Here is a 106,491-nt window from a genome sequence, read left to right on the forward strand (position 1 = left end):
TAACCCAAAGAAAAATTGTTTTCCATTCACATTGCAAGCAAAGAGAAAGAAAATACATGTCCAGCAGGGGGCTCTTTCAACTCACAAATGAAGTCTGCACACAACTGATTCAGGACCCATCTGAAATCAGAGCCACTCACACTGATAAAATTTAGCAGAGATAAAACCAAGCCTGCATGCTGGGGAGAAAATATATATATATATATATATACATATATATATATATTTGCAGCTTCAAAGTAAGATGTGACTGATAATTCACGTGTGTAAGAGAAGCATGACGATGTGAGACATGAAGTAAAAGGGGGAAAAAGTGTCAAACGGATCTTCGAGGATGAAATACAGATAGAAGCGAGTTCTTAATGTCACAAAATTTCAGATACACCCACAGAACTTTTCAAACATTAATCACAGCAGGACACTTAAAAGAAGAATCGAAGCCTTTGAGTCTAACTCGTCTTAAACAGCGCTCAAAAGGAAAGCTTGAGGAAAGCAACGTACACAACAGGCTAATTATCTTTTTCTGATACATAAACCTTCATTGTTTAGTAGGATTATAAAGCTTAAAGGTTACTTTTGGGATGAGCAAATTGTGCATTTCCTTAAAAATCTTCAAACGGGACATTCAATCAAATCCAAAGTTTGAATGCTGGAAACTTTTGCCTGAAGATTTTCATTCGTCCAGATGTGAGTTTATGAATAAGATAAATCATAAAGCCTGTTTAGGCAAAGTTTGACTCAAAACCTTCTGAAATTAGTTGAGAACATTAAAACCACTGAAACCTGTTAGAGCAAATAAATAAATAGAAACTCCAGTCTTAAGAGACCCCAAAACCTGACGATACATAGTGACGCACGGCGGTGGTCAGCGAGTGAAACACTGAGACGGAGACCGTGACGCCATTAAAACGAACAACAAGAAAGTTCAAGTACATTTATGAGTATATGTTGCACCAAAATAAAAAGTCTGACTTTGTAGTGTAGAAGTCCGATTTCCTTTGCGTGGCTGAAAATCAAAAATATACAAATAAAACCAGCGGAATCATCATCCACAACACTATGTAAACAATAAATGTGACCAATCACCATCTCAGACACACACAGATCTTCAATATTTGCAGCAACGTACGATTGATTAAAAAAAAAAAAAGTGAGAACCTTAACGCATCATTGCAATGACATCTTGCTCATGTTATCATATTGTCAGGTCCCATCACAACAAACCCCATCAGACAGGAAAAAAAACCCACAATCGCTGTTCAGCTTATTTACAGATTCAACAAACAGTAAAGGTAAAGTACATTCTTTTTTCCCATGGAAAAAAATAAATCTGCCCTTGATATACGTGTCTTCTGCAAACTATATGAGCTGTACATTCTTAGTATTAGAAAAGATACGGCAGACCTCACTGATGAGCGCTCACTACGACGCGTAACCTACAGAAGATGGGAAGACACATTTATCAGTGATTACACTGCAGATTCTTTGAAAAAAAGTGATTATCATGCACAATGCAAGTGTGTCATGAGTGCTAATTTCATGAAAGAAAACTCTCAGTGATCCAGAAGTGTATTAATCCACCCTCTGGTAATAATATTACTAAATATCCAAGCCATGTTTACTATAATTATAAGAACCATCTTTTAAATACATTCTTGAAGAACACGTTTAAAAATAAATAATTCCCATATCAGACACATCTGCTGCTCTTTGGTTGCATAAGGAGTTTCAAAAATCATTTTTTTTATACCTACACATAAAACAAGTGTATTCATTCAGTTAATCTCCCTCTCTCTCTCTCTCTCTCTCACACACACACAAACATGAGATGTACCTTCTGCCAGCACACTGGCTTATCTGAATAAGAACAGAAGAGTGAACCGGCATGCCCATTAAGGAGGCAAACAAATAATTAAGATCATGTTATCGGACAGGACTGAACTTGATGAAACAAAGTCATTTCATGGTCTTGAAAGACATAATGAGAGTTGATGAGGAATGCATTACATCACAGTAGGGGATGTGAAAACAGAAGAAAAGAACTTAAAGGTACAGCATTGCAAAATAAACCTGACACCACCGACGACAAAGCCCCCGACTGCATTCAGATGTTATTGTAAAGCGAACAAAAAGAGGTCAGTTGTGAGTCTGTCCGACAAACCAGAGCCGAGGAAGCTGTCAGATAGAGCGAGGACGTCCCCCCTCCTGCCACGCTGAGCTCTGAGCCGGACGTCTGTCCTCGAACCCCTCTGCCGGGCTCATAAGGATGGAAGGAGACAGTCACTGGGGTCACACGTCCCAGGAGGGCCACGGGGCCCCGGAGAGCCCGGACGGCCCTGAGAAGTGATCCCAGGAGGGCCTTGACGGAGAATTAGACATTATTAATTCCTGCGCCGGGCTGCACTTTATCATCGTTCAGGAGAGCTTTCCATTAGTGATAAACCTCAAAGCTGGTTCCCTCACACAAACACACACAGGCAGACGCTGTCTATGCAGACTGGCTATTCAGAGTCAGGAATGGAGGTCGTGGAAAGCTGCATGCAGCACTGGCTCTCTTGGGTAGATGTTAGCAATGCATGACTGGTTTTAATTCAAAAGGCTACAGTATACTTTAAGCCCACTAGAGATATTTCAACTAGAGAATGACTATAAATCAGGTTCATATTTAGGGAGATATTATCTCAATGCTTAATGCTCCATAGTGTATATATGTGTATGCATATGAGTGACTGGAAGCAACAGTGGCAACATTACATAGTTTGTCCAGCAGAGAACACTGACAAGTTGATTTTTACAGTGTAAAACGTTCCGCTCAGTGTCTAATGGATGCTAATCAAGATTGTTTATATTATGTTTTCAGGTTTAATAAAATACTATCGGCCAATATTGGATTTTTTTAAACGATCCCTCTATCAGGCGATAATTCCTACTTAAACTCATTAATATAATAATTCAATGTCATTCTTCACCAGCTTTCAGGGTGAATCGTATTGTGATGATATGATTGCATAGTTTGGAGCTGATCTGTTCAGTTCATTAATCGATTAGATGATCAGCAACAATTTTGAAAGTTGATTTATCATTAAAGTAATTCAGTCAAGGAGAAATGCTAATTATCTGCTGCTTCCAGCTTCTTAAATGTGAAGATGTGCTTATATCATTTTAAACTGAATAGACGTTTGGACTGCCGACCCTCATCTTGGACTCTCAGACCACATACATCTATTCCAGGCCTAAATTCTCTATACTTTTGTCATTTTCCCTCAAAATGGCTTAATGTCAACAGCAACCCATTATGTATTTCACTTTCACACCACCAAGCGATACATTGCTTTTTTCTCAAAAGCTGCGTATCTCATTTACAATTAATGCCTTTAATTTCACTGTAATGAGCATGAAGGACAGTTAAAATACATTTCCCAGTCCTCTACGGTGAGGTCAACATGGCAGATGAGACATTAGCATCTCATGTTACTTAGCAACAGCTTGCTGAAGTGGCAAAGCAGTCCACACTGCCTTCTTGTCTCTCATATACTGTCCATACAACACACAACCAAGAGCCAGCGATGACATTTTCTATAAGCCCATAAAAAAACCTCTCCACTGCAGTCCAACCGCAGGAGTCCATAACATCAGTCAGAGCAGCCACAGCTCAAGGGAGCCCTGCCTCCTCTACAGTTCATACAAAAGGAATCGCGGATGCTGCCTTGTCCTTTTCCTCCCTCTGAAAACACAGCTTGCCCTTTTCATCACTGCCACATCCATCTCCTACTTAACTGCTCACACACAAAGCTTCCACAGCGCCGTCAATACCAGAGCAAAGGTGCACAAAGTAACAATCAGTACCGAAAGATCTTTTCCCCCCTCTTTTTGTTAAATCTGTGTGCTCCGGCAGTTTGGCGGCCACTTACAGCTCAACCCTGCTAATTAGCTACAGCGCCGAACCAATGCCCTACAGGTGGGCACGACTCGGGCGGCGGCGCCATCAGGCGTGATTACCATCAACTTGAGAACAAAGAGGGGAGGGCAAAGACAGCACATGGACACTGTGCTCACTCCCAGATAAATTCCTTGAAATTATCAGTAGCTTCCATTTACTAAGACGTTCCCAGCCTTTTCTCTGGTGTTGTAACGCCCTCATGACAAGCGACAAAACTGAAGCTGCAGCCTGCCAGGAGGGCGTCTTACTACAACCCCGATTCCAAACGCTGTGTAAAACATAAATGACACAGAATGTGATCATTTGCTAATGCTTTGTGACATGTACAGGACTCAACTGAAACAGTTACAACAATATATTATAATTATAATACTTCATTGATTTTTGTAAATATTGTTTATGTTTACAGAGAATTTGATGCAGCAACACGTTTCAAACAAGTTGGGACAGGAGCAACAAAAGACTGGGAAAGTTGTGGAACGCTCCAAAAACACCTGTTTGGATCACTCCACAGATAAACAGGTTGATTGGCAACAGGTTCATTAACAAGTGACTGCATTCTGTTTATTCTGTTTTATTTATGTTTTACATAGCGTCCCAACTTTGCGGTTTCATTTCCTGACAGTAAAACAGAAGTACAATGACAGTGAAACTGAGTTGTATGTATGTGTGTTGTATGTGACTCATATGTCCCAGTGTTCATGAACTTGTAGCTGGTCCAGGGGGAACCTGCTCTATGTGGGACTGAGGTGGTACGAGCGCTCCCTCATTATGATGGACACGAGGAGGTGGTTTTGGAGCTTGTAAATCTGCAGGAAGTGCACTGGGAAAACCTACACAGTGGCCCAGCACATTCATAACTCTTTCCAAAATACAGCTGAAGTCTAACCCCACCAGTTGTGCGAAGGTGCTTCTTATCACCGTGGACCCCTAGAGATGATGTCTTTCAACAGCCGTGATTTGTCCTCGCCAAAGGAGCTGTAGCCAAGGTCCTTTTGCCCTGCACATGCATTATGCACATACATTGATAGTATGAGGGACTTTCGGTTCAGTGATAAACTCCTACTGTCACAGGCTGGAAGTCAGTGAGGTAATCCCAATTCTCATCACTCCATCAGGGTTTGGGGAGTCATTTTTTAGTTCACAGGAGCAGAGGACAAGCTGACATCTTGGATTGTGCGCAGTGAAACTTTTGTTCAGGACAACACCAAGCTTGGATTTTAACTTTTCAGGATGGATTTCATTGTTCTGCCACTGCAGTATTTTGTCCTCTACTGGGGTCCAATTTATGTCACAGCAGTGCCTTGAGTTTGAGAAAACATAATGCCATCTGGGAGCTGTGTCTATCTCCAACATGTGGGGATACCAAATGAAGGCTGAAATAGAATTTAAGTTTTTTTAAGGTTTGAGAATCCCAGTTCTCTGATATCAGAGCGAGATACGCTACACTTCCCTCCTCTGAGTGGACAGTTGAGAAAACCTGATAAACAGTTGTAGATGTGGAGGAGGCACAGCAGGTCCCGGTCATTCTGTGAAAAATGTAGTATAACTGAAGCACGAATGGCTCGACTGCCAGAAATGCTCGTGTATAAAGACACTAATACTTTCTGTTTTTATTGATGAACACACTAAAGTTTTTATGCTCGCTTGAGGGTTTTTTTTTTTGACAATTTTTTTCCCCACACAGATCTGATATAACCTTCCTCATACAAATCTCATATTTCCATCGTGCTTTTTTTTTTTTAACCATCTGACGTTCAACTGGTGCTCTTTTAATTACTTCATCTTCTTATACATTGGTATAATGGTTTTTCAACAGGAGAACTGGCGCCACCTTCTACTTATCTCGATGAACCAACTCCTGATAATAGCATAGTGGCTGGTAACAAGCATTCACTCGCATTTTCTTTTGGATTTGGATCTTCCATTTGGAAACCAAGCTAATGACAAAGCATCACAGATCCAGAGCAACAGCTCCATTCTGGTCTTCACCAGCCCCTGAGGGAAATGTCTTTTAGGCAGCATAATGCTCCACTATGTTCACCAACTAGTCACTGACTTTGTCTGCTGGAAATAATGTTGATTAAAAAGTGGTGACAGTGGACCAGAACAGTGACGATCCAGGCCCTAAAACCACAAACAATGATCTTAAAGTCAGTAAAACCCCTCACAGTGCTGAGGGGAGCTGCAGAGTCAGGTGATAATTCTTCATTTTCTCTTTACACAGTCATTTGATCCATTGATGATATAAAAATATTGATCAGTGCAGCATTTGTTGTTGTTTTATAAACAAGCCTCTTGGTATAATGTGCTGTTCTTACCTGGTGGCCCCATTTCTCCTGGATCTCCAGGTAACCCCAGACCAAGCTGGCCTCGCTCTCCTTTCTGACCCCTGTACCCTGAGGACAGACACAACCTCTGGCTGAGTACGATTACTGCAGTGATAAAGTAAAACTGTGCAGTGTCATGTTCATGGAGCATGAAGTACAGTTAGTAGGATTAGTATATATGCCATGACACGAGGATACACTCCTGTAACCTTCATATTATCCAGGACCCATACAGATTAGCTTCTTGACGATACAAACATCAATACAGCAGCAGTGTCAGGCATCAGGTCTGCACTTATTTTGAGAAAAGCAGTTTTGGTAGTCCATGTAGAGACAGGCTACTCTGGATTCCCAGTTTCAATCCCAACCTTTTAATAATAAAACCTGTGACATCCTGTCAAAATAGAAATCATCAAACAAGCCATCTGTGAGTTAGTATTGGAAGAAGGAGGCGTTGTGGGCTTGTACAGCTTTCTGTCAACAACAGGGCCACAAGCGCATGTCTTTGAAGGTTTCACAACCGAGCAAAGAGGCTTTTTTCAATCAGAGGTCAGATATGTGGGTCTCCAAAGGCATTCAGAGAGTGAAAAGATAAGCCTAATCAAAGGTGGACTCATTCAATAGAAAACGAACAGATGCAACAGATGCAGAAAACAATCATGTCTATTCATGACAGCTTGACTCTGATGTAATTCACTGGGAGAACATAAACATGATTAGAAAACGAAACAAAAGCTGGAGCACGAAACTGCTTTCTGCTTTTGGCCACAGAAAGAAAAAGCTAGATAATCTTATGTTAATACATCGTCCAGCGTTTTCAGTGATGCTGATTGGTTGCTGCATGACCACCTCTAAGATGCAAATAAATAAATAAATGAATAAAATAAAGCAGTGATCAACACAAAGACATGCTCAGTCTGTCAAAAAAGGCTGATGAGTAAAACAAAGTCAAAGCATTTGCACCAATCTTCAAGTCAGGCCAGCGAGTGCAGTGCTTCTAACAACATGCACACAAAGGCTTTCTCACTCCATGCAGGGCCAGCAAGCCTTTACATTTTAAAACAGCAGCGTACCAAGTAAGAATTTGAGGCTCTGCGAAAATATTTCCCCATGAGGCACTTAAAGTAATGGAGTCTCAGGACCAGCGGCTGCATAGAGTGCATCAGAAACATTGACAGGAGTATCAAGCATTGCACCGCCTGGCCCAAAGGGGAAACGCTTCAGCGCTTACATGTCAGAGAAAATCTCAGAAAAAAAGGCTCATGAATGCTCCAAAACCGAGTCTCAAAGAGAGAGGGGCTATCCACACATTGCCGCAATAATGAGACTTCTTTCAACACTCACAGAACCTGGGGCATTCATTCAGGGAGGAGACGTTCCATGGAGAAAAGAGCACTGTACCTTAAGCAAAAAAAAATACACTGAATAGCACACAGGGCAATAAGCTTGGGTGGCACGCTGGATTGGAGCACTCTGATAAATCGAAAATGCGCGTCTGTACTTGGTTGAAAACAAATTGTTTCTAGGGGCACTAATGGACAAAATACGATAATAAAAAATAACATTGCCACAGAGTGGTTTTTCATGCTTGATTGATAGGACTGTAGCCCTGCACCTGTTGCAAACAGTATTAACAGCAACCTGTATTCATTCATGCTATGCCTTACAAAGGAAAAGAAAAAAAAAAAACACCTTTCTTTGAGCAGGTGCTCCATCAAAGACCAATTACTGTGAGATATTTACTGATTTCCACATTGTACAGCACAAAGCAGAGCAGCTTGTTTACAGCCTGATATAATAAAAGACACTTTGTTTCAGTCAGTGTTAATAAATATACAGAATGCACAAGAATACAAAATTAGAAATGAATGTTAAAACAACTAAATGTAGAATTTATGAAATATGCACTTAAACATCTTGACGTACATCAGTGAGTATTTCCATTATGATTTCTAAAGTAAAGGGTGAATAGAATAATAAATGAGCACTCAAATACAACAAAGGAGGAAAACAACAAAAAAAGGAAAAGAAAGAGGAAATGATGCTCTTCAGCATGCGTCCTTTTGGGTATTCTCTAACAGCTTGAGACCTTCACCCACGTGAAATCAAACCATGAGGAAAAAAAGACTGCGAACTCAACAGAGGGGTTATTTTTCTCCATAAACAATTCATTTTGGCATATTGTAGAAGAAGTCAAATTGGATATTCCAGAGGAGCACAGTCTCCAGCAGAGGATGACGAGAAATAATGAGGAAATATTACCCCAAACTCTCTCCCCAGCTGAGTGGAGGCACGAGTCAACAAAGAAAAAATTAAGAAGTTGTTGAATTTTTGATTTATCAAGGGAAATAACTTTCCTCTTTGTTTTCAATAAATATCTATTGCAAAGCTGCATTAAGAATCACCTATAAAACACTCTTCAGAAGCATAAAAAAAATAAAACAAGCTACACAAAGTCCAAGACGTGTAATGCAAGTGGCATTAACACACACACAAATACTTATAGGTGAGTAGTTGCCTACATTAACTACATTATTCATGAATGAAAGCAGCATTGTATATTATAGCAGTGGGTTAAATTGTAAATGGTCTTGAATAATGTGAGGTAGATACAAAGCTCAAAGAGAAAGGCCAATGCAGTGGTGCTTTGATCTGCACCAACAAGAAACACACTCCTCCTCTTCAAAAGTTAAGACACCGTAGTTCAGCTGCGGACACGACACAAATCTAAGCAAGTTTGAGGTATAAAGCCTGACCAACAAACCATTAGTGTTGTATGAGCAGTCAGGAAGTTGTATCAGTTTGATAAAGAATGTCCACCCTCTTTCCTGACTATGCTCCTTTTGTACTTTAGAGGCTTTTTTTTCCTGGAGTGAGGTATCAATACTGGGGCTCTTTCCTGTCCACATTGATAAAACTTTCTCTTATTCACAGCCAATTCTTCCGTTTGTCTTCATATTTCCCAGAGAGCCGCTGTGCACCACACTCCTGGCCTTTCCTCAGCTTCCCGCCCCTCAGTCTGCATTGATATATGGGTCTAAGCAAGAGAAAAATACCCGTGAATCCCTACAAAATACAACCTGCATTGGTGCCCCCGCCCCAGTGCAGCCAGTCTCAAATTGTTCCATCCCATCTCTTCACACACAGAAAAACATCTTTAACTGAAAGCTGTTGTACCTCACTCTGTCTCGTTCATGCCAGCCTAACAGCTGCCTCCTTTAAATGCACGAGTGGTACAGCATATCATTGGCATATTTAAACACAGACACATGGCATGGCTGCATAGATAGACTACAATTACATTAGGCAACAAGGGGTTAATCATGTTTCACCAATAGTTTTAAGCAACCAAAGGTTAAGTCATTAACCAACAGAGGTGGTTATTTTCCTCCGGTGCTGTTAATGTCCAGCAGCTCAGTCTGGCAGCCTGTGCTCCTACCTTGAGGGCCAGGAGGTCCGGGCTCTCCTGGCGGGCCTGGTAATCCATCCTTGCCAGGAGTTCCTGGAGGCCCTTGGAATTGTGAAGCTAAGATGCCCGCAGGTGTCTTCTGCAGCATGGCAGCGCTCGACAGCCTCTCTGCGGGGAAAGAGAAATAAAAATTCACATTCAGAAAGTGGAAGAACGAAAAGAGAACGACGATCGCGGGAAAGCGTGTAAAGTAAATGGGAAACGATGTGCACCTTGAAAGACCCTCAGAACTTCATTTCGGATGAACATTTTGAGCTCCTCCATGAAGCCGGAATCACCCTGCGAGAGCGGCAGAGAAGAACAGAAACTTCACTGAAACAGTCTGAACGCAAAGAGACAACGGTGAGCCATCTTTCATTCATAGTGAACTGGCAGCAGAGGAGACTCAGTAGTTTTCACGGCATGAAAATCAAACGGATGGCTGACATGTATCTCAACACCGTTTATGGAAAGCATCTGTGCTGAAAACAAGGGCAGGGAGGAGAGATTACTGCTAAAACTCACATTTTTTACCTCTTTTCTAACTGAGAGAAATCCCACGTTGCATTATAACATAACATCTGCACCTTAAACCCAGTTAGAAATAAAATGGAACCAGTCGGGGAATATTAAATTTGATATTATAACTCTATAAAGAGATTTCTTCTTGTTACATTATGTCCAGATCTGTAGTAATGCAGTCTATGCGTACGAGGAAAAGTGTACCAGCTAAGCCTCTAAATGTATGCATTATCAAGGCAAATACATAACAATATATGCTCTGCCACTGGAAGGAGTCAGAAACCAAAAATAACACTGTGAAAAGAAAACAGTACACTTTATGTCAGCCGTGTCAATCTTTCTCACAAGCATTGTTGGAGCTTTCCAGGGCTGCTCCAGTAACAACAGCGAACAAGTGTAGCCTTGGACCTTGAATCATTGCATTGCAAACAGTATTCATCCCTGCTGTGAATGTTATATAACTGTTGTGACTGCGTACAGTGTGTGTAAAACGTCTGTGACACACGGAGGTGTTTTTCACTGCTCTGCAGAGCTCCAGGCACGCCCACATATCTCTGTCTTTCTCTCTGTCTCCATCTCGCTCCCTCTCTGACCTTCCGTGGCGCCTCGATGAGGAGTGGGAAGCGTTCAGCAGAAAGAGAACAGCAGCCTCCCTTGCACAGCCTCGTTTGATGTTTCATGCAGAAATCTGTAGCTGCAACATTTTCCATATGGGGGAACGAGAACTGAACTAGTTACACAAGCTCAGGAAGGAAGTCGGATGTTTAAGGTATAATCAACTGGGAGGACGGCCTTTGTTTGCTCGGAGGTATCTGCGAATTTACAGCTCACCAAGAGGTCTGTGCTCCCCAGCTGTCCCGGAGGGCCAGGATCGCCCTTTTGTCCGACCGGTCCGATCGGTCCAGTAGGGCCAGGATCTCCTATGCGACCCCTCTCGCCTTGAACACCTCTCTCTCCAGGAATCCCCGGATCACCCTGCAGTAAAGAAGCCCAGACATGTCTCAGCTCTATATGATGCAGTACTGACCAAACTGTTCAGATCTGGTTGAGTTCTACAGTATTATGTTCAACCCTACATTTCCTGGCTAGCATAAGGTGCACCACAGTCACTATTTTCACTGACTCATACCCAGATATACCACTTAACATGCTGTGCACTGACCTGTCTCTCCTAATGTGTCCACTCTGTCACCTGTCCTGAGGTTCTCTTGCCAAGCACAAAGCTGAAAGCCTCATTTTGTATCCTCTATTTGCAATAGATTACAGCGGAAGTGTGACAGAGCTCTTTCATTTTGCCTCGCAAACACAATAGGAAACTGCACTGAGCGCTAAATGCCTTTATCTAGTGCTTATGTGCTTGTGGGGATTAGTCATATTTGTGCTGAAGTGAAGACTTTCATTACTGTTCATCAGAACACTTTTTGTGTGTTACAGTCTGAGTCATGAAAACAGCTTCTCTTTAGGAAAACAGGAATGATGCTACTTACACGCTCTCCTTTGGATCCTCTGTCCCCTGGTCTACCTGTAGCTCCCTTAGAAAAAAAAGCAGGAATTACATTTTAAGGCTCTGTTGTCATAGAGTGACATCTGAATAATTAGCAAAAGAAATGAGGCTGACCCTGAAGCTTTTCACGCATTACACACAAAGTCTTGATGTTCAGTAACATGCAGGGAAATACACAATACTCCCATATTCTATCATATTATTTAAGCCCATCACATTGGCATATTGCTCATATTTACTCTGGCATTTGCAGAAGTCTGTTGCCTGAAAAAAACAAAAAAAAACAAAAAACAGCAGGCTTTTCCTGAATTACTTGACTTTGAGAAACGCACACTTTTCAGATGACTGTGCATCGATTGCTTCGTACTCAGCTCAGGTGTATTGCTTGTATAATATCTCCCTCATAGTGTTTCACCTTCTGCAATGTCACGGCTTCTCTGCATCACTCCTGTTTTCATTTGAGATGCTTTCCCACCAGCTGTCTCTACTGTATGAGGAGCTGGAAGAAAAAATACCTGTCTAAGACTTCATGTCACAACATCTTGTGTCTTCCAATCCCTCCCTGTCACTCCTCATTGCTTCCCGTTACTGTGCCCACAGCAATACCTCTGGGAGCATCTTTGTATCAATTTCCTGCTGGATTACAGGAGCCATGCAAAAGACAATCTGGCATGATGTGGTTTTAAAACGGGCATCTCTTTGTGATGCTGTTCTCCCCTGCCTGCTTTAATCTGCAGTACTCCGTATTCCCCAATGCCTGATGGGAGGTTTAAATCTATCATCTTGCCCACTGAAATGTGCTTCCCTGAGCATTACATTGAAGCTCAAAGCAGTGTGCAAGGAGTCTGGTTGGAGGAGCAAAGCCACCTGCTAGATGGCACTGTTGCCCCACCAGAAAGTCAGGCACCTTTGGCAACATGATGATAAAACTGTAGAAGGCTCTATGCAATGGTGAGACTATGGTGGAAGCATATTAACTAATAATAATAAGAAAACAATGAACTGCTGGGGCTGTCATTAAGGTGTTAGGTGACAAAAATCTTGTAAATCAGAGAGCAAAACAGCAATACTCATAGTCAAACCACTTTAGTATGAGACTGCATAATTTGTGAGGAATGGGTATGAATGTGCTCTGCACGCTGTGAGCCCATTTTGTGTGATTATGTAGTAAATAGTGTATAATATATTTGATCAGTCATCTAAAAGCAGACTTTGCCGCAGTATTTGTTTCAATTTTTGCCAGGTTCATCAGGCAGGAAAATGAATATTTAATCTAAGTGTCTACTGCTCTCCATTACAAACATTTTATCATTGCCTGAAAGCATTAACTGTATAATTAGGGTAAAAAGACTAAAAGTCAACAAAGCCTTAAATCTGCAGGATTTCATTTAGTTTTTATCGTTAAAATCTCAAATATGCAAATAGGTTTAATGCACTCAGGATGCTGTAGCTTGGGGATAAAAATCTGCTGTGCCATCTTTCTGTAGCTCGGCTGATGTAAAGTACTTCCTATACGGGGATTTGCAATGTGTTCGCACGACTCACCATGTATCCAGGAGTTCCATCTTTTCCTGGTCTCCCCTGCTCGAGCAATGCAACACAAACAAAGACATTTTGTATCAGCTCCCACCTTCGATTGGATCAGCACTGTTGCACTCCTAGTAATCTCCACGGTTAATGAGATATCTCAACCAAGGGATAATGATCCTGATTGCTCTGCGAACACTGTTCCATTGTGCGCTTACAGCAAAAATTATAGGCACCATCTCTGATGGTAATTACATAGAGGAATGTAATCATCTCCAGGACAAGTGATCGCTAACATACATATTTTGTCCATATTGACCTTGAATCACTGCTCGTGAAACAAGCATGGATGAACCTGCTAATGTAAAGGAGCAGTTTGTTAACCAAAACATTCCAGACTGCAAATTATTGAAAGGGGCATTATATAGTGAGAGCAACAGAATTCATGTAGCATCCTTACAGGAACACCTTGGGGTCCCTCGGGCCCCGGGAATCCTGTCTCACCGATGGGCCCCCTCTCACCCTGTCAGAGAACAGAGACAGCCGATGTGTCAGTCGGCAGTGACAAAGGAATGACACGTGGATTGACAGCTCAAAGAGAGTTAGAGGCTGCGGCTCACCGGCTCTCCTGGGATCCCTGGCTCTCCACGAGCGCCGGGCTTCCCCTGTCAATCACAAACACAGGAAGAGAACAGAGCGTGTTTGACAGGTCTTCAGTAGTGTCGTATCTACAGCACCTCTGCAGCCTCCCATTCATAACATAATGACCGGGCCACTATAGCGGCACAGAAAATTAACCGAGAAGACCACAGCTTTATATCAGAGTTCTCAATCGAGGTAGCGTCGTGCTGTGGGGCTTCTGTTTCGATAGCTGCTACTCTGAGTATTTTATGAAACATCATTGACTTGTTGCCAGCAGCGGACTAAAGCAACACAGGTGATTGATCAATGATGAGCATGAGTTGGTGTCAATTAATGGAGAAAAAAAAATCTCACTTACTGGAGGACCTGGTATTCCAGGAGGACCAGTCAAACCAATATCACCCTGAAGGAAACATCGCAGACGTGTCAGACAGATGACATACATATTACATAAAGAAGACACATAAATCACTGTCATGTCAAGTAGACGCACAGATACAGATATCAGGAACTGCTAAACCTGGGTATAATGAATGTTCCTGGGCTCCTCACTGGTTGCGGATATGCAATGCGGGGGGGAAAAAAACACTTAAAAACATAATCATTTTCTACTAGGGAGTTATGATAAATAACCTCCTTATGAACTTAAGTCTTCGTCATATTTCAACAGCAAACACCTTTGCATATGACACATCTTTGACAGTATTTCCCTAAAGGATAAATTACTCCGCATGTCACAGAAACTGAAATATTACACCCTTCAACAGACAGACAAACCCAAGCTCTCACACTGCTGAGCAGTGGCAACTTGTCCATACAGATATAGATACAGGAAGTGGCTTGCAGGGTTACTTTTGTTCCATTAAGGTAAATGTGTTCAACAGCAGCAGTTCACTGCGCAGATGATTAACGGTCACATGAAGACTTGCTGCGGCGTTACCGTGTGACCACTTTAGATGTTTCAACCGTAAATTCCTACAACTACAACTTAATTATTTTAGTATAGAAACAGGAATTTAATCTACACTCACCTTTAACATTTCAACCTGGTCCAAAGGCCTAACCATCAGATAAACATTTACAAAAAATCTTATATTCCCTCTACGATCATCATCCTGAACAGATTAAAATGGCTGCTGTACTCTGACCTGTTTAGCACTGTTCTTGTTCTAGTTTGAACAGTTTTTAGGCCCATTCTATATGTGTGTGTGTGTGTGTGTGCTCTTAAATGTGTTTTAAATTAACATTGTTTATGTTTTGTTGACGCCGCTGAAGGAAAAGTTCTGTTACTTTGTGACAGGCAAAGTTTTTCTACTCCATTTTATTCCCTCACGTTGACTCATAACCTCAACAGGAACAAACGTGTTTCACTTTCACACTGGCAAGCATTTTTAAAATAGTATTTCAGTCGGATATCTTATAATAATAATAAACTCTTTAAATGTTCTGTAATGAGAATGAAGTACAGAGAAAGCACTCCCTCTCACTTTGTAATCAGGTTAGGTCATGGCAGATTAGTTGCTTCTCTAGGCCGATACTGTTGCTTACCTTGGCACCAGGTAGACCCTCAAGCCCGGGTAATCCCATGGCTCCTGGTTCCCCCTGTGAGAGAAAAACACACCACCTGCTGTGTCAAGACAAAAAAGCCACTGCTGATGTAGACTAAGGATTGTTAGTTCACCCTTTTTGCAACAAAGAATGATGCTATTTTTGTCTTGCAGTCCTCAATAGGAGGGTGAGTTTGGTGAGCTACCAGACGGTAAAAGGTACCATTATAAGGATGACAGTGCACATTATGCATAAACAAGCAAATATAGATCAAAGCTACCTGGAGGCAAGTAAATTAAATTCTGCAGGAGCCAAAATTTCACACATTTCCACCTCTCCTCTTGACATTCTGAGGCAGGTATTAGTACAACCCTTCATGTGTCAATACGAAGATAATCCTAAAAGGACAATACTTCAGCCTGAGCGCATTATATTATATGATCTATGACACCTGCTGTCACACCTTGTAGGCTACAGATGGGACAGAAAAAAGCCCCATTTGACAATCACAATCAGACTTGCTTTCTGCGCTAAAAATAGAGACCCATTCCCAGTGCTCGAGCAAGTGATGGCCTCTATCTACCTCATCTTGCTCAAGCTGCCATGGAGAAACGCCATTATACAGAATCGAGGGGCAACCGGTGCTGACATAGACGGATTGTGCAGGTAATTGTCACACATGTAGATTGTCATGAATAAGCGAGTGCGGCTAAGGGGAGAGTGGGCCAGCCAGAGGATCAGCTGTGAGACGGATTGGGGCAATTCCACCATAGCACTGGAGCCGCTCACACAATTTATTAAAATGTCAAATTAACATCCTGGTGAAAAATCACTGTGCAACAAAACAATAAAAAATGCAATTGGCCCCGTGAGAATAAAGAATTCAAGTTGATGGCAGAAGCGTGGAATTGTTTCCACGTCTGTGTGGATTGTCTTCAGGCGTCAGTATGGGGGGAAGGGCATTTGAAGTGCAGAGAGAGTTCACAGGTTCCCACTGGCAAGACAATATGGTACAACGGTTTGCAGGAGACGTGATCATTTTTTTGCGGTGTGTTGGAGTTCTACTGAGAGTGGTTAAGTGCTCAGGCTTGGGGGTGTATTGACTTATGTTGTAGAGAACCACAGAGACAATGATGGAAAGCAGCTGGCAACTCTGACTTCTCCATTTTTTGGGCGGCACAGAAAATCGACAAATATTTCAGTAAAATACATCCCAGAATGAAAAGGTTCAACTCACTGAGGGTCCATCATCTCCTTTGGGACCCTTAAAAGAGAGGGGAAAAAAGGACAGATTACTCCCATGAATGTGACAAACGCGACCATACAAATAATAAATACAGCCTGAAATGACATGTGGCTACTGTATGCTGTTGTCATTAAAATGAATAGTATTCCTTACTGCTTCTCTTTGCTGTACTTTCTGTCAGTAAATCATGCTAACATTGGGTTACATGTTACTGTGGTCTTTCAAAGGATCGGGATCATACAATCCACGCGTGTTTAAATATTCAAGATTGCATTGCAACATCCACATTTGTTTCACACTAAATAAACCAGGAATAATTGATAAATTGGGCCCCTCTCCCACTTAACAGCGATGAAGATGGTGTCTCATTGATTGCTCCAGGGGAGCTGTTGGGCTCTGATGGATGCAGTACAGAGAGGAGCATCCTCAAGGTTTAGCCGTGGTTCATGTGCACTGTGCACCAGGGATATTGGAGTGCCTATTTTGTGCCACCATGTTCGGTGTTCGTCGTGGTGGATGGATCCTTGTGGCCTGTGAGCGAACGTCTCCCAGGACTGGACCAGATTACAAACTGTCTGATAAGGGGGAGCAGGGGAGGCTGATAAGCGAATCGGGTCACTTCAGCTTGGCACCGTGCAGAGCAGCTGAATCTCTAAGTCCATTTTGCATATCAATGATGTTGTGTGTCCTGGGGCAGGTCAGAGACACCTGTTTGAGAGTCAGGAAGCCTGTTGGCCTTCACCAACCAGCAGCTCTCAATGAACATGATTGACTGTGATGGGGCCTCAGAAGCAGAGATAACACTGGAGAGCTATTCAGGTTATTTGTTATTCGCCTCTCCCAGGTTCTGCAGCTCATACAGTATCAACATGCTGGTGTGCTAGTGTTTCTCCACAGTACACTGTAAAAGATTTGCTTCAGGCACAACAATGATTATGCTTACCGGAGCACCAGGAGCTCCAGGGGGTCCTAAAATAGCTCCACCGCTCTGAAAAGACATTTTTCTCTGTTATGACTATATATTTGACAATATGGGTCAAACACATTTTAACCACAAGTGCAGATTCTTTCCTGTCAATATGATTTAAGGCACTGTATGGTACATTCAATGGATCGCAGTGACATTATCACTGAGTTTAAGTCATTTTAAAAGCCTTTACCTGTAGCTTGTATAGACTGCTCATCCCGTTGCCCTCCACATAGGGTACACCCTGAAACATAATCATCAGTAAATCTCTGTTCTGCGAGTGTTAGGCCTCAAGAGTCTTTACAGAAAACTGTACAGTAGGTCTGGAGCAGTTATACACTGTTAAGATCTTAAAAGTACACGAGAGAGATCAATAGCTCATTTGGTGATTACACAAAGAGAAGGGAAGAGAGCGCGAGAGAGTGAGAAGTGAAAAGAACAGGAAAAACAGAGAAAAGTAGGCTTAATAATCCTTGAGCCGGCAGTAATTCAAAAAAACGGGAGTATCTCAGTAATACAAAAGAGCACGCTAATTAAAAGAGATTTGGGTATGAGAACTAGGTAATCTAGAATTCTTGGGTAGTATTAGAACATAAAAGAATGTTTTTCCCATGATAGATTGGTAGAGGGCAGCTATTGTAAATGTAGAAGGAGTCAAGGTTCTCATTTAGAAGCAAGCGGGCGCCTGTGCCCTTTTCAGGCCACCGAGCCATCCCCTGTCCTCCCAGACTGCAGTTTATGAGACCAGGGTGTGGAGGGGCACGGCAGGTTCAAGGGGACGGCTGATGAATTATAGATTTGCCTTTGGAAGTGCTTACTCACTGGCCTTTTAAAGGGAGGGAACATGATTCAATGCCAGCGAGCAGGTCACCACAATTTCATCACATTTGTACTTGTTTGTCAGTTATGTTTTTGTTGTTACACTAAATGCTGTTAGACTGAGCAAAAAATAACTGCACTGACGGCCATGTATGTAGGAAGAGCTGCAAAGGCAAGGCTGTGACTCTAACCTCGACATTATTGTGGGAGAAGAAGATCTTTGGATAGCGCTCATAAAAGCAAGAAAAAAAGACACGCCTAAATTTTCGAGGTGCTTAAAAAGATGACTGAAATCTGTGACCTTGACATTTTTTTAACAGTATTTAAGCATACATACAGAACCTGAAACCTTAATGGAGGTTTTGAGGCTTTTCATCACCATATGGCTCAGGAAGAACTCACCGGAGGTCCTGGAAGCCCTGGTCTGCCCGGCGGTCCTTCATTTCCCTGCCAAACACAAACCAAAGGAATTCTTAAACATGTCTGTGAAAATGGAAATGTTTATCAAGCACAGTCCCATGCTAATGTAATCCAATGAGACGGAACCTCATTTGCCAACCCTGAAAAAAAAAATTATCAAAGATTCCTTTAAGAGATCCTGTTCCTACACTTTGATGCACTTCATCTTTACTATTTTATGATAGGAACTGAAGTCATTTTGCTGTTGTTTTTTTTTTTTTACCCATTTGTCTTGAAAATGGAAGATAAAACCACATGTGAAGGATAAAAACTGTGAAAGTTATTTATACTCCCAGTCAAACCCATTTATTTATTACAGGCTTTGAGCCGTGGTGTTCCACCCAACATATCTGAATACACTGCATGATTTAAGCCATATAGTGCACACATTCACCCACTGTACACTGCATATAAAATAATGCAGGCATGTGCACAACCTCCATAATATAGTTAAGTGGTAAAACCTACTTTTTCTCCTTTTCCTCCTTGTTGGCCCATTGGTCCGGGTCTACCCATAAGCCCCTGCAAACAGAACAGCGTCCTTGCAATTAAATCTGTTTTAAGCATTAACCTCATAATAAAGTCATGTCGTGATGACACTGACCTGTAACCATAAAAAGGCACTTTGTGTTATTAAATAACGAAAGCCATTCTGTACTATCAGAACAGGCTTCTTACCGAGGCCCCTGTACGACCAGTCACACCGGGAAGTCCTGGTACTCCTGCAGGCCCCTGGGGGACATGAAGTGGATCATCAATTTTTAAGAATGACATTTAAAAGCATTAATTACAGTCAGTCCATGTGTAATAGTTCCATCTGTGGCAGAGATGGAAACAGGTGATGTGGGCACCTATGGCGTAAGGTGGAGGTTATTGATCCAAGTCTCATTGAACTTGTTTTCTTCCGAGAAAAAAATAATAAAACACAGCTTGCAACTATGATGTAGAGGATGAATTGAGGATGAAAAACTTTTCCATTCACTACTGTGACTACTGGGAGCATGTTCATATTTTCTTGTCTTAATAGCACCTTCGAACGTGCAGAAACATTTCTACATGCAGCATCCTTATCAACTTGTTTATTTCTGTTTTGTTTGTTGTATTTTAGAGATGGTCATTGCGTGTGATTCTCTCTATTATTTCTTTTGTCGCTGAAAAGAAACAAAAAAACTTCAACAAGGCTGTAAAACATGTTTTTTATTGAGCCTATTAAATCTAGAAACAAGTATGCCTGTTAGTGAAAATCTCCTGTCGTTGAGGTTCAATGCTGAAAGTTGACCTATGAAATGCTTCTCAGCTCCTCTTAAGAGTGCGCTGTTTTTTAATTAGCACAGAAAAACATGCAGGGTAGGCTACGTTCTTTAAACAGTTGCTCCTCCGAGTGCAAAAAGACAGGGCATAGTGCACGCGCAGCGCTGAGGATGGCTTTTGATACTTTCTTTTGAAGGCGTGCTTTCAGAGTGGAAGAGCTGCAAGACGAGGCAGACATTACAATATATTTACATCCTTTTGAAAAGCCTCCCTCTCAATGTCACAGAGAGTTGGTTAGATAACTACTGGCTTCATTTGTTTAGATTAAACTTTTTTCACTCACCTCATCACCTTTATCTCCCGTGGGGCCTGGGAACCCTCTCTCTCCTTTTACTCCCTGCAGGAGGGCAGGACCAGTGACAAGAGGAGAAAGTGAATGTTTTTCACCAAACATAAAAAGGCCTAAAACCAAAGGCTGACGGGTGCAAACTTCTAAATGTCTCCTCCCCTCTTACAGCACAACATCCTGAAATCGCATAAGCTGTTTCGCTGTGGTACAACACTGTATCCATAGCAACAACATCCGCTGCGAGCACACGCAGTCATAGTGTACAGAATAATATGAGTTGTACGACAGCTGGTTAGGCTTCCAGAGATCATCTAAAAGGCAATTTATGAAAAGCATTTGTCAATGTAAATCTCTATATGCTAGATTAAACACACATCATTAATAAACAATATCATAGATGAGGCTAATATATTTTCAGATTCTTTTGTCATGCTGAGAAGCTGAATAATTCATTTAGATCCACACAATTACATGATTATTTACTGAGCATGTTGTTGCCTGATATTTCCACGCCTACCTTTGGGCCTTCTTTCCCAGGGTTACCCATAGGACCTCTTACACCAGGATCTCCCTGTTCAGGACAGAAGTACACAATGAATGTGGGTGTAAGCACACCTGCTCTCAAAGTATTTAATAAGCAACCCGGAGGGGAAATTTGTGTCATGCACTGTACTGGTCATGGTCAGAGAAACATGTTTACAGTGTCTGTTCCAAATTGCGTGTCAAGGCCGCAGGCTGATGAGTTACTTACCTTTTCTCCCACCAGGCCCTCTACTCCTTGCACTCCGGGGGACCCCTTCTCTCCTTTCTGCCCAGGAAGCCCTGGGACTCTGGTCTGGCACAAACTGCAGGCGTTCTGCCAGCGCAGGCAAGGAAGGAAGCAAAAGTGGTGGCACAGATAGGATTTCATCAAGCTTAGCTGGAGCACTGCATTTTCACCCTTTATTATGTCACATCCCCTGGGTGGAGGACAAGACCCCAACTGACACAAAGTGTTCTCTAAATGTCTGCAGAGCAGAAATAATGTGCACCCACCACCAGCATCTCTGTGAGTGTCTCTCATCTAGGTGAGTGGTGAACTTTGTCAAACTCATTGACTGTGACATTTAGGTGAGAATCTTAAATATCATAGTCCCTGATCCAGTCTAGATATAGGCACTGCACCCTCCAGGAAATAAGTCGGACGGAGGCATTAGATGGATGTATAGTGCACCATTAAAAAGCAGCATTATATCAGAAAGTGTGTCTGAAATATAAATAAGGAAATAATCAGTAAATCCTTGTCATCTAATTATCTTCCGAGAGTCCAAGGAAATGTTACCAAAGAAGCAAAATAAGAAAAGCATGTAACTCCTGAGGGTATAAATGAAAAAAACAAAACAAAACTGTTGAATGTACTTAGTCTTTTTTATAGGTGCCATCAAGGTGTTGAAAATGAACTAATTAGGGTGCCACTCTGATCAAGGCTGTAAACAGCAGCTGAATCTAACAGAGCACTTAATGGATAAAATAAGTTTACACTGAAAGAAGGGGTCACAGAAAATTATAAGACTGGTGGCATCTGGTTTAATCTACCTATGATTAGTCATGTGAAGGCATTATATTTATTTTATTTCAGAGTTGACGTACATTAAGCAATAAAAATTAAAACACTTTATTTGGCAAAGTGCTGTCCTGCAGGTATTATCATTAAGGAAGGTGACTAATTTCCTAGTCAAATGAAAAAAAGAACACATCAGTAATTTGCACAGGTTTTGATAGAAAATGCCCATTTTGAAAGGTAGCAGCCACAAAAAAAGTACTTGATCTCAGGTAATAAAGGCTGTTGGCTGGAAAGTGTTTCACATTGTATGTGTGGCCTGGCAGTCTAGTGCAAATTCTGCATTTGGTCTGAAAAGGGAGTTTGAATGCTGTTTGTACCAATTGATGGAATCATTTGGGGCAATAACTATTATGTACATTCCCAATTGCAGCAAATAACCTGTCAATAACACAGAGCAAATACACAAATACAACCTAAATTCTAAAGAAAGTTGGGACATTGTGTAAAACATAATTTGCAAACAAACTATTTACCAACAATGTTTTACAAGTGATATCCTGTTTACAATCACCTGATTCTCATCCTTGCTTGTTAACGACTGAGCCTTTCCAGGATGCTCCTTTCATACCCAATCATGATTCTATCACCTGTTACCAATCAACCTGTTTACCTGTGAAATGATCCAAACAGGTGTTTTTGGAGCATTCCACAATTTTCCCAGTCTGTTGTTGCTCCTGTCTCAACTTGTTTGAATAGTCAAAAATCAATCAAGTTGTAAAACATTAACTATATTGTTTTTGTACTGAGTATGTCAAAAAGGATGAGCAAATGATGACATTCTGCTTTCTTTATGTTTTACACAGTATCCTAACTTCTTTGGAAGCAGAAAAACAGTAGTAGCTTGGATGGAAGAAAATGTTTTTAACATTGCTTTTTGTGTCGTCTTGTGGAGCCAGACCTGATTTTATCTCCACGCTTCATGCTGCAGCACAAGCTCAGCTGGTTTTGTTGTCACAGGAAAGCCCCCTCTGCTGCGTGCGTTATATAATGGAGAGGGTTGGTGGTTTGATCCCTGGCCCCTGCAGTCTACATGTCAAAGTATCCTGGGGGCAGGATACTGAACCCCAAATGACTCCCTATAGCTGTGCCATCAGTGTTTGAGTGTGAATGGTTATCGCTTCTGATGAGCAAGTGGCACCTTGAATGAATGTGTATATATACACACAAAAAAATTAATTCCGATTTATGATCAGGACACAGATTATTTAGTATTTTTATCTTTACACAGCAAGAGGCTCAGCTGGAAGTGAACCTATGCTGCTGCGGTAAACACAGAGCCTTAATACATGGGGCACGTGATCTACCAGGTGAACTATCAGGACACCCCTATCTACACTTGTTCATGTTCTATCTGTATTTCGGACAAAAGATTAAAGATTGCAAAGCTGGTTTAATTACAACAAGACTAACAGAATGTGTAATATAACAGTTTCCAAAGCGCTGCCTCGTTCAGATTGATTTGTACAGTATGCAGGTGCTTGTGTCTGGTGTGCAGCATCCTCCAGCAAAGAGGAGCAAATTGGTATTGAGAGGATTTTACATCTAGCAAACCGTCAAAGCTCCTTTACTCTGGGGATTATTGCTGTGAAATAAACTAATGTGAAATAATGTGAGGAGTTTAATGTTTACTTACTTACTTATTGATACAGAAATCTCTGTATTAAAGTGTTGCACTGAATATTTACATTGCACTGCTGTGATATTTCTAATTCCATTAAAGGCTCACTGAAAGGCTTTGTTAAACATGTCGACACACAGTATGGTTTGACTGTACACCTCTAGTGAACACCGGATATTTTTGCCAGTCAACCTGATGGAGGCACTCAAGGGCTTTTACTATCTCTCTGAGCAGAAACATCCATGTATTATTTGAACAGTACCGTTTCAAATGAACAAATAATGATCATTTATAAACGCTAACAAATGCGCCCCTTTGGATGGTCTTGTTTGTGAAAAGTTGTAATTCTCATCAACTATGAAGATAAAATACCTTAAGTAAAGCACCCATGTCTCCAACAATTGGCAGGGCAGTCTGTCAAAAAAAAAGAAAGAAAGAAAATCAATGAGACACAGCCACAGACAAATCTTTCATGTTTTGGAAATACTGTATTCTGCTGCTGTTTGTTCGGTGCTACTGCAGCTTGTAAATTGCTCAAGACATCAATTTAGAAGACCATCTTATATGCCTTTAAGGAATGTGGTTTCATAACAAACATTTTTTAACAAATTTCTGTGTCAGTGTTTCATTTTCTGTCTTTATCTGCAACGCTCGAGGAAATGGTTTAATAACTTTGTTGCTGGAAGACAGAATCCTCACATCTTCAAAATGCTGTTGTTCTCTAGAGTTGAGAAAAAAACCTTGTGAATTGCAGCCTATGTATTTTTTAAAAACATAAAACGGGCAATAAATGGGTTTCCTGGATCTTTACAACACATGAATATAAATAGGTTAAAAATGCAAAGGCTTTGATGCAGCAGCAGCAGCAGCAGGATTTGTACGGTGCTTTCTCACACTACAGCTATCAGAACTACAGTGAATGTTTCTTACAGTTAAAGACACGGTAAGATGAAGAAAACATGTTCTAACAACAGGGTGCTGCCAATCTGTCACAAACTGCAACTTTTTGCTGAAATTGATGTTGGTAATTGATGTCGGCTAATTATCTCAAAACTGGAGCTGACTTGAGCAACTTTGAATTACGGTGAGCTCAGTAGTTCTCACTGCAGATCAGCGGTGCTGAACTGCAGAAATCAGAAATGAGATTTTCTTACTTACTGGTTCACCTGGGGGTCCAGCAGGTCCCGGGGGGCCTGGTCTACCAGGGGAGCCCTTTAATTGAGACAAAGAAAGGAGTTAAAAATCCTCCTGGCAACGACATCAAGCGGACACGAAGGGCTATAACTCTCCTTTCACACCCATCTCAGTTGGTGGGGATTTCTGTCCAGGAGCTGTGATACATTGTACTTGTTCACCCACGGTGGGTAGCTGACATTCTTTTATGCTTCCAGCCGTCTTTTATCTGCAGATGTGTGAGAGAGCGAAAAAGAGTGTAAGGACAGACTGATCTTGCTCACCTCTCTTCCTGCAGCTCCAGGAGGACCAGATAAACCTGGGGGTCCGCGAGGGCCCTGAAAAACACCCAGACACTCTGATTTTAATAATCTTGCCTTATATGGGCAGCTAACAACTGATAAACAAGAGTGCTATTTGTATAGGAAAATAATTCCAAGTGCGCTGGCCACAGCATCAGTGAGCTGAAAGTCAGTTAAAATAAACTTGAACATGCTGTTTGTGTGTTGTGGATTCAGATACTTTTCCACAGACCTCAATTCCTGGCCTTCCTGGCGGTCCCACGGGGCCCTAAGAACACATCACACATCTTGTTAACACCATCTGCCCTCTAGCACCCAGGATCCAATAAAGGAATTGTGTTAGACACCTTTTGCTCTATTGATTCTCTGTCTCCAACAGTCCTGTATTTCAAAAATGAAAGACTCACTCACAATCAAATCTGTGAGGTTCAAACTATCAGAGCAGAGCATATATGATCGAGGTAGAGTGCAATATGCCAAAACCTCACAGTAACGACCAGTGTTTTCATCTGAGGGTGTAAGATCTTCATATTCAAAGAGGATTTCTTTCTTTCAGTATCTAGAAAGACAAGAATCTAAAGGTATCATAGTTTAAACCACATAATGACTGTGGGAGACTAATCAATCATACTCACAGGCGAGCCTATGACGCTGTCTCCAGGTTCGCCTTTTTCACCATGGTCTCCTGGCAATCCTGGGATACCTCTCTCTCCCTGGCAAAAACACAGGGGAGCAGTCAGCGGGGTTTCAGGGAGAGTGAATCCAGACGTCATGGAGAGCTGCTGCACTACATGATCATAAAGTATTCAGACTCTGCCGGAACTCATTTTCCCTTCATGTTCTGCCTTGCGTGGCTTCAAGGGTAAGAAGCACAACTATGTTCAAGGCCAATGGTATGCACATGTTCATTATCTATTTCATTTGAAGTCATGCATGTGTATTCAAATGTATCATTATGTTTCCCATGACAACACCTTTGATTATTGGGGCATCTTTAATGCATCGCTTTCCAAAACTGCTACCAAACTGGTGCATGATATCATCAGAAAACCTTGAAATCTCTACTGCAGTTTAAAATGAAGTAGCGTACATACGGTAAATGAGCATATTTGCTCACTGTTGCAAAATCAGTTTCAGCTATACTAACAAAAAAAAAGGCAATTGTTTTTTTTCAAAAAGGCCAGTTTAAATAGTCATTGGGTCCTATTGTTTAACCCTGCATGCTACTGGATGGTGAATGTGTTTATAGGTCCGGCCATCAGGCCATGAACTCACCCAACCTGCAACCTTTGGGGGCATTTGGGCCTTACAGGGTTAAAACAGTTCAGCAGCCAAAGTTTTAAGGCATTAAGCATCTACAAACAGCAACATTGTATGAAAAGCGAATGAAAGAGAGGGCCACCTTGTAAAAAGACAGTGGATCCCCCAGAATCATTTGAAAACAAACAAATTAGATTTTATTAAACTAGAGAGCAAGCCTAGAAATAGAAGACACAGAAAGTTTTGTTTGGATGTTTCTGACTGATTATGTCAGAGGCGTTATCACACATATTTGGTGATAAGACTATAAAGGCAATTCATCTTCTGACACCTTGGAAGCTAAATGAAGCTATTAACCAATGGTGCTGTCTCTGTTTGAGCAGCATGAGAGCGTGTTGGCGACCTTGTGTAACTTAAAAAAAATGTAAAATCCTGTTTTATGACTAGATTTTCATTATTGAGGCAAAATAACATTCATGATTTTGCACCAAAAAACCTCTTATTGGGAATCGTGAGAAAGTTTCAGAGCGACAGAGACATAGCGCCTCGCCATAACCATGGTAACTGCCTATGAGAGTAGAGGGAGAGATGCTGCAGCCAAAAAAGACGCTGACTGAGATTACAGCGTGCATGGGAATTAGTTAAAATATAGTAGATTTGTATATATTAAGTAAGTTGCTGCTGTATGGTGCTGCTGCTGCACTGTCCTGCCCTGTCTTGTCTGTCCGCGTGCTGTCTGTTTTTTGCTGTGTGGAAAAGAGGCTAGTGACGTGAGAGAGTGTGAAAAGTCACGTGTGGCCTAATACACAAGTGTCAATTGCGCGAGCCTCACGGTCAACGTGTGAGGGTTGGCAGCCCTGTGCCTACGCCCCTGTTCTTCATTCTTACTGCATGTTAAATGACTGCTATGCTGCTATTTCATTTTGTCTATTATTTTGAAAAAGCTCTTTTCAAAACTGACTTTGCAAAGGCTCTAAGTGACCCAACCCTGAACACCCAGCTGCAAGTAGGAACACCATCACTATCATCTGACATCAGACGCCTCACCAAAGAGAAGCAGTTCCAGCCATCGTGGAGCTTATTGTGATATATGTGTTCAATAATTCAGTATGGCCCTCAAAGGATGTTATAAAAGCTGAAATGGCCCTTGATAGGAACAAGCTTCCCCACCCCTGGTATAAGTGGCTGAGACAGATAGCTAAAAGCAATGGATAAATGGATAAAACATCCAGCTTCAAGCACTCCATGCTATAGTACAAATGCAGTATGATATACTTTATAAACAATGTGACTTCATTAACTGTACTACTACCATTTGTCTTGTCCATTTGTGGAGGAGCTTTTTTACATAGAAGATACAAAAAGATTCCTGAGGGATCGCCTCGCCAAGCATTAATATGCCATTAGAATTAGGAATCGTGCTCACCCAATGGCTGGAAACTTCAGTGAATTTCACCACCTCTCTTCATCTCTTGTGGTATTACATATATATATGGCAGCCATGTCCAAACTATTCCATAAAGGGCCGTGTGGCTGCAGGTTTTCGTTCCAACCAAGGAGGAGCGCACCAGACTGGACTCATTTAATCAGCTGATCTCACTTTTCAGCTGATAACTAAGAGATCCCTTGATGTTGATTGGTTGGCCTGGTGTGCTCCTCCTTGGTTGGAACGAAAACCTGCAGCCACACGGCCCTTTATGGAATAGTTTGGACATGCCTGATATATGGGTTTCTATTTTCTATTTATTTTCTGCATGTTGTGTGCATGTAAACTTCTATGTATCATCTCTTCTCCTGTTTTATTGTTTTATTATTCTCTATTTGTTTTACCTGTTGCGTTATTATCTGCCGCAATATATAGGTGAGGCCACACATGTGTTGTTTGGAGCCCCGAGGAAGACCTAGTAGTCAACATGTTGGTATTTTAACGATTTGCCTTTTTTTTTTTTTTTAATGATATAGCCACTATAACAAGGCTTTTTAATATTTCCCTCCTTGTTTCCTGTATCTGGAGTGCCTGGATTGCCTTCTGGTTTTTGTACTACAAATGCAAACTTGACCAAACCACCTTTACGCTGACAGTGATAGATATACAACATCCAGTTTAAAATCAGTTGAAATGGAACATGGCGGTGTTGATGAAGGAGTCCAACAAATAAGACTGGGAACCACTAACCTACACTTCACCTGAACATGAAATCATTTCTTGACACTACTTGAATGGGCTGTATAGATGGTTGTGTAGGTGATGCTCCACCACCACAGAGCTCCCTACCTTGGGCCCGCGAGACCCTCTAGTTAGAGACAACCCATCGCCCTAGAAAAACAACAGGAAGAAGACGTCAGATTAGGAATTCACTCCACATTCATCAGCTTTTCACTTTGAGATCAGGGGTGCGGCCCAAGAAAGCCATTCAAGTGCTGGAATTTAAACATTGAATCTATATGAGCTGCACAATGCAACACTCTGAACACGGTGTTGCATTATGGGCTCAGCTTCAATACTGTTTACAACATTTGTTCATAGTTTCTGTGTACAGAGGCAGACTGATAATGCCATACTACAGAGAAAAACCTTGAGTGGAATCGAGGCTACTGTAAGCATTATTTACAGCACAGTTCAGATGAGACATTGATTTCTATGGTCAGCATCTATCAGTGTTACAAGTCCAACACTGCACAATGCAAATTAGCTGCGCAGAAGTTGGATATGAACTAACACAGCACTTCCACAGTTTTTAAGGAGGAATACCATTTTGTTCAAACATAAAACAGAGAAAAGTTTGGAAAGAACATCATCATGTGACAGCATTTTCTTAGATTAGACGTTATGCATCAGCTAGCTACTGAAACAAAAGCTTTAAATTAGTACTTCAGAGTAGACGGAGATTGCTAATCTATGCAAATAATAGCAGTCAGAACACACAAAGAGTAAACTGGTCATTCTTCATTTGAAGGCAAAATCAATAAAGTGACATTAACTACTTGAGCGGGCTGACTCATTAAAGACGCTCAGACCATCTGCACTGAGTTTTGTTTATTGCTTTTTCCCTTTTTCTTTGTCTTACATAACAAAGACCATAAAATGTTGAGAATCCATTTTCCTACAATGCCTCCAGACAGAAATGACGTTTGGAAAAAACACTATCAGGGATATATGCGAAAGGAAGCCCGCTATAATAGACATCTTATTCTTTCGTTTAGCATTTCAGCTGTGTAACAACTTGTCATTGGCCTGCTGTAAACACCTTCCCTCACTTACACACACATTCACACACACATACAGCCCTCGTCTCCAATCCCACTCCAATTTTCACAGAGCTGGAGTACATTAAAGAGCTTTAAATACTTCTGCCTGAACGCAATCTGTCCCTTATTACTCTGCTCAGCTGAACGCAGTACCCCTTGCTTGATGAGTAGGCCTGCTGTTGGGCTTAATGTTCAGCTCGGCATTCCCGCACACAAACAAACATGATTGTTTTAAAGCCATAGAGCACTTGCTGGTGATTGAGGAGCACAAGTGCCCTTAACCAGGGCCGAGGACTTGGCTGCACATGCGTTGCCTTTTTGGTGATGCTGTAATGAACATTTCTATATGCAAAGCTATGCCCATAAAAGAGAGTGCTTCAACAGCTATAAGCTGGAAAATGGGAGGATAGGTGATTACATAGTGCTGGGGTTATACAATGGTGAATTAGTTAATGGCATTGCATCTACATAATGTCATGGCAGCTACAAAGCTGGAGGAGCTGTTTCCTGTAACGGACCTGCTGCCGGACCAGCTGTTTGCAGATGATCTGCTTTGTGAACTTGAGTTTTCCTCTGTGGTTTCCTGTTCTGCATGACCAAACGGCTTGTAGTCGAACAGTTTCTACTTTTTGTGACTAGAGGGCTGAAGCCGACATGGTCAGATGAAAGTGACCCACCGTATATCCACCCCCAGGCTCTCCAGGCTCGCCCTTCGGACCTGGAGCTCCCTGTGGCCCCATCAGTCCACCAGAGTCCCCCTGCAGATAGAAAGATAGACAGTATCTAGATGCTGATTGAAAGATGGGAGAGGTGACATGGGCTGTGTCATCGCAGCAATTCAAAGGATGCGCTGCGTTATGCGCAGGGAAGTGGACAAGGAAGAGTCTGGAGGGTAAAGCAGGAGCAGACACAATTTACCAGGATCATTCTGTGCATCAATAGATATAAACATGAAAAGCGTTTGTTAGAGGGGACAGCTTTAGGTACGACTGCACCCTTACCCTTACAAAATCATCAGAGTTTGTAGGTTGCTGTCCGCCAGGCAGAAATAACAGTGTCTGCTCTCTGTTTCCTGCTTCAAATACATTTGGTGACTTGTGGACACAGCTTCGCTCAGATGTTTTTAATATTTTACCAAAAGAGAAAAGTGCTTCATTTTAATTGCCCCCTTTTGATTGCATGGATCAAACAAACATGATATAATGTGTTAGTTACTGAGCTTTAGAGGTGCTGTTAGGCAGATTTATTCCACATATCAGCAGAGCTAGTCCGCAGTTAGGCTCGCTGCTCCCAGTCTTTATGCTAGGCTAAGCTAATTGTCTCCTGGCTCTGGCTTCATGTTTAGCATACAGACATCGCTTGTTTTTTCATATGTATTTATTCATAAGTACAACCAGAACTGCCTCTTGCATCAGAGCAGCAAAGATGACAAAGGAGGATTAAAATGTGAATGGGTGTAGGAGGCTTAAGCACTTTAGGTTTATTTCTCTGCCCCGGAGTGTAACAGAGTGACTCCAGTGGGTGGGGAGTCTTGAGTGCAGCTTCGTTTATTTTGACAAGTGACAAACCCCATCAAATATGCATGTCAACTGAGCACTTTTCCACGTTCAGCACAGCGTTTGGCATGAGCCCTGCCACAAGAAAAAAATCTTATGTACAAAAAACAGCATAGTCAGAGGCATCAAAGGCGAGAACACAAAGTTACAACATGATTGAGGATGGCACGCAGGGCGAGCGACCTGAAATGTGTCTTCTCGAGTTGTCTAGCATGTTCAACCTGTGATAAAACGTCATAGCTTCATATTTTTCTTTGAGGTGAGAACTTGATTTGAAGTTTATCTACCTTTTCTCCTTTCAGGCCATCTCTCCCAGGCACCCCTCCCTCCCCCGGTGAACCCTGTAAATAGTGGGGGAAAAGAGACACATCTATCACCAGACCTTCATCTCCACACACACATTTATCTCCTCCTCCTCACTGCTTCAGCGGGCTGCCGTGTTCCAACATAATTTCCCTTAGCCAGGATTTATGAAATGCCTCTTTTCCCTCCCTGCTTTTGAGTAAAGACAGATGCTCATTACCGAAGCAGGTGTGGAGAACAGATTGGGCCTCTGCCTCCGTTCCTGGCATAAAGCGCTTAGATTTGCCTCTTTCCACTAATTAATTCTTAAATTTGATTACTGATCGTCTGTGTAAAAATTCTGGACTTTTCTTCCTGCTACCTCTCTGTCCCCGCCTGTTGACGTTTATCTGTTTATCTCTCTCTTTCATGTGGACAGACTGAGTTAGAGAGGAGAGGATGGCAAGGTAACAGCAGAAGCAGCGAGAGAAAGGAAGGCTTGACACGAAGTGCTAGTGTCTAGTGCCAATATACTTACTGGCTCGCCTGGGAGTCCCGGGAGTCCAGGCAGGCCTTGCTTCCCCTGGCAAAACACAAAAGAAAACCAATACTTTGGGCTATTTTCTGTCTTTGTTTGGTGACAGAATTGGACTTTTAAATGTTGTAGTCCAGGCAGCTACACTGTACACCCTGACTTTCAAGATGATTTGAAATAGCAGTGTTGTTTCAGTGGTGCCCCTGCCGCCTTTTTAATAAACCATGGTAAGATTAGTGACAACTACAGCAGGTTTGGTCAGCAGGGATCCTTGTTATGCTGTTATTCACGATCAGCTGTTCACATGCATTCCCCCTTTGGATGCTTTCTTTGTATACATGCATGAACTGAAAGATCCACATTACCATGGAAACTGAGCTTATGTGGAATGATAACTGAGAAAGGAGTTCAGGAGCATCAGTAAACTGGCTGCTTTCTTTTTACGCTCCTTTCCATGACCAGGATAGAAAAGGCATCTGCATGACTGGATGCTTTATAATGTTTTCACAAACCTACGGTAGCTCAAAAGGATCCTTAAGTTTCTAGAAATAAGAGCTTTCAGTTTAATTCATTTCGCTGGGTGTTTATAGTGACCGCATTTACTGAGCTGTAGCTTGTTAAACATGTACACAAGTATTAATGTCAGTGCATTCATCTCCATATTCCGCGAACAAATATGTAATTCTGCTAATATTACAATTATTACCATGGAAACACAACTTTCACAAAAACCAGCTGAAGAAACAGCAAATATAAAGAGATGTTAATCTTTCAGTATGCTTCTTAAAATTGGCCTGAACCAGCTGCTGAATGTAGCCATCGTTCCAAGCTGTCAGCAGTTCGGTGCTCAAGGGCAGCTCGGCAGGAAGTGAACTAGCACCTCTTCTGCTACAGTCCGCCCTCTGTAACGTGGTCTGCGCTGGATTTGGGCCAGCAACCCTTCCCCAAGCCAAGTCCCCACGGACTGAGCTCCCCGAGAGAGAAGTGTGACGAGTAAGAGCGTAAAATTATCTACGATGTTGTTCATGAGATCCATCTCTTAAAAGATGATCGTTTCAGAGAATTCAGCAGGTTTTCAGTCTGCTTATGCCCTCCTGTGAGTGGCACAGCGGACATGACATAAATAGAGTAAAAACTCACCTCTGGCCCTTGATCTCCTTTAAGTCCTGGCGGTCCCATGTATCCCTGTTACACCACCAAAAAGGGCGAGAAAGGTGGAGGCAGGGAAGTGGAAGAGAAAAACATCAGACTCTCTAGAACATACACTACGAAGAGAAAAGAGCCTGTAGTACATTTTTGATTTCTTTCTCAAATTCGAGATACAGTAGAACTGTTGCAAGCCAGAAGTTTGCAGGAGAGGCATAAAAGTCAAAGACAAACAGGCAGTGAAGATTTATTTTAGTCTCAACTCAAAGAGAATTACTTTGGTGTGTTGCTAAAAACTTCATGCCCTCTGTGTAACAGTTTAAAAATGGATATCTCCAGTATAATCTCCAGCATGTTGCAGGGCCACTGCCTAGCTCAGGACTTACTATCTGTCAAAGTAAAACCTTTTCTGCAAGAGAAATGTCTTTGGCCATCAATCTGCGTACACCATATGGACATACACATACACAGTGCAGGAGGGTGCTCAGTGGACATAGAGGACATATTTAAGCAGCCAGTGGATCTCGATACTTTTCTCCAACAAGTTACCTTGGAGCCTTGCGGCCCTTGAGCTCCATTCTCCCCCTGTAGAAGGTAAAGGAGACAGACAACCATCATTTTTCAAAGATGTGCATGAAAGAAAACAGTCAAGCAAGCCATTCCTCTTTCTGACTGGGGTACAGTGTTAAAAAAAAAAACTTTCCTCAAGGACCTTCATGAAGTTAGCTTTCATACTGTGTGAAGGTTAAGAACACGGAGTATTTCTTTTGCCAAGTTTGCTCCTTTGTTGTGAGAATGTGACTATAATCAAAGCAGCAACTTTTTCAAAAAAAAATTTTTACCTCTGAGATACCGTGCATAACATTTTTTGCCTCCGTACCACTTACACTTATCTTGGTCGTAAGCTGAGTATTTGGTTTTGAACGCCATAATTCAGTAAATTTGCTTTCATTAGCAGATTCCTGTATCTCAATACATGTGATTTCTCTTTCTTTTTAATTTAGCTTGCAGTCTTTTGACGTTTGGCCGGCAGCTGTGTCGGTGGCCTTTGTAATCTGCTTGCCTCAAGTGAATGCATCTGTTGTTTTGAGGTCCAAATAATAATTGTGCTGCAATGTATTCTGTGCCCCACCTTTGCGGAGCACAAAGACAACACCGGGCTCTGAACATCAGGTGTTCAATTGTTCTTTGCCCATTCAAATGTCAGTGCCGCTTTTGTTGATGTTACATAAGCGATGGAAACATTTTTCACGCTGTGGCGTCAAATATTTAATGTTAATACGGGTTTCTTTTGGTTAAATTATCTTAACTGAGCGATAACAGCAAGAGAAACAGTTACCTGATCTCCCTTTTCTCCCTTTTGGGTCCTCTCCTTCATTTCATCCTCAAACACAAGAGAAAAAAAGAGCACTTCAAAATCTGACTGAAGCATACTTTGTGTACAATCTGAAGAGCAACCACGAGAAATGAGACACTATACGTAAGCATTTCAAGTCGTATGATATAAACATCTGCTTACAGTTCCAGAGAGCTGTCTTAATCCATGAGCTGTCATCACCTTGAAGAAATGTAAAAGACAGTGTTGTGTAAACAGTCTCCCCTGATCTCACTAATACTGCAAGTAAAAATCAGAAAAGCTGTTCAGAGCTGTTGATTGATTTTAAAGCCATAAAGAAGTAACACCTTCTTCATTCACAAATATGTCTGACTCTTTCCCTACCAACCTCTCTATGTTAGATTAGGTTTGATTACCTTGATCCTCATATAATTCTTTGCACAGGTTGGACATTGAATCAAAGACTTCACATTGTCAACACACAGATGTATGAACAGAAACTTGCTCCTAAAATGCAGTTTTAAGAATGGTTGCAATTATCTTTCAGAGCACACACACACACCAGTGGGAGGTGGAACGGTCACTGATGATACGAGCCATTGTTTCAGCCGGACTGCTCGTGATCACGTTTCAGTGCTGGAGACCTGTATTAATAGCAGGCAGCACAGGCACGTCTAGATACAATCTGGACGTGAGATTCACAATGAAATGTTGGTGTAAACTGCACAAAAGGGGTTTAAAGCAAGGGCAGTGTTTAAGGCCCAGTGTATTAACAACTGAGCAAAGCAATCCAGAGAGAAAATCTAATTATCTATCCATAATCGTCAGAGCTCATTACGTCTGAGTGTCCCCAGGCCCTTGGTGTTGTGTTAACCGCATGTTTCACTCTTGTATGCAGTTATAGCCAGTTCAGTCTTGGGTGGTTTTAGCATAATAAGAAAAGAAGCAAGAGACAACAGATGCAATCTTGGAACTGAAAGCCGCATCAGATAGGTGCCCCCATGGCCTTTCGCCATCACTTTCTTCCCTTGTTTTTTTCCCATTTAGGATTTTTTTTATCCTTGTTTCCTGACAAACGTGTGCCTGTGAGTCCTTTGAGAGCGTTACTGTGATTAAAGGCTGTACAGTACAAATAAACCTGACATGAATTGCCTCCTTTAGCAACATGGTCAAAGTAACCTTCAGTAAGGTACTGAATCCCCCTGCTGTCCCAGCGGAGTGTCTGCATAATCAGTCAACCTTCAACCTGCAGTCACTCACCGAGCAGCTGCTGTCAGTCTTCTCGCCTCAATGCTGAAAACGTCTCAGTAACATCGCCATGTGACGAGATCAGATCAGATTTTTTTCTCAAAGGCGGTGAAATACTGCAAAGAACCTTTTATGCGGCTCAACTTGGAATAGCAGATTCAGTTTAGTACTTTATAAAACTCTACTGTAAAGCAACACTGGCGGCAATAAAAACAGGAAATTCTCCGAGCTGAAAAGACTGTTTTGCCACGTTAAAGGCGGCGGGGGAAGTGATGGCCGTGCATGCCTGTAAGCCCACTGCTCCTCCCTGTCACTAATAAACAGAGGCACAAGAAGGTTTATGAAGGGAGGGTAATGATCTGAACCCTTGCTTCTGCTGTGTAAGGGAAATCAATGCTTAACTGCCAAAATTATCTGCCACGGGGAAGCAGAGAGCACAGACAGAGACTGGTACTAAATATTCAAACAGCCTCATTTATCAAATGACTAATGTTTTCCCCTCTGCTGTGTGCTATAGTATACATCTCCTATATCCTGCGTGGCCCATACTTCACTACAGGACAATGAACACAACTTAGCATTTCAGCTGTGACAGAACACTTCTTTATCTTCCTCTCCCAGTTGAAATGAAATTTAGGGAAAGGAGACAACTATTCAAAAATAATTGCAAAGTGAGACCTCTGTGTTTTGAATGGCCATTAAAACCACCTACACTGATATCTATTCTTATTACGGAGTAGACTTTTTGTTTGTTAGACAGAAACCAGTGAAACCAGTGCAGAGTGAGTGATATTTGTTCACTGTATAATTAAGTTGTCTTATTTCCATATGAATCACTTGCTAACAAGCAAGGAGAAGGAGAATATGAACGAAAGCCATCAAACTTTGTTTCCAAGCTCATGTCTGAAGCCTTCAAAGTCTCAATAGGCAGCAGATATTTAGAACAAAACCCATTAGGACAGAGTCATCTAAACGCCAAACCCCTCACTTTATGACACGTGGGCCTTTATACTTTAATTAATTTATTTTTTCCAAAAAAACATTTCTTCTCATTGTTACAGCATGCCTTTTGAGTTATCACCGGGCCCTCACAGATCTTTAACCGATTTGCCACAGTGCCTTTTTGACTTTAAAAGCAATGGGTTCTATCGTCCCAGCGCCACCCACTCTGTGTCACCTTCAGCGCACATCAGACAGCCACCATGACGTCAGGACTTGTGCTCTGCTGCTCCACTAAAAGCAGCACTAGTGTCTTCCAATGGCATTCTCCTACAATTTACAATTATGAATATTATGAACGGGCCATGTGCTGAATGGCCTCCATTAATTCACACGATATATTTTTTTTTTGTTCCAAATGAAAGATTACAACATCAGCAGATGATGGCCAGTGCAAACATTTTAATTTGATACTCGATGCACAGGAAACCACAGTTCAGAGCTTTCAATGCCTGTGCAAGCTATTGTGTGCATATTTCTCTGTTGTGGATAATGCTAAAAAATATCACCCACTGAGTTCATTATCTTTTCGTCCTCTGAGAAATTCAACACAACTATTCACAAATGCCTTGAAAAGGCTGTTTCCTGTCCCTCATCAACACTAATCCACTGTCTGGACAGAAAAAAAGTTTTCTTCCGTTTTTTGTTTTTTTTTGTTTTTGAAAACTACGTGTCTGAAGATTGAACAAATCTGCAGGCTTGTCAACGAATGGAAATTGGTTACAAGATGACATGCCACCAAGTTGGAGGTGTGACAGCGAAGGCAGTGCTGCTGCTTTTTCCTGAAAACACCGCAACACACACCACATTTTTCACAGTAGGATGTGAACAGCTTACTGATGCACAAAAGCTGGATAATTTCTTAAGCTGCAGAGGACAAAACACTGATGCTATAATCATTCATCTTGTTGTTACTCATCCAACATGGTGTGGTGTCCCTTTTATGACACAGCATTGATAAAATCTCATACTAATTGACAGTGAAGTGTGAGATGGAATTTCACCACTTTATTGTACTTACCGGACCAGGAGGACCAGGGGGCCCAACATCACCCTGAAAACACAGCAGAAACAAAACATCAATCACTGGAGACTGATAGACAGGCAGACAAACAGATAGTGATGAAAAAAGAGACTATAGAAACAAACAAAAGAAAAGAAATACACAGCATGAAAACGGACTTGAGAAACTACTTCTGAAAGCAAGTTGCCATAGGTGACCTCGAACAGCTGCGTCAATAGGTTTTGGAGCAACAATAAAGGAGGCAATAACATGTCCAGACTTCAGAGAAAATATCATCGGACTCAAGAGATATGAGAGGAGCCATGAAATGAATAGAAAGAAAAGATTAAAGAATTCCTGTTAAAAAGCATATTGTGATGATGTGCATCTGGATCTGGATCAAAAGACACATGAATACCTAAATTAAAAGGGCTTATTGTAATTAAACAAGTCACAGAACTCGCTTCATTCTCTTGTTTTTTACAGTTTTGGCTGTAATCAGGTAAATCATCATCAGGTAAAGGTTTTTAGCCATGCTGGTGACATAGCTCTCGGGATTGTAATGTTGGGCCATCACTTTGGTCCAGACGCAAATATCACTGTTTGATAAATTGCTGTGACATTTTGTACAGACATTCATGGTTCCCAGAGGATGAGTCCTGTGGTGAGCCCCTGACTTTTCATCTAGGGTCACCTGAAGGTCAGAATTGTCACTTAACCTGTGAAATATTTCAAGATCTTCTAGACACATGAGCACACAATTGTACACATGTTTTGTGTGTCATGTTTTAGTCATGTTAAACATGCATCATAGCTGTCATTGTGAGCATTCAGCACCACTGTGCCCATACAGAGCCTCATAGAGCTGCTGGTCACCAGAGTTAATATGCGCATGCACGTTTGTCTACGCTTCATATGAATTTGGTTAAAACTGCAGAGTGCATTCAAGAATGTTGGCAATTATTGCCATGTAGGCAATACACACAGGAATTTGGAAACCATGTGTCTATTTGTTGTGTCTCGATTTTGATGAAGATTGGATGAAAGTTGCAGGACGAGTGTGTGTGTGTGTGTGTGTGTGTGTGTGCGTGTGTGTGTGTGTGAAAAGTGAATGGGTGAAAATGGTTAGCTAGGCATCTCATAGTTCAGAAACCAGGAATTATTGCATTGAAATGTAAAGTGCGTTGCAAATGGTCACATCGTGGCGCCATCTGCATAAACAGTAATACATTCTTTTTTGACACTTGGCTGAACTTTCCTGAACATTTTGCTGAAATATGTTTTTCTGCTAAGTGACAAATAAACAGACAAACTGAGGTAATTAAATAAAGGACATAAGGGCGAAACTGAAAACCCTCGCCTTGCTTCTGTGCCTCCTGCAGGGGATTTCAGAAGAAATGGGAAGATAACTAACTCAAAAGGTTTCGCCTCTGAATTCTGGTGTATCATACCAATTATATCGCCTGAACTATCTTACCTCCACCACCTCTTTCTCTGCTTTCCTACTTCTTCCCCCCACACAAAGGCTGAGTCTCGGGGAGCACAAACAGATGGAATCACCATACATGACACTTGACATTGATGTGACTTACTTTTTGTCCTTTCATCCCACTGGCCCCCTCAGCACCTGGCTGACCCTGTGGGAGGAGGCCTTGGTTAATGACTCGGTAACACGGCGCCATTGTAAATGTCACTGCAAGAAAATACCTACAGGGTCTCCTTTCTCTCCTTTCTCCCTTTTTTCCACTGAGACTCCAGACTCTCCACTCTCCCCCTGTATGTGAACACAGCAGATCAGTGACGGTGACTGACAGCAAAGGCATGGCAAAAAGACAGAAAGCACAGCGAATGAAACTTAGGCAAGGGCAGACGTTATGAATAAGTAATCAGGAAAAAAATGTTTGCAATAATGGTGGGAAAAAAACTACCATAATTACAAAACTACTCTGAGACTCTCGGTTTTACGAGACCACGGGGCTGTTAGTCCAGCAGGATAATGAAAAACTCAAGCCCCTGTTGCATTGCAGCACTTTTCCATGTTAAAATCATTCCCCTGTCTGCCAATAGATGGCACTTTATGACTGCTCTTGAGCTGTCCTTAGAGCATCTTTAACAGGATTTCTCCCTGTCTGTTATGTGGAGAATACTCTAAGTAAACACAACTGTAAAACAAACGTACCTGCACCTCAGTCAAAACACACAGTGAATGACTAATTAGCAACATCTCTCATCTCTAACATTTTATTAACATATAAGCAGGAGGCTCATCATACTCTCATCATACTCTGTGCATGTCCCACCTTCCTTTTACCAGCTAGAATTCAGCTACACAGCAGAACTACAGCAAATCATCAACACATTTATGATATTCACATCTCCTGACATGTTTAATAAAGCACACTCGTGATATTCTGTCTTTTTCCAAAAAGTAACACAGAACAACGTTTGAAAAAAAAGAAAGAAAAAATAGGTTGTTCATCAAAGATTATTGTTGTTTTGTGTGACATGTGTGAAGATTTAGAGGGAACGCTTCAGATGCTCAGTGCTGGGACATTATGGAGCATCTGTTTAGCAATCTGAGAAGACAGAGAGATATCTGAGAAAGGACGGCATATTTGCGCACTCCTTAGCGGCACCTGGACTCTAACCGACAATAACTGCCATTCAGTTTCAGCCCCTCCCCCGTTCCTTCGACTGGCTAACGACCGCCGCCGCGATACCGTTCATTTGAAAAGGTAAATCACTGTTTCCTCGTCCAAATTATGAGCCGTTAATAAGTCGGCAGACTGCTGCCATGTACGAACAGATGGATTGTCCTATTAATATTTTAGGCGGGGACGACGGACTAGTGACAAAATTGACTTTGAGCACTAATTGAATTCTGCACAGCTTTATCAACCACATGGGATCTCATGAGTTTACCACCATAATCTTTCCAATTAAAACACTGTTGTCATGAGGCCTTTTTCCTAACAAAGACCGCTTACAACACAATATCTGTACAGTATCTGTCTTACAGCAACTGTAAACCACATACTACATTGGTTCCCCATTTTTGATGCAGTTTGCTGAGTTATGTCTGACATTCAGTGTAAATTGTATTCTGGCATAGACTCGTTATTGTTAGATCTCCATGAAAGATCATTCAAAGTCAATGTATTTGGCAGAGTGGTATGTAACAAGTTAATAAACCTTTCAAATGAGATTAACTGCTGCACGGCTAGTATTTATCCAGATTATCACTGTATTTACACAATGAGAAAGCGCAGCATGTATAGGACGGGGAACTGGTCCACCTGTGGATGCCTGTGGGCGATGTTGACTTTGAGGCACCTCGAGTCATCAAACTGCAATTAAGCCTGTCTGCATCCCTCTCGGTCTCTCCATCAATATCAGCAGCGTTCTGTCAGAGCCCGTTTGAGACTGTCAGTGGGAGATACAGTTATGGAGATGTGATTCATGAGAACACCGTCTTCCCTGCACATCATTCACTGCACAGACCCCTTTTTTTTTTTTCACACTCTGCTGAGTGAGCGAGAGGGGGCTCAGCTCACACAGATGTTACACAAGCTGCAGTTTAGTCTAACTCGCGTCTGTTTTGTCCAAGCTAAAAAATGCACAAGGTCGGCCACTGAGAAGTGGGGAGAATCCCTGACGCCGCTCAATTATTGCTGCTCATGGAAACTGTTACTTTCCATTTCCCTCTGAGGGGTGCTGGTTTAGCTGCACTCACTTATCATGTTGGATTGTGTAAATTCCTTTCAATGCGTGGCCGTACTTGTTTCACTTTAGCAGCTTCGAATGTGAAGCGATTCTCTGGGGCAAGTGGGCTTCCTCGTCATCCACAGTAAGCATGAATTCATAATGACAAAGCGGACAAGCATCCGTAATGTAAGGGCTTGACTGATTCATGGCAGGGGCAAGGCTGGCATGCACATTTAATGCAAGCAATAGAGCATTAAAACAATGTCTCTCAGCACCACGTCTCTAACTGATGGTCAATGGTTTTAAAACGAATGTTTCACTTATATGCTATAATCATAATGCAAATTTTAATCTAATCTCAGAGAGCAAGCTTTGGTTTCCTGCAGCTGTTACTCTATCTTTCATCATTCTGAATCCAGTTTAATGTTGTAAGTTACAGTGAGCCAGCGGTCTTGCTTTTTGAAAAACTTGTAAACTTAAACTGTTATACTGTTATACATTAATTATATTGTTATATGGAATTAGCTTTACATCTTTTTGTCACTGTGTTTGAACGCTTCAATCGTTTATTTAACCAGACCTGTGAAAGCGAAGTAAGTCATTTCAAAAATGATGCTAAACGCACAGTCTCGGAGCTGTTTTCCTTTCTGCAAGTGAAGGTTTGTGGTTTACGGCTTCATTTTATGATATGACACTGATTGAAGTAGGGTAATTAGCTGGAACTCAGCAGGCAATTACAGAAAATGTGTGAAAACTTAATCAAGGTAACCTCTGTCATTTTACTCTTAAGGCACCTTACTATCCGTTGTGCCTTAACTACTGCAATCCCATTGGTTTTGAGGTAAAATAAGTGTGTTCTCATACAGACAACTTTCCTTTTCAAGGTTGGCCAGCTGACACTTCTCCTTCCTCTGGGCAGAGGGAGCAGGAGGGATTCTGCGGCCTGAAATGACACTCCAGCAAACAACGCACCTATACATCAAATGAACAGCTGCGGTCAAGAGGTCGTCCACGACACAATAGCTTTCACTCTCAGCGTGATCACAAGCGGGCCGCTGGAGGCTTGGTGGGTGGCGGGTGGGGGCTGAGAAGGTGGGGTTGGTTTGTGAAGGAAGCAGGTAGCAACAGAGACAGTGGGAAGCCTGGTAGAGGTCCATGTCTGAGAGTTTTTTTTCCGCTGCATGTCTCATGTGCCTCTGGTGAGCTACAGCACCCCTGGGCTTCATGAAAATGATTGCAGACTCTTTTTGCAAAAGCACTGTACGTAATGGCCATCTGTCTGTTTGGAGTGTGAGCACTGAGTCATGCTGTGCTGCGCTGCAGGAGGCGCGGGGAGGGAACAGCTATTTAACTTGCACAGCGGATACGCTACAGTTGAGTGAAAGGTGCCATTTCCAACATGAGAAATCAGCACCTGACTGCAAACACAAAGATGTCAGTCAAGGACAGGAGGTCTGGTCACGCATGTGTCTGGGCTGGCTTCTTTGGGACAGCTAGTTCCACATGGTACATCTTTATACAGACAACACGGTTCAGATGATTAAACTCCTCGCCTATTTGGAGGACTGCTATAGTGAACGCTGCTCAGTCATCTTGACAATTCACCCTAGCTGGAAGTGCAGGTAAGGGCTGGTTTATCAAACGGAAAGACAGCTCAGATCTACTTTAAATGCCACATGCCGGCGCTTTGTTTTGTGATGAATAATGCTTTGAATGATACCTTGACACTTGCTCCTTCAGAGGTTCCTGAGGGACCCTGCAATTACAAGCAATGACACAGAGAGAGGATAAAAGGTGTCACAAAAAAATGATTATATGCAGCACATATGTTATTTATTTTTCTATCATCACTCTTTAGGGATCCTAAGCCTTTCCTAACCCCATTTAAAATGGTAAATTAACTTGAAAAATATTCCTGTTGTATTATATTTTCTAACCTTTGCACTAATGCCAGCTCTCATAAAGACGTGGCTGGCCCCCAGCAGTCTATAGATTATCCCTGAGCGTGTCTTTGTTGTGTGCCTTTCACACACTTTCCTCTTGTCGCACGATGCTAATTTGACTTTGAAAAATAACCGCTGCCCCCTCGACAGCGAGCACTGTCATCCTGCCGGTGGACAGGAAAGAGTGATGCCCCGGTGTGTGTTTTGAATGATTTTGCCCCTGAGATCTACCTCAGCAAAACAGGTGACTCATAAATGCCAATACGAGGGGATGGTGGCAAAGCTGGCACATGCTAAGGGTATCATCAGGACACTGCCATTTAGAAATGTCACACCTTCTCCAGCCTGTCTTTCTTTTGTCCTACGACTTCGTGTCCTACAACTTTATGAGTTATTAAGGAGCAGAGGAGAGGTTTAACAGTGAGTAGCCCGATTATACTAAAGATAATTGAGCCTATTGAGCATAACGGTGATAGAAGCAGAACAGAATCTTTCTGGATTTCTGGATGAAACAAAATAAGACAAAAACTCTATGTGCTGATCAAGAGCGTAATCAGGGCAATAGGGCATGAAAATAATTGGACACCCAAAGCATCAGAGCTGCATGATGCCTAAACAGTCCTGTTTGTCCTGACATCAGAGCAGTTAAGAGTCTGACAAGCTGTCTCCTGTAACGCATCGTGGTGTTTGTGCCCTTTAGTGTGTGGGTCACTACACAAACACACAAACGGTATCTGGGATCAGTTTGGATGCCTGAGGAAAAGACCATAATTCAAGGAGTCAACGAGCCTTACAGGCAGACTTGTCCTGCTCATCAATACAAGCATTCTCAAGTGCTACCTTAATATACCCCTTGTGGTTTTGTGCTAATAATGCAGCCAACTTGCAGCAGTGAGGGGGAATGGGAGAAGATTTTAAAGAGATCAATACAGCCTGTGTCATTGCTCTTTTTAAGATGTGTTGCATCTTTGACTGTTTGCTTTAATATGCTTTTATAATTACAATAGCTTTGTAACATTTGTAATTGTGTCCAATGTTTGCCAGGTGTCAGCTGAGAGAGACGTGAGCAATCTCAGGGACATTCTTGGTGAAATAAAGTTAAATTGAAATTGATTCTGAATGGCAGAAAAGCTAGAAAATGAGGTGCTGTTGTATTATACTGTCTGAGCAGTGTTTTCAGTGTTTGTAACTCTGTTTAATTTCCAATCACTGCAGGCGTGTACACGGCAGAATTCTGAATTATGGTCAGATCAATGCATAAAACTAAAAGATACAGTATGTCCAGCTGTTTTTATGCAACAGTACTGCAGATTTTAAAGAAGTTATTCCATAGGTAAATGTGTGCACAAATATGTGTGCTGTGTTCGTCTGTGTTGCTGTATATCACTTACAGGCAGGCCTCTGGGTCCAGGCTCCCCAGCCTTTCCTCTCCGTCCCTAAGGAAGACACACACACACACACACGCGCACAGATGAGTGAGTGAAGATGCAACAACAGGTGTATCTGGGCATGCATGTTGCCAACAATTAAGGCTAGACAGCAACTCTTGTCGCAGTCTCTAATTTGCTTTTAATTAACAACAAGAAAACAGCTTAATTGCTGCACCCCGTGTGGCCCACTAGTCTTTGTTCCCTCCTCTGGTTTACTGCCTCCTTTCCAGCTGTGTGAGTCCCTCGGTGCATTAATCAACCCAAGGAGCAGATACAGCAGCAAACAGGCCAAGCCGTCCGGCGCTGTCCAGCATTGCAAAATGAGGTCAGAAGGAAGCGATTATTTTGATTTTTTTTTACATTTTCTGAATTGCAAAAGGCCTTAGTGCTTCAAAATCTGCAAGTCTTGAAATGCTGACATGTTAATGAGATGTAACGCTATCTAAATCAAACTAAAGTTGGTGTAATTTACATCAAGAGGGTTTAGGTCCTCGTGAGAAAAGAGGATAAAGCTCTGTGGATATCCTTACAGCTATCCTATAAACTGGCAGAGCATCACTGGCTGTGTGCTGTAAGGAGTGCCTGAAATTAGCTGGCTTTCACACACACAAGACGGATGTAAAATCAACTCAATTAGGAGTCGGTAATACTCTGGCCAATATCAATTCACTGTACAACAGCGTAATCAAGGGCAGGAGCATGAGACAATGCAGATATCTGTATTACGGCCAAATATGATTACTTCTTTCTGGTAGGAGTTTCATCATCTGACACAATTGCTATACTGAAACATTGGATTTCTCTCCTACTGTATGTGTCAGTGTGGGTGACACACGGAAACACGACTTCCCACCACTGAGTTAGTGGTGGTGTAGATCTGTGGAGAGGGGAGGATCAGTGGCTGCCGAAAGAAAAGTGAAGAAGAATCACAAAGCAACGCCCCCGATTCTTCCCGGTGACACTCAGACTTTGATTAACTGGGTCGAATTTGACATGTTCCTTTGCCTGCAACAAAGACAAAGGAAGCAACTTCACTGAGAGCTATTGCTTTTAATCATCTGTTTGCACGTGCGCTCACGCTTATGCCCTGTGTGTGTGTTTCTCTGTTTGTAGTCCACAGATTACAGGATTATGAAAACAGGAGAAGCCAAGCTGTAGTACAGTAAATATTAAACCTAATAATGACACAGTGGAAGCGGTGTGTGCCTACTCATGGGGACTGTGTGCCGCTGTTTGATGTACCAACACAGCCCTGGCCAGTGTCTTTTCATTATCTGTGTTAATGTTGCTCCAAGGCTGCTTTAATGCGAGCATGAATGAGTGCTGCGTGGAGAGGCACTGGAAGATGTCAGAATGCATTGATGCGACAGGAACAGCACCTTAAAACCTGAAAATCCTTTGCTTCAAATGACTGCCATTATGCTGAATGTGGGAATAACCTCTTTGAAATGAAATTGAGGTTGGTTACCTTTGTGGCACCAGAAGAGCAGTCGGAGCGGCAACGGAAGCATTCAGTGAGTGCCTGCGTGTTGAATGGGTGCTATATACAGATTCCAAACATGCCACTTTTGTGTACAGTAAATGGTCTCTTTCTCACAGACAAAGACAGCGTTTCACAGAGGGTGGATGCTGTTATTTCTCCTCTTTCACCGATAATGAGCAAAGTAAAAAGACCAAACTGTTTGTGCTAGCCTTAGCCCCTGCCGCTGCCCTTTCTCTCCTGAACTTCACAACAAAAGCAGATTACATAGATAAGTAATTTAGCTAATGAATATTTCATATGCTATTATTCCAAGCAGATCATGAATTATGCAGTTTTTCAAAATGATTTCTCCACATTCGCCCTTAAATCTCTTTTAACACCAAAGTGCATGCGGACTTTATGTCCTCGTATTTGCATATGATCATAAAAATATAGGTGGTATTATAATGGTACTCTAGATAGCAGATTTCAACAAATGAGGTGAGAACAACTAAACGGCGAACTGGGGTTAACTCCATATTATTAAACACTGAAGCTTACTTGCACAGTTACCCACATGGTTCTTGATAAGGTGGTTCGGTTTTGCTTTTCTTCTCCTATAAAAAACATAATTCTACAAAAACAAATGCGAGATTTGAATCTTGGATTACTGCCTTTATCACTGGATTTCTAATGCACTATAATAAAATGGCCCTGCTATAAATCCTACCTTTACGATGATGATAACATTGGGTTTTTGTTGAAACCGATGTAGAGTGGCGTTGAATCAACTTTATGGTCGTTTGGAGGCTGCAGCTTGTGTGGCTGAGTCGTATTGCATTATACTGAGAGGTGTTTCTGATATTTAGCCTAGACATAAACAGGGTGGAGCCATTAGCATATTAGCTATGTGTAGTTGAGTGTAGATGAACTTGGTTGGGCGTGAGTTTTTCCTCTTTGATAACTTATTCATTCAATATTTATGAACACCAACAGCTCAATCATTTTCACAATAAAGCAGTCCATTAAAAAGACTACACCAGGTGACCTTGGGGTTAGACTGACACTTAGCACACCAGCCCCAACAAATCTGTGCACAGTGACAAGAAATAATTAGTCTGGAGCACAGCTGTCATCACCGTTTGCACTCAGTTTGCTCTCCAAACTGAAACACCTGCCAGTGACACAGCGAGATAACGGCCTCTGAAGGGACATGCTGGCTCTGGACTGCCGAGATAATGAAGTCGCAACAACCACCGTAGTGCCCACGAGCACCTGAATATTGCAGCAACAGTTAGCACAAGTGTGTTAAGTTTTTCAGAGTGTTAACTCAAGATTTTAGGTTGAATTCTGTCTGAATGCCACTTCAACGGTTTGATCGACTCTAAATGTCATGTTTTGACGTCCTAGACTTCTGTAAAAGTGTAAAAGGGATACTCTGAGGCCATTTTATTATCATGTTCAGTCATGTTTGAGATTTTTCCTTCAGTTACTTTAAAATCAGTTTTTGTGTTATCTAAACTAAAAAGATGCCACAGAATATTTACAGTTTAACCTCAGATCCTGAAAATCAGTATGTTGTTATCATTGCCAGCAGTACAAGCATTCAAATGATGATGATGATTGTTTTGCAGTGATGGTCTTTTCTCATTTCCCAGATTCCAAGAACATTCCATGAATTCTAGACTTCAGCCAAAGCTTTACTGTGGTTTTGTTTTATTGTTTTACGTTTTTTTCTGGGGAAGAAGGCAGACACAACACTAGAGGAAAGTCAGAGGTGCCATGCAGTCCAAAGCAGTCTCTAGGCAACAAGGATGAACAGGAAACTGGAACCGAGGATTTCAACATCCAAGAAAGAAAGAAAGAAAGAAAGAAAGAAATGTGAGACAATGTGAAAAACATGAGAACTGTGTGAAAACAAAACTAGAAATGTTTTCCTTGATGTTCGAGGGCTTTAGTGAGAGCGAAAGAGCAGCCTGCAGTTGGACCGCTGGGTAAACAGATATTTCACTCTGCTACATTCAAGTCACTGTTAAACTTAACACCACCTGTGTTTGCCAGAATGCCACAGTCAAATATGTCAAGACGATGATGATTAGAACTTGAACGGCAACCCGACAAGACCAGCCAGCAGTGTCTTTGGATCTTTTCTTTCAGCTAAGTCAACCTTAACTTTCTCATTTCCTTTTCCATTTCTCCATCTCTCATTCATCTCTCCCTTTGTGTATACTATCATGGCCCTATTACTCTCAGCTCATCCCTCTCTGCTGTCTCCTGTTTTTCTTGTCATCTCTCCTTCCTTCTCCTGTCTCCTGTCACTCGCCCCGTTTCTCCCTCACCCAACTTCCAGCTCCTGTCGGATCACCCCGCCAATCTCTGTTGCTATGCAACGCTCGGTGTCCTATAAATTTGACAACATCCTAGTGCTTGATTATTATTTGAGCGCTGCAGTGTGAAGCCCTCCTTCAGGTCATTGCAGTAGATTTGGGGGGGGTGAGAGATAGAGAGAGGAAGGCAAGGAAGGAAATCAGAGATGGGAGGGAGGGAAGGAGGTAGAGAAAGATGAAGGGATTATGGAGGAGAGGAAAGGAGAGAGGGGAAAAGCTGAACTAGCTTCTCAGGTAAATGAAAGATGAGCCAACAAGACCAAACACATATCCACTAGCACAATTTATCTGTACCACTCTAGAAACCTGCAAACCATATAACTGAAGCATAAAAAGCACTCCACATTAACTACTAATTCAATAATGGTGCTAATAAAGCTAAAGTGAGTACACACTCTAGCCAGAGGAGGAGGCCTGAGCACACTGACAGCGTCTTCACATGGTCTTAATCCAAATGGATCCCGGACTCAACTGATGTCAACTCCGCTCCGGGATGCAAAGTGTAAAAGCAAAGCCCAGACGTGGGGCCAGGCTCAGTCCTGCAACACAAGCCCCGGTCTGAGAGCAAAGTCAACAGCGACGGCGACACACAGCAGAGGCGCCTGTTTATGACGACTCCATAATCCTTATCCCAAATGTCAACATGTTCACTGAGATGTTCCGTGTCCAACAACACAGTGGTATAAAGCAGAGAGGCCAGAACCTGACGTATTTTTAGCAATAAAGCAGATACACGATCAGAAAAGCAACATAATCCACCTGACAAATGCCCCTGTCAAGAGGGGTCAGTAGATAAGCTGGAGGAGCCTTCTGAAATGAAGACCACAGGACCCAACTCAAACCCGACACGCACCACAGAGGCACAAATGCGGAGATCGCTATCAGTGGGTCAATCAATTTTAGTAATTTTAAATTTTATCTAATTTCAAACATCTCATCTTTGATTTTTGTTCATTTGCCCCTTTAAGTAAAAAAAGATAAAGCCACCGGAGCTCCCAGAAGTCCCTGCTTCATTTTCTCATGCTCAATTATAAATTCACTCTGCTTTTACTTTGACATCCAAATTTAACTGGTATTTATGTGAAGGAGCCACATTGGGGCCATTTCAGTGAGGAGAAACCTGCTTTTCCCGCTGAGTCGCACATTGTCCATCACCACTAATTCACCTTCCCTTTTAACCAAATGTAGCCTGGCGGCTTATCACAACACATCTTCTCTTCCTCATCCCGTCTCACGTGTGACACTGAAGTTTAATGTCCTGAAGGGGAAACTATGTGACATTACCAAGCCAAGTTGGTCTGCGACAATGTTATGTAGCTCATGGGAGAGATGACCTTTTCTTTAGTGAAAAACTCACATGCCACTCCCACTCTTTCTGCCTGAGCTGAGTCCTGTCTCCCTCTGGGGACATGTACTCAGGCCACCTGAGCCTTTTGTCTAACTGCTGTACTTCCGTTAACTGGGACTGACTATGTAGCATGTGAGCAGCAGCTGTATTTGCTTGGCAAACAAATGCGAACAAAGCAGTGAAGATGATAAACCCTCGTAATTTCCTCATGTCCTTTGACGATTCACAGAACAAACAGTAGGTGGTATGGAGTTTTCTGTGTTCAAGGTGTATTTTAGCGGTGCAGCGAGGAGCCAAAGTGAAAAAAAAATAAAAAAATCATCCCTCCACACCAGTGTTGAAGGGATGATTCGTTCAAACTGTCCAAAAATACATATGGACATCCAAACAGAGAGACAAATGTGCACAAGCTGCGTGCACACACAGACACACAAGAGTATGTCACAACACAGCCTGTCACAACATTTACTCCCCAGTGAAAATGCTTGTCTGCTCCTGGCCTGTGAAAGATGGCAAAAAGAACATTACAACGAGACACGTTTGATCCCCCCTGTCCTTCGGTCAAACCCACTGGAACATTTATGGTATTCAGAATCAGACACACACTTACTCACACTGCCACCAAAAGCTAATTTATTCTGTAATTAATTCTGAAATGTCATCATTTCCCCTTGCAAATATTTTCTGGTTTCTCATCTAAAATTTTGCACCATGAACCACGAGAATCAGCAAGACTAGGAAAAACAACATGAAGATTACTGCAGCAACCTCTTAAGCCTTTCATCATGTTTAGCTCAACTTCAAGATGTGTCTGATTATTAAGTGATATGTTGGGAATTAATATAAACACTCTCCAAAACTTTCTTTTTTCAAAGAGATAGCAGAAAAGTGATGGAAAATCTACAGTAAAGGTGTTCATTGTGTTTTATAAGAAAAGAACTATCCCATAGCAACGCTCTAGCTTCACCTACATTAATAATATTTTCTCTCATGTACACGACATCAGCCCAGCTGCTTATGGGCGTTAGCTTCAACATATCAGCTGAGTATCAGCTGGAGAAGGGGACAAATATTCAGTGAATTCACACCAACTATGCAGCTCGATATGCTGCAGTTGACAGAATTCTCACTAAACCTGTTTTCAAATCTGCGATCAGCGCGTCTGAGCTAAATATCGATTGTACTGCTCGCAGGAAATGTCACAAAACACACTGCAGAGAACGCAGCCTCACCTGCTTCTGATTAAGCATCCAATTAGAGACGGACAGTGCAAATTCCCTACTTCTGACTGCCCTCGTTGGGTGCCATCTTAGGACACTCCACAAGCTCAGAAAATGCCTGGGCACTGGAGCTTGCAGAGATCCCTTGCACTTGGTAAAAGCCTCAATAAAATAGGATTTGTTCCAGTTGTTTACTGAGGGTTAAGAGGAGCGGCCGGGGCAGGAAGAGAACGGCAAAGCCGACAGCTGCCTGGCAGGGGCTCAAATGCAGCTTAGCATTTTTCACCATTCTGACTGGCACACAATGCTCTCTTTAACTCGCAGCCATCTAAATATTCAGGGACGTATAAAGAGATGGCTGACACTGCAGCCGACTTAAGGCGCAGCTCAGCTGGCCAAGATTGCACCTATAGTCTCTTGGTTAAAGCTTTCCATGAAGGCTTTCCTCACAGAGACTCAATCATTGATCCCGAGAGAAAAAATGGCGATTTGCACATGTGCCACTAGATGGCAAACTAGCTTCATCACAGATTTTGCACATGGCGGGGGACAGAGCCAATGAGGCGACTGTAAGCTCTCTATGAGAGTGGATAGATGTCCTCAATGCATGAATGTATGATGTGTGTTGGGTAACATCCCTAATTAGGTAGTCTGGCAATTAGGCACTGAATACCGTAAAGGAGATTTTTCTGTAGAGGGCTTACAACAATGAGAGAAGGTAATAGACGAGTGCAAGAAGCTGTATGAGAGTGAGAGAGAGTGACAATAATTTTCATACCGCATTATGCCTCTTTTCAACTGCCACACAATACAAACGGGACACAGGTGGCATTACAAGGGTATCCAGTCATAGAACCCAGCATATGATTTCATAAAATAACCATTATAGAGCTATTTCCACAAACATCAAAATCTCACTACCACACAGTATGCAAACACTGGAGCCAAAGGCAAACAGGGGAAATGCAGACAGTAGATGTCTACGGAAACTAAGCCAAGGCAGTCCCATGGGAGCTTCAGAACAGGTCTTTACAACATCCACGTCTCTACCACGTCTTCAGCGATGAGTTTTAAGAGCTCATTGACTTTAACAACTCCTAAGGAGAGGGAAGAGGGCTGATGATATTATCGGAATTTGCATTTTTATGTGGTGAAGACGATAAATCTATATTAAACCACGAGCTCAATTCCCACCCATCAGCTGAATGTCTGTGCAGAGTTTCCACACAAGCTGGGTGCATATTGCACTGGCTCCTCACTAGGCCGGCATTGCCTCTTGAATGTTCTCATCTCCTAATGGATGCTGTTATTAGTCTTGGCTCTTAGAAATTTCACAGTCTCATCTGGACTTTTGGCCGTATTATTCATCCGGAGCAGATTGCTCCCGTCCCATATTTACAGATACAGAGTGTTTCATTAATGCATTATCCAACAAGTGAATAGGAGAGGCTGAAAATCTACTTTCAATAAACCCTGGTTCATTTTACAAACCAAATATTTGAGGTCAGAGAGAATACACTGTGCAAAGATCCACAGGGCGCTCACTCCGGGTACTGTAGCCCTCGGCGAGTCTTATGCTTCATATCACTCACCACGCATAACAGATTACACTAAGGTCCCGCACACTACCATCTGTATAATATCAGGCCACTGCCGCTCCCTGGCATGCCATTAAAGTGGACACAGATGAATGTATCTAAATTGGTCGCGGGCAGGATGAGAGTGTGAAGAATCAGAATATGGATGGCAGGCTGTAACAGGGTGCTGTAAGTGATGCAGCCTCCCACTACGGCGCTTCTGTGTTCTGCAGCGTTCAGGGCTACACTGCCTCCCCATCCAGCCTCTTTGCCCCTGCACTCTGAGCCCCCTGCGTCCTCCTCCCTCCCCTTGGCCGAGGAATCGGCAGACACAGATAGCGCTTACATGAGGGGGAATCTTCAATCCAAGCAAAGGTATTTACATTCTCAGCATTTCTCAAACTCTGTCTCCTCCTTAAACTGACCTAAAATGCCAGCAGAGTGTCTTTGTATATTACTAGACTGTCTGGATCCAGAGAAAATCCCATTGTTTGGATGATCGAAGCCAATGGTGTGGACCACGATACCTAGAACAGTCACCGGGGCCGGTCACCCCCTGTCCGCTGACATAACTCAACAAGTCGAGTGAATTCAGTTCTGCTGACCCTATCTGACACATGACACTCCATTAGTGTTGCTCTGACCTGGCAGACATTGAAACAACATTTGAAAATGTTGGAGAGGTATTAGACACAGGCCAGGGGGACGCCAGGCCCTGATGAATTCTGACACTAGAGCAGCGGGGACGCGTACAATGCTTGCAGTGTCCCCGCTGCACGATATGGCCCTGTCTCCTGAGAAAGTCGTGAGGTTGTAGACGTGTGAATGAGGGCCACGCTCTGGCCAACTATATCAAGCCTATCTAATGCTTAGAGGATGTGTTGACCTACATTACCCCTTGTTGAACATCAGCTTTTTGCACATACACACACACACACACACACACTTCAACTTAGGCTTAGACACACACACACACAAACAAACACACACACACACACACTCACAAAGTGACTATAAAAGCGAGTGAACATCATGCAATCAAAGTGGCCCTCTCAAAGTCTCGCCCCCTGTATTCGTCCCTGTAATTAATTGGCCAATTAATGTGTGTTTATTCTGGACACCCATAGATGCAGTCATACTGGGGGCTCTCTGGGAAAGACGAGAGTCAGACAGATAAATCAAAGCTCTGTGCATCTGTCCTTGCATGTGCCAAACGCTTCCCCCTGTAACCTTCCTCTTTCCCAGCTGGGCCCAAATGTGAGACCTTTTCATAGCCAATCAGGTCAAATCTTTGTTTCATCCTCCCTCCCAATGCACTTGACATTGACAAGATTAATTGCCTTGTGCACTGGGCAAACGTGTTACCTCCTGGTGTAATACAGGTGTCAAAAGTGTGGCTCTCTGGATTTCCTCAACATGAATTTGTACAGAGAGAGAAACGAATAACCTATTCCATTTTCTACAACAAAGGGTTAAGGACTCCTCCCACTGCTTGTAAAATCGCACAGGGTGTAAATCTTGCCATAAAATCTCAGCTGTGAGCCCTGCTGACCTGTAAATTCTCCTCTCCGTGTTACTCTGCCATTGAGCTCCAACGGGTCGGGCCAAGACTGTAACTACATATCTACATCACGCTACTGTATTTAAACACTGTTTTAAAGACACAGACCGTCTCTATGACCACCAGCTGTGTCTCAATGGTTAAACACAGGAGGTGTGTCTATGTTTATAGTAATATATGTTAAATTGAGTTACACTTCATTTCATTTTCACTCCAGTTTGAAATTATTCTTAAACAGCTTTCTAAAACGTACCACAAAATAACTAAAGATGTGCCAAATGTGTCAAGGTGACACATCCCCGCTAGACAAAGCAGCCTCAATTCAATTTACACAACGTTTACATGCAGCCATGATTTATAGTTTATCTCCAATGTAAAATACATTAAGTATAGCAAACAGATCAGTGGTATATACGATAACACTTAATAATAAATGTGAATCCAATACAGAAATGCACCTAGTACGCAGGCTCCTGTTGTACAAGCCATGTGGGAGAAATGAATTTATCATCATAGCTGTGTGTTGAACTGGACAACAAAAAGCTCCAATCAAAAAGCTGCTGTAACTTTATGCATTTACTGTATCACCCAAATCAGCAGCAGCCTCCCATGGAGAACTTCTGGCAGCAAGGCTGGTATTCTCGCCAGGGACTCGTTACTTAATAATCTCGCCCTGCAGGTGCTCTGGTAGAGGTCAACAGTCTGTTACACTTGCATCGCTGTTCGTGTCTGCCTCCACCTATGGAGCAGGAAACCGCTGCCAAATGTTCCAGTCCCCACAAACCGAACCATAACTCCTTCCCCTATCACTGTCACTGCCTGCTTTGGTCTCTGCACACACACAGACCGATCCAGATGAACCTGAGCCAAGTCCATCGGACATAATATGAATATCATATACACTGTGGTGGCTCAATTATCTCAAAACAACATTTGCTCGGTCCTGTGGTGGAGAGGCATCTAAATTCCAGTTACAGCATGCATTTGGCTTTCAGAGAATGGCGCGCTTTTTCAGACCAAATTAGGTTAAATGACAAAAGCTATTAACTCTGGGATGTGGATACATAGATTTAGATTTAAAGTAGATGAATGTCGTTGTATCTAGAATGACACTAATGTTTTGACCTGTGCACCTGCGTCATGCCATCCAATACAGAGCACCAGTAGAATATTGGTGCCCCGCTAAAAAGATTCCCTGCTGCATACTGTCCAGACATGTGTCCATTTTTTAACATGGTCAAGTCAAGCAATCGCACATGCGCTTTTTGCTTTTTTGCTTGAGAAAATGACGGAAGTGCAAGATTATATAGCTGTTCCCATGTTTGGGAGAACACATTTGACCACTACAGTAGAATCAAGTGGGCAGACGACCTTTGAGATGTGTTAGCACAAGGCTGAAGGAGGAAAATATGGAGAAAAATATGCCAGCACTGTTGGTCAGGACTTATAGACAGCTGTCTCAGTCATTCAGCACAGGGCTTGAATGGAAAATATACACACCATGATCACTTCCAAAAGACAGCAATTACCTCCCTCTTTTTTGGAAATGTGGACCCGTCCAGTTGCCGAGAAGATACATGACAGATGATCTTTTCAACTGTTTTGACAGATTACGTCCACGCCACTTTAAAGTGCCAGGGCAGCTGTTGTAGACGGTGGTTACATTGTTTCAAATTTTTGACACAAGTGAAGATCTGAAAGTGCGTCTGAGCTACAATTACTGACATGCATTGATCTGGGACGGTGCTATCACATGATCTGAAGTGGTGACAGCTGACGAATTGGATGTGACAGCGGTTGAAGTTCTGATTCATATTATTTTACAAATAGCCGGCTCTCCCATAGAACTGGAGGAGAGTCTCTTTACAGAGTAACTGACATCCTACCCAACAGCCAATGACTGAATATCATGTTTATACCAAAGTCTTTCTCTGGTTTCATTCAACTTCCGGCATGAGGCTCTCATGACTTCACTGATATGCACTTGTGGATAAATAAAAAGTACACTGATATGAGGCTCTGTGCTGCTGCATATCTACTGTCACAGAATACAAATGCGTTAAACACAGACACTTTTAGAGGAACCTACATCTATTAGCATCTCTGTGAAAAAAACACTAACATAGAGAATATTTTTATGGTCTAATAACCTAAGTTTAAAAGTGAACAACAGATGTAAGAGCATGACTCGGAAATAAATAATTAATGATTTGTCAGGCATTGTAATTAGTGAACACAGTGGGTCTCCTGCATAAATGCTAAGAGGGGGAGCTGATTCAGCATAGGAAGAAGAGCCTGTTAGTAAAATCAAAGTCACGCCACATCCTAGAGCTCCACTCTGTAATGTTTCTTCAATAGTTATTAAAAGTCTTGTGTGTAGGATTTAGGCAGATCTGTTGGAGGGAACCAAATATAATATTCATAATTGTATTTCTATTACTGTATGATCACTTCAAAATTGGAGTTGTGTTTTTGTTACCTTTAGAATGAGCTCTTTATCTGTATCGAAGGAGCAGGTCCTCTTCCAGTGAGTGCACCATGTTACACTGCCATGTTTCTATAGTTGCCCAGAAGGGACAAACCATGCACTGGCTCCACGGAGGGCATTTTTAGTGGCCACTGTTACTTGGAAAGGGAGGGATGAGGCAAAGGGTATTCAGTTAGTTGCAATCTGTAACCTCACCGCCAGATGCCACTAAGTCCTACACACTGGTCCTTTAACAGTCTGGTTGGCTGCTTCTATCTGTAGCATTGATGTGGCACATTGCATTATTTAGTGAGAAAACGATTCCTCACAGATTAAAAGTCTCTCTTTTAATGGCTTTTGCCTCCACGAGGTCATCTCTAGCTCTCAAGGCCTTTTCACCTTTGTTGGGACTTTTTGTGCCCCCTTATCTCCTTGACATATGAGGTAGGCATCTCATGTGGCATAATGTCAGCCACCCACATGCCCAGCTGAGGCATGCAGATGAGTATTTCTGTGAGGAACAGAAGTCATTTTACTGGAGAGAGATACTAGAGACAATATGAAGGCAGTCAATTGAGAATGTTACCTTTTAACTAATGGCAAATTCTTTGTAGCATCAAAGATTTCAGAAATCTCCTCACCTCATACACAGTAAAAGACACCTGCTTATGCTCATTACTGAGGTGAAACTCACCAGCTACCGATCCATGTAATTTGCCAACTGTGCCAACTGATTCACCCTTGAAGCAAAATAGCTAAATAAATAACCAACTAACCAGATTCAAATAAATAAATGAATAAATCAGTAAGAGGATCTACGCTGCATAATTCATTTGAAGAGAACACATCCGTAGACAGAACAGTTGCACTGTTCTGCTTCCTCGAGGGCTTGCTGGAGTTTCATCATTTCTGCACTAGCACATCTATGTCTAATAAGAACAAACACTGTGCAGCACATCTGTCAGACATGTGCATTTTCCAAAGCAGGAAACAAAGAATCCTTGATAAGGTAGAAACCCTCAGCTGATTAAGGGAGGTTTCAAATGCTTTGCATTTACATAATGCATGAAAAAATAAGTGCATTGTTAATCAAACGGAAAAAAATCTATGTATAGAAGAATCTATTTATAATGCTTATGAGATCACCAAACCTTTGATTAGAACAAGTGCAAGTCCGTTATCACATAACCTCTGTAGGAAACCAAGGGAATCAACATCGCATTTGTCAGCGACTTATATTTAGCAGGGACTTATTTTTCTATACAGGTACGTTTATACAGCTAATAAGGCTTAATATGGTGGATTAAAACTCCAAGACCCACCTTGTAATGGGGGATTTCTTAAGGTGATTATTTATTAATCCACAGGAACCTACTACTATAGAACGATGAACCCATGTCTGCACTGAACCCACTCACAGCCTTGTGCCAACTACCAAAGCAGCGTATGCTGGGAAGTGTTGGCACGACATGAATAAAACAAGCTTGCTGTGGCGTTCCTGTATATTTTGGCTTTCAGGAAGCAGTGTGCATTGACCAAGCGTAGGTTTCCAGCACTATATTGAGCATGCAAAATTATGTCATTTAGTACTTTTGCTTTCTGCCACCAAATTCATCATCACTTTTGTATGCACACAAGACTTTTATTGTACAGTCCCTCCCGTATGTAGGTGAGTTATTAGCCAGGAACCTCTCTGCACTGCATGCTGTATGAGCGTACCTAATACTTGGCTTACAGATGACTACACTGAAAGCTCTAAAACTCCAAGGTTGTTCCCTTCAGCATGCATGTCTTTTGCCGCCTCGACCTGTGTAGGACAGGGGCCAGTCTACAATGACAACACAGAGCTTAGCACATCATTACAGCGCCTGATGAAAATTTTAGCACACCACAGTTAGCGAGGGGGACATATCCTTTTTACTGGTGCTCCCCATCTTCTTTTTTGATCGGCTGTAATGTGCCACTGAATCCCAAAGTCCTACTCTTTGCCTGCCATTCTGTGTCAATGCCATCCATAATAGATAAAACCAAGCCATTCACATTACTATTAATGGCAATGTGTAATGTGGGGGCAATACATTCCCATAAATTCCTAGAGATGGTCGGACTGGCCCTTACCTCCGCCGTGAGTGAACTAGTCATCCATCAAGGTAATAAGATAAAATCAAGATTCTGTGAATGTTAGACATGGGGTCAAAGAGGGGGGTTGGGTAGCTGCCCTTGATATTCTCTCTTGCATATGTTGCTTTAAGCTTCAGAGTAGGATCAGTGCAAATGGCATCATTCCCTTTCTCCGCACTACAATGTCCTCCACATCTCCTTGAAGTAAATCTAAATAGCTTAGAGTGGTTGTATTTTCCTCCACAATAAATTGAAGTAGACAGTGTGAAAGATGGTCTGGCTTGAATCTAAGGCCTTGTGAAAGCTTTCCACTCCCGGCTATTATATGAAGGTTGCGGAGTGGTCAGTCTACGTCAAGATATTCTGCATCATTTGCACAGCAGCCATGGCTCTTTGCGAAACCAATGAGTTGCAAGCATGGGTTGCTAATTGGGTGAGAGCCTCTTGCTGTATCAGCTGGCCACTAGCTAGCCCCTGATAATGATACATGTCCACCTCCCTAAAATAGGCTGTCAAACTGCAGAAACACAGGTTGGTCAACAACTTCGAGGCCACATGTGACTCCCGGAGCTAAGAATAAGCAGAAACCTTAGCACATTAACAGCCACCATGAAGTCAGCCAGTCATCAAAGACAGGGTATTAATAGATCAGAACTGTGTCTTCAGCAACAACAACAGCAGTTAGTCTGAAGTGACCAGTTTACAGCCCTAAGGCAGTTTTACCTACAAAATCTTCAAAGAAGCAACTAGTGCAAGAAATATCAGCGGGTACATAGGAAACCAAGAAGCCACAACATCAAACGCAGAGCGACTTTCTATTTCCTCAAAACCAATTATGATTGAAAGATTCATCATAAAACTGCATTCCAGAAGAAAAGTGCACAGCATAATTGATGCCTCTGACACTCAGTCCCTTTGACGCTCCATCCTGCTTAAGTCAGGATATAACACCTAACTAATGAGGTAGAGAGACAACAGCATCGAAAAAACATCTGCACCAGCCTCTAAGCCCACATTTGTTGACCGTGAATATGTTCCCTGAAAACAGAATCTGTTACTTCATTGCATTGTGGGAAATGATCCATTGAGAAATACAACCGATGATAAGTCGTAAATTGTTAATGTTATTGGAACAAGTTTTGAGTCTGAATGTGTTCAAACACACACACACACACACACACACACACACACACACACACACACACACACACACACACACATACACACACACACACACACAGTGTGGAATTCTTGAGATACTTGTGTCCAGATGTCTCGAGTATTGTGCATCATCTCGGCTCTTGCTGAATTTGAAAAGAACATTTGCCTGACCTACTTATGGGTGCTCTACAGCTCAACCTGCTATATATTTCATAGTTTGCTGTAGCGGGGCCAAGTCCTTTCTTGCTGTTTTATGACCATTCTCTGCTTAGACAAACAAGAGAACGCTGAAGAGCCTATTTTGATCCCAGTGTCACAGGCGTATGTATTCACGCCAAGTCAATTAAGCGGGACACAAAAGGACACTCTCTCCACCTGTCCTTGAACGCCGCCTTTCAGCTGTGATGTCAAGGAGCAATAACATTCTTGCTGTTAGCCAATCTCAGCTCACCATAATGTTCGAATGTTTACCCGTTACTAACGCCAGAACACCACACAGGAATCCGAAGTATTTAAATATAGTCAACTGAATTTTTTTTAGTTTTAATTTACAAAGCTTTGAAAAGAAGAAGACAATTTTGATTTACAGTGCAAATCCTAATAATAAGGTACACATATTCACCATGAACTAGTTGCTTATTACATGCATTTTAGTCATTATGAAATACTTAATAATGCTTTATTGAGTTTTCCCTAATAACTGCTTATCGATAGTAAGTAAAGAAGCTGTTGTACATGAATTACATTCTTAATAACCCGAACCCATTAACCCCCAGAGTAAGGCACTAATAAGTGCTTTATAATGACTTATAATGAGCACTGTATGTTACTAATTTGCATGCTAATAAGCAACTAGTACCTTAATAAAAGGTATTAAGGTACCACAATGACACATGTATTCCTACCCACAGTTATTACAGTCAGAGGTGAGGAATAAATAAATGTGGTGTAATGTTTCAGCCTATTCAGTCATGGACATTGTCTCTATCCCAAATCAAGCTGGGACCTCAAAGGAAACTGAATACTGTCCACCACAGTCACCCAGCGGGACTTAACCATGTGTGCTGCCAGTCATACTGTGAGCGTGCGTGACCCCTTGACCACTAGGCCCATTCATTAATTGTCATACAACAAGCCCACGCCTCCCCTTCTCTCTCTGCAGGCCCACAGATCATCTTCGCCTTCCCGATACAACAACAGCCAATCAGCTGCTGTTTGGCCTTTCCCGAGGCCAAGTCCTCGCAGTCAATGCAAGCACTAACCAGGCCACACAACTGGTGGACTGTTTACTCACCCTTTTGCCCTCTTTGCCTGGTTCCCCTGGCTGACCTGGCACCCCAGCCGATCCCTGCGGAAAGGACATGTATCATAGTGAATTGGGTGCTACATTCATGGGCATTTGGCATTTCAGGAAGAGATTACGGCTTGCTTCTTGCAGAAAAAAACTGATGCAGACAGATGTTTGTGCCACATGTTCTCAGCAGACCAGTGGATAACTAGTGGGCTTATTTGCAATGATAGGAAACACTATTAGCTTAGTTAAAATTGCATGAATAGATAGCAGGGAGAAAGCACAGCTGTACTTTCCCATTCTTACTCATGAACAGTTTCTAGGCGACTTCTCTACGATCCCCTTAATAGGCAATTTGCAGCCTCGGTTGATCAGAGCTTCATTCCATTATTCTACACAGTATCTTAAGTTAATTACGTTATGCTAAGGTATGCTGACTCGTGATTTTGTTTTGAAGTTCCTGTGCAAGGATATGCTTATGGTGCTTCAATAATTGCTTGTTGAACATAACAGTTGTGTGCGGTTGCTGGAGAACATGTCATGTGCACTTTGTCATACGAGAAAAACAGATGAACATGAGGTACTATACTTAGATGTGGTGATTCATTCGTTACCTTCTCTCCTTTGTCACCTTGAGGGCCCTGTGTGTGGCAAATAAAGATGTAAGCAAAGCGAAAGCACAACGGATGTTTTAAGGAATGTTTAGATATTTTCAGTGAAAACAACATAAACAGGATTAAAGTACCTGGTCTCCTTTGAGGCACTCTTTGTCAGCCTGGGAATCAAATAATCAAAACATGTAATTGAGTAAGAAAACATGACTCACACAATTCATATCTGGTATAGCAAAGCATGTTTGCCAGTTATAGGCAAGCAACACAATTGGTCATGAGGTAATTATCCTTGGCTGCCATGACCTGCAGAGAAGTTAGGGCATGACTGTTACAAGTCCCCAGACACCCTGCTGGCCACTGTCAGGAAAGGGCAGACAGTCGTCTATCCACCGGGCCACAGAACGGACACAAGGCCACATAAAACATCTCAGCTTTCAAATACGAGCCAAATAATTGGTGTCCTGTTTCAATTGGCATCCAAAAGTCAAACACTGTTGACTTTTCTTGGAAACAGCTGCAGAAATGGACATTCACAACATATGTCTTCTTTGTCAGTCAGAGGCCTCAGGCAAAGAACAAACAGCAACAGCAACAAAAAAAAGAAACATTTAACAAGGAGGCTGACAACCCTAAGATATTTGCAGCTGTATGTATAAAAGGGTGAAATAGTGAAATAAAACACTGCAGTGTTTTTGCTAATAAATCAACTATTTATGTCGAATGGTACATCTTTTGTTGGCTTGTGAGCACCAAGTTTTGACCTTGGGTAATGAGCAATACAATGCAAATCCTCTAGCAGCATGTCCATGGTCCTTTAATAACTCCCTCCCAACATTTTCTGTTCACACTCACCGACCAATTTACCGGCACGATGTGCGAAAGTTTGCTAAAAACATGCTCGTAGTCAGGGAAAGACTACGTTTGTTTGTCCTTATAAATGCAAAATAAGCATTAGAGAACAGTTAATGGATGGCGACAGCGTTCTGTGGGTATCGCAGGCACTTTGGTGGCATCAAAGGGGCGACCAGAAGCGGTGGGACACAGTTTTTGTATCACTCCAGCGCTGATTAAAAATGGCAGGCTGATCCCCTCATGATGTGTACATAATTAGCTAACCCGCAGTATACCTTTAATCTCCAGCAGCCGTCAACTCCATGGCCACAATGCTGGAGAGTATGCGCGTTTGCATCCGTGCCCACACATTCACGATACGTGTTGATAGGTGACTATGCAAGCATCTGCAGCTGCATATATCTGCTGTGCGCTGGCACATGTCCCTTCAATTTGCGTGTACGCTGGAATGAGTACATTTGTGGGTTGTGTTTCTCTGTCCTCTGGAATTTACAGGACCACAGAGACAACACTAGTGCAGCCAGTCCAATTATGAGATCAAAATATATAAAGCGTGGTGTAGTTCTTCACGGGTGTCTGTAAATGCGAGAGGCCTTCAGGGACAGACACCAACCCAATAAGTGAATGTCTCACCCGTGTAGGGTACAGCCGGTTGCTACCTGTCAACCTCCAAACACACAGCGGGGCTTGGAGGCCCATTCTTCTCTGCCTGGCTGCTCATGCCTGTCCTTTTTGGCCCGAGTGAGGATGCCCACTGAGCCCTGTCTATCTGCTCCTTGTTTGACCCATTCCCAGGAGATGGTAATGGGACACAGAGAACGCTCACCTGAGTGCCTCACTTTCCATCTCTGTGGGCCAGATGTTTTAACACTGTGTGTAATGCCTGGTCAGCCAAAAGGCTGTGATATTTACAAAGCTGTCCAGCCATTTCAGGTCACACCCGCATGAGTACATTTCAATATTTCTAGCTCTTTTGAATGTCTTTACGTGTAGAGATAGCATAATGAGATGTAAATGAAACAGCGTGAACTTACAGGCAGCCCCGGCGCTCCAGGCAGACCCACATCCCCCTGTGAAGGAAGATATTAATTAGTGAAAACTCCTAAACTTCAGTCAATAACATGTTGCCTAAGGCTAAATCAATACAATATATTTTTGACTTTTAAACATCCAGCCCTGGAGGTCAAGTAAAATCAGATGCATGTGTGCTACAGAAGACCATTAACTGGTATTCACAGTGTGTCTTGAAATGAAGCCTGTCTGATGGCTTTCACACGTCCAGACAACTGGCAGGTGGGCTGGTGCTATTAAATGTGACAGGCCTTAAAATAAACACAGCCATACTATATCATGTAAAAGCTTTGCAGTGTTAACAATGGACAGGTATGATAACATTGTTTGGTGCCTGTGACATACAGGCAGTCGCGAAAAGTCATATAAGGAAAGAAGTGGATGTCTTTTGACACCGGCGTAACCCAGTGTAAGCAATGATCTCACATGCTTTTTACTGCCTCTCTTGTTTTTTTGTCTTTTCAGATAAAACTCATGTATCACTGTCCAGCATTTTTGCAGTTCTCTCCCCTTTCACCACAAACCCAATAGTACCTCATAAAGCAGTGATTTGAGAATCAGTGGACTTTACAACTTGCAATACCGTTTTATCAGATGTGGATGAAACGGAAAAAAAGAGGGGGGGCTTGTAGTTTATATCCATTTTGTTGTCTAAATGAATGTCACAGCTTAAATATGCCTGCTATGGGATATTCAGGGGACTCATTACTTTATGCTTCCAAATCTGCCTCCCTCTGTCAGTTTCAATACAAACAAACGTTCTCTCCACCCCCACCCCCACCCTCCCATCCGGAAAATAGGATAAAATACCCTGTGATTCTCTGTTGTCTTCACAGAAACACACAGACCTCATTATAACTTCAAGGCTGGCAGACAGAGCGTTGCACCTACAATTATGTGGTGAGTTCTTCCAAAAGACAACAACAACAACAACAGAAAAAAAAAAAAAAAAAAAAAAAGGCCCCAATATGGGAGGAAAAATAAAAGAGCGAGAGAGATGGCAACTAATTACAGGAAAAACATTTCATCTCATACATGGAAAATAATCCCACTGTGGGATGAAAAGAAAAGAAAAACTTTAAAAAGACCAGTATTTTCTGCATTGCAACAAGAGTTAATCTAATTCATGTCAGTGATGTCAGTGAATAGACTATAAAGGGGCTGCAGATAAGAACAAGGTTTTGCATCAAACTCCTCTGGTTCACTTCCAGTTTGTCTTATATTATGAAGCCAGTCATAGTCTGCTGTACAGGACATAACTGCTGGGTTCATAATATATGAGACCAAATATCCAATCAGGAGATTCTGTGAAGAGTCCCCAAACAAGAAGGCAACAGTATGCAATCCACATTTTTGCTGAAAGCTTTAGTCCCACAATAAAACTGTTTAGAGAGGGCAAGATAAAGGGATTTTGCTGGGTATGTTCATTACACACAGCCATCCCTATGAATATACAAATACTCTGCAAATATACTGAGTGGAACATTTTCTCTAAGCTGGGATAAAAACTGCTCTGTATGACCATCAGTAAGGTCTTGCTAAGTCATGATAGCAATAACCATATTCTCTCGCTGGCCATGTTTGGAATAGCAATCATTGCAGCACTTCAAACAGATGGGCAAACACGTTATTGAGACTGGGATTACAGCTCATGAAAGTCAAGTAGATTCCCCAAAGTATCTATTTTCATTAAAAAAAAAAAAAAAATGAAAACAATTACAGTGCAGTTTTGTCCAGGCCAGTTTGTATGGCAGACTCACTCACTTTGTTTCCTTTAGGACCAACTGGACCAACTGGCCCTGGGTCACCTTTCAGACCCTGGGAACAAAAATATACAACATATTGAAGTATATTTCATTTAAGTGCGAATGATGGATTTAAATATTGTTTAGAAAAACTAGATAAGCCAACATGTGTTACTGCATGTCAGTGTGTTGACACTCAGTAGACAAGTATCTCATGCAGGTGTGAGATTCTCATGCCTGTCACAGCCAGTCAGTGGGAAAAGAGCAGATAATGTCAATCATTAGGCACCGCCTGTAACAGAAGTCTGCTGAGAGATTTGCAATCAGCTGGTCACACAGTGTCTACCCCCAGCCCTGCCTCTGTTTTCCCTTGCTGCACTCAGGTTTAGCAAGGACTGTGACTGTCATTGCATTTACACCTCGCAGCAGAGGACCTGGGGGTGGAACTGAACTGCGCGAGCTCGGGGCAAAGTCAAGCCTCTCGGTGGTGAAATGTGAAAGAAGGACAGCTGAGATAAAGGATGATAGCTGATGAATGAGGCTTGACACATATTGACAGGCTAAATTTGCAGCAAGCCTTGTTAGGTGTGACACATTTGGGCCAGTAGCAGCAACTCTTTGAAATAGGTTAAGGGGGGGAACAGGAAAGATGGGGAGAGTGAGCGGCCTGTAAAATGACTCAGAAATACAATAATTTGTCATGGTTAAATTTAGAGTTAGAAAGGCTATTAATAGTGAATTATATATCTGCAGAAGATGATTACCTGCCTTTATCACATTAAGTCTGGCTCCACCAGAAACGTGACTAATTCATTGCCTATTCCCTGCAAGCCTCATATTAAACACTGCCATTCAGAAAACAGAAGCCACGGTAATACTGGGGTGAAATAATTGCCCCGATGGTAACACCGGCTAATACAACCGTCCTATACATTGCACTCACGGTGACATGATTTTATCAGATTGTATCACTTCATGCCGTTAGCCCACGCACACCGTGAATAACAGGGCAGCTGTCTCATAGCTGTACATGAGAGCCCAATTCTTTATTTAAATTGACAGCCAAACCACTTTACTGGGGCAATCTGACACAAGGGGATCCAGAAGCAGTTATTACCAGAGCTGTGGCAGAAACGAAGGAGCATCAGAGTACGAGGCTCGTCGGATAACAAGGACGTAAACAACTTCAGCTTCTATCGATTGCGGACGAGTATTTGATTAATCTTGTGACAAATTTTCCACAGTTTTCATAATGTGGACATTTTGTCTCATTGCTACAGTGAAAAGGATCCTGTAATACAAACATGTTTTCTTGATGTGATCCTTTACAGTCATTATGTGGTTTTTCAGACCACACGGCTGACGTTCGCTCTCATTCACAGCTTTGTGGCTGTAAAACCACACTGCTACACATTGTTCACCTCAGACATGTAGAATGACACGTGTTAGCATAATCTGTTCCATGAAAAAGAATCAATAATGTCACACACACACATAACATCTGTCTTCTTGAGCCCATATTCATGCTGCAGCCCTCCAGCACGGTGGTTTTCAAACTTTTTGTACCTAAGGCACACCAAAGGGCAACATGACATGTTGTCATCACCTATCACTCTGCAAACAGTTGTTTTTATTTACTAATGAAAAATAAAATTTGACAAACAACTATATTACTCATGAAATATCGATCAACAAAATAATTCACAAATTCCTTTGACACTTTGTAAAATTACATCAGCAGCAACACACATTTAAACCAGGTCCTAAAATAAACTAGAGTTACAGACTTGCGGTTGCAGTTTACATCCATGTCTGTCCAGAATCATATGAAGTGAAGATGATGATCCTAGTGAATAACTTCCAGGTAGAAACATTCTGTCCTCACTTAAAGACTATTTTTACAGAGGAGCACAGAGGACTGATAGAGAGCTTCATCACATGGTGCAACAACAATCACCTGAAACTCAATATTCGCAAAACAATAGTTCAACTACAAAACCAAAAACAACTCAAAAGTCAGTTCTGAAGAACAGCAACCCACACATCCACTGGACTAGTCCTCCACCTGACAGACTCCAGAGACGCGGCTTATGTTTTACCACCAGTTGCAATCGCAATATAAGCTTGTCACAAAATCCCACAGCACACCTGGACTTGCCTCACTGCACACTGCTTGGGAACCACTGTTCGAGCACAAAGTCAAAGGGATCTTCTATGACAACCAGTATCCATTTTTGCCAGTAACAGTAATTCTATACATTTAAACTGAAAAGCTATATTGCTGTGTTTTATGAAAAAAACATCTGATTTCTTTGACTATATTCCTCTTGTGTTACTTGAATTCATATGCTTGTAATTCACCTGAAAGTGAGCGTGAAAATCACAGGAAATTCCTTAAATCTAAGCTTAAATTAGTGGGTTCTGCATCGCGTTGGACCTTCTCAAAACGAATCGCCAAAGCTACTATACAGTTTGTAAATAATGCCATTACTATGCGGGGTGTTGTTATAAGTCATGAATATTTAAGGTAATGTTTTACATCACTGTTGCAAAATGAACTTCCCCTCCCCAGCATCCTCCCGTGCAGGCTGCAGACACAAGACAATATGTTTACTGAAGAGTTGACAGGGAACTGCCATAATTCAAACTGAATAATGCAACTGGGATTGTGCAAGGTGGTGAGTTATTTTTCCCGTGGCACATGTCCTTATCAGAAACCAAATTCAGGTCAGTCAGAAGCTCAGTCAATCAAAAAGTCACTCTCTCACCATATATTGAATTGCACGCCCTGTGTTACAGTGAGCTTTGCAACTGTTGCGGCTAATCTGTGTGCCACAAAAAGTGTTTTCCACTGGTAAATATTTTAATTACAACAGTCAACAAAGCAGTTTTATATAAAAGATTCAGAATTCATCAAGTTTGCCAAATGCTAGCAGTGCACTCTCTCAGCTCACGCTCAGCGATGCTCTCGTGTGTGGTTTGTGGTTGTTAATTTGGTATGACATAAGATCCTTTAGCAAAGAAAAGATAAAAACTTGGCTCGACTCTGGCATTATTCAGATAATTCCCGGACTGTAGTGTTGTCAGTGACAGGACCTGTGGAACTGCACAGCATCTGGACGTGTCTGCAGTAATGTACATAATAGCAACCAATGTAATTAAAAGTGAGGGCTCAGTTTTTCTGGCTGAGGTTTTTGGCATTCTTGCGCATACTGCACTAAATCTTACTGACACACACACAAATGAACATACACAATTCACCAATCTTCACTCTCATTGTCTAATTTTCTTACAGCCTGTACTATGTACCACACTTTCTGAATTAATTCAGAGCTGCTGGTTTGAATATGCTCACTCTATTTTTCTTTTCTTTTGGTATTTAATACGAGGGCACAAACGACTGCTTGTCAAAATAAATACTAAATATCGGGCGGGTTTGTCAAAAAGCTTTTATGGAGTCATTTTGGAGAAAAAGAAAGAGAAAGAGAACATTATGCTGTTTCAATAATATGCCATGTTAATTAACTTGCAATTATTTGGTCCTCTAATAACAGAAAAAGGTTTCAATTTAACAACTTTCCCCTTTGGGAGAGAATAAATTGAAGATAATGAATAAATACTGTATTTAATAAAGCTGATATATAACAAGGTTTGTCCTAAAGCCCTGAGCAAAAATAAACTATTACTTTGCTAAAACCTACTGGTTCTCACTGTTGTACAACACTGTGCAGTTAGGTGTTACCTGCCAATTTTATGCACTTGTCACTGTGTGAAGTTGCACCAACGGCTCCATCTATGAGGACTTTTAAACAAATCTTTCTAACGTACTTGCTCAAGTGAAATTAAGTGTTAGAGATACTGTGTTACAATTTAAACAATATAAATAATAATAATATATTTGTAATAATAGTAAATAATAGCAAAACTATATGTCTACATCAGTTGGAGTAGAAAGTGGAGTAGAAAGGGAAAAAATGAGCTTCACATCCTACCTACCTATGGAAGACTATGTGCACTGTTTAAAGACGAGCATGTATCCACACTGAAATAGCCTTAGAAATAGACTTTCTTTCTTCTCTTACAAGTCAAAAATAAAGGATTCCTTAACCAAAATGGCTAAAAGTAGCTGTTAGCAAAGCAATAACTCAGACATTGATCTAAACCACACTGCTTTGGCCCCAGCACTAAATTATTCAATTATGATGTATGTTGATGATTGTCAAGAGGGTCCTATCTGTGAAGTCGGAAACATCTAATGACCCCTTAAGGGACTCCTTTTTTTCTTCTTTTATCTTCTTTATCATCCTACCTTCCACACTGTAGCCTAGTTAAGATGCTGCCCTTCTGTCTAATGGACTCAGTTGTGAGCCCATAGGCCCAATTCAGGGCGCACAGTGACATGGAGGGAGATGTAGACTAGAGGGGCTGGATATATTGTTAGCTTTTGTTGCAAGCTGTGGGCTTTGTTGCATTTTTAGGGAGCGATGAAGGAGGGAGAGGGGGCTGGGAATAGGCTGGCGATGGCTGTGCGGCTGCCGTTCCTGCAGCACGAGGTCAGAACACTGTGGGGAGCTGTGTACACTTGCCTGCTAATTACACACACCACTGTGTCTCGTCACTCCTGTAGCGGTGGGGCCACAAGACAATCTGGCAACTCCCCAGCTCAGGACAACTAAAGCAAGTAAAATAAACAGAGCCAGAGAAGCGGGGATGCACAAATGCAGTCTAATTACATTTACTTATACCTTTTACCAACTATAGCAGCTGCAGGTCAGCGCCCTTGTCTGACAAGAGGCAGAATAATTGCAAGCTTTAGTTACTGTGCACAATTTAATCATAACAAACTGGGTTTGGCCTGTTGGGGAGAGGCTAAATTAAAATTGTAGATGTATGAAGTATTCAGAACATTCAGGTGGGGAAATGCTGTAATACTGAATGACAGGCCTTTAAAGCTCCGTGGAACAGGATCCCCAAGTAACACGGATATCTCGAGTGCCGGCCTACAAATGCCAGGGAGGTTACAGCAGGAAATGCCTGTTGTGACTTTCCATTTGCTCAGCGATACCCCGCCATATACAATGTGGTATAAGACTAATCACACTGACATTGAGTGCTTGAAAAGATTACTTATTGGCAAGTCGCTACGCTCTGTGAATAAATATAATTTACCAAGGGAACCTAAACAAAGGGCCGTTGTGTGAGGATATCAGAGTACAGTTCACTGTCGGAGATCCTGTAGTGCAGAGGATATCATGTTCTGTGTCGCTCGACTCCTTTTTCTATGACACTTCACTCTTCGACTGAACATCATGTAACCACAAATGTAACTTGGATTACCCACAAGATAACGCACTGTGCACTCCTTCTGTCCCATAGGACGTGTATCTGCAAAACGATACTAGATCACATGCTCATACATAGAATTCTGGCGTCTCGGATGTCTACTCGAGCCTTAAATAACATACTAGCTTTAAAAATGGAATATGAGCTAATTGCGGTAAAGGGACAGATCGGGTAATAGAGTCCAGTAGTCACGGTAAATAGGTTAACTGAAATCATCGAGCAAGTTCACTTGAGGGACGTAGAAGTGTTTCATTTACTTACAATCAAAGTTAGTAGCCTACATCTTCAATGCTGTTCTTACTATCTTCATCCTTTTCTCAATATTGAAGCATTTGAGAGAATATCAGACTGAACAGACTGAGTCAGCCACCACAGGTATAATTTTATCCAGCAGCACCATTATATTACATGTTAATTACATCTGTGGCCATTAAATCTACACACAGCTTTACAGACCTAAAGGAACCACACAATCAGCAAACATCTGCACTCTAGGTCCTGCAAATAATGTCTTTTAGACTTTGAAGTCTCTTACAACTGGTCACTGTAGGTGATTAAGTGGTTAAGACCAGGCAGTCTAATTTAGCTGATGAGGCTCAGCTTCATCCACTCGCTTATGGAGGCACTGGGGATACTGGTTTTAACCCATTAATCCTGCAGCGCTGGATGCTTACTGATGAGACATGGGGCTAGGTGACCTCATAGCTTTTATTCCACGTCGTGCCTTCATATTAATCTAAATTAAACACAGGGTTTAGGTCACAAAATCAAATCAATCACAGGAAACAGCACAGCTACAGGAAAGACCAACACTGAGCATCCCATCACAGCTTGATTTGTGGTGTAATTTCATGGGTACGGAGACTGTGTTACAACTTTGATTTCCTTGGTTTCCAGAGAATTTCCAGAAGGGTGCGTACAAGGAAAATGTAATGTATTGTGTCAATTGTGATAAATGGCTGTTGGGATTATTTACCAAAAACCACTAAGGGTAGAAATGACAAATTCTGTTTAAGCTCTTCACTTGAAAGCAGCTACAATCAATATTTTTACATGAACAATGGACACTTCACTACTTGTATGTGAAAGGAGCTGCTTGTGGTGACAAGCCAATAGAGAATATCACCCTACTTTACAGTTCTGCGAAACTCTACAGAGCGTTTCAGAGTTTATCAGCTCATTGTTTGCTTGTACATCCACAATTTTACTGTTCGGGCTGGCTTTCACTGCTGTCATCAATGTCACTTTCAACTGCAGCTGGCAGCTGTTTTCTACAGAAAAGCTTTAATAACCTACTCTGTAGGTATTTAGTGGAGACAGACGGGTCAAGGACATGCTCAACCTTCCTTGGCTCAAAGATGAAGATGAGTTAACTCTTGGATGTATTGATCTCTAGTTTGCTGGCTAAGATACAGCCAATTGGAAACACATCATTTAGCTAGACTGGCTGTTTTTGTGCTAAGCTATGTTAAACGTGCCCCAGAGCCATACATGATCATCCACAATGGGTGTCTGCAATGCTGGAAAAACAAGGCCGCTAGAGGCAATGCTTCACAAATGTAGTCTCCATTCCTCGACTTTTCTTTGTTTCAAATCACTCAAGGAAGTGGGGCACAGCATAATAAATCCCTGGAGGGTATGCATGGCGAGCCATGTGAGGGTGGCTAGAGAAAACCCAGCTGCCCGTGAGGGATGCACAAAGATCAAAAACAAGTCAGCTCTCCTGCTTTCAAATCAAGTCAGCTTTCCTTCTAGGAAAACAGATTTGTGTCCCACACCTATCCTTGGACTGGACACATAGAGGTGAAATTGATATTGATCTTGTCATTTGACCGTGGGCTCAAAGGCGTAAAAGCGTGATTCTCAAAATGTCGGCGGGTTCCTTTCACTGCACATAAATGAATGACTGAACGGATGCCTGAATAACGGTGATTGGTGACAGGATATTGGTGAAAAATGGAACTGCCAGTTTCTATACTTCTAATCACTTAATACTGACACAAGAATGAAAATCTGATTTCTGGTAACAGAGTTTCAGACTGAGCACCACTAACAATGATGCCACCCTGACACAGAGAGCAGAGGGGAGCAGGACAACCTCTGGAGCCAGGGTCTCTGTCCAATGCTGCCAATTTAGCAACTGACTACACTTTTCAGACACCTCCTGGGGACATTATTTCTCAAAGGCGACAAGTTTAGAAACTACTCACAACCATGACCACAATGCTATGCTGACAAATGGCTGCATGGCTGGCACTGAAGCCTGAAGAACGTAACTGCAGACCCCTCCCTCCCTAAACAGGGCTGGAGTCAGTGCACCGATATGCAAATGACATCAAGTGGCGACTCCTAGAAAAGTGTGGAGCAGCTGCTTTTCTTGGAAGAGGGTTATCAACACAGTCTCAGTCTCTCCATAGTGAGCAAGCTTCCAGCTGTTTCCAGTTTATGTACCACTGATGTCCAGTCAACTGGAGCCCAGGGTGAACCAGTGAGCAAAGAGGGGCTGCTCAGAAGCTCTGTCAGTCTTTCCAGCAGTATTCAATGACAAAAACACACAAAAGCCTCATCTGAGGAATCACGTACACTCACATTATTATTACAGTTTGTGTAATATTAAAACTACAAATCAGCGAGTCTTTGATGTGGATGGAGCAAATTTTCAGTTCGGTGGTCTCGCTCTCCTTGAAATTTCTATGGAAATACACTTGATCTTATAATTCATATGCAAATATACAAATGACGTCAACTGACATTTCAAGCTGCCAGTAGCTACTTTCCTTGGAACAAAGCCAGCAGTGCTGGTTGTGGGAAGACAAAACTAATGCTTAAGTTTATAACCTGCCAACTCTGTTTATCTTTTAATTTCATCTTTCCTTCAGCCTGAATTTTACTTTTTTATGGTTGGATTTCGGATTACAGCATAATTACGTTTATCCGTGGTAACCTTCTTAATAATAATTCAGGGAAATACTGTTGGGGGATGATGGCAGAGGGAGAGCAAGTAGGAAGTATAGAAACTATCCCATCAGAACTGATCCTTCCTCACCAGCTTCCTTAGTCTCTTGAATGAAAGGTACAGTAACAGTGAGATAGGTTTCTTTCCAAGTCATCACCAAAAACTGCACTATTAAGACAAAATAAGGATTATTTTTGTTGCATGCATAAAAAAGATAGAATCACTAATTCAAATGCTGCTGTTATCTATAATTAAATTCAGCCACAGTTTGTGTTTCCTAAACAAAAGAATGACATTTTCATTGGTCACTGTATCACAGCAGTCTGTCTACAATGATGAAAGTTGCATAAATATAATCCAAGTTGTCTGAAAGCATCAAATAAATGATTTGAGGTCTATACAAAACTGCACTTAAAAAGTTATTATCAAAGGTTTAGTTATCCATTCTCTACTTCCTCTTATCAATGACACAATGCTCAACAAAGGACATTTCTGCTTCATTTATTTCACTATATTTTGACACCTTTTCAAAGGATCTGATATTTCATTAATAGATTCTTCTATAAACTCTGCTGTTACTGTACTCTCATTGTAATTTTAACGACCTACCTTTCTGCTCTTTCAGCTCGACATACTTGCTTATCCCTGGTTGTCTTTTCCAATATCTCTCAAACTTACTGTTCCAGTGCAGGTTGAGCAGGGAGGCTGATTTCTGTGGCAGCTGTTTGCCTACTCAAGGGGTGAATGGTGATGAAAAGAAGTCCCTTTATTAAGCCACTTTAAACTGACCATCTGCACAGCTACCACCTCCTGAGAGTGTGCCACTGAAGGCAAACAAATGCCGTACAACATAAAACACCCTATGATTTAACTCACACTTAACAGGAATGTGCACTAATTTGCTCCAGGAAGAATAGTAATTAATTCCTTAACCATTTGCATTTAGTTAAAATAAAAAGGTCATCATTTACTCATAGTTCTTGTTGTGGTTTACATGACATACATTAGTTTCATCACTGCAGCCAGATTTAAAAGCATGCAATAAAGTTTGACCTGAAATGACACAGAAGGAGCCCAGAGTAATTTGAAAAATTAGTTTAGTCCATTAGTATGCTGAGCCTATGGTAGCATACATATCAATTAATTTCACTGCAGAAGGACATTGAGGACTAGAACACACTTAGCTTCAGATATGACAGGCACCTGAAAACAGCCACACAGAAAACTGTTCTTCACTCCTCCCCCCAGGGCATCACACAGAAAATGAAAAGCCTATAAGAATTGATTCCCTGACGAAACTAGATCTGGCTGATGTGCTATGTATGGAATATATGTCTGCTGGAGATAGTGGTACTTACCTTCTCCCCATCGATTCCCTTTTGCCCTTCTGATCCAAGTTCCCCCTGCAATTGCAAGATTTGGAGTTAAAAGGCAAAGAAAAGACCCTTGAAAAGTTCACACGTTAATGTTTTCTTTCACTTTTACACCCAGTGGGTCTAAGCAATTTTGGCGTAGTGCTTTAATACCACGTTGCTGTTGAGTATTGTTGGAATCAACCAGACACTCTTTAAATTCTGAGGCAAGATTAAGGACAAATAGGGTCACTCTGAAAAAAAAAAAGCTTGTTTTCAGTGTTTCATAGATGATCAGAGATCAATTAGAAAAGATGTGGGATACATTCATCCACACATGCTCTATTCTAAGCTTACCTCTTCTTTTTGTATAAACTCACTTAAGTCAAGTCAGTCAATTTTATCTATACAGCCAAATATCTCAAAGTAACCTCAATAAACGTTACAATCTGTACAGCATATGACACCATCTACCCCTATCCTCAATTTGGTTAAAGTAAAAAGAACTTCAAGAGATAAAAAATGTAAGAAACCTCAAAAAAGAGCAACAGAGGAGAGATCCACGGAATAGCCCAACACAGTAAAATGATAGTCAGCACAATCAGACAAAATTATAGATTTACTTAAAGCATTAAAGAGTCATAGTAGTTTCAAGAAAACCATTTTATCCTAATCAACATGCAGTCTTAAGCACCAAGGGACTCCTGAATCTAATCACACTATTGTACAGATGGACAGTGTGGTGTTGGTATGCTTTCTATTATCATCATGCTACCATGCGCAATCATGCATGGATATGTCAACACAGATGCTACCATTGTGTCCCACATGCACTACCATGTGCCACGCTGGCAGGACATTACAAAGAAATCCTTTCTAAACCCAGCTATCTCTGTCAATAAAACTGTGCAAAAGGGGGTTAGAGTATCTAAAACATTTTGTCCTGTGCTCATTGGTGCCATAAAGTTAAAACCCCAAACTCTGAAACGCACTTACAGCTTCCCCAAGTAACCACACACTTGTGCCACAATGACACCGACACAAAAACACTTCCGGGAACCAGATACCAAGTTCCCAGCAATTCTGTTCGCTGAGCTCAATGCATCATTCCAGCTTCAGCAAAATCTATAGCATGCGTAAGATTATTTGTTGTCAGGGAATATGCTGTTAGAGGCTTATTTCCACAAATACCTTCCTGATCGCTGATTCTTCTCAAGCTGCCCAACCCCTACTTTCCACACACTCTGCCAGAAATGTGTGCGGTGTCTTGGAACTCTTATAAGAGTGTAACCTATACACTTTCATCAGCTGGCCCATAAAACTCAAGCAAACTGCCATATTATAGTGTCCAAGGACACACTGATGATATCGACAGCTGCACGAAATTGTTGCTCTCACAATGTGGCTACCAGAAGAGCCCGAAAATGAGTGTGTGTAAGGCTTTGTCTAATTAAGCCAGAAGTTCCCTGTGCCATCTGTACAGAACATGTGTCCACACATCTATAAGAAACATGACAAAACATAGTATTAGAATATTACAAACACACAGTGACACATTAGCCGTGTTTCCATCTAATTGTTAAGCAAATTTAAAGCAAACTTTTACAACTGAAAAAAATCCCAATGATTATTTTCTATTTTTGCAGTTTCCATCAACGTTTTCTAAAGCAATACTTCAACATGTCATAAAAATGCATTTATGGAAAGCCAGCTATATATAACGTAACCAAATACATTGTGATTTGGACAGTAGACGCGTTTCATTATACATCTCTGGAACAGAAAAAGCTTTGTTGACAAGGAATTGAGCTAAGGTATACAATACAAGAAGACATGGTACCGGGAATTAGCATCAATATCAATACCAGTGCTACTGCTCTTGATGTAGACTTTTCTTGTGCAGCGTTGTGTAACGAATCGGCTTTAGCTGGCTCCTGAACCTCATCTCAGAAAGCACAAGTGGAGAGAGAGCCATGCCATTAAGTGTTATTCCATATTCAATTTATCAAGGTTCATCGGCAAAAATGTCACCTCACAGCGAGCTCAACATCTTCAATGGATATAGGTGCAGGATTAAGCCATCTTCCACATCCAGGAATGGGTCTATTTACTGCTGATGCATAAACTGCTTCCACAACAATCTGCAGTGCAATTGATCACTGGGATGCAATGAAATATGTCGTGGATATGATTGGAGGTTTTTTTGTGTGTGCTGTGTACTTTCTTAATTTTGCAGAGAAGAGAATCCAACAACCTCCCTTTCCAATACATGAAAGTAATACAGGACACTTCATGGAAACAGCACACGAGTACTGGCATCACAGTAAGTGGTGGTTCCTGGTCACTGGACACGGCCTCCTTCACTGAAGGAGTTTAACACAGGCGTCCGAGATACCACATTTGATGGCCTACAATCTGACTGATGACAATATCACAGAAACAAGCAATGAAACAGTGATCCCAGTAAAATGTAATTTTCCTGATAGGACGCGAAATCTGGCAATTTTCTCAGCTCCTCAGCACTGTCACAGCAACAGCAATTTGCAAAACAAACACAAGCCAAACCTAAAGCTTTCACTGAAACTATATGCACTTTTCTACCAATTTAAAATGTCTGACTCCAGAGCAATCTCTGTGACCCCGGTATCGGCCTGGGGAGGGTGTCGACAGTTGCACATCGCTTCAAACACTCACCTATGCAACTAATGCAAGCCATTTGTTTTTCACCCAACAGCGAAGAGCGTCGCTGAGAGGGCATAACTGAGACAATGAGACTTGCATTCAGATCTCAGGCCCCTCTGTGCAGACAGCTCAACCGTCTCGCAGAAGTTGCTAGTGCAGCGACAAGGACACAGTCCCTTACTGGCTTCCCACCCAGGAATACTGCCAACTGTGTCCAAACGGGCGCCTGGCCAAACCAGCAGCAGTGCTGCTTGGGACTGAACTTTGTCTCTGTAGCAGTACCATTCACCCCGCGCCAACCAGCACCCACTTGCTGGTTTAATCTGATTTTGAGATTGCTTTGTTTTCTGTGTTGCTGTGATGGGGTCAACACGAAGCAAGGCAATGATTCAATCCAATGGTGTTAGAAAATAATCTCAGAGAGGGGCAGTGACAGATTCCATAAATCACTAAAAGAAAAATTGCCACCTGCTATTCACTAGACCTGAAAACCATGCAGTGAAAACAAAAATCGATTTTAATCTATAGCAAAATTTACAACTTTGACAATCGAGTTCATGTCAATCGCAGCTTTAATCACAGTTTTAAGGGCGAAGCAACACTCTGGAATTTTGAGGGTATGGTTTTGAAGTTGTTTTATCTGTGTGTGGCCTACCTTGTGTCCTGGGTTTCCTTGAGACCCGGCCTCCCCCGTGTCCCCCTGCGACAGAAACAACACACAGGACAGTTAGTGAAAGGTCTCTCGTTCACACATTAGTGAATAGCTTTATGAAGGCTTGTCATTTTGTCAGCGATCTTGCACCTACAGCTGTTCTACAAGTTCTTGCTGACATGGTGGCTCAGCAGCTGCACACCCAGATACTATTTCCCAACAACTGGAAAGCTGAATCTGAACCTTGTTAAGGTTCATTGTATCATTTATTATTTTTAAAAAAGGGCAGGGCAGGGCAAGAGAGGAAGAAAAGCATGTTTGTCTTCGGGGGACAACTTAACAGGGAACAAATCGTCCACAATATTGTAAAGAGAGAGAAGATGGTCGATAGTCATTCAACAAATTAAGCTAACACCAAACTGGCTGCAAGATAAGAATCTAATTAAACATGATGCCCATTCACGGTCTCATCTTCATTTCAAGCTCTGTTTGGTAGAACTCAATAGAACTGTTTAAGAAGAACAGGAAAGTATAGCCAAGCCCAATGACTGAGATGCCATCTCTACTCTACAAAAATTTGAACCCATTATTCTACCCACACACCAACTCCACCTTTTATGAATACTTAGCATTTGATCTGTAAAAATAATGTGAGGTGAACAATTGACTAGATATGAAGCATGAGGCAAGGCGTAATATTTTCCACGGACTCAGCAATTAAAATGATTATTCCATTTTTATGAGACAATAGAGATTCTCAGCTGCTGATGCCATTCATCAAGAACAGATAAACCTCCTATAGAAAACATATGGGAATGTCCGTATTTCACGCTGTGCTCAGTTCAGTCGTCATTCAATTAAATGTTCTATTCAACCAGTGACACGGAACCCTTTTTAGGAAAGCTAATAATATTTTAGCACTGATGAATATAATAGGAACAATGGAAGGTTGTGAGAGCTTTTCAAAATTCAGTGTCAGTGCAAAAATAAACCGTCTTGAATGAAATTTCTGGAATTACTCACTTTGAAGGTACAATGGGTATAAATTGAATTAGAGGCTACTAATTGAAAACACAAGCCATAAGGGCAGGAGAGTTGTAAATGATGCAAAACAAATTAAGGGAATTGTAAAAGGGGAAGAAGTTTTAATTTCACCATTATGCCAATGTTTTTTTTCCTTTTGCACGTACATGCAGGAGCTGTAAATCTAGTAATACCAGGGTTTATGTGCAAGGCCATAGAAAATGGATTTCCTTTCAAGTAAGCTGCATTCTTATAACCCAATCCTTATCTGTTTAATTTCCTGAGGGATTCTGGATTAATCATAGCAGTTTAATCCCTTTGCAGTGCATTAGAATCCTCCATCAAACTCTGACTGTAATGCGGGATAGTACTTTCTGGTGGAGTAACACAGCCAAAGTAATCCACACACACTTTCCCAAGAAACCCTCTGTGTAGGTCACGATGATTGGCCTGCACTTCCATTATGGGTGTTTTAAATGCTCTAAATTGCCCAGATGTCTTTGATTAATCTCTACAAAGTCAAGTTAAATTGTTAATAAATACACTCTGACTACTTTTTAATCTCATACAGACTGAGATTCTCATGTTGGTAATTGAAAGTCTCATGAGCTTACCTTATTAACAGTGTTTGCTATGACTTTGTTAGCCCCTTTTAATGTAAATCTAAGAGTGCAGCACTGTTTAATAGTCACAGACAGTCTCTTGGAAATTTAGGGATCAATATGAATTAAACATGCTTAAGCAGAAGTGCACTGCTACTATAATTTACCAGGTAGATTCATGTACAGCAAGGTCAGAGTGAATAAGAGAAAAGCAATTACACACAATAGTGTCAAAGTGTGACATTTCTGATATACCGCACAGACGGCTCAAAATAAACTACATTCCTCCTGTTTTCCTCTCAGTGGAAGTGGCATATGAACGTTTGCGAATCCCACAAGACACGAGAAACATTTTCACTCGATGATCAGTGACATTTTGTTGTCTTCAAGTATCTGCTGGTCTCACTCGGAATGATGATTCTCCTCCAGCTACTTACTTCACTACAATTTCAGCCACTGTCGGTGAATGGCATAGGTGCTGCATACGCTGTATCACATCATGTGCAGCTCTGCCTGCACTATTCAGTCAAATATACCTTATCCTCTTACCATGTTCACCCAAGATGATTTATTTACAGCTTTTTATTGGTAAAATAAAGTGTGTCGCCAATACTATTACGCCTCAGTCCATCAAGCACATCAACTGTGGTTTCTGTGTAAGGTAAATTATCTCAAAGCACCACTGTCAGCGTACTAATTACTGGAATGACACAGAACTGCTGTGCCTGTGAAAGCATTGATTTCACTCACCATTCAAACAAACGTCTCCCTGCCTGAGATGTATTAAGCCGAGATTTAACCTAAGATTACATGGCATAGTGAACGTCTTCACCTCTCATGCTCCAACAACAATCCATTACACTACACATTCAGTTTGTGCAGATGAGCGAGATGAACAAGGGGATTAGGAGGAAGAGGAGGTTGAAATGGAGAAGATGAACCTCTCAAGACAAGAGGTGGGAGGAACACATGGGGGGACGTAGGTCAGATATTTACACCGTAATCACTTTGTCTTTGCAATAAAATCAATGTCACGAATAGAATACATAATTGTTCATATTTACTCGAACGTATCGTTATTCCAGTGAAGGAGTCTGTCGACAAAGCATGAAAACCTAATGACTTTAGATTCAGCAAATTACTCTTTGATGCGACAACCTCATTTTAAGTAAGTATATGTTTGTATTAGTAAATTAAATCTGCTCACATTAGGGGTTGGTGATATAGAAAGAAATAATGCTGCAGTAATTACAGAAACATCTTATCTCTCATATGCCATATTAACTAAACGATTCATTAATCACAGAGTGGAAACATATCTTTAGATATCTGTAAAATTGGTGATAATTAAAGAAAGCTGGATGGGTTGCCTGCGTACCAGCTGTATTAAATACTTTCATCACAGGCCTTCACTGTACTTGGGTTCAGTTTTAGTTCACTGATGAGATTTATCTGTCTTCTGGCAGGAAATCACGTCTACCTGAACATAGTATTAATACAAGTGGAACAATGGGTCCAATATCATCATTAAAAAATATATGAATATTTTCTTTTTCTGGGTAAAAATAACGGTGTTGTCAGATCATTGTGCCTGTTTACCACGATAAACTAGAGGGCTCAGTCTTGAATGTGTAGTCGCTTATCAATTTTTTCCTTAACTTTATTGATTTAGCGTTCAAGCCTATAATAGGATTTGTTATGAATTTTGTTGTTCAGTAAGTAAACAAATGGTGCCAAGTATTGATTTGTTGAAGACCTGAAATTAGATTTCAGATGTTAACAGTATGAGCCACTGACTTATAGCACAAGACATGGCCTGCAGAATTAATAGAAAAAAATGGAAAGACCTGTGCTCCTGAAAAAAAGTGTTTAAATGACTGTTGGGCATTGTAACATAACAGCTCAGAACAAGTACAAGAACTCTGTGAACATGCTTTTTTTTTTTACACAGGTGGTCTTTGCAGTAAAGGATGTGTTCTAAAGGTCTCTTTGGATGTGTTCTATCATGATCAGTTTGCAAAAGACTGTCTGATGCATTCTAACCCACAGAATATAGCCATATCAATTAGCAGCAAGTAATTAATCAGCAGCACCACTGACACACTCAAAGTGCACATACACGGACACATTACAGCTTGAGAGCTGATCCCTGCCAGGTCAATTAAGAGTCATTAGAGGCCAATTATAACGCATTTCTAAATGTGATTAGTAAAATCTGTTGTCTGTCTCTACACACATACAGTTTTGAATATGATATTCTTTATTTCTAATAGCAAAATTCAATAAAGTGGTGTCCGACAGAGCACATTTTACATACAAAGACCTGACTGTTTAAGAGAGTGCAAAATTGTCACTTAACCACATATGATAAAAATAACAAAAACTATAAAGATTCAAAGCTGCAAATGTTAAAATATCTAAATTCACTATGTAGACGGCACGAAAAACACCCCATTTCCAGTTTCCAGTGCTGGCCTCTACAGGTATGATGATTTCACATTCATATGTATGTGGCTTCTATGCCTTTCAGGAATGAACGGTTTTCCAGAAACAACAGCATAACAGTCTTTCAGTATATCTTAATCCCATGGCCACATCGTGGTAATTAGGACATTCACCCCAAAAGCCATCTGGTCTTACCAGGCATACAGTACCACCACCTGTTCATCCCTATGGATTCCATTCTTAGCTGAACACATTCTCCCTTGGCTCTTTTTTTAACCTTGCACAGACAGCTAAAAGGGCATTTCATACGGTGGTTTGTCTAGGGAACACTTTTTTGTCTGGGTGCTTGGTGGTTCATTTAGGGTTTTTGTTGTCCTCCAACCAACACAACACCCATAATTTTCAGTGCCCGGGCATTTATCATTCACAGTTCCACCTGTCTATTGAGCTGTCACGGAGAAAGGCTTCTTCCCGTTCTGAACTACCTATTTTTCTAGTGATTGGACAAATGTATGATTTCCCAATTCACACACCTTGGGAGATTTGGGAGAAAATTCACCTTGTGGAGGTAATTGTATGGTAGCATATCTGATGGACCTTGACTGCTGAACATGAAACTTTGTCAGACAATACAGCAGAGACATGTGCTCGCTGAAAGAGAGAGCGAGTGAGACGTAACCCTCTTCCTCTGACTTTATGAACAAGCATGAATTTGTCCTACAGGGACTTGTGTTCTGTCTTGACTTTCAGACCTTGTATCTGTCCATGAAAAACTAGAGTTACCCGTCACAGAGAAAACCCACAGCAGCAGTTGAGAGCATCATTTGAAAACAAAAGTATAGTTACTTACAACAGGGGACAAAGCACAGTGGCCCAGTGATAACACTCTCCATGATTAAATCAATGTTTCTGCATTATGCATGACTTACAGTGAATTGTGGACGTTGAATGAGATGCTTCTCACATACTTTAGTCTAGAGTGCAGTGGAAATATTGCATCTCTAACATTCAGCTAACCCCCCACAGTTTTAAATAAATACCAAGGACAAGTAAGTGCATCTATCAGCATCATGAAAACATTCTCCATACCTTGTCTCCTTTATCCCCCTTTTGTCCTGGCAGTCCAGCCTCACCTGGAAGACCAGCATCTCCCTGTGCACACAGTCTACATTAGTGGCATTAAAAGGGTTCTCGTGGCTGTTGCTATTGCATCTCTCAATCACACACATTTATGCCGTTGACATAAATCCTGGGCATTTATGATATTTGATTGTGATTCTGATTTTTAAGTCTCCACAGAGAAGCAGGTTTTGTGTAATTGCTTTAAGACTGTGCCTTCCTATTACCAGGAGAGTGAACAGATAAATGGAAATAAAACTGTCTCTAGACTCAGGTACTATCGAAGTTAAAAAAACATAGCACAACATGCAACTCTTATGATATCAACATATTCTAATATCTAAACATTATTTCTACTGACAAAAATAGCTGAAATGTTTGTATGGTAGCAACATTATGTTCGAATCTGGGAGCACAAAATGTTGATTTGACTATAAGTCTACGGAAAGTTGATTCTGTTTGTAACTTACAGGCAAAATGTAAAAATCATAAAAGGCCGGGTGTGGAATTGGACATCACCTTGGAGCTGTACCATCTGCTCCCTTCAAAGAGGGCTTGAAGCTTTCAGGTCTCAATTTGCATTTCAATCTAAAATTAATGTTTGCAGTTGAAAGATCCCTTTTGCATTTTCACACATTTATAGCAGGGTGCAGATTCACCATGCTTGAACAGTTTGGGAGAATATACCTGTGTTTACTAATATATTATGGCTTTGGATGTCTACCAAAGGCAGCAGTAGACATCCAAAGAAAATACTTTTTGGTATAAATGTCCTTTAACTTACACCTTAGTGCATATAAAGGATTGAGTGGATGCAGCGTACATCGGTGCTGGTTCAGTTACAATAGCCATTACACTTACTCAATTAGAGGCCCTTGCTGGGTGAAATTGATTGTACCTTTTCAGCTGGACAGTGACATCTGTCAATTGACTGTGAGGCCGGCTGAGACAGCATCTGGGGGAGCTGGGCTGTAACCAGGGGAGGGGAAGTCCCATTAAAGGTCTTCTTGGCTTCACACTGGATCAATACAAAAATTTCACCATTTAGAGACCTTCCTTTGTCATGTTTGCTATAAAAAAACAACCCAAATCCATTGCAATGCAGCACACTTAACCCGAGGTAACCTGGGTTTTCGGTGGTGTGTATTTACATCATGCCGCAAATGCATACTGTGCAGTGAAACTTAGAAAGTACTAAGCAGACTAACAGTGACAAGTCCTTCTCAAGGTTGTGACAGTTCCCGGGGAGTAACTTTACACTGACATGACAGCATGCTTACGGAGACATGTGATGGTAAGAGGTCAAAGCTCATCTCTCCATTTGGAACCACTGTAACATTAGCTCTTATTGATTCGATGGTGATGGAAGATCTCTGTTATTAAGATTCTATCTGGGGAGGCAGACCCTCATGGACAAGACAAATATCACTGATCACGCTGTGTAGGTTAACGGTACTTTAATATGTAACTGACTAAAATACAGTGTTCTCTCTCCAAATTCTGGATGCAAACATACTGTAGTGAACTGCATTATATGTGTGATCAAGGACATAAATGTCTTGCTGCTTATGTAAAATAAACCGTGGGTGTCTTTACTGCGGTCATAGCACTTTACCTTTGGCTCCAGTAGCTCACAGCAGTTTTCCATTTCAGCCATATAAGGGTCACAGTAGATCAGAAATTGTTTCAGTTCAATCTGTGGAAAAGAGTTATCATTAAGGGACCGTTCCAGCATCACACAACAGTTTCATCATCACATCACGCTCCTCTTTGACTTCACCGGTTAAGGCAGCTTCAGTTGGTCCTAACATTGTCATTCCCATGGCCGGAAATCAGTTCAAAAACACCACATCTAAACCTAAAATATGAATTTAAGAAAAGGATTCAACTTCTGCTTGAGTTGCTGCTGCTTCAGAGCAGAACTTGAATCCTCGTGTTTTTTTTTTCAGATTTACATCTCTACAAATCATGTGGCCTGAAAAGTCAGCTGTTAACGCTACTGAAGTTCTACTCAGAGGCACTGGGTGATCATATGGCATAGCTGACCTTATGTTTCTCTAGCGCTACAGGGAGTCTCTGAGAATGATTGCAGTATATATGACACAATAGAGGATTTACACAGATTAAGAAAAGATGGCCCTGAAGTGCGTTTCTGAAAGCACTGAGAGTGCATCCCAAAGATCTTTTTGAAGATATGATGGTAGAGATTGAAACCGGAAACTGGAAATGAGTAGCAAAACTCCCGCACACAAACTGGTAAGTACTTAAATGACACAGTGTGGATTTATCTTAAGACAAAAAAAAAAGGTTCTGACAAAGTTTTCGTGGGACATACATCTACAGGCCGTCCATCCTCCACTCGTGTGGTGATGAGAGTGCGCCCACTGGGGCTAATGCTGTCCTTCTCATCAGTCAGCCTCCGTTCTATTAGCTTGCAGTCCATGTAAATGGAGACTATGTTGCTCTGGACAGAAATGCTCAGCTTGTGCCACTGACGATCAAAGAGGGCATGTAGGTCACGGCTTTTAAACGTGTAGCGGAGAGTGTTCTTTAGCAGGCCCTGGGAAGAAAACTCCACCGCCCTCTTGCCACCATCGACCACAACAGATACCTGAGGAGCAAAAAGGAGCTTGAGAACAGTCCATCCCATCATATATGTAGATACTGAAAATGATATGTGATGTGAAAACATACAGTGGAGCCCACCTGACTGCCTCCCGACTCATCAAATATCTGCCAAAGATACCAGCGGTCCTTTTTTGTGGTTCTTCTTACTCGGAACGTGGTGATGAGGGAGTATTCACTTGAAATCCCATTTGGAAATATTAATCTAAAAAAATATCATATACGTCAGTCAGATTCACACAGAATATATGAAATCTATCGTTAAAATAGCCTAAAAATGAAAAGTAATCATTTGAAGTGTCATTTCTCAGCACTGAACGTGAAGTCTTTTAAAGCTTTCAGAGGCTGAACAATGAACCAGCCAATCGGCTTCAGTGATCGATAAAACATTTCTTCTTACTGTAGAGTCGTTCACATAAATAAACCTGACAAACTTGATTCCATTTAGCTTGATGAATTTTTATACTGGCTTCCCTGTCATTCATCGATCCAAAGTCACAGGAGCTAATCTTTTACCTCGCTGAGATACCATGTGCTACAGTCACAGGGTTATAGATGCAGAGTGCAGTGCAGCTATAGGTTTATGTGTGTGACCTCGGCTGCAAAGCTGTAAAGTCCAATAACAATGCAGTGTTCACAGATGAAAATATGCACAGAAAACAGGGGGATATACAGGAAAAACTATATCATATTTCAAATCACACCCACTCTCACATGAATTACAGCTTATTCAGTAACTCCTCTCACAGCCCACGCGCGTAAGCACTCCCTTCCTAATTGCGTAAAAAGAACAGCAAAGCATTGTACCCTTTAAAATGCTCTAACCCTAGCCCTAAACCCAGACTCAGATTAACAGTCAAAACTGGAAGAGCATAAACATAATAAATCAAGATCAGCAAAAATAATAATAATGCAATGATAAGGTCATTGAGAAGGCAGAGCACAGCCAGGGGGAGGGAGAGAGAGAGAGTTTCTTCAGACAGGCTGGAAATTACTTTTCACTCCAATATATCATCTCCTATTCTCTCAGTGCTTCATACCCTCTTCTATTGTGTCCCCTGAATTCTTTGAGATTTCGGTGTAAACGGTACATGACTAAAATGATAAATACACCAAGTTAAAGCTCTCGGAAAATCAAATGCTTTTTTGAGATGCCAAGGACTGGGAAGGTTATTTGTTGCCCGAGGGCTAAAGGGCTATTTTAGCTGCAAATCAATATGAAAAATGGCAGGGCAATTTATAAGAATGGGGATTTATGAAATGAACTCAACACAGAATATTTCCATGCTGCACATACAGTAACTGCTTGTACACATTATTGTAAGAGGCAGGGAATAACAGAGCAAAAAAAAAAAACAAAAGAGAACTCCATGGGTGTGAGTACTACACTACAACTTATGTAACATAAAGCATTTGAGCAGGTTTAATATACCTGAGATACTCTCCAGAATACACAGCAGGGCTGTTTTCTGTTAGGGCTCTGGAGTTCACACCCTTCTTTGCAAAGTCTCCAGCTAAGTCTACTCTTATTTCAAAACACGGTCTGTCTACAGTGCGGCACACTTGATCTCCGAGGGCCCAGAGGGTTAAAGTTCTTGACCTCGTGTTGACTGCGCATCTGTGGCTAAATGGCAGCACCCTGAGCTCAGTGCATGTTGGTTTGAACACTGTGAGCCCTATCTACCACCTGGTGCAAAGCGCCGCACAGTGCAAGTGTTAGTGCTACTTCCTGATCTACGTGGTTGTAATTTTCTTGCCCAGGGCCAACATTGTGTAAGCTACAAATGTACTTGCGTCTTGCTGTGTGCAGATGGGTGTGTTGATCTTAAAATGAGGTGTGGTCAGGCACATTGTTAGCACATTGCTAGTTTGTCAGAAAGTGATTGTGCCAGTAACCAAAATATAGTAAAATCCTCCCACGTCTGCTTCACCTCAGGGAGCTTTAAAGGAGTCCCGCTGCTTCCGTGGATGGTCTGCTCACCTGCTTTCACTTTGCACACAAGCAGATTCTGTTTCTCATCTGCAAATTGTTCACTTCTGCAACTTTTTAGCCTTTTAAATATCAATGCACCACATGCAGGCACACCTGGCTCTTAAAGACAATGGGAGATGACAACTGTTTGGTTTAATTCATGTTACACCCAAAACACACCTATAATTGATTAACAGACTAAACACAATCCCTTGTGTTTTGCATCACACTTTACACCCAGATTATGCACCTTTGACACAGAAGTATATATGCTATAAACTTTAGACCATATTGATGATTTAAACAGGACGGTGTATTCGTGATTCTTTGGGAAAACACTACTCTACTGCATGTTTAAGTAAGTAATAAAGTAAGTGATAAATAATGAGTGAATCAAAGGGATGTGTTTATTTTTCCTGCTCCCATGCTACCAAATACCAAAGCAACTTTACAATATAATGCATGGGACTCTGCCAAGCCAGTCTCGTCCAAGTTCCATTTATATAATGACTTTGCATTGGCAAATATGTTTTGGAAGAAATGTAACTGCCTCCTGGATTACATTCTGTGACAATGTTTTGTTCCAATGCAAGTCACGTGACGTTGGTTTACTACAGGGTTGGATTGTAAAGTGTGAAGGAGTGGGGCCTGGTCCCAAGCCAAACCACTGAAAGAGCTACAGCAGTAAGAAAAAGCCAAAAGCATCTTCTTGACTACCATGTAGTCAAGTTCACCACCAGGAGAAGAACAAAAGTTCACAGAGCAACACCCTGGCTGCCACCAGAGTTATAATCAGAACTAATTCCATTTTTACAAGGAACAGTCATGTGTTTTCTGGAAAATGTCACCCCTCTTGGAAAATCTCTTCGACCAAGCTTATTGCTTGGCTGACACTACCCTTTGTATAATCAGAGACAATGGTTTGACAGAATGTCACAGCAACACTACCGGCCAGGTTGAGAATCTCCCGGATGCGGCTTTAGTGTCCTGGCTTGCAAGAAATCCTATCCAGGAGGATCCTTTTAAATGAGTTAGAGGAATCAGATTGCTGTCGCTGAAACAATCAAACGTCAAATGTTAGCCTAGTTGGCTCACATCACCATCACTGATCCGCCATCCTCCAACAGATCAAACTGGGCTCAACCACATCAGTTTATATATTTAATGCATCATTCATGCTTGCAAGGACTATAACTTCCTCTCAGCATGATTCCCCTTTCCTCTTTAAATGTGGAGGTGCTGTGCTTGCCAGCACGATAGAAGGCTGCCACTGATCAAGCCAAATCTAATGCACGCCTGTGATCTGGAAGAAGGATATTTTATACAACCGAGTGTGCATGTGTGTAGTTGAGATGTGCAAGAAGGCTACGGTACGTTATCATTGTTCCAGAGTAAGTCAGTGTTCCTCTGCACACATAATTAATGGAGAGATAACACTGCAACAGCAACAGGCCACTAATAACAGACAAACGTTCTGAAAAAACATGTGATCTGCCGCCATGACTACCTGCTGTAAAATCAATTTAACGTCATTCATTGCCTCGATCAACGTGAGATTGTTACTAAACAAGTTGTTACAGTGGCAGGTTTTATTTTCTGTCCTTGTCTCCAGCTGCTTCTCAGTCAATGTTGTATTTTCCTGAAATAATGGTGATGCTTATGACTTAGAAAAGAATGAGTCATCTTCCCAGTATCGATTGCAGTAAGCCTGCATGATTAATTGACTGACACGACAGTCACAAACCACTGAAGCCACAGACAGATAAACAAACACAAACCCTGGTGATTTGATACACTATATCTCTGTCTCAATGGCTCCTTTGTAGCTACATTTCAAATGTGGTGTGTCTTCAGCACCACGTAATGATGACATTGATGATAGTTAGGATGCCAATCACACAAACCACATAATGAGACACTGTGGTCACATTCAAAGGAAGTGTTCATTCATTTCCCATTGCAGAAAAATATGCAAAAAATCGAATCTTTATCTTGAAAATGACACTGTAGAAAAGAACAAACAGGCATGAGAATCTGTGTTCGGGTATAAAGATGAGAGTGCTTTCTTCCTTTGTATTTGGGTATGTTTTGTTTTGCAAATGTTTTGTTATAGTCCAGTGTGGCTGCTTGCAACCTTTAGTGCAAATGGCAAGTAAAGAAAAGGAAACCACTCACTGATCTCGACAGACATAACTGAATGTAAATGTTGTGCATAGAAATATGGTTTGCATCAGATAGAAATAAGAGACAGAAGTTCATATAAGATGTAAAGGCCAAATGTAAAGCAGCTGCAACACTGAGCTTTAACACCGCCGGGAAGAACGTTATGAATACATGTTGCTCACTCACATGTTCCTTGAGTGTGTCAGCTCCAGTTCATGCACATAATGTGTATTGTGCCAAGGAGCTGGCAGAACATTAGCCTGATCTAGAGGGTCGAGCATCTATTGCTGCATATCCTGCAAGTAAAGTGAGCAATGTTTTAGTGGCTGTGGCGGGGGCAGGGGGGCCTCCTGCTCCGTGCAATTGCCCTAGCTTTCCCTCCTCAGCTGACATGCAGTATCACCTGTCAAAGTACTTAGATAATTGGATATGAGAGGGATCGCGGTCTAGCCACTATAACCAATGACACTGTCAGCAGTGTCATTGAGAGCCAGCATCTTCTTGCACTATGGGCCCAGACTGAGGGAAGGGCTGAAGTAAATGTATTTTCAGCTGGCTGACTGAACAGGGAAAGAGATCACAAATCACCTGGCTCAAAGATTTTTGCACCCAGCCAGAGAGAGACTGGCAGTAAATGTTTACAGTTGCATGTCATGTAAAAATGCTAAAAATATCCTCCTCCCCTCCCGAAAGAATGACTAAGTGTTCTCTTTCAGCCTCAGGACACAACGCAATGAATCCAAAACATCACTGTAAAGCTAAGTTTCCCAACCATTACAGCTTCACACTGTATGTGCCACTAGTATCCATGGTAGAGCTGGTGGTACTAAAAGGGAAAGTGCAATGGGCCTTAATAAATATTACATCTAATTCAAATCCCCACGATATCATCACATCAGCATCAAGGTGAAGTCGCAGAGCGGCCCCACCAGCTGACCAGGGGAATAAAGGTCGTCAGTAAATGGAACCTTAGTATGTCATTTATGTAGTTATTTTAATATTCCTGTCTTATTATACGTGCTCAGACATTTTTTTTCATTCCTTTATGTCCCACTTTTTGCCCTTAGGAGATTTCTAGAATAAACGCAATATATATTAATTCTGTTCAAATTATTCCCTGTCTAACAGCTCACCTCACAGTTTGCCCTTATTAACCGAGGCAAATGGAACTACTGCTCTGAGCAGGGTGTATCTGGGTTGCCTCAAGTCAACCCTTTCATGAAAGTTGCGGCTCCATTTTTTTTCTTTTTTTTGTTCAAAAACTGAAGGAAAACAAACTTAAATCATTGTCATGGTCTGCACAAAAGCCATGTAGAACAGCAGTTATATGTTACCTATTTTTTACACTGTCATGTGGAATGCAATATTTGAGTTTTAAGAAATAACTCAGGACCTGTACATGAGGGAGCAAAATAGCAATAGCCTGTGTTAGTCCAAAAGAAATCTGCAGTCTGACACTGCTGACAGCCTTGGCCACACATGAGTGACTTATAGCATGCTTGCATTGTGCTACATATTCATAGCAAGCACAAGAGAGTAGTCAAAATGAAGCAGCATATAGGGAGGTTATTTACTGGGTCATGGCTCATATTCAGGCTGTCTGTCTGAGTTATCCTCACATGTTGTAAGGAAGCAGAGCACAACATCGGAAGACAAACGATGCAGAAAATACAAACACATGCATGCTAGCACATGAGAATGCTACTCACTTTGTTGTCTTAATGAGAGGAGCGCTTCCTAAACGAAACGACGGCAGGTCTTCTGTGACTGTTCCCTTTCGGAGAAGGAACTTCTCCGTGAGATCAAATCCTGTGAACGGGAACACAAAGCGTCACCTGATTTAAACGAGCCAATGTTGAGCTACTTGCAAAACGGTTGTGTCGATTCAGAACGTACCTGTGATTTCCAGCGGACGATCTAAAACATCAGAAAACCTGTATTCTTCTACACTCAGAGGGGGGCATGAGCCATCTAGAGGAAAGCCACAAAGAAGTTGGCTGTGCAGGGTACAGATGTTCATTTGTATTTTAAACCAGCTCTCAGTGGGATTATAGAAAAGCAAATGACAAATGGAGTCATGAAATCATTTCCACAGAGAGTTAACTTTAATTTTAAAAAACAAAACTTCTTCCACATCGCGGCAGAAAGTCAATTCACAGCTGTTTCCATTAATCTTTTAAACTTCAGTTTAAACTTTACAAAGTAGCCGGAAGAGACAAGACTCTGAGATGTAATGTAGAGGCAAGCCTGGATCTGCTTTACAGAAAATTAAATGGAGACTGATTTCATGAATACTGATAATCCCACAGGCGTAGCACAAGATTCTGGACCCTGTATTTTTTATCTTTTGGGTCAAAAAAGTCACACTCTCAGTTTTTTTGAAGTGCATTCCCCAAATAATGGCACTACAACCTGTGGATACCATTGCACACTAATTGCAAACCATAAATGCTTTGTAAAAAAAAAATGTAATACATGATTATCTAAAGAAAAACAAAAGCCTAACTTATATATCAGTCTGTCTGTCTGTCTATCCAGCCTTTACCTCAACATTAATTAGAGATGATTCACTTAATTGGATAGAACTTGTTGCTGGACAGAAGGTTGAGGACAACAATCACACGTACCTGTCCATTCACTCACTGCCATTCCAACAGTGCAGGGGATGGAGTTTACAGTCCAAAGGAAAGCAGTCCATCTTAACAAGCAAATCATGGCTCCGACACTAGAAAGCAATCCACTTGAAAACCTGGACGCAAACACAATAGTTTTACAGGTCAGTTCAATTTAATCCCCATATCTGCTAAACTTGAAATAATGAATGAAACACTTGCATTGCACTAACCATTTTTTCCCGCACGCAAGCACCATCAAATGCTGAACGAAGAGACGGAACAGCAGACAGAAAATATAATAATGTGGTTGTGCTACTTTTTCTGCTGGGTGCAACAGCAGCTTTACTTGGATTCATTCAGCTGGCCTAGTGCTGAAGCAAACTGGTGTCTGTGTGATTGTTAAGCAAACTATGAGGGATAAAACTAAAGCTTTCGCTCTGCCTGCAGTCATAATTCACAGTGTTCTATCAACTGTCTTCTAAACAGGTCTTTTAATTTTGAAAAACATCCCCGAAATAAGATTATGCGTTGTATTAGATTAAGTTGTATTATTGTGAAAATTTAATTTCAACGGTAAATCACATCTTACGCTCTCTTACTCCCCAAAGCCTCTTTGTGTATTAATTTTAAGTGCCTCTACCTGGGGAAAGCACTTCTAAGTAACTTCATTCATTAGTTTTCATGAACACCTGCCACACAGTGATGACTGGAGATGTCCATACTGCAGCGCAATCTTTATTCTTTAAGCTATGTTTATGTTAAGGTTTAGCCTCACTTGCGAGCCAAGCTGCCTCTTGTTCCCCATAGACAGTCGCTGGAATTCATTAGGTCTGTATGTCATCGCCACAAAGCTGTTAAAAATACAATCCACAACAACGAGCTAAAGACAGCGCAAAGGGGAGATACTGATACGTCTGATGTTGATCTTTCAGCAATATTTTGCATGTTGAAAAAGATAAAACGTTCAGGCACTTTTCACTGTTATTTTACTTGCTCTGCAACATGATCATCCCACTGCTGGGTGTAAAGTCTACTGTACTCTCTTCCCAAAATGAATTTATTTATATTCCAAATTAAGATTCCACTATGTGTCACAGAGTAGTTGTGTGAGAAATTCAATACTTTTTCAATCCATGATCATTGGCCCCTCGTGTACTGCACTAGTTTGTCTGGTTTTTGTCTAACACCAAAGCCTTGATCTATGTTAGTGCTCTGTTAACACTCTGTTGTGTTTTGATCTGTAAGCTGTCAGCGGTGTCCTGGTCAAGGACGTCACATACAAGGATCAAACCCGGAAACCTCCAGTTACAAGTAAGTCTCTTAAAACATTTGACTGTGGTGCCAAACAAAATCTTCTGCATTGCTCCCATGCCACAGCAAAGACGGCAAGAATTTTTTTCGGGCAGCGTAATCCTGGACGGTAAGAGTCCGCTCCAAAGTAAAGTCAGTCAAACAAACACTTTCAGTCACCTCTGGATTACTTTGCCTGCAAAATTATTGCAAAGGCAGAACACTCCACATTCCTACAATGACTGAACAGAACAAGGAATAAATAATTTCAAGTGCCCCCCCTCCAAGGACTTTCAAGGACTTGAAAAAGAAAGAAGAAACTCAACAGATGAATTTAATCAGGTTCACACGTGTGACACCGAACAAGCGAACGTAAAATCCATTTGGTTTTGTGATTAATCTCTTCAAACAGCCTAGGTTAGATCTGTTCGTCAATCCTGCAGAAACAGAAGTGGCGAATCATGACTCGCTTGCCTTTTTTTTTACCACCTGTAATGTAGTTTTGTGACAACGCAGCCGTAATCCTGTTACAAAGACTATAATCCTTCCTTCCTGGTGCACATTTATCTCCTTCCACTGGGGAAGAAACGTCTGCAGCCAGAACTGAGTGATGAACTTGACCTCAGACCATAACACACCCACAACACATTAAGTTAATTTATATGCACAGTCTCACAAAGTGTGACCAATACTATTTTTCACGACACTCTCCTTCTTTAGCGGCCGACGTCTTATCCGAATCAATTTCCCTGCCGTGCATGCTACACTTGTGCCTTGTCCCATTGGATCATGAAGTTTTGCATGCGGGCCTTCACTATCATGGCGCTTTGGGGTAAAGTGACCATGCCACTTACAACCACGCATGGGCCGCAGACAAGCAGCACTACAGAGGTATCACATTCCTTGTCTGTGTGAAGGCGTAATGTTATTCCTGTCATTACTGCAAATGCATCCAACACATGCAGCTCTGGAGCCGAACCCTGCAGTCACAGTTATTCTCCATCTTTACACCACTGATTCTGCTTATTGAGGATTGTGCAGGAGTTGATTGCTACTTTAGGACCACACGTTGTTTTACCTCATGCAGTTTGGTGTACAGCAGCGCTGCTGCACCATCTGCTATGAACCTGCATGGATTTCAATGCTAAATTGACACCATCTATACATTTCAGCAGGCTATTATCACACACATGTCACAGTTTGAGGAAAGAGGCACAGCGCCAGACCTTGGACGGTGAAGTTACTCTACGCTGTCTCCCCATCATCCATTCATAGCAATAACTTCACTCTAACACTTTGTAATATTCAAAGAAGCGTGTTTCTCTGCGCGACCGCTGATTGGCTGCGTGCTTTTATTTTTTAATAATTACGGATCGAAGCGGCTCACAGTCTTTTCGGCGTCCGGCACATATCGCACTTTGCTGTTAACAAGTGATGCAATACGGTACATGTTTACTGCCTCAGAGCGCTTATAAATCAGAAATAACCTGCTCGTAAGGCATGTGTCCCGGTTAACAAGCAAGTTAGGAAGATCAAGCCCACAAAATAAAACACTGAACCATCGAGCGAGAAAAGCTGTGAGAGGAGTCCGCTATAAAGGGATTTCAATACATTAACACAGCTGTTATTTACATCAAGCCGATTTTATGAATTCACTGTGAAATGAATGTGCTCTGTAAGTACTCACAGCTGCTGAGAAAGTTTCCACTAAGGCGAGAAGAAATAAAAAACAGCGAAAAAAGCATAATCCATGTGTGATTACGATCAGTCTTGATTCCGGATTCCAGGACTTGGAAATAAAAGTCACAGTGGGATCGCCTGCTGGATCGCGGTCCTTATTAGTTGCACCGAGTGGCCCTCCCACTCTGTCATTATTACTGAAATGCACTGACAGAGACTTGAGCAAACAACGGGAGCACACACGGAAAGCGTGCACATCAGGGGGGATCAATGCCCAGCGGGGCTTCAGACAAACGCGCTTATTAAACTGAACCAGGTGCGGGAATTAAACACCGTTTGATGTATTATCATCTCATCAAACTGCTCTGAATGCAGGGCCTAATGCGGACGCAATTTGCTCGGCTTTTAGGTGGCTCCGTGTAGCAGGGGCAACTAAGTCAAGTTTAAAAGTAAATATCGGAACAAAGCAAAAAGTCCTGACGTGATTCGTCTTGGTGGGAGAGAAGAAGTCGGGACAAACCAGCTTACCTGTGTGTTCATCACGCAGCAGCCGGCAGCACAGACATTAGACAGCCTCCAGATGATCACACTTAATAAAGTGGCAGCTCTCAGCTGCACAGACAGGCCCAGTGCTCCTGCAACATACTCCATACACATACAGGACTATTTTAGTCAGAAGACGCCCCTGTCGCAATACTACACTGCTATATGGACGGCAACAACTTCATACTTTGCTCCGTCAAATGCTGTGTTGGCTGGTGATTCACCCAACATTCAAAACCCACTGAGGGGCTCATTGTGTTCAAAATGTGTTGCTGAAAACTGAGGCTGTTGGTGAAAACTAAATGTGTCCTGTTTGTGTCTTTATCTGAACAGAGAAAATGCTCAAAAAACATTCACCATATATAAAACAAGGAGATGTGAAGGTGTCCAGGTGAATTGCAATTGTCCTGCCTGTAGTCCCTGAACAGGCAGGTAGAGCAAAACATTTATATAATAATAATAATACACTTTATTTGTATAACACCTTTCAAACAAGAAATGCAGCTTCATGTGAGACATTAAGAGGGTAGAAAGTCAATTAAAGTATACAAGCACAATCACAGCAGACCACTAATACACACATTAATTCCCAAATGCGTGCAAGTTTACTGTGAGAACATGCAATGTTTTGCCAGACGGGAGGTAGTTTGAAAATTTGTAGGCACTTTGTCCCCTGAAGTTTGTGCTGTTCAAGACTCCTCACAGAAACAGGTGTTCAGGCACCACACACACACACACACACACACACACACACACATAACTGTTTGGACAGATGATTTCAACACGTCCTCCCCTTCACAACAGACACACACACACTCAGAGACATGCTTTTCAGTAGTGTGATGAAAGAGTAACAAAGAGAAAATGGTTTTAAGAACAACTGAAGATTAAAACGAAGCAGATGGCTCTATTTCTTTGCTGGACATTATGCAAACAGAGTCACTTTTACTTTGGAGTTGCTGCATGATTTGTCGGTCTCTCTGTAATTCTTTTTGTTCTAAGTGAGGGGATGAATTATTTGAACCATCGGCAGCTGATTAAAATAATTAACACAGGAAAAGTGTTATCTTTACTGGATTTTTCCGTTGCTGAACTCTCATAATTTTCTTTGGAAAAACGTTGCACACATTGCGTTAAACAAAAGTGGTGGGAGCGTTTTAATTAAAATATTATAAACATCCATTTTGAGCAAATTGGCTGTCCTTTCAGCTGCAGTGCTGATGCATTTATTTCTACTCTGCCCCAGAATCTGTATAAGCCCCAGCACCGGGTCTGGTAGATCTTTTTGGAGCTAACAATGGATTGATAAAAAGGTTGTGCACAGGCATTTAGAGGGACAGTTTCTAAATTCAAGGAAAAAGGACACCCTCGCCATCTGCGATCAGATTATTTTACATTAGGATTTCTTAAATCTGAGGGAGGGAATTTCAGCTTCTCTTCAAGATGACATCTACTTCTTCTATTCAAAACATTGAATAAAAATGGTTCACTGTGGGGTCTGTGGATGGTTCGTTCTGAAAAGAAACAATGTCCTGGTTTTCTTCACCGCTATTGTATTGGGGAGGCAGCAGAAGTCTCGGCTGTGGATGACTCCAAACCTTTGTGAATAAAGAACAAAACTTTCTGAAGGTTCAGCTCCACTTGAAAAATACTTTTTTTCATTTGGGTGAACTGACCCTTTAAGGTCAGGGCAAAATTGGGACCATAGTGAAGCAATATAAATGGTATGACGCCTTGATAGTGTCCCATAACAACCATGAGACATATATGTTTCAAAGAGTTTACATTAGGAGCATTTAAGGTCTGTGTTTTTAATATTTTTTAACACAAGATTAATTCCTGCCTTCTCATATCCAATGTGTGCAGATATTATAGTATCTAGAGATACTAATAGTGCCAAGAGCAAACATGTGGTGTTTGGGGACTGCATCATCTCTAGCATGACATCACAGTGTCACCTAAACACCTAAATCACCTAAACGTGTGCCTTCGCCATCACTAAATAGACAGAGTGTGTGTCAGCGAGAAAACAGGCGACAAATGCGACCCAGCAATTGCTGCATCAAGGTAAATGTTCCAAGCACACCAAACGGCAGTGACATTTTATAAACTCCAAGGTCTCCGAAGCTGACAGGAGGCTCTAAAATACTACATTATTGCAGTTTGAGAGATATTCTGTTAAGGCGTTAATACTAGGGAATAATAGGGAAATTAAATTTGAATGTCATGTAAATGTTTATAAACAAAAAATAAATTAAAAAATGTTTCTTTTCCAACAGATGGAGTTCAATAGTTGCTATTCAGGTAATGTCTGGATTTCTGACTTCTCCTTTCATTTCTGAGACCAACAATTTTTGATAAAAGTCCAACATAATCTGCTTCACTATCTTTGTTTGGAACATAGTCCTCTACTCACAGTGCAGTGAAAAGCCATGCTGTCGCTTGGTCGCTGCTCTCTGGGCAAAGACAGAGTGTTTGGGTGTTGAGTGCCAAACCTGTTTGAAAAAGGGTGAAATTCTATCATTTGTTAGCTTGAATTTAGGGTTGCTGCCACGCTTGTGCCAACCTTAAAATCCTCACTTAATCACATGCTTTCAAAAGTTTTCAGGGTATTTCTTTGACAGTTCCAATGAAAACTGTTCAGGGAGGTCTGGGGATTATCCAGCACAGTAACCGGGACATTGTTTCGAAGACACATGGCTGTTGATTTGGTGTGAACAGCTAAAATTAAATTCTATTCCCCTGACCTCTCCTGTATTGAATTGCAGACAAAAAAATCTCAGCAGCTTCCCAATTACATTAAAAATTGAATTCTTTGGGGTTTTAAGTTTTGTTGGACTCAGTACAACTGCACAAGCGTAGGCCATCTCCAATGCTGTTTTATGGACATTTTTCATTATTCTTTCACGTTTTACAACACAAATTAACATTTCATTAATTGCGATGTTAATCAGAATTTTTGCAAACTCAAATAATGCAAGCAACATATCCAACTTTTACAAGAAAGGGCATGAGGTTCTTAAAATGTCTATTAGATGCTGGGATGCAGAAATATGAATTAAAGCAGATGTCAGAGGTCAGAAATAAACTCTATTATTCAAAGCTCATTATAAATTTGTTTTTGTGGGAAGATTTTCTGAAACATTTCTCTGAGGAAAGATGCATGCCTCTAAACCCTTAGCATCTCTGGGGAATTGCCCTTGGAAATACTGTTTTCATGGCATTTCAGCTTCAATAGACAGTTCACACTTCGGTGAAAAGTCAGCTAACAAGGGAGACGCGGGGATGTGGCAAGCAACAGATGGTCGTGCTGTTTCTGACCCCAAGACAAACATTTACATGTTTGGCACCCTCCCGACGTGACAAAAAATTTTTCAAGACATAATTCCAAAAATTGCCCTTTTAGAGATTTTTTAACCCTGTGATATTCAGAGCACTTAAAGCATCACATGTTTTATTCAGAAAGCGCTTTTCTAACATGTTTATCTGTTTGTGGCCTCATTTGGTGATAACATTTGCATCAGCTGTTATTTTCCTCTAAAACAAAAATACCCCACTTAACCTCTGACAACACTCACAAGCCTTTCGAATGTGTCCTTCTAGGAATGAAATATAGTGTCTGTTGCACATAAAAATTGAACTAATGCTAACAACTTTAGGCTACAACTACTGTCTGTCAAAGCAAATGAAGAAGCTAACTCGGAGTGCTGGCTGGCTCACAGTGTAACTTAGGCTATAACAAAAATATCACTGTTACTTAAACAACAACAACAAACAAAAAAAAAAAAACATGCCAATACATTTACCTGACATCACACAGTTTTTGACAAGATGAGACAGGAAGTCACATGGCTAATTGACCATCTTTGGCTTCAAGTCACAATTTGAGAAACGTCAGCAAAGCCTTTTCTAAACTGTGTATTTTAATCTTGCCGGCTTTCTTATTACTTGCGTATCATTATCCTCCTTGCATTCCTCAAGTCGACGTCTTAAAACATAAGACTCATAGCCTTGAGCATAAGTTAGCAAAGTTAGCAAGAGGCTATGATGCTAGCTAATCGTAACTCTTGCTGTAAACTTAACTAAAAGGACTTGTGATAACATTTTCATTCCTTTTCTCTTGACTTTATGACACACATCTTAATGTTATGACAAAGCTAGCTAAAAACCTGTTCCAACGTACCTCCCATGAAGCAGCCGGCACCAGCAGCTGTTCTGAGGTCAGGCTAGGGCAGGTGTTTTGGGTGCAACCATTTTTGCCAAAGGAGGGGAAACCGTGTTTCCATCAAAATACCTCAAATTACTAAACTTTTGGCTGTCAGCAAAAATCACGCTCACCCCTGAACGCTACTTTTGCGTGCATGTGATTTACTGCTGCTTTACTGATGCAAAGTACTTTATTGATTTTGATCCACTCACAAATTCATCATTTATCCATTCTCACCTTGTCTGCTCCCTGGTGGCCCTTAGTGTGCATGACATATGCATAAAAAGTAAATTTGTGCTGATCCAGGATCAGTAAATGGCCTCCTTTCTGCATAATATTTTGTTCTGGGTGCCTCTGTGACTCTGCATTGTAAGTATTTCCATCAATGGAATTCAATGCTGTAGATGTGCTTTGTCAGAGTCCCCTGTGGATATGATGCTCAGCACACTGAGTGTAGGAGAGATCATCCATTCCACACTGTGGTTCTTAACATCTGCCTTGTCTTGTCTTGGCTTGACAGAACATCTTGCTGTTATTCTGAGTTGCTTTTCATATTTTGTGAAGGTGGTTGTTTGATGGGACACATTGACAATGTATTGATTTGACTGGAACTGCTCTCAGTGACTGTATTCATGACCAAACAAAATGACTTGTCTGTGATAGAGCAGCTGCAGGATAAAAAGGTTCACCTTCCTAAGTTACAGTGTGTCACTGTAAAATCTGTCTATGAGTCACTGTTTTCACATTGTTTACACAAAATGAAAATGATGCAATCAATTCACTAAGTCACAACACCTGTAGGCGTTCAATACAAACCATCAGGTTTCAGTGTGCTGTGACCAACATCACATGCTTCAGCCTGCACTACGGCACCTTCAATGAATCTGTTGATCATAACATTAGTATTTGGTGAAGCATCTCTTTTCATGTAGGAAATATCCTTTTTTTCATTTTGGTGCTCCTGGTGCTTTATTATTTGTTGAAGGTGAACATGAAATGTGTTGGGCACATTAACAAACAATGACAAACAGCGCTGATCATACCCAGCGCTCCCTCTCACACATTAGCATATACATACACAATGAGAGAAAATGTGTTCTTTAAACCTGAGAGCACAGAACAACAATTTACTGTAAACCAACTTTGTTCTGCCTCCCTTAATGCAGTATAAGTGCATCTCATAATGAACATGTAGAACAAATCCAGCACTCTCCTCTTTGGGGGGTGCGTGTGTGTGCTAGTTTCTATTTGTGTGTTCCACCGTACTTGTAATTGATATGAACCAAACATACGCTATTGTTTAGGGCAAGCAGTGGTTTGCCTTGAATGCAAACAGGCTAATCGCTGCTCTCTGATTCTTCATTACGCCAGTTAAGTCTCTATTGTTGAAGGGGTTTAAAGGCAAAACAGCTGCCCATTTCACCGGATCATTTACTAAACTGACATATGGCAAAGCACTAGACAAAGACAGCATACTGTGTGTCACTAATCTGTATGCAGACATAACCATTGATGTGTACCTTTCATGTGCTCATAAAAATCACAAAAGCCATTAAGTAGTCTCATTCATCACTTCTGAGAGCTCACCTGGGCATTAAAGCCTCGAGTATGTAGACAAAAAGAAAAGAAAAAGACGACTTAAAAAGATACAATAACATGTCAGTTTTGCCTGCAGCTACGATTCTGTAGGGTATTCTTAAAATATGATCATATAATTGACCCATCTATTGAAAGTTAATGAAAGGAAATCATTTGGTGGCGACCTCATTGGGATCGCTGTGGGAAAGTGGTTCTCTTTGATATCAGCTCAAACATTCAGTGGTTTGGAACACGTTTTGAACATGAGGCACAAGTGCAGGCAGTATGGTGGATTACTCTCAAATCACCATGGTCAATTTGAGGTGACATAAACTCAAAATGCAATTCCTATGCTGTCTAATATACTTAAGAGTTCATTTCCATAGGCTATAAAATTTAAATTTATGCCTCAGTCTGCTGATTAGGCTCTCAAATTATCCTTTGGTCTACACAACATCAGAAAATAGTGAGAAGTGTCCTTCACAACTTAGAGCCCAAAGTGATGTCGTCAAATGTCTTGTTTAGTCTGACCGACCAAAACCCAGAGATATTTAATTAACTATAATGTAAATGGGAAAAAGCAGCATATTCGCACATTTGAGAAGCTGGAACCCCAAAATGTTTGGTATTTATGCTTGAAAAGTGATTTAATTAATCGATCAAAATCAATGAGTCCTTGCATCCATCAAAAGGACAATATTTGACCCTGGAAGACACTTCTCTGTTATCATTATTGCACCTACAGTATTCGTTCTTTTTGTACAATATTCTGCATTGAATTTGTGCATGTTACGCTACTGTCTGTACATCAAACTGCCCTTCCTTTACAGCACATTGCATTGTGGGTGTTCTTCAGCAACCTGTTCTCACGCAATGATCACGTGATACTTTGCATAAATTTGATGGCCGACTACATAATCTGCAAATGATGAACACACCCAAAGTTAATATTGTCTTCAAGGTTAGAGTGAGGTAAGGCCATGATGATTTAAATACAGCACACACACACAGATACACACGCGCACACACACACACACACACACACACACACACACACACACACACACACACACACACACACACAAAACGAATGGCCTCAAGTGATCTGACCCAGGTGGCATCAATGACCTTGATAACAACCCCTCAGAGGTTAAATTCCTGGGACTTCCCTCCAGTCAGTTAGAACTGAAGCAGCCCCCTGGTATCTACAGCCAAGTCCAGCTGCCCTTGACTTAACCCCCCTTGGATAAACATGATCTTTGCAGAGATCTCAGATGTTGTTCTTGGAGCTACTCTCCCTCACAGTTTTGGGGTCACGGCCCCTACTGCTCTGTTAACACTGGTACTACTGTAGATTTCACCTTCCACATATGATCTAGATTTGCCTTTAACCTTCAGTATTTCTCTGGCTTCTCATGCTGCTTCTTCCTGATCGCTGTCGCTGTTTCCTGGTCGTTGTCGACCACCACAGTGTCTGGTTGGTTAGCCATTACAGTCCCACAGGATCTTAGCTCTGTCATTGACAATCACCTCTGGCAGCGCCTCCCATTTGGACTTGGGGTCATCCAGTCTGTAGGGTCATCCACTGAGCTAAGATCTCACACTAAGGGGACCAGTCTCAGGAGCATCTTTTCACAGCCTGCGTCTTGTGTCTTGTCTGGTCTAGGAGACCCTTTCCTCAACCAAGCTGATGCTGAATGCCTGTTTCCGGCTATGATCAGAGCCTCTGTGCTGTCCTTCAGTCCAGCCTGTTCCAGCCAGTGGTAGGTTTTTTTTTCTTGATATCAGCCACATCTTCTGTCTGCTGATAGTACATCCCATGGAGGGTCTTGGTCTTTCATGATACCTCGTCTTCTTCCTCTGCACTCTCAGCTGCCTGAGGTACTCACTTAGCAGTTCATCCTGGGGGGCCCTCTTTCTGACGTACTTGTGGATCGGCTCTGATGCTCACCAATCCTCGTCCCCCATATTTTCTCTTATCGTACAGTCTCAGGCTGCCAAACTTCAGGTGGAACCCTCTGTACATTGTGAGGTGTTTCCGTGTCCTGATACCTGTAGCCTTTATGTCCTTCCTTGACCATCTTATTATTCCAGCTGGGTATCTGACGACTGGTAGGGCATATGTGTTGACGGCTTGGATCTTATTCTTCCCGTTGAGCTGGCTCCTCAGGACTTGCCTCACTCTCTGGAGGTATTTGGCTGTAGCTGACCTCCTTGCTGCCTCCTTGTGGTTTCCATTTGCCTGTGGGATACCCAGGTATTTGAAACTGTCTGGTATGTCAGTTACCCTGCCGTCTGGTAATTCAACCCCTTCGGTCCCTCCCACCTTTGCTCTTTTTGCCAGCATTCGACTGCACTTGTCAAATCTGAATCGTTTGTAATAAGAGGTGCTGAGGTGGATCAGCAAGTCGATGTCTCGCTCGTTGCTGCAAAACAGCTTGATATCATCCATGTGTATATACACACATACATACTATACCTGTATGAGTGTGTGTTTGTGTGTCTTGGTGGTGTGTGTGTGATTAATAATGGCAACAACATACACCCCACACACCCATCCCACATCCAACCAAATCGCTTTAGTTTATCACTGTATGTTTCAGTCGCATGAGCATTTATTTTCCAACCCAATCAGTGGGATGAGGTCACACTGAATGGTGACAGAGCATTTTCATTACAGAATTAAGGGACAAATTTGATAGGGGAGCAAGCACTTCAGGGCCACTGCTATTGGATGTGTTGGGAACTATTTCTGCAACTTCTCTTGTGCTCTTCAGCTGAGGTGATAAAGGCTGTTTGAATGTCAGAAAGAAAGAGGAGCGGATTAGAGGTGGATGTGATACTATAATTTCGCTGCGACAGAGATATCATTCTGAGGAGAAAACATGGAATTGCTAACATGGGTTTTGTGAGCCGCACACTGCAGGAACCCCTGCAGCTGACAAGTATCATTATGAAATGAAAAGAAGGATAAAAAAAACATAGACACCAATCAAATATCCTTCCTTGATATAGCAGAAATCTTGACAGTTCCCTACCTTTTTCTCAGCAAGCCCCTTTTAATAGACTTTGGTACATGGTTTCCATTAGGGCACGTTGCCAAGCTGCATAAAGGCCTTTGCAGTCTTGAAAGGTTGCATGAATTAAGCAGACCTACCTTCTGTGTGCAAGAGAATAATGGATTAGGAACAAATTACATTAGTTTAATTAAAATTTCTGAAGTCAGGGGCATAAATGAAGTTCAGATATATGGTTATTGATTTTAGTGAGTTGAATTTGAAAATGTCCGAACCAATAGTGACCAGCTAATTAACTGGTAAGAATGTTCTTCTTTCCAATTAGTAACAGACTAATTTTCTCCTACACAATACAGAGAAGTATTATTTTCACTTTCAGAAACTTTAGAGCTCAATGTCACCGTGGACCGTTATAGCCTACCCCTTGCAAAAGTAATTACTCAAGCAATAATTTAATTTTGTCTCAATAATTCCAGACATGCTGAAGCATGACTGCACACTCTTAGGCTGTTGTAATTTAAGAGACAATATACTCCATAAATGGAGTAGACTTCTGACGCTATGCGCTCCAAAACTGAAAGAATGAAAAGACAGCAGTTTCTTTATATTGAGATACCATGGGGTCTGCACGCAAGATAAATTGGGTAAAGACTGAAAGAAACGGTGAGTGTGCCTGGCATTTGTGTGAAATCTCTCCATGCATTAAAAAAAAAGACCACGCTGACTGTTACACTTCACTTGGAGTCTGGAAAAGTTTCTATAATCCCATTGCTGCACAAGTTTGGATCCCCTGCTGAATGAAACAGAAGC

The 106,491-nt window shown here is 41.6% G+C and overlaps 1 protein-coding gene across 1 annotated transcript; it reads right to left on the minus strand.

The window, feature by feature from the left end:
* Nucleotides 1-1,250: 1,250 nt before the first annotated feature.
* On the minus strand, nucleotides 1,251-96,441 carry LOC121614044 (collagen alpha-1(XIX) chain). Its single transcript, XM_041947812.1, has 54 exons — nucleotides 96,344-96,441; nucleotides 93,379-93,500; nucleotides 92,648-92,722; nucleotides 92,461-92,560; nucleotides 86,698-86,821; nucleotides 86,327-86,602; nucleotides 85,607-85,687; nucleotides 84,890-85,009; nucleotides 83,962-84,024; nucleotides 78,806-78,850; nucleotides 75,475-75,519; nucleotides 65,837-65,890; nucleotides 64,036-64,071; nucleotides 62,281-62,310; nucleotides 62,150-62,176; nucleotides 61,539-61,592; nucleotides 44,902-44,946; nucleotides 43,288-43,323; nucleotides 39,574-39,636; nucleotides 39,455-39,499; nucleotides 37,881-37,913; nucleotides 34,796-34,834; nucleotides 34,616-34,660; nucleotides 33,826-33,861; nucleotides 33,271-33,315; nucleotides 32,134-32,178; nucleotides 31,601-31,654; nucleotides 30,435-30,515; nucleotides 28,784-28,825; nucleotides 25,884-25,961; nucleotides 25,481-25,516; nucleotides 25,231-25,284; nucleotides 24,932-24,985; nucleotides 24,146-24,187; nucleotides 21,304-21,408; nucleotides 21,070-21,123; nucleotides 20,547-20,600; nucleotides 19,631-19,684; nucleotides 19,421-19,474; nucleotides 18,896-18,940; nucleotides 17,868-17,918; nucleotides 17,651-17,695; nucleotides 16,699-16,725; nucleotides 15,462-15,515; nucleotides 14,272-14,316; nucleotides 13,892-13,936; nucleotides 13,732-13,794; nucleotides 13,290-13,325; nucleotides 11,728-11,772; nucleotides 11,072-11,215; nucleotides 9,952-10,018; nucleotides 9,710-9,847; nucleotides 6,262-6,339; nucleotides 1,251-2,359 (listed from the first exon to the last, which is right to left on the minus strand). Exons 2-54 carry the CDS (start codon nucleotides 93,464-93,466, stop codon nucleotides 2,259-2,261), a joined length of 3,396 nt encoding a protein of 1,131 aa, XP_041803746.1. The 5' UTR covers nucleotides 93,467-93,500; nucleotides 96,344-96,441; the 3' UTR covers nucleotides 1,251-2,258.
* Nucleotides 96,442-106,491: the final 10,050 nt, after the last annotated feature.

This window comes from Chelmon rostratus, chromosome 11 (genome assembly GCF_017976325.1).
Source record: "Chelmon rostratus isolate fCheRos1 chromosome 11, fCheRos1.pri, whole genome shotgun sequence".
Lineage (NCBI taxonomy): Eukaryota > Metazoa > Chordata > Actinopteri > Chaetodontiformes > Chaetodontidae > Chelmon > Chelmon rostratus.

Excerpts from the sequence above, each read along its gene's own strand:
- LOC121614044 (XM_041947812.1), bottom strand. The coding sequence starts at position 93,466 with ATGATTTGCTTGTTAAGATGGACTGCTTTCCTTTGGACTGTAAACTCC. Across the intron at positions 19,475-19,630 it reads CTGGTCGTACAGGGGCCTCG|GGGCTTATGGGTAGACCCGG; the intron begins GTAAGAAGCCTG and ends TTCTGTTTGCAG. Across the intron at positions 13,937-14,271 it reads CTGGAATACCAGGTCCTCCA|GGGAAGCCCGGCGCTCGTGG; the intron begins GTAAGTGAGATT and ends TGTGATTGACAG.